Source organism: Dermacentor andersoni, chromosome 9 (genome assembly GCF_023375885.2).
Source record: "Dermacentor andersoni chromosome 9, qqDerAnde1_hic_scaffold, whole genome shotgun sequence".
NCBI lineage: Eukaryota > Metazoa > Arthropoda > Arachnida > Ixodida > Ixodidae > Dermacentor > Dermacentor andersoni.
The window spans coordinates 107995908-108107943 of record NC_092822.1 but is presented as its reverse complement, the minus strand read 5'-3'; the positions used below and the strand labels follow the sequence as shown (position 1 = coordinate 108107943).

Sequence of the window (112036 nt, the reverse complement as noted above, 5' to 3'; positions counted from 1 at the left end):
GGATGGTTGAATGCTGCCTTGGTAGCACAGTGGTTAGTGCATCGCATGCCTAATGCAAAGGCTGTAGGTTCGTTCTCCTCCCGTGGCTGGTTTTTTTGACAATTTTAATTTCCCTTTATCATTTCTACATTTAAATAGAAAATTACAAATAAGTTTCCACGGGCCTTCCCTGGCATTTTCCAGCTGTGATTAAGAAAAATTTTGACCTTCAGTATCCTTTCTTCCCGTTTGCAAGAACAGGAGCATCATTTTAAATGTAATGAATTCACCTTGTACAGCATATCTCAATGTGGTCTCAAATCTTATCACAGCATGTGTATTACTAAGTGAAGTTTTTGTTAAGATGATGATTAGCATGGGACCTAATTAGTAGCCTTTGTGTACAGAGATATGATTAGTCTAGTAAATAGGAGGATTTCAAGAAGCACTTCTAACACCTCCTGAACTAGTTGAGAAAGTGCAGGTTAATCGAGTGGAGATTATATAGTAACCGAAGTTGAGTGATTCTGCATTACATTCACGAAATATACTTCATGATACCTTTCCATTTATTTCTTCAGTTATTAAAAATCCCTTTTGCATTGTTAGACAAAACTACAGAATGCCAACATATTTTCTAGCATTCACTGGTAGCAAACATGTCAAAACTTGTTCTAGTTTCTGGATTGCCGCTTTACCCGTAAACTCTCAAGTTAATTCCGGAAAAATGTACCAAATTTTCCAAATTTTTTATGTACTCATTTTTTCGGTGTCATTTTCATTCTAAAATATATTACTTCATTGGTCTCTGGTTAGAAATAACACAAAAATAAAAGCTGCTCTTGAGGGCAGCTTTCCCTCAATGCCGACTGTAACTCATCTTTGACAGTCAGAGCTGCATAACATTGGGCAGAGAAAATGCGACTCGTCATTGGCGATATTGGTACTACCTCCAGCCACTACTACAGCTCGGGATCAAGGGTTAAAATTTGCGGCTTCGTTGCTGCCAAATTTTAATTCTGCAGCAGTTACACTTGGGTGTAGCGTGTGTATGTACGTGTGCATGCATCCAAATGACTTCATGCTAGAGCAAAGCAACTGTAGTACAGAGAGGCATCAGTCATCTTTATATATTTGCTTTGTTAAGATGCGCTAAGTTTATTTTTTGCAGTATAGACTTAACGTTCTTTGGCCAAAGATGCCCTTGTACTACTAAAACCTATCAATTAATTAGCTTCTTGCAGTAGCAGGTGCTTATTCTTTTTTTCAGGATCGGTGTGCCAGCTTTAATTTGTTTTTCTTGAACTGTGCAATTCCCATTCACAGGACGGCATGTCATCTGAGGTGTTCCTTTTTCAATCAAGAATGTTGAGGTTGTCTTTGTGAAACTCGCTTTCTTGCCTCAAACGAGCTTGTACAAACTGAGCAAGCTGATAATTCTACCTGCTTGTATATGAAATATGTTGCGGTTATGAACCCTCATAATTAATGACACATAGTACAAAATTTTATGTGTTAAAACAATTTCATGAAATGTTTCATGTTTTTTGCGTTCGTGTTCACTTCTGTGCTCTTGTGTCCTGTCTGCGCGCCTCACCTCTTTTTTTTTTACATATTAAATATCGTCTAAACTTAACCATGCTTTTTTTACCACAATGCAGGGAGAAAAAGTTCCGGTAACACCATGCATTCAGTATGGTGGCCCAGACGTGTATGCAAGCAACCTCCTTCTTGTTGACCAAGAACTGCTTGCTCTTCAGTGTCTCGCAGACTTCCATGCAAAGCCCTCAACATTCTCGTCTCAGTGGAATGGCTGCTCATCTATCAGCGTGTCCATCACCAAGACTGCCAGTTGTAAAGCTTCTGAATCCGTTTAAGAAAGCTTAGTGATTTTTTCATTTAGTTTTCACGGTTGGGCGTAGAATCTTACCATTCTTTATTTTTCTAATATTTTTACCTGGCACAATGCAGTGCAATAACTTTAAATCAGTGTAATATATTTAGGTGATGCTCACTCTAATGCCTATCTGGTTTTGTTAGTGTTTAAGAAATTTGAATGTCTGATGAGGTAACAGCATTTGAATTTGTCATCGTGGCTCGTTTCAATGAGCTGCTAGGAAATAAGACACAAAACTTATCACACGCCAGTTGTTGCATTTTTGTCTTCATGAAAATATACACGTTTCAAAAGATGGAAAGTGGGGAAGAAAGCCTCAAGAACATAATCATCCTGGGATTGTCATGTCCTTACAGCTCTGCAATGACTAATGCCTCATACATGTTGGGAGCACATTGGTCGCAATGCCTACAGGTATATTTGATAAGAGAATACCTTGCACCCAGATTTGCCACACAGCTGATGGCTGATGGCTTTTTTTTGTCGTCTTTATGTTACTACTATGTATTCATTATTCATTCAGATGTAAATGACACTACAAGCACTGAAGTATCAAATGGCACTTGCATTTCAGGGGACAAAGTGTACAGCATGCCTGTCACAAAATGTGTTCTAGGGGCTACCTTGCCTCTATAGGTAAATGGACACCAGATGCTCTTTGTACAGTGCAATCGGTGTACTTGTCTGGAGTGCTTGAAAGATGTGCAACGGGCTGTACTGGCACTGTCTGAAGATAATGCATGGTTCTAGAAAGCCTGCAGCTGAGCATCTGCCACCGTACTGAAGGAACTGTCCTAATTTATTTTGTTGATGTGGTTGAAATTTAGGAGCTGCAATGAATAGTTCTGAATGGTGGCAGTGCTGCCCGACTAAAGCACAAATTACACACCTCGACCCACACAATGCACTCTGAAAGTTTTGCTACGTGGTATCTGTGTTTGCTGCCTGACCTTATGGCACCTTTAGGAGCAGTCGCAAGTGATTGCAGCTGCTGAGGCTTTATCAACTGGCAAGGTGAAAAAAAGAATGCTGTGCCACCAGTGTGGCTGCACACTCTGAGATGCAAGCTATCTTGAACCAGGTGTTCGGTAGACAGTACCTGTGCAGCCAAAACATGGTGTTTGAGCCCTATAGGCAACTGCGTCCACAACTGCCCACAAGTGTGCTGTCACAACAGAAAGTTTAGAACAAGCAGCATTTTTACCGGTGTTCAAAACATTAGTGCAAGTCATTCTTTCACCAAGGCTGGTAATCATGCATAGTTAATGAGAACAGGGCATTTGTGACACACAAGGGGTCATGTATCAAATTTAATTAGATCAGTAATCTATGAGATGGAATTATAAAAAGTATACCTTTTGTTCCTCAGTGGTCTCTTGGAGAGATCACGATTTCCGGCAGTATAGTTTTGACTTCTTATGTCTAGATTTGGTGTGCATATTGCAACTATAACAGTCAGTGCTCTGTCCTGCTCAGTTTTTATGCTGTCTCTGTGATATTTGCAATATTTTGCAGTTCAGCTGAGCGAAGTATATATCTTTACTATTACTAGTTTTCATGTTCAACTTTTGTAGTGCTCACTAGTTATTACTAGCCATGTTTTGTTCACATATGCTCTCGGATTGTTGCGCAAAGTGACACGGACACAAACTACAAGCAGACAGGATGAGCGCTAACTCTCAACTAAATTTTTATTGAAACGAAGAACATATATATATAGGTGATTGCAAAAAACCACAGCATAAGAACATCACGAGGTATGAAGACATCAGTTACACATATCAGGAAGTAGGGAAGTCAAAAAAAGACACAACAAAAAGACAGTACTTCAGATTAAGACACGTGTTGTGAAGATGCTGAAATTCGCATTCTAACAGAGACAAAGATGCCTGGCTAACGCAAGTCTCTCCTAATCTTTTAATGTGGAATGCCTCGACTATTTCCCGTGTGGTTTGGCATTTGTGTCTCGAAAGAATTTTGTGTCTTCAAACAAAGGTTTAGAACCTCAATTGAAACAATGTGACGCTATATGTGAAGCATTAGGGTTGTAAAGTGAATGTTTGTGTTCTTTTAGTCTAATATTAATGCACCTGCCGCTCTGTCCAATGTAAGTCTTCCCGCATTTGAGAGGAATATGATTGTTGAAAACCAGGAAGCGGAGCCGAAATAGAGAACGTCTTCTTTATTCGACGCTTGCACAAACAACTAAAAAAATGCAGGCGCGCTCGGCTCCACGCTCGTTTCTCACTTTGTCGTCTTCTCTTCTTTTTGGGAGCATAATATTCAACAATGATAAACTATACCAGCGTTACAAGGCACAAGAAGGGGCACATGTCTAACACCGTGATCATCTTTTCTTTTTTTGCCACCCTGTTCAAGTTTCCTATTTATCATAGGGCACATGATAGACAACTTGCGGGGCCGAGAAAACTTTATCCACGTCATATCTATTGGCCACATTCCCTAAACCATGGGGTAATCTATGTACATAGGGCGCCACAGCAAACCTTACTTTTCTGTTTTTCTTGTTTCTTGGCGGGGCCTTTTACCCATTTTAAAAGCTTTTCGCAGGTTAGTGATCATAAATGCACAGGATAACTAGGCTTCTCGAGTCTATCTATTTGTTGTGAAAAACTTTGTTTCATATTGCGTGGACATGATTTAGTAATGGCAAACTTAAGAGCTGAGTAAGGTAGTCATGTCCACACAATATGAAACAAAGTTTTTCACAACAAATAGGCTCGAGAAGGCTAGTTATCCTGTGCATTTATTATCACTAACCTGCGAAAAGCTTTTAAAATGGATAAAAAGCCCCCCTAAGAAACAAGAAAAAAAGAGAAAGGTTTGCTGTGGTGCCCTATGTGCACAGATTATCCCATGGTTTAGGGAACGTGGCCAATAGATATGACGTGGATAAAGTTTTCTCGGCCCCGCAAGTTGTCTATCATAAATACGAAACTTGAACAGGGTGGCAAAAAAGAAAAGATGATTGCGGCATTAGACATCCGTCCGTTTTTGTGCCTTGTAACACTGGTATAGTTTATCAGATTCCTCTCAAGTGCGGGAAGACTTACATTGGACGGAGCGGCAGGTGCATTAATATTCGACCAGAAGAACGCAAACATTTACTTGACAATCCTAATGCTTCACATCTAGCGCTCTAGCGTCACATCGTTTCAATTGCGGTTGTAAACCTTTGTTTGAAGACACGAAAATTCTTTCAAGACACAAATGCCAAACCACACAAGAAATAATCGAGGCATTCAACATTAAATGATTAGGAGAGACTTGCGTTAGCCAGGCATCTTCGTCTCTGTTAGAATGCGAATTTCAGTATTTTCACAACACGTGTGTTAATCTAAAGTAGTGTCTTTTTGTTGTTTCCTTTTTTGACTTCCCTACTTCCTGATATGTTTAACTGATGTCTTCATACCTTGTCATGTTCTTATGCTGCGGTTCTTTTGCAATCACCCATGTTTATGTGTTCTTCGTTTCAATAAAAATTTAGTTGAGTCAGCGCTCATGCTGTCTGCTTCTAGTCTGTGTCCGTGTCACTTCGCGCTACAATCCAAGATGATGTTACCGTACCAACTCGCCCAACTTCCTATCCTTGTGTTCACATAGACACACTCAGACTTGTTCTTTCTTGTGTGGTGGGTTATTTTTGTACTTTGTAATAAGATGCAGTGCTTTTCGAATGAAAATGTGATAGTTCGTAGTGATGTTATTTAAAAAAACTTGTATGCTTAAAATTTAATTGAACAAGCCTGTGCCATTATTCGTTGCTTATGTCTGTGTATTGGTATGGTTTTACTCCTTATGTTCCTTTTTACTTTTAAAATGTGCAAACATTATTATGTAACCATTTCTCTTAAATGAAATAATAAATACTTTTCTTCTGACATATTGTCACAAATTTTACAATGATTTTGTTCAATTAAGTAACCTTAGACTAGCTGATTGTTGTTCTGGTAGCTTAACTTACAATGCCTGTGGTATATTCAGTGCAAGCACATGGTGAAAAGTAAACTAAATTATTGGGTATAAGGAGGTCACTGGCAGTAAATGAAGCATACATACATTTCAGGAAATAGTGCATGCTTATATATTAAACAGTATGCACAGCTACACATGCAGTTTTGTTTGTAAATGCTGAAACATTATTCTAAGTGGAAGCGCTTTGTTCCACTTTGTCTGGCTTTTAGTGCTACCTTTAAGTCATATATGTGAAGGTACTAGTAGAAGCATCCCGTGGAGACAAATGACAACTTTGATGAATAGAGGTATAAAATATGTGCTCAAAACGGCAAAAGCTGATTGACAGGCAAACGTACGCTTCTGTAGTACTGCACTTGTTACCGTCGCCAATCCATGCATTGCTTGCGCTCTATTGCATTCAATATGAGCTACAACAACGAGCTGTGGTCTTTCCCTCCTGGTCGAGCTGGTGTTGCTGCGAAAATTGTTGACCAAGAAAAGTGGAGGCTTTTAATTATTTCTGAAATGCATGTAACATCATGCTTTTGGCTGTGTGCTGTTTCCATGGAATGATAAGTACTGGTGCACCAAGGTGCGGGATATCCTATGTCCTTAGTGCAGCGCGCATTGTTATTGCGTTCTGCATCCTGCCGGCAGTGTACTATCACTGCAGATGAAGATTACGAAAAGCATAGGGTGTGTGCATTGCTGCGATCGTGAAACTTAAATTTTTTTGCCTGAAAGGGTCGCACGTTATATATGCTACCACATGACGGACCAGAAGCGCAAATGACGACGTCTCACAGATTCTGGCTCATACTGAACAAGGTAGTACCATATATAAGACTAGGCAGCATTCACAACAGCTAGTCTGTCCATTAACTGCATGGCTGTAGTGAACGCTAAAATACTTGCAGGGACGACACTCTTTTGGAAGGGTGTTGTCCATGCTACACCCATATTGAAAGGGTGGTGTCTGTGTTACGCCCATATAGAAAGGGTGTTGTTTGTTTTACACCCATAGGCAAGGTGACGTCATATTAACACCCTTCCCTTTGTGGGGTGTTAATTTACACCCCTTTGCTTGGGGTGTAGCAATACACCCAAAAAGGGTGTCACCCATGGGACAAGTGATTTACACCCTTAAGGGTGTTAAAATTTTTAGAGTGTAAGATGGAGAGCGATCGAAAAGAACCAGCCGAACGCAAGGCGCTCACCCTCTTCCAACTAGCGGAGGACAACGCCGCTCGCTAGACCGGTCTAGAGCGCTTCGAAACGGCCGGCCGAAGATGCCATTAGCCTTTTAAAGCGAAAGCTTTACTGGCCGCGAACTTGCGATTTCACCGTTACGGTGCTCCGAGGCGACGACGTCCCAACGCGCGCCTCGCCGCGGATATTTCTCTCTCTCTCGCTCCCTAGTCACTACTGCGCATGCGCCACTAGTAGCACCGAGTCACAGGTGTTTCGCTAGAGTCACTGGAAAAAATTTCAGAGTACCGCAAAGGTCGGAATTTGACTGGCAACACTGAGCGGCCACCGCCATATACCTTCCAAGCCGACTGCGTCGCGGGAAGGCCGCAGTGTTGGAAGAGCTTGATATTCGGTGACACGTCGGGTGGAGTGTTTACTGAAGCACAAATACTTTGTGCCCAGAGATGATGGTTGCTAAGAACGAAAATAAAATGTTATGTTGTGCGAAGTAATGCAGCCGGTGGTTGTTCTGCACGCCGATCGTGTTTACTGCTGGAACTGTGCTACGATTGTGGGCAGCAGCTTAGCGCTGCTATCGGGAGCTTAGGCACGCGTTTTTTTTCCCCTTTCGCGGAGCGAGCTACGAAGGAAACATTTCGTCACTTCGAGCCGGAATGAGGCAAGCTTGTGCTTTTGGGCATGAACATCGTGGACCGCCGTCGGCTCCTATTGAATGTTTCCAAGCAGGACGAAACTAACACCTGACTGTGTCACAGGCACGTACGTTCATTGTATACTTTCACAAGCTAAATCGGATACATCTAATTTAGTTTGTAAACGGATACCGCGCGTTCTTGATTCTGCAGGGCGACTTTGTCCGCCGTATACGCACGACACACTGCGACTGCCATGTGCGCACCGGTGTTTGGCCGTGATCGTAAGACGATCTGTGCACAGCTGGCGTAAAAACCAACTTCGATGACCATTTTGCGCACTAAATCTTGTGGAAAGCCAATATGAGCCATTTGCGTGATTACAGCAACGTATACGTACTTCTGTACACTGATAATGAGCGAGAGTTTGTTACATTGCGATTTATGAACGCGGCTGTCTAGTGCGTTCATGAGCGGCTACTCTTCTCAACTTATTTATGTCTGTTTTCTTAGACTGCCAAGATTTGCTGCCTGTGTAAAAAAAAAGCACGAACGCCCGCTGGTGACGCAGCACCTTTTTTTCTGAGTTACATAGGCGATGTATAAAATTCTTGTGCTTCTAGAGCGGCTTATGTAACATGCATAGTGACAGAGTGAAACTAAAGCTACTGGGTGTTCTGTTGTTTTGTATTTCTTGTTTTGCATCAAGCACAACATTATTTGGGTATGCACCGTAGCATTTCGACATAAAACATAATATGTATGCTGACTTCAGTTCATTGCATGTGCTCGGCTTACAAGCTCAAAATTTGAAGCATGTGTTGTGAATATCACCTGGCCATTGGTTTCAAGCTCGAAATGCGTATGTATAAATGAGCAAAGGATAAGTGGACAAAAGGAAGTATCATGGGCCTCGTATTGACCATGTTTTTATTGACTGCGATCGTCACGATCTGCGAAAAACAAGTGTCATATGGGTCGAGTGACTCGAGGCGAGAGCGCGCTCACGTGCGTGGAGAAATCATGCGAGTACCTGGTGCACGTGAGGACGCGGAATTCTCGCACGACAAGTGTGCCTTCGCGTGCCACGAGCAACAAAAGCGTACACGTGTACCCGCGTCAAGAGTGCAAGACGCGAACGATCCCTGCAACGAACTCCTATTTTCGTAGCATCGCTAACACCGCGTGCACTTCGCTTAAATATCTTCTAAAACAGTGCCGAAAAGCACAAGCAAGGTGTACTTATACATCGCACACGCGGGTGTTGTTTGTAGGCTTGAAGTTCTCCCGGCCGATTCTGTGTAACCACGCAGAACGGCGCTCTCGGTCATTTTTGCCGGTCGGAATCTAGAAAAAAGTTTTTCCGGACTCAGTTCGGTTGCTGCATCCAAAAGCGCAGCAGCCAGGCATGATTTCCTTGCAGTCAACTGCGAGCGCGACAATCGGAACACACACACAAAAAAAAAAAAAAAAAAAAAACGTAAGGAGACTGCGCTGCCTGCGCTCTAACTCAGCCGGCCCGCCCGGCGCTTGGAAGATATATGGCACCCCAGCGGTCACATGGTACGGTTGGGCCAATGAACGCGTCGGCGGCGCGGGGAAAACGAATGCAGTACTCTGAAATTTTTTCCAGTGACTCTACGTTTCGCCACTGCGCAGCGCCACGCCTTTTGCGGCACCGCCGTTTCGTATGATGTCACACCACGTTTCTCGTCGTTGCGCTCGCCTCAGCTCGCCTCGCCAGCTGCGTCGCATGCCTGATAACATCTCGGAGGATTGAAAAAGTGAGCTCGCGTGTGCCGCAACCACAGTTGAGGCGGCAGTATGAACGGTGACAATTCCGATAAGCACGAGGAGCCCTGGAATCGACATCGGTACGACATGAAGAGGAAACGAATCACCCAGGAAACAGACGAACAGCGCGCCGAACAACTGGCTAAACGCCGCAACATAGCTAGACAACCAGACTAACCTGGAGTTGCAATTAAGATTAACCAAGGCTAACCATGCTATGCTTTAGCATTCGCTACGTATATCCTGGCATAGCCGAGCTGAGCCACTGCCAATTTTTTCTTTACGTCTTCTGGCTTATATCTGTCGGGAAGTCTTCGAGTAGACTTGCTTCTCCATAATGATGGTGCAGCGTCTGGGTCATTAGCTGATGTGGAAACTGCCCTTTGGTTATTCTTGGATCAGGCTCATCTTCGTTCACGTCGACCTCGTTGTCACTGTGCACTGCTGACAAATGTGACCTGGTCCTGTCCACGTTGTCCAAGCATGAGAAGCAACGCTTCACCCTAGTGTTTCCGTGCTTCCTACTGCCCTACTGAAGAGGTCACTACTTGAAGTTGCCTTGTTTCCTTCGGACGACGGTCCGATGTATGAGGTCTTGCCGTCTGAGCTGCTTACGTGTTCAGAAGCTTCTGTGCCTTGTGGTTGAGAGCGATGCGAGCTAGACGCAACACTCCATCGTTGTCGCAAGTTGTCAAAATGGGTGAATCGTACATGGTCTACTAATTTAAGAAGATATGTAGCTGGGCACGCCACTTCTTCGATGATCCCCTCCTTACAAGATTCCACTTCACCTCTCATAGTCTTGACAAATACACTTTGTCACCAACTGAGAAGTACTCGGATGACCCTCTTTGCAGAGTGCGTTGCTCAGGATCTCTGACGATCCAACATGTTATTTGCAAAGCTTGGCACAAGTATAGACAATTTTACATGAGGCGAACGCTTCAAGAAGACTTCAGGTGGCGTCTTTGGCCCGTCGTCGTCAGACGCTGCTTGGCGACGATGGCTCAAAGCCTCCCGCTCCTGCGCAACGCTAAGATGCTCTCATCCATGGCCAAGTTCACACTGACTTGGCGAGCGCGGCACTCTTAGACAGGCACGCGGCGAGTCACATGGTCAGGCAGCGACTCAGCTGCAGAGAGCGCATGCGCCGAGCCGGCGGCGGCGGATGAGCTCGGCGCGGCGAGTGGCTCACATGATGCGTTGCCAAGGCTACGGCGCAGCTGCGGTCAAATGGATGTCAAATTTCTGGCGACGGCGAAAGTAGGCTCGGCTAGGTTAGTAAAGCTTTCGATATAAAAGGAAACGCCAACATAGCAAAAGCCACCATAGCGCCAGCTTCCCTGGGCTTCCCTCTTCACAGGGTGGAAGGGCTCTGCATTTTAATCGACGCCTCGCTGTTGTCAATGCATGCCTTATTTCGCTCCGGCGCGTTCTAAACCGCGTCCTATCATTTGATGCACATGCCACATTGTTACTTTAGATCGCCATACAGCTCGATCTGGACCGGATGCAGCTGCACGGTCACATTGGATAGCTAATTTTCCCGAATTGAATTCAGTCGATCAGCGATTCGCACATTGAGTTCGAGCTTCACGATCGCGATCGTAGGCTTTTGTCAGCACCGTCATGCCGAGTGAGCTAAACTAACTTGATTCGAATTGTTGGACCGTATATGTGACCATGCTACGTGGTCTGTCATGGCTCACTGCTGAACACAGAACCGGGACATACTTTCCAACGTAATCGGTGCAAGAATGATTCGCTTCGCGCGGCACTTAAGTGAGAGAGACGAGCTCTTATTTATCAGGTATTTTTATTCGTCAGATTTTTTTGTCAGCTTGACGCACTTTGTAAACGACCGGAAAAAGCGTCGGGTTGTTAGGATGACTTACGATTGTGCTTTTCTCTTCATTGACGAAATGCTCAGAGCATATCTTGGTTGATTCGTCTGGGACCCACTCGGAGCCATCTGCAGATGAAAAATAAGATTTATTAACCACGAGATCTGAATTTCCATGACGCGAATGTTCGCTTTTTTATCATGTGCAATGCTCGAGGTTCATTATGTCCTTTTCACGAGCACGCCACATACGACTCGTGAGTGTGGTGGCCAGTGGTGTAGTCGCGCGGGAAGGGCGTGGGCCCCGGGTGCCAGTTGGGAGGGTGTCATATATGTCTAAAAAAAAAACACCTCTTTCCGCCGGCTAGATTGGGTGTAAATAATAAAGAGTGTGCCGGTAACCAGCAGCCCGAGCTCATGTGCCCTATGTAACAGATGTGTAATGCCGCAGAATTGTCTGCTACAGCTTTATCAACATCTTACGTAATAAGCGAACGAATGTGCGGGCTAACAAAATTACTTCGCTAAGTGGTCGCTAAACTACTTGCCTTAGCGGAACGTTTCATGTGCGGTGCGCTCATGCTCATGCGTCTCTGAACATGCAGTCTAGCGACGTGGCTGTGGGGTCCCTCTACTGTTCAGTCAGCACTATATTAATATAGGATAGATGAAGTATCTGTGTAATTAGGAATTACAGAGGAAACCTTAAAACCTTAAAAACCTTAAAAAAACTATCTAGGAAAAAAGCGCATTTTCCGCGAACTCAAACGATGGAACAATCCGCAAAAATGGGAAAGATACTTGACGGTATTGCGGGAATACACAAGTTTGCTGAGACAATCTAAACGCAAATATTTCCACCAGGATCTGTTGAGCATTCTGCGTGTCAACCCTCGCAAATTCTGGAACTCATTATCACTTAAACGTACTTCATGTCATAGTATCGCATTAATCAACTCGGACGGGTCTCCTGTTTCAGTGAATCAGCGTCCCGATGTCATGAACTCTTATTTTTGCTCGGTTTTCACTAATGAACTTCCCACTGATATTCCTACGTTGCTATCTACTCACTTTTCGGAAATGCCGGCTGTTAATATAAATACTCAAGGAATCTCCAATTTAATCGATAACCTTAAACTTTCCAGTGCGCCAGGCCCAGATGGCATAACGGCCAAAGCTTTAAAGGGCACCAAATATCAATCTAGCCGCTTCTTCAAATTGATTTTCACTCAATCTATTGCCTCTTCTACTATTCCGAATGATTGGAAAATTAGCAGTATTGTACCTGTGCACAAATCTGGTAGTCGTTCTAGTCCAAGTAATTACCGCCCTATTTCCCTAACTTGCATACCTTGTAAAATTCTAGAGCATATATTGTACTCCAGCATTGCATCTCATTTAGACAAGCACTCTTTTTTCTTTCCCAATCAACATGGATTCAGACGAGGCCACTCATGTGAAACGCAGCTGTTCGAATTCACCACAGACCTTCACCTCCACCTTGACTCCCGTTTCCAAACCGACGTTATCTATCTTGACTTTGCAAAGGCGTTTGATCGTGTCGCCCATCTACGTCTTAACGCGAAACTTGCTTGTCTTAATCTCTACCCATTTGTTTTGTCCTGGATTGAATGTTTTCTCACAAACCGCTCACAACACACTGTCATCGATAACCACAAGTCGTCAAGTAGGCCAGTCTTGTCAGGTGTACCACAGGGCTCTGTGCTCGGACCTCTTTTGTTTCTAATTTTTATAAATGACCTCCCTAATAGCATTCTTTCATCAATTCGGTTATTCGCTGATGACTGCGTCTTGTATCGGCGCATATCATCCCGTAATGACCAACTAATACTCCAGGAAGACCTAAGCAAAATAGCAAATTGGTGCTCTATTTGGCTCATGTCCCTCAACGTTTCCAAGTGCAAGTACATGTGTGTAACTCGCAAGCGGGACATAATTAACCACCAGTACTTTCTTAATTCCACACCATTGACTAAAGTTGACTCTTATCTAGGCGTTACTATCACTAATCAGCTTACATGGTCTGCACACATAACTCAACTTATAAACGACTGTTCTAAATCACTTGGTCTACTCAAAAGATCGATTTTTCTGTCTCCTGTTGCCGTACGCAAGCTCGCCTATGAAACATTCATTCGGACTAAACTTGAGTATGCCTCAGCAATTTGGAACCCTCACCAGTCCTATCTTACTAACTCGCTCGAAGCAATGCAGAATCGCGCAGCACGTTTTATCGCTTCAAACTATGACTGGCATACAAGTATAAGCGGCATTAAATCATCCCTCAGCATCCCTAGCCTAGCACTTCGTAGGAAGATTTCACAACTTTCCCTTTTCCACAAACTCTATTACAATTTTCCACATCTCAGGAACACTCTCTTACTTCCGCCCAACCGCTTTTCTAAGCGACTCTTTAACAACCTGAGTCTACAACGTCTCCATGGCTCCTCTAATGCCTTTAACAACTATTTCTTACCCAGTGCTATTGAATTGTGGAACGCGCTACCCAACAGCATAGTAAATGAAAGTAATCCAGATAAATTTAGACACCTCTTGTCATGTTTTCAAAACCCTTAACCTACCAGTACTATGCTGTTACTCTAACGTCTAAGCTCTTTTTTTTTCACTTTTCTGTTATATTGCCGGTTGTGTTGCCATTTCTACTTCCGGCTCGTACCTTACTTTATTTTTGTTTTTGTTTCTTTTTAATTTTTCTTGCCCGTCGTCTACTAGCATGTATACTAATTTTTGTTTACCGTTATACTAATGAGTTAACCATTGTATAATAATGACCATAGTGTTTCTTGATGCTTTTGCCCCCCCCCCCCCCCTTATGTAATACCCTGAAAAGGGTCCTTAAGGGTCCTTAAGGGTCAATAAATGAGGATGATGAAACTTTGCAGTTCGGTACTTGGAGGAAACAAAGTCGTATCAACTCAACAAAGCGTGCTTCTCTAAAGAAAATCGTCTTGGGTGCTAGAGCGTACAGTACTGCAGTACTGTAGAGCCAGGCACTGCGGTCAGCGCAGTATGGCAGTACCGAAATATGAAATCGTACACCAGTGACGTGGATCCCTCTATCCTATCCATTGCGAGCTCAAACAGTTGAGCAAGCTTTAGCTGGCACTGGTCTGATGGCGACCCTTCTCTCTCTCTTTCTTTCTTTTTTTTTTGCACGGTGACGTCAGGAATCGACGCGAAGTGTGCTCTTTTTCGTTAAACCTTGTGGCGGTACCGTAGCTTGGATAATCACGTTTGTCAATAGCAGCAAATAAAGGCTTTATGGATCAGAATGAAGAGAACTCGTAATTGACATAGCATTGGCGACCGCGCAGTAATGAAACAGGAGGCGTTTTCTAATAAGCTGGGGAGATCGGCGTCACTGACACGCTATATAATTTTCGTTTGGGTTCAGGGCAGCACAGAGCTAAAATACTGCACGCCATTGTACCTACGGCGATATTTATGAAATTGTTGTTGGGCAACATATGACTGTCAGGCTTCAATTTTGCAATTGCAATACTGCCTCTAAAATCACTAATTAAAACTTTGTTAAAATATTTTCGTTACTTGTGAGCCATATTCTTCACGAAGCCGCATTTGTATGGACGTCAGACTCTGGAGTTTTGCAAGACGCGAAGCACCACCTGGCGTTGCGAAGAGGCAGTAATTGAGTAGTGCGAAGCCCGACTCCCTTGCTAAGTTGCCTATGCAGCTAGCGACTGCGAAACAACGATTTAACTAGATTTTGGTCCATATTGCGAGTGTTTTGCGCATTTAACACCCAGACAGAGAGCTATGAATGTCTACGCTAGTCGGACGCGCCGCTGAACTGCCATAAAACGCTTGCTGGCAGACTGATGGCGGAAACGACGGCAACCGCGATAGCTCCGCGCGTTACGAAGAAACGTCGCAATCGACGCTACTGTTGTGTTGTAAATTGCCATGAACGTGAAGGACGGAATAACAACGTTCCGTTTTACCGATTTCCATTGCGATCGTATGAAGGAGAAAGGCGAGAGCGCTGGATACGGGCAGTTCAATCTGTTGTGTAATCGATTACTTGCATTCCCCACAACACAGCGGCTCGCATGAGAAAGTGCGACAATTTTGTTCTGTGATTGTGTTGCGTGGCCCTGACGGAGGACCGTGGTAACCAAGCGAAAACTTGGTAACAGAAAAAACAACGTTGCGAACCATCCTGCTTATGTGCCATCGATATCTCCACCTTTCAACAGGCGTCCGCCTGTGCTTGACTCAAGTGGAACGGAGAGATTTGGCAGGTCAGCTTAACCAAACATTTTGTTTCGTCTATGAATTCAAGATCCTGTTCTAGAGCATCGTTGTATCGCGAGCTCATTTCTACTTTCGGTATTTTGTATGTCCTGCGCCGATACAACAAGCACGCTTCGCAATATGCTGAGCCTGCTCGACTGCGTTTTTCAAATGTGAGCAATAAAGTTGCTATACGGACGCTGGATGACTAATTGCGAAGTAACGCACGTGTGTAAAGAAAAAAATTTCGCGTTTATTTACATTTATTTGTGCCCGCTTGTTGCTCGAAGCGTCTGCGAAAAGTTCAAATTTAGGTACTGAGCGATGCTGTAGATCCTGCGAGAAAGAAAGATGCAGCGCGTAGGCACTGTAGGAAGCTTACTTTCGTTATGATCGCACGCTGTTTGCTGCCTCGGAAAACGTTTTCTGTTTGCTGCCCTGGAAAAGGCTATGAAAGGATTTACTCTCTGTAAATAATTGCGAGACAAAAAATTACGATAAAATACATAAAAATATAGCAGATACTTAAGTCTTGTGTTCAGGACATATTCAATATGAACCAATTTGAAATGCTTAGATTTTTATGCTGATATGTCTATAGACAAACCTGATGCTCTCTGTACTTGCGAGTTGCAGCACGCCGAAATAACACTTGAGCATTTATTCTATATTGTACACGTACTTCGCCCTACTGAGCTTCCTTTTCGAAGCGTGGATGGGCGGAAGAAGCTTTCCAGGTCCTTGATTTTTAGGAAACCGTGCCTCAACACAAACGAAAGAGAAGGGTCCATTGTGGCCTATGCACCTTCGCTTGCGGACAGCTCTCCTTGCACTACTCAGTTAGCGCCAAGGCTGCGATGGGGTTCGCTGGTGACGGGTTTTTCCGCAGCGCCGCCTGGGCAGAGTCTGAGGTCTATTGGCCGCCAAACCTTGCAGTCTGACAGCAGATGTGCAAATGCGCTTATCACAAGTTGTCAGTGCATCACCCCGTGTTATTTGGTGCAGAAAATGAAACAGCGTGTATATCTTCTGTATTCGCTATCTCGAGGAACGAAAGTGAAGGGGGGGGGGAGGGGGCGTGGACATGCGCGCAGTGTCCAAAGCGGCTGTGCTGGTGCTGAAACACCAACCCTACCCTCACCGGAATCGTTCGATATCCTCGCCTTCCTGAAAATACCCGGTGGGGGTGGGGGTGGGGGAGGGGGGCGGTGACCGAACAACTATGGGCTCCGGGCGCCAGACGGCCTAGCTACGCCACTGGTGGTGGCACAGCCTGCGGCGCAGCCATCTCGCATCACAGCATAAGGCTCGTGAACATCTGCTGGGTAAGTGCTGTAAGTGGGTGCATACTGCAATGAGAGAGCACATGCCATCTTTGTATATGACACATGAGACTGAATATGCTTTGGATTTCACTTTCGAATTCGTTTGCTGGCATATGAGCTTGGCTTTTGCAAGGCGATTTCACAAATGTAAAGCCGCAAGAAAAGAGGAACCATGTGAAGCAGCGCCAGTGACTCCAGCTGCCGAAACGAGTATTGTCATGGATTAGCGCTCGCCATCGTAAAATAAGCTTCCTCAGCATAATATAGTGCTCATCACACACGCCACTGTTATCCTGATCATACCAAATGCTAATGCTACAATAAGCGGTCGTCAGATCAGCACAGTTGTGACAAATTTCTTTTAAATGTTGAGCAGCTGACGCGGCCATGACCGCTGGCGTGGCATGAGCAGTGAAACGCGCACGTGTAGCACGATTTACAAAACAAACCTTTCTAACAAATAAGATGACAGAAGATGACTTGCGTTACTCTCCTCAGAGCTGCGATCCATTTCTTTCGCCATTCTAGTTCGTAAGGCCTGCTAGGAAACATGTACCAATTTATCCCGTGCTGGCCTTCGTGGCTGTGAGTCTCTTACGCAGCAGCATCGCCGGTTCCACTAGTTCTTTTTCGCCCCTCCGTAATTTCGACGCTTGCCTGTGAAGCGCATGTCATTGCACCGTCGGAAGACGTATCCGAAAAAGAAAGGGGGCTGGCCCTAATTAACACAGCGAAACGGCCCCAAACCGTGGCCGACACGAAGTGCAGTGCGCAGGAATACGTGTCGAGCCGACCAAGCCGCAGAGCCACCTCCCCAGTACAGTCGTATCGCTGCGTCAGATAGCGCGCGAGTAGCCCCAAACTCGACTGTACGGAGCCTATCGGGGGTGAGGACTTACGGAGTTGCCATCTGTCGGAAGCACCACGCTTGCGTAGTATGAGGGACAACGCGGCGCGCTCCTCATACATGTTTGGCTGTCGGCGCTTAATAAGAACACCATGCGGGATCCCTCCTGAGTACTCCTGTGAGTACTCTCGAAACGAAGGACGTATTCTCTGTCCAAATAATAATCTTGGCAAACAAGAATAAACACACAATGGTTTGCAGACACTATATATCTCTTTACCGAATACGTTCAGTGAACACCCGCTACGCGCAGTGGCCGCGATGAAGTCTCTCGAACCGGCTTCTTGCGTGAAAGGTCGGTAATCGCTGAGAGCGAACTATGTGAAATATGTTCTTATAGTGGGCTGTCTGTATAACTAAATGGGACATGACAGAATGAAGCCTCAATGCAGGGATCGCACGGGTTCGCGGTGACCGACTGTGCATCTGCATGCACGTCCGTGCTTAATGTTTCGCTTTCACTACGAGCGCGTTTTCGCACCTGCCGTGAGCTTTAGGCGGCAGCATATGAGCACTTGACAGTACACCAGCAACCATTGTTGCGTCAACACTATCAGAGCTGTTCAATAATAATTTCGTTATAACTAGGGCTTTCAATGTTTACGAGGGCGACTTGTGATGTCCCGTCGCGACGATTTAATCTTTTTTTTTCTTAAGCCCTGGGCGTGTAAATATCATTATTTCTGAAGTTTCGTCGCACTGTATGTTTATCGGTCTTCTCAGCGAGCAGTTACCCGCTGCTTCTTTTTCTTAATCCCGTACATTTCATTGTTTGGTGCTACACACGCATAAGCATATGCCGTGTCTTTAATGTACTTTTTATGGTTCCCTTCCCATTCCAATGAACCTGCCAGTATTTCGCACCAACTACTTCATAGGCCAAAGCTTCACAACATTAGCCGGGTAGCCCTCGCGGGCGGGCGTATCAGTGCGCGCTTTTCGCCACTCACCGAACATCGCAGCCCCGACGCCGTGTCAGAAATCTTCCTCCCCGTCCCTTTTCTCCAGTGTAGAGTAGCAGGCCAGAGCAAGTTATAGCTCAGGCCGACCTCTCTGCCTTTCTGCAAATAAATCTCTATCTTCCTCGTGGATGTGCTTGCTGCCCACCTGAGTTGTAGCCGATGGCTGCTTTCCATGTCTAAGTTTCGCGATCCAAGCTTTATGCATCCGCGGGTATGTGTGAAGGCTGACACGGGTTTCCGTTGTGTACGTCCTGCCCTGCAACACCGGGCAGTAGCCTACCATCTTGGACGCCTTCGCACGCGGCCACTACCTATTATAGTACTTTCAAGTGTCGTGAAGCAGACACCCGAAGCGACAAAACATTCCCACTTAATCAGAAGCGCAGTGCAGGTGGGACTTTAAACTCTCGTTTTCAACTCGCTTCGGCGCCTTCGAAACAGCCGACGCGGCCGCTGTGTCCTCTTGATCCCTCATACCAGGTCACGCCGACGGCGGCGCCAGCTTTTCCAGTGGTGGAATTTGTCCTCATATGCGTTCAGTGCGAGTAAAGATTAGTTCTTCTTGGCACCACGCGCCTGTTCGGACTCCCCCATCTCTGTTGCGATCGACACGAACGCCTTCTCGGACGCCTCCGCCTGGGCGGCGCACGATACGCCGGCTCGGACGCACGTCTCTGCCGCGATAGAACTGGAGACAAGGATGCGATGGCCGCAGCAGCATCTCGGCACTACGGTTGGTGAAGCACGGCGTACAATAGTAGCAACGTGGGTTAGCTAGAAGCAAGAACAAGGCGAAGCACATGCGAAGGACGGAGTGGTCGCCGAAAGAGATAAGTGAACTGCTTATGCATAATGGCTACGCCTGATGATTCAAGGCGTTTGGGAAGCATGTCGGAATTCGAAACAGGTTGCAAAAGAAACCAAACCCGACCTTGTCCTGAGTTCGGTTGTTAAATATACGGTCACAGGATGGTCAGCCAGGTGCGCTAGAGAAATAAAAGCATTTCTTATGCGCAAAGATGAGCTTTCAATTGAACAATACTGTCTGACGTGGGGTCATCGAGTCATTGCGCCCAAGAGTTTGCAACAGGATGTCCTGGCACTACTGCACGATGGACACCCCGGTATGACACGGATGAAGATGCTAGCTCGATCTTATGTTTGGTGGCCTTCCTTTGACAATGACGTTGAAGACAGTATGTAACTGTCACATTTGTCAAAGTGTCCTCCAAGCCAAAACTACCGGTCCATTACAACCGTGGCCCTATCGTACAAGAGTTTGGCAACGCGTTCATATTGACCATACGGGAGGAATCATGGCAGCTGATTGAGGTGTTTTGCATGCCTGCAACAACTAGTGCAAAAACTACGCAGTGCTTGAACACTCCCTTCGCAGCCTATGGCTACCCCGAGGAATTAGTGATAGATAACGGTCCGCACTTTACCTCGGATAACTCTGAAGAGTTCCTGCGACAACGGGAAATTAAACATAAGAAAACGCCTCCATACCACGCCTCATCCAATGGCGCTGCAGAGAAGCTCGTTAGAACAATGAAGACAGCGCTTCTGAAGCAATTACTCCCTGACAACGCCGCGCAAGAGAGGACACTCGGCGAAAACTGGCAACGGGAAACACGTCACCGCTAGTGTTAACCCCATCTATTAGCTGGCGCGAGCATCGAAGAAAAAAAGAATGTGAAATGAGTTTACAGAAAACGTTTTATTTTTTTTATTCTTTCCCGCTAAAACAAAAAAAAAATTGCGTATAGATGAACTTATACTTTGCGACTTATTTTTCTTGCGTTACCTAGCAACAAGCTAACGGCCCGCCTGGCACGACCGATGCATGCGTCATGCGCCAGACAGGCCACCGGAGCCAGCGAGGCCGGTCGCGCATGTGAAGTTCGCCTGTTCGGCGAGCCGTCTCATTTGGATGTAGCATGTTTGTTGGGCTCCCGTCGTATTCTTGCGTTCCTTCCGCACTTCGACCCTGCACTACTGCACTATTGGACTACGGCAAGGTGACAAATTTAGTTTGACAGTCTGCGACGCATCTCAAGCAATAGTGGCTTTTACGGTACAGAACCGAGACTTGAGACGCAGTTAGCCAAAAACAGCTGGGCCGTCCTGGCGAAGTTAATTTGAGTTAATCACTCGAACTGGGTGATGTTTTCGACGCTTTCTATGAGCCACAATATTATTATAACGATTTCGGTAGTTTTCGGGCACGCTCGCCGCAGTCGACTTTGTGACGGAGTTAGCGAAAAGCACTTCGGCCATGTGACAGTTAGTTTCGCGTGTACTAAATCTTACTGGGACAAGTTTTGGAGCTTTTTCTGACCCCGAACATAATTGTAACTAATTTGGTTATTTTTTGGGATTCTTTTGATGCACGCTCGCCGCGCCTGGGGTTCTGAACAGGTAGCAAAAAAAAAAAAAAAAGCGAGCTGGCCGTGGTGACAGTTTAGCGTGTACCGAATCTTAGTGGGAAAAGTTCGGGACGCTTTTTACGGCCCCGCAACATATACCTTCTTTCGGTGCTCACCCTTGTCGAAGACGCGACGAGTGATTGCCTAGAGTGATAACACTGGAGTGTGTTGCTTGCGCCCGCAGATGGCGCAAGGGTTAACGCCGAGTAGCTGAAAAACCAAGAACTCAAAAATTCTGTCTTCTGAACGACTGAAAACAGGCTTTGCACCCATGCATTTCTCTTGAGTGCGAGTAGAAGGCATTTTGCGAGCGTATAGCATGGTAAGGCTAAGAGCCTGTGTTGTGACCTCCTCTGTGTATGTAGCGTACAATCGCGTCAGCTGAGGTCAAGTTGTTTTGGAAACGCGCAGTCGCCCGTGCATTTGTGCTCCTAAAGTGCTGGAAGTAATGCCTGGGAATGGAGGAATACTTGGAACTCGGATGCTTTCTTCATAATTGATAGTACGGCTTGGAATGAGCCGGGTGTTTTAGACACCATGTATGTAAAAGCGAATTGATTTTGCTTGTAATGTCACCCTTTCACAACTTGCGCACGTGTCCCCCCTACACGCAGTATTCCTATGAGGTCTAAATACCAAACTGACGGATGCTTGTAGTTTAGTTATTTCAGCTGATGCCGCCAGGCGGAGCTTCGTACGGGAACTGCTGCTGATTACGCGGTGCGATAACATTGGATGAATCCACAAAAATTCCTGGAACGAGCGTTTATATAGAGCGAAATAAACATTTCCTGATTTACAAGGCGTTTTGCGTCTACTTTATGAAATTACACGTGGCACAGGTTCGATGGAGGCTCGTAAAGATCATTCGCAATCATTTTAATTAAAAAAACGATTCCGCGCTAAGACCGGGCGCAAATGAGCAGCAGAAGCAAAAAAAAAAAAAGAAAGCGTGCGAGTAACGCAGCCCGCGTAGCGCGTGCCAGCCAGCGTTCAATATGCGCGCGCCCAAAACCGAAACCGGGAGGAGTTAATCCGATTCACTTGGTGCGCTACAGTCAATTCGGCCGCTGGACTCTATGGGAGTGTCCGCTCTCCTTACGCCGCGGGCTTAAATCGCACTCTGTAAAAGCGCCTCTGTCGTTTCTTGTTATCCTACCGAAACACACCGAATTCGATAACGCCAAAGACTCCAGCTGAAGCCTTCTTCAAGCTTTCACCTCGTGTAAAGTTGTCTCTACTCATCCAAAGCTTCGCAAATAACGTGTTGGATCGTCAGAGATACTGGGCAACGGACTCGGCAAAGAGGGTCAGCCCAGTACTTCTGAAGAAACTTCATTTCGTTATGTTGGACAGTTTTGCCGGAAACGCAGTACGACGGAAGACAGTACAGCAAAAACGCCGCTTTTTGCTCACACTGACTGTTTTTATTGCCGTCAGGTAACACTTCAGACTAGGCGATAATACTAGGCGTCATTGGAATGCGAAGAAGGTAAGCTTTCTAATCCCATATAATTGAGATGCGTCAATGAGCGCGCGAAGCACAGTGCGTACTCAAACAATGACTAAAATGCGGAGCGTGTGCCGCCGGAGTGGGACCAAATAGGTCGCGAAGCTTCGGGCGAAAGCCGGTTCAGAACTAATTGCCACCAACATCATCAACGGAGTAGCGATTGAAGGACGACTATGTTGGAGGGAACAAACATTAGGAAAGAAAAAAAAACGCCTTCTTTAATTATAGCGAGGCACAGATTCATTCAACGAAATCAAATTCCCGATCAATATGATAGATACATGCCCAGTAAAGAAAATGTAACTATTTTAAGGCGAGAGCCTTTCTAGGCTCATGGTGAAGTTTGTGTCAGCAGACCTGACCGTCGGAGTGTCCGCCGAAGCGTCATGACGCATATGAAGACAGATTAAAGAATGAAAATGATTGGTAGTGACAGTTGGTGAATGAAAACGTTATAATAGCGATTGGTAAAGGTTAATAAGGAGTAGTAATGACTAATAATGACTATTAATGACTTGTAATAACTCCGGGATGACCAATATGTCTAGCGACGGCTTGTAGTGACCACAATTGATTAGAAATGGCTAGAAATTTCTAGTAATGAGTAGTAATGAGTGAAATGGCTCCTAATCACTTGTAATAACTACTAACGACTACGAAATGACCAATATGTCGAACGACGGTTTTTAATGACCACAATTGATTACAAATGACTAGATATGCTTACTAGTGTACAGTAATGACTAATAGTGACTGAAATGACTTGTAATGACTAGTAATGGCCAATATGTCTAACGGCAACTTGTAACGACTACAATTCATTAGAAAAGAAAAGAAGTAAGACAAAGAAAGAAGAAATAGGCGAAGAGAAGAATGAAAGAGGGGGAAAGAAGCGAAAGGGAGAAGAGGCAAAGGGAAACAGGCGAGTTATAAGAGGAGAGAGAGTAGGCTTTCGCCGTTCACCTCATAAGGGAGATCTTATGTGACCATGTAATTTTATTTTATTATTATCAATGAATAGTAGTTTTTTCAGCACCCATCCTGACGCCGCTATCACTTGCAATGCAATGTAGCTCTTAAAGTGTCCACAAAAGCGCGTTCGTAAAGTTAATCTGTTGCATTACGCCCACCTACCACGTTGTCTTGTTTCGCTTGTCGACATTTCTCTGAATTTGGTGGCGCGGCTAGCTTCATCGTTCTCTAACCTGTTCAGTCAAATGTGGTGAGTTACGACAGCCAGGTAATTATTTACTTTAGCTGTTTTCGCGTGTCTGCGCTGGACGACGGGCTTGACGTCCGACGATGTGACCAGAACTCTACGCCCAAAGCTTTATTAATATTAAAGCTATGGGGTTTTACGTGCCACGACAACGATCTGATTATGAGGCACGCTGTAGTGGGGGACTCCTGAATAATTTGGACCACCTGGGGCTCTTTAACGTTCACCTAAATCTAGGCCCACGGGTGTTTTCGCATTTCGCACCCATCGAAATGCGGTCGCCGCGGACCCGAAGCTTTCGTCCGCCTCCAAAGAAAGTATGTTTGTGCAGGAGTACGATTTTGACCCCCCGTATGGCTGTCTATTTGCGCTTAAAGCTCGAAACGGCCATCAAGTCGAATGGCGGGGCGTTTGAATACACAGCTCTAATGACAGGCCACCAATACAAATTTCGCGCCTTTGATAACAAAATGACGTCACTTCTATTTTTAACACACATAGCGTCACATAATTTTCTCTTCCGCCGGAAGTGTTCCTTCCACATACAGATGGCGCTCAGCCCCATGAACCACCGATGGGCTGCCATGTTTCGAACGTATGGGCTTCCACGGATGCTTCACTACCAGGTATATTTATTTAACTTGTCCTCACTATATGTGGCCTTCCCATGGCAATGTCACAACACGATCAGTTGCTAGGTGGATTCTTCTTTTGCAGATGAAAATAGTTACGCCACTCCCTGCTTCGTATGCTACAGTCAGCCTCCGGCAAGTGCAGCTTGTACAACCGTAATCTTTACCGGTAAATGCTTGCGGCGAATATATGCGCGAAGACAAGCTTTCTGGTTCTTTCTTTTTTTCTCTGCACGGCCGGCGCCACCTCTGTCACCGGTGCGTGGAGGCGAGTGCCATCTGCTGGTGCTGCAAGCAACCCAGCGGCGCGAGCCTCCCACTGATTGGCTGAGTTTTTTTACCTACGGCCACGACAAACACATTGGGAGGTGGAGTTATACAGCTTCGGTGTAAAACAGAATAAATTGGAAAGGTAAAAAAAAATGACAACCATTCCACTCTGGGAAGATGGAATGGCAGCGAAAGCTGACGACAGTAAAAGCTCTCAAACGAAAAGCAAAGTTGTTTCGCTGTCATTCCTTCTTCGCAGAGTGGAATGGGTGTCATAATTTGCGTTGCGAGTCTGGCGTTGTTCCTCGTTCGGAGGGGCCCGGGATCACGATTGTCGTTTTTCTTCAGCATCGCGGGGACGTTCTTTGTCTGTGGTCGTTTCACGCCGGCGCCGTCTGCATTCTCGTTGCTGTTCCCTCCGGCGCTCCTGGTACGCATCTTGTTTTTCGGGTGTACGAGCTATACGTGCCCGCCCCATCGATAACTCAGCTGTTTTTAGTGCCGATACCTCTCATGCTCATATACTGCGATAACATTGACGTCACGCTATTGTTCACGGCGAGCGTTCCAATCTGTTTCGCATATTGACATATGCGCCGCCCCACTGCGCCCGTATTGGTTTGTTAGAAGATGCTAAGTCGGTTTCGGTTGCCGGACGCCGAAAAAGCTGCGGGAGATTAGTAATGTACAGATTTCGCTGTAAAGCGTTGGCGCGTGAAACGGAAAGCGTAAAGCTCACGTTTCGCGTAAAACACGAGCTTCGAACATACAACTCCACGCTCAAGCCGAGCGTATAAAAAAAAGAGACCCGCTGGGCTAAAGCAGCACCTCGTAGACAGTCAGGCTGTGTACTCTGCTTTATTACATCATGCTGCTTGGAGCGAAATTTCAATTGCCAAGCCTGGCGTGACGAAGGCGGTGACATCAAAATCACCTCGGCTTACTCGGGAGCGTCCCCGTTTGATTCTATAGCAGTCGAGCAAGGTAGCATGACGCCATGGATCGAAGTGCGCCAGCCTTGTGTTATCTACGAGGCGTTGGTCAAGCATCTCTACGTTCTCGCTTGCCCACGAACAATCTCGAAGCACCGCTCAGCTGCGTTCACTTGGGCACAATCCTTTCGCATTCACAGCTCACATGAAGTGCTTAGGTGTTCTCGGATATTTACCCTTTGTCTATTTGCGCTGCAGCACGCATAATGATATTTGATACGAGCACGCTTCGAGCGAAGCCTGTGTCTCCCCGCGCCCTTTGCCCGGATACGGCAGCGTTGGAGGATGCTCGACGACGCCAGTAGCGCCAACACGTGACGTCGTCCCCGTTGCGATAAGCCAGTGCGCTGCGCGGAGCAGCGAAGACGGACGGACGCCGGCGTCTCCCTGCGGTAAGCCTGGTCTTCGCTTCTCGTTTGTTGGCCGCGAGGAGATTGTAAACAACGTGTGTGTGGTCAGGGACGTCATGGTGACATCGCGTGGGCACCGTGAGGCAGCGCTTTGGAATGCCAGTGCTAATGCGCCCAGAAGTTGGCGAAGTTACAACTTAATTCTCTGCATTTTACCGAGCGAGCTTTCTGAGTTCAACTTGCATCGACGAACTGCGTCCGCGTTTCTGCTATCGTAACTAATCTTGATGGCTAGCGTTAGACTGATATGCAATTCGGTTCAAGTTTTTGATTATTAGGAGCAGTGCAAGCCACTTGAGGTCAAATTTCCGCTTTCGAATCACGTACTCGGCAAGCGCATTATTTTCCGGACCCAGTCTTGGCCTCGGCTGGCACTAAACACAACTGAACGCTTTGCATGTGTTCTAGGCACTGAAGTACAGCTGAAATGGACAAAGCCAACATTAACACATGCCGTCTCTCACCTAATGCGGGACTAATTCTTAAAGAGCGTCATTATACGTTACGCCACGGCAACACTCCACAGGATAATTCACAGTCCAATTGCGCGGCTTATACACCGTATATTTCGGTGCTTTTGAAGAGAAATATCGCGTGCGAGAAAACAGCTTCGCTAACGACGCGTATGCCAATGAAAACAACTTGGGATAAGTGAGCGTGTGTTCGTTCACGGCAATGAAGTATGTACACAGCCTAAATATTGCGCCTGTGTTATGGCATCAAGACTATACTACAGCCGCCAAGTTCGCAAAAAACCTACCCAAACTTCTTATAGCGTCAAATACTCTGAGTATCGGTGGCCGACGTGCAGCAGAGCTGTTTGCGGGCATCGCCGACACTTGACTTATCTTCGCGCCATATCTTGAAAGAACCTATCGCCAACTTCGAGTGGGGCTCTTTCCCATGCATTGAGGAGCGTCCGTAACGACAGACAAGCCTTCAGCTCTTTCACAGACTTTGGCGCAGAAACTGAGACAACAGAAGCGCTAACAAGTGGTGTCGGAATCCTACGGAGTATTACTATATTTCCACTCACACATCTCGGAAAAAGGCTGATGGAATTTAGGAAAGCTGGCGGGCAGCTCCTTTCCTTTTGCTATAGTGATCTTTATATCAGCAAACTAAGTCATATTTCTGCCGTCAAGGGTTAATGTTTGAGAAGTGGATCCTTCTATATGTTTTTCTCGCCCATGAAGCCGCATCTATTGGGTCATGATACCTGTTCTTCACAGGTATCAAAGAAAATAGTTGTCTCTGTTGACGATATTTTTCTTCTTTTTTCTAATATTCACAGCTTTCTGAACAAGCCCGATCACCGGTTTCCGTTTCTCGGCACAAACAATGGGGATGTGGTCATACTAACGAAAACGTGGTGATCCACGGTGATAGCTAATGCCGAATTTCTTTTTTTACAGCGAACCTGCATAACTCTACCTTGCAAGGAAATTTTCGTGTCGTAAGCAAAAAACTCCCCATACGTGGGCCGATCCCTAAGATAGTGCAATGCCGGGCAGACCCACGGCGGCGGTGCAGTTCGTCGTTAAGGGGCCCACATGCACAGCTTCGCTGGTCACCCGTCTTCACAGAGTGGAAGGGCATTGAGTCATTTTTAATGTGAGGAGGATTTCAGAACCCACCGATGTTACCGCGGCGATAGAACAGTAGCTGCCGTCCTAATCGCTTAATGTGTTCACGCTCCTGTGGTCGGTAGATTGCAGTAAGTGCGCGCTTGCGTTCGCATTGGTTATAGTGACATGGCAGCAAAAAGTCACAGCGACGTATCAAATAGGCGGATCTGGTTTTGAAAAAAGGTAAACAAAAGTGCCGTTAACGCATGTCGATAATGCATGCATTGCTAACATTTTTCGACGTGATTTGCACACGCACGCAGCTTCCTTGTAGGTATCCTTCGATACCGCCCTTCGAATGCTGTGCTCTGAAAATGCGTTGGCATGCATTTCATATATCTTCGTGTCCTCCACTTTTTCGCGCCACACCGTTTCGATTACCTGTGCACCGACTAGCCCAAGAACAAATGCTGCTGCATCACAAACAGTTGAAGTATAGTCCAAGTTCTTTTGCTTTCTACTTCTACCTTCCTAACTGTGTTTTCTTCCCGCGCTAATATGGATCCCTTAGACACCTGTTTTGACATGAAAAGTGTAAGCTCAATTATCAATAATTTTTTGCGAAACAGCAGCTGGTCGATGCTTGCTTCGCTAAGGGCCCTCAGACCAGCACCACTTTTGAGATATGCACCCCGAACCTTGCAGGAAGTCCGGCATTGCGTTCTCTGGGAAGCTTTCAATGCCACACGAGAAAATTTTACAAAAGAATCAACTCTTTTTTACTAAATTATCCTGGCCGAGAAATTAGTTTAGTTGACGGTGCGTATGCCAATAAAAACAACTTCTGAGAAATGAGCATGTATGTGTGGGCGCGCGTGTGTGCGTGCTTGCAATGTCTTGTACAGGAATCGGCCCAAGGAAACCACGAGATATCGTTGCACTCACATTAGAAATGCCTCGTATGATAAAAAAAAATGGCTAGGATTGGGAATATATGCGAACAGTTCAGTTATGTCTGGTTATTTACTAATATATCAAGTAAATATATGGTGTGTAAGTTACTTAACTGGATTGCGAATTATCCTGTATGTGAGCATGGTATAACGTATAGGGACGTTTTTAAGATATTGGTCCACATAAGGTGGGACACTTTTTATGTGCTAGTGTTCACTTTTTCAATTGTGTAACCTTATACGCAGATTCCGTTCCGTTGTGTATTGTACAAAGCATGCAATTTTCACTTTGCATAAACGGCACGATACAAATGCATTTATTGCACCTTTAGTTGCCTTGATTAAGTTTTTGCATTTCGGTGTGGCGAGATTTTTTCGAAGCCTACGTGTGCCTATTATTCTGCATTAAGGCAACCGAAGGCGCCGAAATTGCCAATGCCTTTTTTTTTGTCAAGTGAATAGGACGCAGTGTAGTCCCAATGAGGTATCAAAATGTAAGAAAAGTTATTGAATGACATCTAAACTTTATTAAAGTCGGCATTGTACAGATGGATGAACTTGAGTAGCAAGAGAGATTGTGACAATTCTTGAAATAAAACAATGAACGGACTAAATATAACAAGTCACTAAAAGAATCATACCTTTAAGCAGTATGTTAACGCGACACCGTTAAGGAGCCAATGTCGCAGAAAACCCGGCGTCCCGCGTGGGACATCACCTCGGGAAAAAGAATTTCGAACCAAATTGCCAAACACGCATAGCCAACCACTCCTCTACCCCCAAACTTGATCATACCTTGTCTTTCCTTCTTTACAACGTTATTCCTCGTAATTTTGTGAATGGCAGCCCACAAACAAATGTAATGGTAAATACACCGACAGCGCATGTCCTTTATGCTAGCTCTTTTCAGACCGATATATTAAAAGTGCGATGCAACACAAATTGGCAGTGGCTTAGCTCGGCTATGCCAGGATATATGTAGCGAAAGCTAAGGCATAGCATGGTTAGCCTTGGTTAACCTTGATTACTAGTCCAGGTTAGTCTGGTTGTGTAGCTATGTTGCGGCGTTTAGCCAGTCATTCGGCGCGCTGTTCGCCGGTTTCCTGGTTGATTTGTTTCCTCTTCATCTCTTTCCGACGTGGATTCCAGGCCTCCTCCTGCCTATGAGAATTGTCGCCGTCCATACTGCCGCCTCAACTGTCGTTGCTGCGCATGCTAGGTCTCCTTTTCAATCTTCCGACATGTTATCATGCATGCGACGCAGCTGGCGAAGCGAGCGGAGGTGAGCACAACGACGAGGAACGCGGTGTGACGTCATACCAAATGGCAGCGGCGGGACACCTGTGGCTCGGTGCTACTAGTGGCGCATGCGCAGTTGTGACTAGGGAGCGAGAGAGAGAGAGGCAGAGAGAGAGAAATATCCGCAGCGAGGCGCGCGTTGTGGCGTCATATGTGCCTCCTCGGAGCACCGCCATGGCGAAATCGCAAGTTCGCGGCCAGTAAAGCTTTTGCTTTAATAACAAGACATCGACCCACGCAAGAGGCCGCGTTTCTACCAGAAAGCTCCCCTTCGTTCATAGCGTTCGCAGCCAGCGTTTCCCGGTAAACGTTACTCTTACATAAGCCGCAGTTGCTGGGAAGCATGAAAAACAGTAAGGGTCTTTGAACGCTATCGCGTTCCGCTCTTAAAGGCGAAGCTTAAGCGTCCTCCAAATTTTTCAACTGACGTTCATAGGAAGACAGAGTGCTGTGTACAGCATCAATACATCATTCTACGCCAGAGCCCCCCTCCCCCCCACAATGTATACAAAGCGCTCTAAACTACAAAACATGGTCAATTTTATGATTCATACGGGTTTCGTATAAGATACCTCATCGAGAAATCGCTTATCATGTTTGTATGCTTATGTTTTTGCTGTGTGCAGGTCTTCTACTGAGAAAACCAAAAGCAAAATGAGGCACTCGGGGATGGCCATTGGCATATTATATCCGCTTTCTTTCCTGGCCGGTTTCTTGGTTGCGTGTGAAGCGGCTGACTGCCGATGGGCTTGGGCTGCACCGGAATTAGGAACCAGTCGGCTGCAAATCTACGACGGCAAGCCGCCGTCGGCACCTCATCTTGGTGGTTCATCGGCCCTGGCCCCGGTGGCATGGGCGAATTTTCGAGACGACATCCAGAACAGCGGGTGAGTATACATTTTCCCCCCTGGGAAACTTTGTCCCTGCTCTAATACAACAGTACTGACGTGTGCGGTAGCATGTTGAGTAACGCAATGCAGTTCAACAAATCGGTACACCACCACCGAGTGGCAAAAGAGTCACTGATGAGGAGATGAGAGTCACTGGAGATGATGAGCAGACATGAGGAGACAAACGGTACTATCACTGCACACACTAAACGCACAAAAACGAGTAAAACTATGCTGCTGCAGTCATATTTTGCGCAGCGCACATATGAATCGTGGCTACAGGAGCCGCTCTGCACGGCCCAAAACTTGCATTTCTTATTTCTAGCACACACATATTTACGGAATGCTTTTTTTGCGACAACAATTATAAGGACACTCCAGGCGCATTTCTGCCGTCGGCGTCGCCGTGAGGTTCCGTATGAAGTCCAAAGGCGATAAAACCGTGGCCGCGCACCGTATGCTGTATGTGCGAGTGAAAATGTGCTATGGTGAGCCGACGAACGCGGTTCAATCTCGCTTACCCGCGCGAGGAATACGGCCAGTATGCGTGCCCTCTCCTATCGCGTGCGAGGCGCGGGAGTCAGGCGAGGGAGGAGGGGTGTTCTCCGGTTGCTGTTCCGGAGTCTGTTTGGATTTTGTGACGAATGGACGTGCTTTTCGTGTCACCGTGGCGGCGACGAAATCATAAGTTTTTGTGCATGCTTTGAGCTTGCTCCCGTTTTTTATTTGCTGATTTTTTTGCCTTTATATAGTAATTGGGTGGTTTTCTTTTTCTTTACTTTTTTGTCTCTCGTATTTCGGGTGCGCGGGTGTGCTTCGTGTACATTTGGTTTTGCAGGATGGTTAGGGCGTCCTTTCGTGCCACGTGCCCCAACACGTGCAGCCGGGTGGGAAGTTGAGTGTTCGTAGTCTTTAAATGGTAGCTTGGAAGTGGCAAGGCAAATAGCTATTAGTGGTTTTACTGTACGTGTTTTGGTAGGAGAGTGAGAGCGTGGACGCGTGGTTGAGCGCACGTGAGAGCGTGTCATAGCTTCGGTCTTCGCGGCATTGATTGGTTTTGAAACAGTGGTACGAGTTGCTTTGCGACATTTTGAGGATTTGGACCCTGTGCGTATCGGTTTTTGCTAAAAGGCACTTGCTCTGCATTGAGATAGTATTATAGTATTTGCATCAGTAGTAACATTATTATAGTATTATAGTATTCGAAAAAACCTGTGCAATACATGGCGAGAAAGACGGGAAAGCAGGCAGTGCGCCGGTGTTCCTCAAGGCAGATGAGGAGACGGATGAGAATGGGGAGGGCATCGAATCAAACGGCACACAGTGTGATGTCGATACTAGGATGCAGAAAATGGAGGCTTTCCAGGAAGAGCTTCTCAAACAGGTGCAAGAGCTCAAAAATGAGCTGAACAGGAGCGTGATGCACGGAAGGAAGTTGAAAAGAGACTTGAAGCAGCCGAGGAAAAGCTGAACAGGGCTGCCATTGTTAACGAGAATGTGCGTGACAATGGAACGCAGACCCCCGACGCGACAGGCGAGGGTGTGTACTTGGAATGCATGACGCGTGATGAAGGGTTAGCTGGAAAGAGCGGCACCTACCTTGAGGCCGCCAAGCGGAAACAGCAGGAGCCCAGGGGGACAATACCCCTTGTCGAGTCCGAATCACGCGGAAAAGGACAAAGGGAAGCATGGAGAGGTACGAGAGAGTGAAAGGGTGATTATCGCCGGCGACTCAAACATGGCTTGGTGCTCAAAAGCAATTCTGGAGAGGGTTGAAGGCAATAAAAAAGTTGCGTAGGGACATTTCCAGGGCGGACACTGGGTTCTTCATGGAGCGAGCAAAAGAAAACCTCACCGAAAATGCCCGCGTATGCAACCTTGTCGTAGTAGCAGGTGGGTTAAATGACGCCCTAAACAGGAAAAGGACTGGTCTAGCCCAGCGCTTGGCGAAGGGGGTGGCCGACTTGCGCGAGCTATCCCCTCAGGTGCAGATCGTGGTGTGCACGGCGCCTGAGGAACCTGTACGTGACAGTCACGTACAAAGAGCCGTAATGGCTGCCAATGAGGCAACATGGAAAATGAGCCGAGAGAAAGGCTTTGAGGTTGTCGAAGTAAACAGGGAAGTGAGAAGGTGTGGTGGTTTTAAACGAGGCGGGATCCACTTCAATCACTGGCTGGCGCGAGAAGTGGCCTGCGACTTGGTGGTCGCGCTGTCGCTTTTTTAGGGGGCCCGAGGGCGCTCAGGAGGCCAGAGTAGAAAGTAATGAAGGAGGTCCCCTAGGGGAACATTAGAAGAGCATCGCCGTCGATAACAGACAAAGGAGGAAAGCAAGGAAAGGAGCTCGCCATGCAATAGGCTACGTAAACATGCGGTGCGGCAGAAGAAAGGAAAAGTGGGCAGAGATTGAGGAGCAGTTACATAGAGAACAAATAGGGGTGTATGCTGTTACAGAAACGCACTTTAGAGACTCAGAAGAGCCGCCAGTTATTGAGAATTATGTTTGGGAAGGGTGCAACAGAACTAAGTCGGAAAGAAAGGGAGGGGGAGTCGGAATGCTCATCCATCAGGGAGCCAAATGGAAAAGAGTAAATTTAACATGTCAAGAGCATCTTTGGTTATCAGGTACAATGAGTGGGAAAAAAACTTGGCTGGGCGTTACGTATTTGGGCACCGGAAATGATTGCACAGAGAAGAATAAAGAGTTAGCGGAATGCATAAGCGCGGATAATAAGGGTTTCGGCAATGGTGCTGAAGTTGCCCTATTAGGTGACATGAATGCCCACATACAGGATTTAGATGGCTATACCGACAACAGCGGGAAGTCAATGCTACACCTTTGTGAGCAACATAACCTCGTTATCGTGAACACAGGGCCTAAGTGTGAAGGGCAGATCACGTGGGAAGTGGGAAACCGGCAATCGACCAATGATTACTGTCTGATGACAGAAGGAATTCATGATAAGTTGAGAGAAATGGTCATTGATGAGGAAGGGCATAGCAGCATCGGTTGTGGCCATAAACGCATCGTTTTGAAAATGGGATATGTAGTTGGGAAAGAGAACAAGGAGTGCAAAATGGCCGCAGCTCGCTTATCAATTAAGCGATGTAAATGTTTTCATGTGAAGGCGCCATTGAGCAGGTCATAGAACATTCACATTCCGGAGAGCAGAGAAATTGAGCGCAGGAAAGAACAGGTAACAGGTAACAAACATTCTTGGTAGAGAAATGAAAGCGAATTGGGAAACGGCGAAAATAAATGTCTAGATGGAGGAAACTCCGTGAGGCTTTGGTCCTTTCGAGGTCTGCAAAGCGAAAGGCCACAGAATTGTTCTCAACACCAGGAAAGCTTTCAATCGTCCGGCCCTCGTAATAGCACAAAATACCTTTTAATTCCCTTGCTTTTGAAACTGCACTTTTTCGTAATGAGCTGAGGACCAGTGTTGATCAAAATTAATCAAACGTTGATTAGGAATTGAGGATATAATTTAACTTTCACAACCAAGTGATTCATTTCAGGTCTCGCAGAAGAGTGGCGATCATGTTGCGCTCAAAATTTATGGGTCCATTAGAGTGCCTGAAGGCCCGTAATCTCCATCTCAGGTTACAAAAGCTGTTTTTTTTTGTCATCTCCTTGCGCCGGAGTTTCCCAATAGAGGGAACGCAGAACAAGGAAGGTACTCAGAAACTTGCAGGGCATCAAATGCGTCGTCAATGCGAGATACAGCGTGGGGACGTGGCATTAGGTGGACATTTGTCGGTGGCGTGGTAGCGACCTAAAAAGCCAAGGGGCAAGCGTAGAATTGGTTGTGCACGACAACTCTTCGTTAATGACGCCACGCCAGAGGATAATATACCGTCAAAGTTTTTGCGCGCATGACGGCCTGGATGACGGCGCAAAGCCACGGTCTGTCGTTGTGGGTTTTTCGCAAGAGACCGACTGTAACCGTTGAAATTTGCGTTCGTCATGCCACTGTCTCAATGCGAAGATTTCAGCGAGGGTAGTTTGGTGGTTGATCTTGGCATGTGGCATTGATGGCAACAGCTTAGATACATTTAAGGATGATATACAGCTCGGGCGTAGCAGAATCGATGCGACCACAAAGTGCAGCAACGCCTACGACGCGCGATGTGTTAGAATTAGCGAGGCGTAATTTCCAAGCATCGACGCGTTACTTCGTAAGGGCGAAATAATTCCCATCGGTTAGCAAATCTTACACGACCATAATCGACCAGGCAGTCTGATGTGTTCTTTTCTTTTCCTTTCGAAGACGAGCGCACAGATGGTAAACCCTCTGGTGGCCGCTGAATACCAAAGAAGGTGCAGCTTGCCATGTCAGCGAGAGAGAGATGAGAGAGAGAGAGAAAACAAGGGTAGGAAAGGCAGGGAGGTCAACCAGAACAGCATCCGGTTTGCTACCCTACACTGGGGGTGGGGGAAAGGGGAATAGAAAGAGGAAGAGAGATGAAAATGAGAGAAAGGCAGGGAGGTTAACCAGAAATAAAACATCCGGTTCGCTACCCTGCGCTAAGGGAAGGGAAAGGGGAAGCACTATTTCAGGGAGATGCTGGTAGGAGTCTAGGGCATCTTCAGCAGAACAGATAGTTGGGCGAGTTAGTATGAATTCATAGTGAAATATTTTGCGCGCACAATCGACAAGGACGCAGTGCAGAGGGACACACGAGCTCTCGTGTGTCACCATTCACTGTGTCTTTGTCGATTGTGCGCGTAAAATATTTCACTAGGACATCTTGTCCAGGGACACGCTGGTGGATAGTAGGAGCAAGTGTTCACCTGAGCGAAGCTCGAAGAAGTACAACGGATAGACAGGAGGTAGGGAAACCTTTAATTGGCCAGGGAGACCCGGCGAAGACGCAACCTTCCCTATGATAATGATCATGACATGCAGGTGATGAATAGGACATATGATCGGTGCGGGCTTATACGTATAAGAAAACAGGCAGGTTTGCCCGAAGGAAGATGCACCGACCTAATGGTACGTCGGTGCAAAGTTTAGCGTGGCGTTTGAACTCATAGCACGGTGTTCAAAGCATGCGAAGAATGTTGGCGCGTCGCATCACTCAAGCCAACTCCTGCTGGGTGGAAGGAACAGCGCCCTCTACTACCAAACATCTCATATTGCGTTGGCGTTATCAGTGTTGCAGGCATCGCGCCTCAATGATGCATCATATCAGACGGACGCAAAACTGTCGATGTTCGGAAAAGGTGCCAGCGTCTGAGCGCGGTAGCTTGCATGCGGAAAATTCTTAAGAATGCTCTATTCCAACTTTTTAGATAACCCAATCGTTGGGGTATCAGGCACCTGTTCGAAGGGTACCGGTAGGAATGGGGCCGTCGGACGTGTTGATTATTGTTAACATATCTAGTTATCTACACGCACACGCGCACACGCGCACACACACACACACACACTTATAATGAACGAGAAGAAAGAAAACCGAGGGCCTGATTTTCGTTGGTCATATCACAAGAAGAGAAGAAACAAGGACAAGGTCTTTGTTTATTGGCTTCTTTAAAATAACTATATATATAAAGGAAATATTTGGTGTCATTTCGAAAAAAGGTCTTTATTAGCATTTCAATTGTGGCATGGCCTTCGTCACATTAAGCAGTGCGTTGCAAGGGAGGCCGCTTACATGGGGCTGTGATATCGATAATGCCACAAACATATCTCGTTGTGTCAAAACGAGAGTCATAGTCACAATAGTCTCAGTCATAGTCACATAGTCACAATTTGGTGGCGCGAACTCTTGATCATGAATGTCGGACGTGAGCCACGTTTCTGTTATAGCTGCTACATCAGGTTGATAGTCAATTATCAAGTGTTCAAGTGCCTGGGGTTTGTTGACGACGCTTCTAGCATTTAGTGTGAAAAGTGTTAGTTCACTGATTTTGCGCCTCGGCGAGTTACAACCCCGCTTTTGTCTTTTCCGGTGATGTTCGCTGTTTTGCCGGCAAGGCGATTTTTCTGACCCCCTTTCTGAATCGTTTTCTTCAAGCGGCACTTTGTCATCCTGCTCGTTGCTCCAAACATACGGGCGGTTGTTAATGTAGAGTTTGTCGAAAACAAGCGAGACTTTCTCATTCTTTTACCGGTTTGCCTTCGCGCTGTTCCAAAGTTTTCTTCTGATATCCCGCACGCGTTTTGAGAAGTCTTCTCGATAGATAGTTGAGTATCGTTAAGTTTGTACCCCTTTTCAGTATTGTATACGTATCTCTTGAATCTAGTAATTTGAAGCTTACAGGCAAAATCTTGTTAGGTTCTGCTCTCCCTATCCGATGTATGCGCTCGATGGCTACTGCTTTCAATTCCAGAGGGCCTTCGATAACGTCTTTATTCACTGTGCGTTGCAGTGTCAAGGGTGTCTCTCCAGTGGATTCTGGTAATCTGTAGATTATCAAATTAGAGCGTCTGCTACTGTTCTCTAGACCATCGATTCTATTTTGCATTGATATTATTGCCGAAATATGCTTGCTCTTTGCTCTGGACAAGAATCCACTTTTTGGTCTAGGCTTGTGAACATGTTCAATTTCTTATCGATTTAGGCTTGATGATTTTCCTTAATGTGTTTAATATCTGCGGCTTTTTCCTTTAATTGTTGACTTATTTTGGGGCCGGGATTCGTTTCGACATCTCCGCCAAGTAATAGAACCTTTAGTATAAGCACAGCATGTTCAAACACGATGCCACACAGCCTTGGCCATGGCAGCACTAACAAGAGTGGGTCACTAGAGCGAATACATTTTCCGTATCGCTTTCTCACCTGAACAATGAAGACTAACGGATTGTTAGGTGGCTGCATTCCCTGAGTGCTGTCGTGCCCAATGATCTCGGCTTGCGTGTGATCGCTGTTGTAGGCGGGCTGTGGTATGGCGCTGAGCACTGGTTGCGCACCCAGCGATCTGCGCAGGTTGCCGACGAACGGTGCAGCACAGAATCCCATGACTTTATCAGCATGACATCCGGCACGTGGCAGTTGGTCACATTGGAGATCATTGTTATCCCGGTCGTGTCGTGGTTCATGGCCCGGACTGGCGTGAAGCAGCAGTCCGAGAACAAGCTGAAGAAGGAATGAAGACAAACGGACTGTTAGGTGGCTGCATTGCCTGAGTGCTGTCGTACACACACACACATATATATATATATATATATATATATATATATATATATATATATATATATATATATATTACGACCAAATTTAATATGCGTGCTCACCACATATAATTTATAACACAGCTTCCACGACCATATTCTGTAATATCGTTTAGGCGAGGCTGTTTTACGTACAGGGTGCACAATAAATGCAAGTACTGTGAAGACGGGCTGCAGTAGATACGTTTGGTACATTCACTGTGCCAATTATGGCTACTAGCACCTAGTTGCATTTTTGATTGCTTTTCTAACTCAGGCGTCGTTGTCGGCTTCTTTGTTAAACAGTATCAGGAAGATTGATCAAAGCAGAAAGTACAAGCTGCACACTGATTTTGAGATCATAATGGCACGCTGAGTGCCAGATACCCGGTAATCAAGCGTTGCGATAAGGGCACTTAACTCATGCTTGCATTGTCCTTATAGCGCTGGTGTGGAAGTTCCAAATCAAGTTCTTTAATCGCGCCGCAATCAGTCGATCCACTAGGCGCAGACCTCCTGGGCAGTCTCGTAGACATCCGCTTTATTACTTATCAAGCTTAAACCAGAAGTCATAACTACGCCCGAAGTCGTAGCAGAAAAAGATAGCTGGCTCTCCCGTAATCTAGAGTAGATGTAAGCATGAAATGGCAACCGGCAAAGCAGATTGGTTGGAGATGATATGAGCCACAATCTTAAAATGGGTGTAGTGCATGTTCACAACGGCACGCCCCACCACACCACACCGTATTGCACCGCGCCACGCTATACTGTGCACTGGTCCACGTGGACGGTGCTGAGTTAGCAGAAGAAAAGGGCCTGAAAGAGGCGCCACGCAGCGGAACGCCATCTCTCGAGGCGACGCAAAGCCCGCGCCGAGGAACTCACGGACAGCTAGCGTTCAAAGAGCAGAGGCAACCCTGTCGAAATATGATAATGAATTCTATAATGCCCTGTATCCGTCGTTTGAACGTAGCTATTGTAAATGACAAATAAACCTTCAGCCTACTAGAACTTACATGTTGGATGATATTGTGAACGAACATTAGGAAGATCGCAGAAGCAATATTTTTTGTAACTTGTTTGGGCAGTAACTAGCGTAAGTATTACTGCCATGTACAAAGGTTGGGGGCCAGAAACCGCATTTTATGAAGTTCTAACTGGTTTTCCGAATGATTTCGTTTGATTCTCTCAACTTTCTCGGAGTTTTTCGTTTCAGTGCCCGGATAATGGCTCTGGCTTCTGGCTCAAGCTCACTTGAAGGTCGCCGACAACGGAAGCTAAAAGCATTTCATGACCGAAATGTCTTAATACACTTGAATTTTGAGGAAAGTTGTGGTAATTGGTCGAATTGTTACTGTCTTTTAATTGAAATCAAATTAGAAGAAAGAAATGCAGCCACCTTACTAAAATTGTGAGGGCTGCTTCTTTTCATGAGTTTTCGTTTCCGTGGTCATGAATTTTCGCGAAGCCGTTTTGTTGTCGCCGACGATGAACATGCTGGTCAAGTAAATTTTATGGTAAAAATTATGGTATTGTTTCATCTTCTTAATGTACTAAGCACGGAAAAATATTTTTAAAATTAAATTTGGACATATATTAACGTTGCCCATATTTGCATCAAATTAGGATCATGATTTGTGCGAGTTAATTCAAGTGCGTGACGTAAAAACGCCATAAAACGGGAATGTGCAGAAACAAAATGGGATAAATGTTAATGGAAACAGCTACAGACAAAGGCGCTGTCCTCGGTAATGACTACAAACAGCGCATGCGTCTGTACTTTATTTGTCCGGATTTCCATGGTTTATTGTGCTGCTCTTTCTCGTTACCCTCATCAGTATGGCTTTAAGCGTGCCTTTCCAGGAGACAGTAAGCATGTTTTTTTTTCAGGTCTGTAGTATATCCAGCGTTGACTCGATTGTTGTAGCTATATCGTCGGTTGCTTTTTTCAGCTGGGCCTACCTGGAGGTGGAGTCGAGCCCGAACGTCCCGGACGAAGTCCAGGCTTACGCCGCCGGTGCCCTGGAGGCGTACCTGACGCGCAGGCTCATGGAGGCTCAGTGGGAGAACATGTTCGCTCACTACTGCGACAACCAGACCGAGTTCTGCGCTAAGGTGTACGATTTCCTCCAGAAGAACCTCGACTACTCGAGCCGAAACGAGAAGCATCTGCGAGCCGTCGACCCGTACTGGAACCTGGTAGGCGCTTGGTAGAATTTTAGGAAAAGCGGACGCCCGTAATTTGAAATAAAGGGAAACTAAGACGTCTTATTTGTGTGTTGAATGCCAGGCGTACTGCAAAGAACAGCAATAAAATAAAGTGACTTCCTACTGTGTTACTAGGAGCGACAGCGCTACTAATACCGTCTCAGTGAATTCATGGGCGTTGAAATACATCTGCGCAGATACTTTTATTCTCTTGACAGTGGGCGCTTGAATGCTGTTGAGGGGATGTTACTACCATTGAATTTATGTTGCGCAAGCCTTACGTGAAGCTTCTAGAGACTGGTTTAGGCACCTACTGAAGGACTTCACCAATAAAATGCCATGTAAGCCTTAGACTGGAATTAGTCTCTTTAGGAAGACTTGAAACTTTACTTGCAAATGCAGTAATCATGTTCGTCTAATCCAGTGCAAAGGTGTATCGTTATTACGTTGCATCTTTGGGGGCTTTTTATTTTAGACAAGCAGCACGATCATGGTTCTGCATCTATGCCTTGACTCGTGGTCCATCCATGCTACCGCTGTGAGAGTACAGCACTATTTGGCAGTTTTGCTCGCCACTTACGGACACGATCTAAAGAAAGTCAGCTTCCAGAAAAGCTGCGCCAGGGCCAGATACATTATAGCTGCGGCGCCTACTCAGATAAACTTCTAGTGAAGGAACTGGGAATAGCAGGAAAGCGTAGGGTTGAACGTCATGAACCTAGTTCGTTGGTGTTTATGTTTATAGTATAATTTTATTTGAAAGTAGGATTTGATCACTGGACGGTCCGTTTTGCTACCCATGAACTCAGGGCGACTTTAATACGACATATTTCATTGTATTGAAGTAGTGCTCAAACACCGATGGCAGCCCATCGGAGCTTTATAGGTTCACACTTGTTGACCGACGAAAAGCAGGCTGTTCACATTGAAGCCTTAAAAATAATGAATACAGAGCCATGAGTTGTTGAGCGTGAGTGGTCGGGTGCGAAAGCGACAGTAGATGAATGAAGCGTACAAAATAAAATGACAATCACAGAGAAACATGCTCGTTCGAGTTCATCGACAGCAGCGTAGTGGTCGCCATCTTGTCCATTTTGCTTGTGTGACAAGGCAGAGTGTGCATTTAGCATGCAATTTGTATATACGAAAACTGTTCCGCCTGTACCTCTAATCAGCTAATCAGGCTTGAAGAATGCAGATACAAATGGCCTCAAAACTTGCTTGGCAAGTCCGCTCAATCGACATGAAGTTAACGAGGTTTTATCGGTAGGATCTTCTGCAATGATCATTATAAGTTTCTTGACCTTTCCGTCATTACTCACGTCAAGCGATGCGACAGGAGCACTGGCTTTCATTGGAATTCCGGAGCTCACCCGATGCCTACAAAGTACGAGATCCTAACGGATCCTCAAATTTGGCTTATCTTGGCGCAACACATAACTTTCTGCAAGCACGCATCAAATATGAATTACAACAAAACTCAACGTGATTCAATGTGAATGGCTTTGCAGCCATTTAATTTGGTAATTGAAAATGTGTGAACTTACTTCACGGCCTTGCAGCTTGAATCTTTCAGAGTCATCTGAAAGTTTAACTCATCCTCTCAATTCAGCCTTTCGCATTGAGATCACGTGGTATTGAAGTGCACGTGGTATTTATTTTTGTGAGATTTACACGATTGCGTTCTTTCATTTTCTCATTCGGCAGGTACACCTCCAAATGCGACAACTTCGTGGTTTGAGCGACGCCTTCGAGGATGTCCCGCTTGACGCGTCGCGGGAGACTACAAATGTCACGAGAGCTTTGTAAGTTCTTCCACCAATACAGCTACGATCTCTTCTTCATGAAAAAAAAAACAACAACAATCTGTGATTTATGTTTATGATGTCATTGACCACAGTATATTGAATGTAGCGGGAAAAAATGTTGAGCAGTCGATAAGTGCACAATTTTGTGGCGCTTATACATGCATTTAGTAAAAAAAAATATGAACGTAATCGCAAGCTGCTGGTATCTACACCGTACTACTGAAATTGTGTGCCCTAGTGACGGTGGCATATTAGCAACTTTTTTTACCTAACTAGAAACTGTGATAACTGTAAGCGGACCTTTTTATCGTTTTCATGAACCGGAAGTGTATTTGAACTCACTGAATTTAAACGCAACGGTGAAAAGTGGCCGTTACCATTTGCCAGATTCTTCAGCCTCGTGGGAGATTTCTTGGACCTTGAGCCAACCCTGAGGCGCACTGCAGATTTGCACTCTCTGAGCCTGGTGCCAGCGTGTTCGGCATTGGTTAAAGTCGTCGGTGACAACGAAGATCTCTTCGTGGCCCATGACGCGTGGTTCCTGTACAAGAGCATGCTGAGAATTCAGAAGAAGTACACATTTCCCTGGCACTACGCGCCGGACACTGTGGGACCAAGTGAGTATGCCGCAGTATGCGGTCGCTGCATGCGCCGTGTCCTCCCGCATAGTAAACTGTGAGACTTGCACCTTCGCCATTTGACATACACGAGTAACTTGAGAAGCACTTGAGAAGCCAATCATGAACAGAATTAGTCTTTTCTCTGGAAAAAAGCATTTTCTCTAGAAAGTAGTTCGTCTACAGTGACGAAACTATAGTACTGTTTAAAAACTGAAGAATTTAAAGAATGCATCACGAACTAGCCCAGCACTAAGTTTTATTGAAATTATAGTACGTTTTGTAGTAAATTGAAAAAGTGTAGTAATTTAAAAAATCACTGCACGGGCGTGTAAGGTCACGGGCGTTAATAGAAAAAGTAAAAAAAGAAGAACGTGCTGAAACGCCCAGGTATTTAGGTATAAAAGAATCAACTTGTGGTTATCATGAAATTCGTAACAAAAGAAAAACTACAACGTGACAACTTCGCCGTTGCTTGTAAACGACTTGCCGAAAGCCCTCGCATTATACGTGCGATTAGTAGATGTCCCTCCATTCATGTTGTTCAATATATATATATATATATATTACGTGTAAGAACAAAGCAGCTTTGTGCACGTTGGCCAGCAAGCATGCTTCCCGTGGTGGATGAGTGACACGTACCGTGAGCACAAATCATAAACGCGGTCTAAAAACATTATCAGAACACCCGCACGGCGTAAATTGCGTGGAAGGTGTAATCGCTATATCGCCGGCATGGGAGCGTGAAACCTTCACAAATGTACTTTTTGGCGCATGAATTAACACGTTCTACTAATGAAGATGGAATGAAAAGAAAAAGCAGCAATGTATACGAGCTTCTTAGTGTTTGAATTTACGCTGATAAATTCTTTCACTAAAGTACAAGCAGCGGCTAATAGCACAGTAAGCTTACTCATCATACCTCAATGCATCGAGAGGTCTCCATCGGCAGGCTTTCTATGTGTAATCAGAAAGACCAATCAATCGAAACGAGTGTTCAGATTTGCCGTAACTAATAACCAATTAAACTAATAGTCAATGAAGCCAAGTAGAGCCAAAGGAAATGAAGGCTTCCCACTAAAGGCTCCTTTATTCGCATCTCTTATCCCGTAGATATTTCGCCGTCTCCTGATAGAAAGTATGCGAGATTGAGAGGGAAAATATTTGATTTTCGGGGAAATAGTATACGTAACGTGCGAAATTTCTAGGTTTCGTTCAGGAATGTTGCAGTGGGCTTCGAAATCAAACGGCAGTTAATTTATTGCTAAAGAATTCGCACTCTTGCAGGTCAGAAACGAGGCTGTCGACAGTTACGCGGATGCAAACGAAGCGCATGCGCAACCGCGCCATTAATCTTGTTGCGGGACGTGCTTTCGAGGCGCGTCTCGTTTGCCGCTCTGCCAACTACTATTGCAGGGCGATCTTCCTTCGTACTCGAAATAGCTTGTTCTCGCACAGACGCTTGCTGTGGGCTTCTGAAAAGTGGGCAGTCGGGCTTGCATATTTTCCGTTGCAGCCGACGAGCTACCTCAGCATTTTATTAATGCAGAGGCCAGTCTGTGCAGCGCACTGCTTGGCCGGCATGAAGTATCTACTGTGCACGGTGCCTCCCGCACTCTCCGCCATTCCATTCGCGGACTTCTGCAGCCTATATGTACAGGAAACTCCGTGTACCGATGGTCCAAGCCAGTTACGCGTCACGTCGGCAGCATGGACGCTGAACTCGTTAAGGCAGAAGCGAACTGTCAGCAAGCTGCGATGAGTGTAGGTGTCTTTTTCTTTATTGAGAGTAATGCGCTTTTATTAGAGGGAACAGTTGACGGTATACCCCTATAGTAGCGAAGAACTAGTCAAGAGTAATCGCTCCCCGCACGCGCACTTGTGTCAGCAATGACGCCAATGTCTCGGGCGCAGCAACAAGAATTGTTGCCTACAATTTAAGGAAGTCGCCTGAACGTATGTTCGCATAAGTGATAAAGGTGTACTTTTCAGGGCAATATGCAATGGCCCATGCAGCAGTCAACAACTTATGTATGCGAAAACTTCGCAGTTTCTATCCTCTCGTCGGGTGCGCGCCTTCTAAGCTTGTTTTCCACGTGTTTCTGCCCAAAACATTATTGCCCGGGTCGCACAGCCACCCCGAGATATCGCGTAACAATAACTTCGTGAAATACGATCTTAACTCCCCAGCAGCAAGGCGAAGCAGGTAAATTTCTACACAAGTGAGATCATGAACGAATGTACGAGACAGTATTTGTTTACTTTTCAATGCCTGGTGTCTTTTCCCTTTCCCTGTGATTCGTGTGTGAGGCAATTGGCAAGGATTTATGGAACGTCTTCGTTGCTCAACATGTGCGCCAATTCTTCACTGTTACTTTGGGAGTACCTTGAATCGAATTTATTTTCCCGTTGAATGGAGGAACGGAGTTGGCTCAGGCACTGATGACGCCCTATACCGCAATACGCAACTTACAGGCGTTAGGAGACTGCACTTATACAACCGACATTAGGCGATTTGTTCGCAACAATTTGCGTGTTCTCTCCTTTTAAATCCGAGTAGTGCAGAGTAGTTCGTCAAACTTCTTGTTTCGTTTTTATTCATTCAAAAAGTAATGAATTGGCAAAACCCCGCATGTTTTTTCAAAAAAAGAAAACATAATGTCTTTTAAGTGTATCTGGTGCTACTAAAGCTCTAGTAAAGTAAATGTTCACGGCAGCTTTCGTCTGCAACGTCCTGACAATCGTATACTGTCAATAAAATAACACAGTAAGTAAATAAAGTTGCAATTACTGCACATTAAATAGGTTTTGTCGCGGGGTCATGTATTCTGGGCTTTTACAATTTCCACCCGTCAAGGGCCTGAAGACTGCACCGCATTACTGCATCGACATTCGAGAAGCCAGCGTACGGTAGGAGTTCTACACGCCGAGGCACGGCTGAAAATGCAGTTTATTGAAAGTCCCTTTCATTCAAAGCGTACTTTATTCACACAGATTTGGCGATTAGAAATTGTCGCTAAATTTAAGGACATGCGAAAATTTTAGGGATGAAACATGGACGCTGTGCTGAAAACTGAAAATTTATTTCGCTCGTTAGTTCTACTAGCTGTGCCTTCAAAACCACGACGCATTAGATTTGCTTGCCTGCGCAACCTTCCGCCGTTTCAGTTTTCTCAAATCCTGCGAAAAGATCTCCTGCATTGCTGAAAGGGAGTGCTAAACTGGGATGAGCGATGCCGGCAGGCAGCGGCTGCGTCAGTGAGAACGTTAGAGGCACTTTGTCGTATATGCCTGCTTCGCCTACGTTGTGACTGTCGGCAAGGATTGCGCGAACTTGGTGTGCATTTCGAACTTGAAGACTTTGTTACAATACAGGTCTAGGTACCGCAGATGCCTTGTCTACAGCCATCTAGCTTATAGCGGAAAGTGCCTGCTCAGTGAGTCACGAAACATTTGACGAATACAATATAGAAGATATTATTTAATACACAAGTTCTGTATTGCACTAAGGTATCCACACCATGGGTATTGTATAAAGGTGGGACCCCTTTAATCTCGAAGAAGTTTTCAAAGGGGTCCCTAGAATATATGCGTTTGTATAAACACAATAAGAGAATGAATATAATAAAAAGCCTAGAGTGTTTGCAAAAGTAGAAATCTGTTGCGTTCTTATTGGTTAAAAGATGTTAGTATGAAAGAGCGAATGTTAGTTTTGTAAGGTATAAGTTACTGTTGTGATGTTAGGTCTGTAGGTAATTTATTCCACAACTGGTGCTGCCCTACACGAAGAGAAAAAATGAGCCGTAATTAGTACGGCCGTTTGACACGACTAGCTTCTTCACCGTTATTGGTCGTAGTGGGTGTGCAATATCCAGTTAAGTAATCTTTATTGAAGGGCATAAGGTAACCTTGCGCAATACGTTCGTAAAACAAAACGGGAACTTGATAATGGATGCCATCTTCTACGAGTAGCATGTTAAGCATGAGAGGTAAGCGAATCTTATCAAGTCCATACTTTTCAAGCAGAGCATAGCTCGAAGCGCAGTATTTTTTGCAACAGTAATAAGCAACAAGGTGGCGGGGCACGTGAGTCCGTAAATTGTAACTGCGTACGTAATATACAAATGTATGAAGTTAATGTCGAGAGTGAGAAGTATATGTAATATGAGGGCAAGACGCAGTTTATAATGTATTTGAATTTGCGTATAGGTAGTCCATAGGCGGAGAGGTTTCATTTTTCAGGATGGGCGGGGGTGGTCTGGGGCCCGATTACCTTTCCGAACCCCATATATATATATATATATATATATATATATATATATATATATTCTTTTTTTTTTTTCTTGCACTTGAGGAAACTTCCTGTGGCCTCGACGAATTGAGCGCTGAAGTGACGGCGTCATATGAGTATGTACAGGACTCATAGTAGGAGACAGTACAATTTCAGAGGTTGAGACCTCTCGGTGGTGTAATCTTCCTTCGTCTAATTGTTGCATACTTGGCTATCACTAGTACTGCTTCGCATTTCCGGCGAAGATGCAGCCTCTCTCTCTCTCTTTTTTCTGTTTCTGTGAGTCCGAGTATAAGCTCTGCTGCACAAGAGTGCTGTATTCTGATTTCGAGTGAATCCGGCGTAGCCTCATTTCGGTTACTGAGTGAATTGTTGAGTGTTCGCCAACTATCATGCACCAAGACTTAAAAATAACGCAGTAGCGTTACTCGGAGGAAACCTAGTCGAAATTGTTTGCAGTGCAGTGGAGTAGCCGCCAACAATACTTTGGTTAATGAGATTCAATTCGGTAATTGCAATTATTTATCTAACTCGAGAAGTACTATCCTCATTTTCAAAGTGTCAATGACTCATTTGTAGGCATCCAAGATAACATCTAACTGCGGTGTTTTCAGCGACGTACTAAAATTATGTACAATATTTCTCGACTGGCAAAGAAACCTCACCAAATATGAAAAATACCACATGAGTGCGCTTACACCCGCATCATAAAGCAGCGCCCTCAAGTACGGTGAATGAAAGCAACTGTATTGCTTATCTCAAACCTGAAAAGACAGCGCATCACCTTGATAATAGTATTGAAGGAGCAGCAACATCAGGTTTCGCGGCTTCGCAGCTATTCCTTCCTCTCATTTCTGTGTCACTCTTACTATCCGTCTCTAAAGGCCGACTGATCACATTGATAACAAAAGCCCCTTGATAACGCGGCCAAAGCGCCGCTCAAAAGCAATGTAATAGGCATAAAATATTTCAAAATCCCGACTTTGCTCGCACCGCACCGAAAAAGTGCGCGCGAAGCTATATTTTGCGCCAGAAACTTGCTTCGGACCAAAGCCAAATTAAAGTGACCGCTTCATTTTTCATGAGAATGTATACGTGCTGCAAAAACAAGTTCGTGTCAAAAAATAAACGCGAAGTAAACAGACCAGGAAGCGACCAACATGCAGAGAATAGGCAAAACCGATGCGTTCAAGTAAGTAAATATACCGCTTCTAAATCAGTCGAATAGGCAATCAAGATGTCTGCACACACAAAAAAATATCAGATTTGCAGCGTGCCCTTACTATCTACGAATGCGTAAGCGCCGTTGAACACCAGTTGCTGCCCAGAGGACGTGTTCGAATAGGTCTCCTTTTGCAGCTATGCATGCAGTACTGTGTCCGTTTTATTACATCTTCAGTTGCTTTCTTGATGACCGACGCCGGAATTCAACGGCAAACATCCGTTATCCTTGTCTTGAGGTTATCTGACGTCCGTCTCGACCATGTAAGCGCGATCTTCCACATAACCCGAAAGAAAGAAATCGAGTGGGGACAGGTCAGGTACCTAGCCGGACAATTTACGGGCCCTTGCCTGCCAATCTATTCCACATGAAAAGTCTCATCCAGCTAGCTTCGCGCTCGGCAGCTGCTGTGTGCGGTTGGCCCATCTTGCTGTTGCCACGGAAGTGGAAGATGTGATAGCAGGACTTCGCTGAGAAACTCATCCACCACTTCAAGGACTTCGTTCACGTAACGCCGTCCAGTTTGTGCGTGATCGAATATGATGGGACCGATTAGAGCACCGTCGTAAATTCCGAATCATGCATTGAACGACCGCTAGTACTAGTGCCGATTACGCTTTACCCAGTGTGCATTGTAGTCACTCCAATAGTGTGCATTATGCAAATTTATCTGGGTGTTTCTGTGATAATTTGCTTCATCTGGGCACATGATGTTGCTCAATAAGTCCAGTGACTCATCGGCTTCTGTGAGGACCCAATTCGAGAAATCTAGACGATTCTACAGGTCCCTATCTTCCCAGCACTGGTGCTAGTTAAGGTGGTACGGGTGAAAGGCCGTAATTTAGAGTCCTCCAAACTGATGACTTGGAAATTTGTACCTGGGCGGCCACGTCCCGCACGCTAGCATGAGGGTTTGAGGCCATAAATGCTAGAACTTACGGGCGTAGGCTAGAAGTCAAAGATGGAATCCTACGCCGCTCTTTCTTGAAACTGTCGGTTTTTCTCTGGTTTTCATGATGTCTGATAGTAATCGACGCGTTTTGTCTACCGCCACACTTCAATGAGTGATACATATTTGCAGCCTTCCTCCTGTTGTCACTTTCAGCTCCCAAGGCAAGGATCATTTTTACCTTCTGCTCATTAGAGAAAGACATGGCCACGACTGGGACGAAACGAAACGCACCTTTAAACCTCTGCACTGGCGTTGTCAATTCACTTTTGTGGTGACAGGTCTTGTGGCAAAAAAAAGAACAAAAGAAAACAACACCAGTGCACTTTATCTATGCTAAGACAACAGCTATCACAGCTTGTTTCCAACTAACACCAAACGCGGCGTGTTACTTCAACCGGGGCGCGGCAGATAAGGCACTAACTAGCTCGATCACGATGTTTCTTTTTTTTTCCTTTATTTCGCTCTGGATAACTCAGAGGGAGCCTGTTCGAGGGCGCTGCTTTATGATCCAGCTGGGAGCGCAGTCATCTGGTATTCTCGATATTTCGCGGGATTTATTTATCAGACGGGAAAAATTAGTGCGCAATTAGTACGTCGTCGAAGATACCGCAAGTTAGATGACCCTTGGCTGTGTCTACAAATTCCTCAGTGACAGTTTGATAATTAGCATAGTACGTCTCGAGTTAGATAATTATAACTACCTAATTCAATCTAAGTAAGGAAAGAGTTACTGACAGCTACTCCACTGTACTGCGAACAATAGGCACTAGGTTTTCTTCAAGTAACGCATCGCTCTTCTTTTAAATCTCGGTGTATGATTGTTAATTTGGACACCCTGCATATATTTATGACTTTGGATGCAAGTGACAATGTTTCCATCCCTAATAGATGTTTTAAATTATTAGAAATGTTTTTTTTCTCATAAGTCTTTAGCACTGCTTACTGGGAAGCGAAGCAATACCGAGACACACTATATTCCCGTGCATTTCACATGCCATTGATAAAAAACTCTGCCGAAGGTGTCACTGAAGTCTATAGTTTTTTTTTCATGGTCAAAAAAGCACGCCAACCACGCCAAGCGTGGTGAACGTACATGCAACATATTCATTCTCTAGGCATAAGCTATCCATACCTTTACAAATAATTTTTAAGTGGCCGACTCCATCTATTTCAAAAATATAATAAACATTGTCTTGTGTGTATATCTATATATATTGTGTGTTGCGTTTACAGTGTAAATTTAAAACAATGTTCAAGCAAGAAAATACGGATCAGGCAGCCGCTGCTAGTGCTTCTAATGCGCGTGTGCTCCTATTGCTAGGATCTGGCGAAATAAAGCGAAAGTATGAATTAAAAGCCGTGCATGTCCGCGCCGTCAATGATGCAGTAAACTATTAGCCCAGTAAAATTGCAAGTGATAAAGTCAAGGAAAGGCAAAAGAAACCTGAAATGATGTGGGTGAAAAATTCTGGTAATGGCACCTTAAGTGTGTGCGTGTTCGGGGGAGAGGGTCCGCGCCTGGGGGGGGTCTCAGCCCCCCCCCCCCCCCGGAAAACATTGGAGAGGACTTGGGCCCCGGGAACCCCCCCTCCCCACCCCCCATAGTCGACGCCTATGAGGTAGTAAATGTATTTTCGTGGACGTGCTTATTGAATTGAACTGAATTTATTCTGCAACAAAGCTCTGAGGATAACCAGGCGAAAAAAAGCTACAGCTTGTAGCTTGAAGGGAACCTGGCCACCTCATACACAGGGCAGCTTCGTAGCGGTAGATAGAAAGCATGCGTTTTACCTAACACTACTAACAAAATGAAAAAAAAAGTTGCTGTTTCTCCCGAAAGGCGAAACATCGAGTGCAATAGCAAATTAGCCGACATCTATACGAAGCGCCAATAATAGCTTTGTCGGCCATATAAGCTTGTAAATATAGGCACACAAACTAAATTAACAAGCATGCTGTCACGCGCACGCAAGCAAACATGAACACAAAAACTCGCTCGATGACCGCGGGAAGTCGCTGTCAAAACGCTGGAGTGAGGAAGCGTGGCGGCAGCAGCAGCGAGCGAGCTGACCTTCGTGCTGCGTTTCGAATCAACGCGAACTAAGCCGCGGAAACACAGCGTGTGGCGGACTCTGTCCACGTCGCAGATGTCTTACAAGATACAGCAGCCCAGGCGGGCGCGCGCGGCGGCCCGGGCCGCCCGGTGTAGAATGCGCCCCCTGCACTACCCTCCTCCCAAGGCCTTGCGTGCGACGGAAGACGGCGCGCTTCCTCTCTGCTTCCCACGCTTAAGTGTACGAGATTGAGCCGCCATCGCTGGCTCGCCCTCGCACGTTTCCACTCGCACATATAGTAGATAGGGCGCGCGGCGACGATTTTATGGCTCTTAGACTTGATACAAAACCTCACTGCGACGGCAGAAATTCGCCTGGAGTGCCCATATATTTACTGTCGCAATAAAAAAAAAAATATACTGAAAGACACACCAATCGCGATCAGATTACATAAACAAATGATCGTGGAAAGATTTGACAGCTTTGTGAAAGAGGCACGATAGTGATGAAACTAAAGGGAACTGAACTTGTCGCCGGCAACAGAACTCATCGTAAAAACATTTCACGTAGTCTTTTTTAATGTAGAGCAGATACGCTGAGAGAGAGAGAGAGAGAAGAAACTTTATTAATGAATGGCCGGCAGTTTCGTTGTGGTGGCCTCAGGTGGCGGCTCGAAGTCCTTGGACTCGGGCGGCATCTTTGGCTTGCCGGACGGCTCAGAGCTGGTCTGCCAACTCTGAACTTTTGAGAGCCGCCGCCCAGCGGCGGCAACGCCGATGGAGAAGGTCCCCGGCGGCCGCCGCAGCTGGGGCGGCGTCGGGGAGGAGCGAGCTCGAGGCTTCCCGTACTGTGGTAACGGCCGCGATTACGGTAGCGTCGCGAACGGATGTGATCCCATTACCGTGGTTGCCGGCACATTCCCAGAGCATGTGTCGCAGCGTTGCTCGTTGTCCGCAAGCTTTACAGGCATCTGTTGGATATAAACCTGGGTAGAAGGACCGCGAGGCTAGGGTAGCTGTGTGTCTGGAGCAAGCGTAAAGTTACGGCCTCATTCCTGTTTAACTTGTCGTGTGGTGGCGGGAATGTGCGTCTTTAGAGTCTGTAGTGTTGGATGAGGTCTCTGAACGTGGTCAGGCGATCGCCCCACGCCCATTGTGATTCTTGTTGCCGCATTTCTGTTGTAGTGTCAGGCAGATCCGATGCCCCGCTGTCGGGGGCGGGGGTGGCTGCCACATAATCTGCGGCGGCTCGGCGTGTGAGACCTCGAGCCGTGGCGTGGGCCGCCTCGTTGCCCGCGAGCGGGACATCGGTGTGTGCCGGGGTCCAGAGGAGGAAGACTGTAGAATTTTGGGGTTGCGAGGGCGATGACGAGTCGCCGTCGTCACAAATTTGGAGTATGCGGACCGCTTCCCGCGAGACGCGACCGCGCACGAAGCCGCGGATAGCCGCCTGCGAGTCGCTGATCCCGATCGCAGCGCTAGGCAGCGTGGCCAGTGCTAGGGCTTTGCGGCTTCTTCGGCCGCCTCCGTGTGTACCGTGGTCACTGTAGCGCTCGCGAGGCACTTACCCGTGCGGTCTACAACCGCGATCGCGTGTGCGATTTTCTCTCCCTCATATCGCGCAGCGTCTACGTACACCGCCTCGCTGCTGTTGCCAAACTTCTTCTGAAGGTCTCTTGCTCGTTTGTTGCGTCTCGCGGCGTGGTGCGTCGGGTGCATGTTTTTGGGAAGCGGCGGGATGATCAGGCGGTCGCCGACCGAGGCCTGAACCGCCATCTTTTCTCCATGCTGAGTGTGGTACGCGATGCCGAGTGCCTCGAGGATGCATCGACCTGTCTTTGAATTAGATAATCGTTCGTACTGCGCGATGTCGTGCGCCTCGATTAACTCGTCAAGTGAGTTGTGAACCCCGTGCTCCAGAAACTTGTCGGTGCTCACGTTGAGTGGAACGCCGACCGCCCTCTTAAAAGCCTTTCGTATCATGCATTTGACCTTGTTTTTTTCGCACCTTATCCACTTAAGGTAGGGGGCAACATACGTAATGCGGCTTATCGCGTACGCCTGCACGAGATTGATTGCGCAGTCTTCACGCATACCATTGCTTCTATTTGTGATGCGACGCAAGAGTCGAATCGTGTCATCGACCGAACGACGAAGTCTTCGCACCGTCTCTCCGTTATGGCGATTTGCCTGCAGGTGTAACCCCAGGATTCTAATTTTGTCTACGTGCGGTACGGGAGTACCATCTGCCAATATAATACGTATTTTGGAGTATTCCCGTTCTTCGTCGCGCAGGATTTTACGACCTCCCCTTGTGGGTTTGTAGATTAACAGTTCGGACTTGGTAACCGAGCACTCGAGGCCCGTTCCACGCAAGTAATTCTGGACCGCATCTACTCCTGCCTGTAGCGTTCGCTCGACGTGACCGTCACATCCTCCCCCGGGAACCCAGAGGGTGATGTCATCCGCGTATAGACTGTGATGCAATCTTTCTACTTCTGTTAATTTCTCGGGTAGACCGAGTAGAACTAAATTAAAGAGTAATGGTGATATGACGGATCCTTGCGGCGTGCCGGACGGACCCGTCTCAAATTCCGGCGATTCCTCGTCGCCAACGACGATGCATGCACGCCTGCACGCGAGGAAATCTCTAACGTAATTATACGTTCTTTGGCCAAGTCCTAATGTTCTAATTGTTTTTAAGATTGCTTCGTGTTTAACGTTATCAAATGCCTTTTTAATATCTAGGCCGAGGATTGCCTTAGTGGAGCTGGTAGTGTCGTCTACGATCTGGTGTTTAAGCTGAAGCAATGCGTCCTGTGAGGAGAGGTTGCGGTGGAATCCTAGCATGGTGTGCGGGAACGCGTCACGATCTTCGAGAAAGTCGGTCACTTGGGTGAGAACTGCGTGTTCCATGACTTTGCCGATGCAAGACGTAAGCGAAATCGGTCTTAGATTATCGAGCGTAACTTGCTTGCCGGGTTTTGGAATCATGATAACGCGGGCCCGTTTCCACGCTTCGGGAAGGGAGCCCCCTCGCCAGCACTCGTTGACGTAGGTCGCGAGGCGGGAGATCGACTCGTCGTCTAGGTTACGGAGAGTCTTGTTGGTAACCCGGTCCGGGCCGGGCGCCGATCGGGTGTTTAGTTCGAACAGGACTATCCGTATTTCTGCTTCGCTAAATTCCGCATCCAATTTCTCATTTGCGACGCCGTCGTATTCGGCATGTTGGATGCTTTTGGCCTTTTTAAAGTAACGATCACGTATTGCGTCGAAGAAGTTATCACCTTTGTAATCTCTTACTAGTCTACGAGTCTTGTGGCCTTGAGCGGCCCTAGTCTCCTCCGGATCTAATAGGTGTCGAAAGAGGCGCCAAGCGCTCGCCCCCGCCATCTGCCTCTCGAGGCCGTTGCACGTGTCTTCCCACTGTGCCCTGGATACCTGAAGTGCGTGTTCTTCGATCTTTCTGTCTAATTGTGCTATGCGTTTGCGCAAAGCCTTATTATGTCTTTGACATTTCCATCTCTATAGAAGTGCTCGCTTTGCTTCCCACATGTGTAGCAGCCTGCTGTCAATTATTTCAAGGTTCGCCTCGGGCGGAACTTCGCTCGTTGCCGCGTTTACATCACTACTGAGCGTCTCGGTCCATTCGTCTATGTCCGTAATCGGCTCGTCGCCTCGCCCCGCTTCTTCTCGTTTCTTGCGGAACATGTCCCACTTCACAAGTTTGAGTTTACGGCCTTTGCTTACAGGGTTAGTCCCACGACCGCTCGGGCCCGTGCCTATTGTCATATCGATCAGCATGTGGTCACTTCCTAAATCTCCTTGCGTGTTTTGCCAGTGCGCTGTGGTTACATTCGAAACGAACGCGAGGTCTGGTAGCGTGTCGACACTCGCGCTGTTCCCTCTGCGTGTAGGATCGGCGGGATTCGCGATCAGTTCAAGCCTTTGGTCTTGCGAGTCTTCCCAAAGGTGTTTGCCTTTGGGTGTTTCTCTGGCGTAGCCCCAGGCTCCGTGGGGCGCATTAAAGTCGCCAGCAACAAGGAGAGGCTCGCCGCCTGAAGCTGCGCGCGCGCCCCAGAGCAGGTCTCCGAAGCGGTGCTGCAGCGTGGGTTTACTGTCCACGTTAAGGACGAAGAGTCCGCGGCCACTATTAGGAATTAATTCTACGAATACGTGAGGTATCCTTACGGAGGGAAGTTCGCGCTGCGCTACAGTGACGTTACGCCGAACAAGCACGGCGGCGACCGGCAACGGGCGGGGCGGGGGCGACGGCCGGCGCGCCACCACCGCCCCCGGCCCCGCCCCATTTGCCACGCGGGGTGTAGACCGTTTCCTTCTTTGTCTGTTGTCCGTCGCGGTCGCATCTATGGCTTTGTAGCCAGCTAGTTTAACCGGATGGTTTGCCTCCTGTAAAAGGATCACGTCCGGTTTCGTCTCGCGGCTGCGTATGAATTGCTGGAGATTAGCGCGCTTCCTCCTGTAGCCCCGGCAGTTCCACTGCCAGATGGTGTATTGTTGTTGTTTCCCCGTGTTAGTGTGGTTCGTTGCGTGTGTAGCCATGATGATGCCTGTGTTTAATTTAACCCGTCGCCATCGAGGTGACTTGGTTGCTGCTGCGATTGCGTCTCTACGTCTGTGAGCGTGCTTTGCTGCGGCTGATTGTGTCGTTGCTGTCTAGAGTACGGCTTGCTCATCGTTCTTATTGGTCTACCCGCAGCTGGCGGCAGCCTCGCTTCTATGTCGTCTATGCGCGCCAAGTGCGCGGCGAGCATTTCTGTTATCTCTGTAGATTTAGTTTAAAATTGGCGGTAAACAACACTAACATTTGGTGGCCGTGGCGAGTTTTGCTCCTCTTGACATTCCAAGGTTCTGGCTGATGTGCGTCCAAGCGGGAATATGCTGCTGTAAAGATGACAGTTTTGTTAAAGTGGCATCGTTTTTAATTTTTCAAGACTATATAAGCGCCAAAGCATACAGCTGAATAAGGATTCAATCTTCAGAACCCAAATTTTCGAAAACAAATGAGCTGTGTGACAGAGATATGTTGCGTTGCACAAGGTTTGTAGTTTTGCAATGCTGTCAATTTACGCATGTTTTCAGCTGAAGTGTTTCTCCAGACGTGAATTCCATATTGTACTAAAAAAAGAACATTGTATTATATTAAACATATTAATGAGTCTAGGGAGATAATTATGATCGCGACACATAGCACATATAGCTCTAGATAGCTTGCTAAGTGATCTGCATGGCAGTCCCATCATAGTTTCAGATAAATACACACTAGGTGATTTGAATGATGGTGCTGTTTCTTTTTCAGTATTGTCTGAATATATTTATGCCACTGCAGTTGGCTGTCGAGGTAAACTCCTAAAAAGTTTGTCTCATAAGCCCTTTGCAAAGGACAACTGTAGAAGTTTGAAAATTTTGCGTTCTTTAATTGGGTGTTTTTCGCGGCGAAGGTTATGTAGTTAGTTTTATCTAGGTTTGCTCGAAGGCTATTGGATTCAAACCAGTTCGATAGTTTTCACAGAAGAATTTCAGCTCTTTTGTAAAGCTTGGTAGCCTTTTCGGATGTTAAGGAAATATTGGTGCCGTCAGCGTATAAAATGCAATATTCTCGGAGACAGCCGAGTACATCATTAATATATCTCAGAAAAAAGAAAGGGCCAGCCATGGCTGCTTGGGGTTTTCCTCTGTGGTTTATGAGCCGTGAAGACGCCGTAATATTGACCACTACTGTTGATTGTTTCTCAAATATGCACTAATGAGGCTTAAGAATTTGCCGCGAATACCATATTCCTCAAGTTTCCTTAGTATTACGTTGTGAAAATTCTATGAAAATTATCTAGTAAAACACCCATAGTTGTTATTTTTTTTATGTCTCTTTCTTCTGCGAAGTTCAGTAGTGTGGCCTCTGTCGACTTGCTTTTATATACTAAAATTGAATTTTTGCATAAATTTTGTGTGTTGCAGATAACATGTCTAAAGGAGGTAACTGCACCTTGTCAAAAAGTTTACGAGAACGGAGACAATATACACATCATGCGTTTGTTGAACATATTCGTCTTATGACTTTTTTCAGAGACCTTTGAAATTTTAAGGTGCGTCGTAAATGTGCCTGAAAAGAACATGTCATTATTAATACGTCACAAGTGGTCACAAATGCTAATCGGGCAATGTTTTGGTAAGGCCGCAGAAAAAGTGTCTAAACTAGTTGATGAAGTGTTTTCTGGAAGGGCAATACCTCAGGGACCTCTTGTGGGTCAGTAGCCTGAAAAAAGGAAGAATTAGGTGCTTCTAGTTTTCAATGTGAAGTCTAATTGTTGGTTATTTGTCTCGGCTCTGCTCACATTAGAAGTAAGACTTGCGAAGTAACTATTTAAGGTTTGAGCCATTACACAAGGGCCACACAAGGATCACTGTGCCATTCACAGAGATACCACGTGGGCTATTGCCGATGCACGTGTTTGGTTTAGTATTTAGAAATTTCCATGTTGCTCTGACATCCTCCTGCGCTTGCTGGACCCAAACAGCTCTGCTTAGAAATTTGACTTATATTTTCCAGCCTTTTCTTATGTGCCTTATACTTATCTAAAGTAACGCTGGGTGGCTTTTGCTTTAGTTTCGTGAACCAAATTGTTCATATTTATTATTGGTGGTCACAGCTGAGTAAACTGTGTGCAAGTTTGTTTCATTGAAACATCAAATACAATATAGTATTTGTATAAAATATGGGTCTTTAAAGGCTTTGCATTACTGCTGGATTGCACTGATGCAAAAACAGGAAGGTGGTCTTTAATATCAGATGATAAAGTTCCACCTAAAAACATGGTGTCAGGTGTGCTTATGATTATGTGAGATGTTGTGCTCTGTATGGGTAAAGCGTGTTGGTGATGTAAATAATTGTCTAATACGCACCTGGTTAGCATATCTGTATAATTGCAGTTGGAAAACTCGCTTTGTTTAATGTCAAGGTTAATTGAGGTCGTCCAAGAAAACGATCGCAGTAGTGAAGTTACTATTTTTTTTCGAGCAATTTTCCTAGCTCTAGAAGAAACTCATTTGTCTTTTTGTTCTGCGATGACTTGTAGATTACGCCTAGTAATGTGCGTTTGTTCTTGTGATGCGCAATGTTTTAGGATTCTTCATCAGATGCGCCACGTTGATTAATAAGTACACCGCACCGTGCGGACCTAAATGCAATGTCGTCTCTAATTTTTATATGTCACGTCTTCACTACATCAGCATACATGGTTTCAATACTTGTCATACTGGAACGTTAAAGGTGGCCGACACGCAAGCTCGAAATGATTGCCAGGTACGGCGCAACGTTTACGCGCGTTTTCGGGTAGCCAAGTTTTCAACGAAGCAATGAAGTGAAATGTGTGGTTCAGTGTGGTGAAAATGGCTAAAAATTCCACGTAGTGTCTCCTGCTCTTTATGTTTACATGCAATAATGAGAAGTAACATAAATTCGCCAGCTGGTTACTGAATTCAGATGGTTTTAGAAGTTCTAGCGCCGTTTTAGCCTTTGCTTTTTTTGGCGCTACAACCTGGTATTACTGGATAACGCGCGAGTCGTCTTGTTTTGTTATCTGGTAGACAGTGCTGGTAATATTTTTTATTCCAATTATGGCACCATGCGTTCGTTCATAGAAATTGCCACTGCTTGTTTTTCTTGAGCTTCAAGGCCTCAGGAAGGAAAGCTTTGTTTCTTGAACTTGTGATCGTTGAAGAAAACTTGGTTTTGATTCTTGCTTATGACAAGGTTTTTTTGCAGTCAGGCGAGCCTTTTCGGTGTTTTGTGCATAAAACCTTGAAAGTAGAAGATAGCCCAAACGTTTTGTCGGTGCTGTTTCACGTAGGAGATGGTCGCATTTTCTGTGTGATGAGTTATCGTGTCAGCGGTGCTGTGGCGGTTTTGACAGTGGCAAACGTCTCAAAATTGCCAAGTTTAGTAGCCACGTATATATGTACAGAATCCCGAATTCAAAAACAGCTGGGGCCAAAAATTATTAGAGCTTTACAGTCGCGATTACGTTTCAGAAGTTTCTATATAAAGTATAACAATATAACTGACAGCATTTGGGCTACATTCTCAATGCATTCACAGACACTGTGTATTCATATAGATTCCAACAATGTGATTGTTCGCTTCGGTACTTTTGCAAATATTGATATATCGTGTCTCGAGTGTATGGTAGATGCAGATAGGTGGTGCAGAGCGAAACAAGGTGGAAGAAACACAAAAGACGAGAACCAGCGCTTACTGCACACGGAAACCTATCGCTTGCAACGAGGGTTCATATAGTGGCAAAAACAACAGAAGAAATGGTGAACCTCCTAAAAAAATGCAAATGTCAATGCAGACCTAGTATACAGGGAAGGTATCCGCACTTTTGAAAATGTTTGTATATACAGACACACCTTAAGAAAAGATGCTGCACCAAAGACCGACAAGGAGGAGATGGTATAGACACGGAAAACCGCAAGCTTTCAAGTAGCTAGCTTTTGCGTCACAGGCGTCAATGTAAGGAGTTGTTCACATATGCCCAATGTAGCAACAAACCAGCAAACCCACTGAACTATGAGCATGATTTTTACGTCACCGCAACATACCGCGCATGAACTGTTGCTTGCCGCTAAACAAAGAAATAGAAGTTTTGCTAACGCATGCGTTCTCTCTTGAGTCTATGCAAAAACTTCTATCAGCTATCTGACCCCGTTATTTTCGCTCCTGCCCAGAATATTGGTCCTCCGAAGTCGCTGAGCGCAAATGCAAACTCGACAATGCATAGGCGAATGCCCAATACCTTTGTTTCTTATCGAAGTCTCGTGTTTTCTTGCACGGTTACTAACGCAGCGGTCAGTTTTATTTTGTGTATAATGAGGCTGTGCCTATATTACAGATGGTATCATTCCCGGCCACACGATAACCATGTCCTCATACGCCGGCAAGCTGGTTTCCTTGGACGACTTCTACCTGACATCTGCCGGTCTGGTAAGAGTACACGATGTCCTTCGATACCGCACATGCTGCTGTACAGCCGACGTGGGGCGGTGAACAGGTTACGTGTATGCCCGTGCTACCTAATCAATGTGACGTTTCATTCTGAAAGACAGCGTAAGACATGTTAACGACATCTAAGCACTGTTGAAGCGTCGTAACGCGCAATGTAGTTTTTGGCGTAAGTGCTCTTGAAACGTTCCAAAAATTCCCGCGGAACCCAACTCACTATGGGTGCTGCCATTAATGCGATTCGCACTGAAGCGAGGTAACCACACACCGCAGCACCACCGCCACCGAAACGCGTCGTGTATGACACGTGTATGCAGCCTGGCTCTTCTCCCGTGCCTGTACCCTTAACACGCTGTGCTCTCTGGTGGTGCCACCACAAAGTCAGTGTGGCACGTTGTGTACATATATTGTTACGTTGCCGGTCACATGTAGAAATGTATTTACAATATTTACAAGAGAGAGAACGATGCATAAACAAGATGGCTGTCGAGAGCGATTCCACTTCTGCACGTCAAATCATCTTCTTCTAACTGGCGCCACTTCTGGTTGCGCCGTAACATAACCCCCGCCTGTAAAGGTGCCATCTCGACGCTAACTATAAGGGAGGTGAACTCGCGGCAAACTAAGGTATTCAGCTGGGACACATGCACAACGTCCATGTGGACACACGAGTCCAGCGCAGCGATCTCGCAGTTCACATCGCCAAGCTGAATCAATATCGTGTAAGACCCAGTGTAGTGCGGCAGCAGCTTTTCAACAAGCCGACACGGAGGCATGGTGTCCATAGGTGGTAAACGAAGCCGGGAGGAAATCGAATGTCCCGATGTCGGGTTGTACCGGATCCTCTGCGCGGCCTGAGACTCGGTGAGCTGGAAGCCAGCAATTTGGCGTGCCGTGCGAGCCCGTGCGAAGACGTATTGAGCACGTTCAGTTGGAGTGTTCGTCGAGGAAGGAATCATCATCATCATCATCATCATCAGCCTGGTTACGCCCACTGCAGGGCAAAAGCCTCTCCCATACTTCTCCAACTACCCCGGTCATGTACTAATTGTGTCCATGTCGTCCCTGCAAACTTCTTAATCTCGTCCGCCCACCTCACTTTCTGCCGCCCCCTGCTACGCTTCCCTTCCCTTGGAATCCAGTCCGTAACCCTTCATGACCATCGGTTATCTTCCCTCCTCATTACATGTCCTGCGTATGCCCATTTCTTTTTCTTGATTTCAACCAAGTTGCATTAACTCGCGTTTGTTCCCTCACCCAATCTACTCTTTTCTTATCCCTTAACGTTACAGCCATCATTCTTTCCGTAGCTCGTTGCGTCGTCTTCAATTTAAGTAGAACCCTTTTCGTAAAGCTCCAGGTTTCTGCTCCGTACGTGAGTACTGGTAAGGCACAGCTGTTATACACGTTTCTCTTGAGGGTTAATGGCAACCTCCTGATCGTAATCTGAGAATGCCTGCCAAGCGCACCCGAGCCCATTCTTATTCTTCTGATTATTTCAGTCCCATGAGGAAGGAAGCAGTGTGTCAAAAGGCAGAAAAGGGTAGTGGCTGAACAGACCTTTACCAAGCTGATCCAAAACATGTATTTGCTGCTCTAAAACGGACAATTCAGGCTCCAATGTGTCAAATTTGCTTCTCTAAGAGCGGCTCCGAAACTTCTTTGATTGCTTCCATGTTAAGCCAGCGGTCTGGTGACGGTACGAATTATAGGCGACGGTCACGAACGGTAGCATGCTGTCCCAGTCTCTGTGGTCGTCAGAACCGCAGATAGAAAGCATTTTTGTCAACGTTTCCGCTCCGTCACTCCGTTTGTCGGCGGGTGGTAGGCGGTGGAAAGGTTGTGCGCCGCAGAACAGGAGCGAGGTCGGTCTTCAACTACTCGGGACGAGAAGGTGCAGCCGAGATCAGTGAGGAACTGCCGGGGTGCGCCATGATGGAGGATGACGTCATGTAAAAGGAAATCTGCCACCTGTGCACAAAGCTGGCGTGATCGCGTACCGGATCGCGTAAGCAGTTGCGACAACGATCCACTTATTGCCAGATGTCGACGTCGGAAAAGGACTGAGAAGATCGAGACCAACGCGAAAGAATGGTTCCGAGGGGGTATCGATGGTTTGAAGGCGTCCAGCAGGCAGCACAGCAGGCTTTTTGTGGAGCTAACAGAGCGCACAGGCTCTAACGTAGTGGTGCGCAGAGTGGTACCCAGGCCTGGCCAGTGTAAGCGCGCCGTACGCGGTATTAAGTACGCGAAACGTCGAGGCGACCTGCAGTAGGGGCATTTACGAATTTTTTTGCGTGGCAGAAGTCACATATAAACATGTATTTACAATTTTACAATAGATAGAACGGTGCATAAGTAAGATGGACCTCGAGAACGACTTGACCTCTACACGTCAAATCGCCTTCTTAGAACTGGCGCCATACTCGGTTGCGCCATGAGAATATATATATATATATATATATATATATATATATATAGTACTGTTGTCTGATTATACAGTTCTATTGAAGGCGCCGCCATTTTGCGATGAAGCCAAACTCTTTATTATGATTATTATTATTATTATTAATTATAGCGCTGTCCTTCTTCCGGCGCTATGTGGGTGTGTGGAATCGCACTGGAGGGTGCCGGGCGTACGGACTCATTGAAGTCGAGTGGCAAGTTTTCGCGCTTTTGTGGAGAGGTCTCAACAAGGTTTTGCGATAGGGGAAACTTCTTAGCGCCTCGTTAGTAAGCTTTGAGCTTTGTTATAGCCGCAATGTCGAACGGCGAAGGGCCTATACAGGTGCTACAACAGCTCTGCCCGCGATAGGAATGGGAGGCGGGCCAATTTTGAACATTGACGACCCGTAATACACGTACAACATTTCATATTGTATGTCTATCTAGCCTTGAGTTATAATAAGCTGTCGCCGTGTGCCATGCGGTATGCCTCATCAGCGTAAATAGATGTTAATGCAGGTAACTAGCTCGAAGCTCCGAGGACACACGTTTTGATAGCTCTCGTGCTCCTAAATTTTTCGCACTACGATTTTCTAAGCATTGTTTGCCAGGTCAAAGGCGTCAAGCTTACAAAATAAAGAACTGCAATATAACTCGACTGGAAGGCTCATTAACATGGATAAAAAGGCCTGATTGCAGTGGCCGCGAATATGCCGAGATAAACCAGACACACGCGACGCGTTCAGAGAACATGCGGGCTCTTAGGTCTCGAGTGGTGCCTGTGCAAAGCCACCTCAGGGACTCGAGCTATTCTGTGCAATGTCAGCACTATTTTCTTAAGTATTACGGCACACGATGCGATGCGTCGGCCACACAGCGCATCAGCGAGATTCGGAAGCGCGGGAGAGCTCACCTGAACTAGGGGCTGTCGGAACAAGGTAGGCACGGCTTTGGTTACAGAACGAAAAAGAACACGTACTCGTTTTCTTCGCCCCTACTTACTGTTTTCCCTATACGTCCCCGGCCAACTTCCACCGTTGTCGGTTGCCAACCTTGGTAATCTGAGAATGCATTTGAATAGAATAACTTTAAGGTGCATGCACGAATAAATGACTTCGTCCGTTCGCAACAGCTTACTGACTCTACGCCCCTTTTGTTCATATGCTAGTTTTGTCATGGGTGCCGAGTTCGTCATCGTGCGTTTACTTGAGACAAAATCTGAACATACACTTGACGAAATTGATGGCGTCAATAACAACTGTTTATGCTGGCAATCAAAAGCGGGCGCTTGTCTGCAATCGCAGCGGGGGAATCGTCGCGGCTGAAGATACACTTCACATTCGCTTCCGAAAGTTGTGTTTGTAGGCGAGTATAGTAAAGCGGTAGCCTGTTGACCTTTAGTCATTCGAAATTCCAGCAATCTCAGATGGAACGCGTTAGAATCGCACTAATTCGCTATGGCACTGCTACTGTTCCGAGCTACTACTGGGAGATGCGGCGATCCGCACATCACAGTGCGAGGAGGTGTATATCTGTCGATCTATACCCGCCTATCTATCTACCAGTCTATCATGCCCCGCCCTACCGATTCAGCTCGCAGTGACGGACAGCGGCCAGGAGCTGCTGGGAACATGTGGGTCCCGTAACTAGGGAACCACCCCGTCTGGTACCTGCGTGCACCACCGATTTATTTCGGGCCGAGTAAATGGTGCTTCATCATCATCACCAGTCTATCGCGGATCAATCAAGGGAGTTTTTAGGCATGTACTCGTAAGATCCTCTGGGCAGGACTTCTGCGCGATAAGTTCGCCTTGTCGCCTGCAGCGTTATCGGACTGAGCTATCTCGGTTGCTCTGTTGCCATAGCCAGAAGCTCGAATCCTCGGCTTTTTTTTAATCTGAAGGTAGTCAGCTAGAATTCACCTCGTCTGATACACTACATCCCCAAGCTCCGAGTGGCGCCTGACACCGGCAAAAATGCCGAGAGCCAGTGGGGCTATACTAATCCAGCTACAACCATATTAGGAAGACCCACTAAGCTTTAACAAAAGGCACTCCCTCACCAGAACAGGAAGTGGCGTCTCTGATGCAATATTTGGCCACTCCCTTCCGAATGACTCATTCGATTAACCAATGGCCCTCAGTCCCCAGCAGCTGCGGAGCACCTGACCAAGGTGGCGGTCAGATCTGTAACGCAACAAAGGGTGATAAGAATCTCTGGGTCCGGACAGGCCGCCAACGGAAACAGACCCTGGGAACATTGAAGACCCGAACTATCTCGAGTGAAGCTAGCTTAGCAGGACTCTTTGAGGAACTATGAGACATTGTTTGGGATATCATTGGCCTTAGTGAGATTAGAACATGGTGAGGCTTGTACAGTGCTGTCTAACGGAATGTCCTCTGCTATAGAGGTCTCCCAGTTAAGAAGCAATGCGGGGTAGGATTCCTATCCAAAAGGGCGTATTGGGCAGCACTGACGAATTCTACAGCGTTAATGAGAGGGTAGCCGTAGTCGTAATCAAACTTAAGAAATATAGATTAAAGGTAGTACAAACCTATGCTCCATCGTCCAGTCACAGTGATGATGAAGTAGATCAGTTTTATGAAGATGTTGAATTAGCGATGAGAAAAGTGCAAACTCAGTATACTGTAGTAATGGGCAACTTCAATAAAAAAGCGGGGAAAAAGCAGGCTGGTGAACAAGCAATTGGCAACTACGGCGTCGCTTGTAGGAACGTCAGAGGGGAGGTGCTGGTAGAATTCGCAGAAAGGAATAAGCTCCGAAAAATGAACAACTTTTTCAGGTAGCGTAGCAACAGAAAGTGGACCTGGAAAAGCCTTAACGGCGAAACAAGAGACGAAATTGATTTCATGCTTTCTGCCGACCCCATCATAGTGCAGGATGTAGAAGTGATAGGTAACGTAAATTACGGTGGTCATAACTTAGTGAGGGCTAGGATTCACCTCAGTTTGAAGAGATAAAAAGTAAAATTGGCCAAGAAAAAACAGGTCAACGTACAGGGCAGTAATGGTAAAAGCAGACAAATTCAGGCTGGTACTTGCAAACAAATATGCAGCCTAAGAACAGAGACATGATGACATAGAGGTAATGAATGAAACCCTAACTAGGCTGGCTTCAGACTAGAAATTCAAGTGGGTGGCAAGGTACCAAGGGAACCAGTACGCAAGCTCTGCCAAGCAACGAAGGACCTAATAAAGAAACGACAAAGAATGAAACAGTCCGACTCGAGAGATCAGATAGAATTCGCGAAAGTCAAAACTGATCAACAAGGCGAAAATTAAGGATTATAGAAATTATAACATAAGAAAGACTGAGGAAGCAGTAATAAATGAACGCAGGATGAAATCAATGAGAAGAAAACTTGGCATAGGACGAACCAAGATGTATGCACTGAAAGATAATCAGGGTAATTTCATCAGCAATCTCGAAGGTATAGTAACAGCAGCGGAAGAATTCTATACTGACCTGTACAGTACACAGAGGAGTCAGGATACCTCCATTCGAAGCAGTAATGAACAGGATACAGAAGCTGCTCCTATAACTAGCGATGAAGTCAGAAGGGCGTTGCAAGTCATGATACGGGGAAGAGTGGCAGGAGAAGATGGAGTAACCATCGATTTAATCAAATATGGAGGAGATATCATGCTTGAAAAGCTTGCGGCCCTTTATACACAATGCCTCCCGACTTGAAATGTACCAGAGAACTGGAAGAATGCCAATATTATGCTACCACAAGATGGGGGACGTTGAAGAATTGAAACATTATGGACCCATTAGCTTACATTCAGTGCTGTAGAAAAATATTCGCCAAGATAAATTCCAATACAATAAGGGTAACACTTAGCTTCAGTCAACCAAAAAAAAAAAAAAAAAACAGGCTGTCTTTAGGAAGGAATATTCTACAATGGATAACATCCATATCATCAATCAGGTAATTGAGAAATCTGCAGAGTGAAATCAGCCGCTTTATGTGGCTTTCCTAGGTTACGAAAAGGAATCTGATTCAGTAGAGATACCGGTAGTAACACAGGCATTACACATTCAAGGAGTACAGGACGCATACGCCCTGTTGTACTTACGCTTCTGGATAAGGACATTCACGTGTTTATCAAGAAGAAGAGTATGAAGATACCTACAAGGAAGGGAGTCACACAAAGAGAAACAATCTCTCCAATGCTATTCACTGCATGCTTGGAAGAAGTATTCAAGCTATTAAACTGGGAAGGCTTAGGAGTGAGTATGAACGGAGAATACCTCAGCAACCTTCGGTTTGCAGATGACATTGTCCTGCTCAGCAACACTGTGGGCGAGTTAAAGAAATGATCGTAGACTTTAACAGAGAGCGTACAAGAGTGGGGCTGAAGATTAATATGCAGAAGACCAAGATCATTTTCGATAGACTGGCAAGGGAACAAGATTTCAGGATCGCCAGTCAGCCTCTAGGGTCTGTGAAGGAGTACGCCTAACTAGGCCAATTACTAACAAGGGTCGCTTATCATGACAAGGAAATTTGCAGAATAAGAATGGGATGGAGCGCATATGGCAGACACTGTCAGCTCCGGACTTGAAGCTTACCATTATCTTTGAAAAGAAAGGTGTACAATCAGTGCATTTTAGCGGTGCTAACATATGGGGCAGAAACTTGGAGACCGGCAAATAAGCTTGAGAACAAGCTGACGACTGCGCAAGGAGCGATGGCACTAAGAATGTTAGGCGTAACGTTAGGAGACAGAAAGAGAGCGGTTTGGTTCAGAGAGTAAACGGGGGTAGCCTATATGCTAATTGACATTATGAGAAAAAAATGGAGCTGGGCAGGTGATGTAATGCGTATCTTAGATAACCGGTGGGCCATTAGGGCTACAGAATGGGTGCAAAGAGAAGGGAAGCGCAGTCGAGGACAGCAGAGGACTAGGTTAGACGATGAAATTAGGAAATTCGCAGGCGCTGGTTGGAATCGGTTAGTGTAGGACCGGGGTAATTAGAGATCGCAGGGAGAGGCCTTTGTCCTGTAGTGGACATTAGAGGCTGGTGATGATGGTTATTTTCGAAATCTGTTACCTCAGCACAGCAGCTCACTGATTTACCCATTCGACTACTTACTACCCAGTCGCCCAGGTAGGTGGGAAAAGGGTTGGATGCAAACATATAAACAAGCATACATAGAGAGATAAATAGATAGCCCCAGAAAGGTACGTGAAGTAACACCAAAGAATGCTCACGCAATCAAATCCGGCAGCACACGCTCACGATGGCTGTAGACGGTAATGCGTTTAGTATTGAGTCAATACAGCTACCCAATGCATTGCCACCGTCGAAAGGATTTATGTATGAGGTGTGTACTGCAGCGGGGCTCCTCTTTCGTGCGTCTCTAAGAACAGTCGGTGCCATCTAGCCCTGCTGCCGCGAAGCCTGCACATGGCCTCCGAAATTAATGGCGCGCTGGTGCGTGCAAATGATGAGAAACGTGTCATGCAGGTCGCCGGGCTCCTGTCGTAATTTTTTCTGGATATGCTGCCCCATCTAATGGAGTTGCCGAGAATGCCGCTCATGGCCTCCGAGACGAGAAGCGTGTTGAACACTGCGAATATTTCGCTTGCTTGCTGCACACCCAATGGTAGCTACTCAGTGATCGAATGTTGGTTCGACGGTTGATTAAGAAGCCTGTTTCCACACCACTGCAGCTTGATGCGCTACCCATTCGACCGCAGACTACGTAGTGGCGGAGATAGGCGAGAAAATGGTTAGATATAAATTTACCTTGATACATACATAGATTCAGTAGGGCCACGGAATATATATATATAGTAACCCTGGATTCTAAGGCATCAAATATTAAAAAAAATCGGTGTAGTACCCTGCAGCACCCTAACGCTTGAAAGGTTAGCGCCGTGGTACGCTAGCGACGATTTGCTAAAACTGTCAATTTATCCAAACCCCGGCAGGCCGTGACAGAGACGTCGATCGAGAACAGCAACCCGGACCTGTGGCTGCTGATCGACGCGGAGGCGTCGCCGTTGACCTGGGTGCGCGCCATGGTGGCGACAAGGCTTGCTACGTCCGGACGCGAATGGGTCGACATATTCGCCAAGAAAAACAGCGGCACGTGAGTATGGCTGCACCGGTGCGCAGCGTATCATTGCACGGCCTGTGTAAGAATTGCGCTGGTGTAGGCGCCTTTGCAGTCTCCCCCGATATTCGGCGACATCTGCATGACGTTCAACACCTACGCGTCAGGCACTGTGATCAGTTTCCGGTTGCGCTCGCGGCTGCGATGGTACTGTCAACCACAAAAATATTACGCCGCACGAAATCTGAGAAAAAGAGGCTGAATGTCTGGGAAGCCTCACAACGCAGCCTAGTATCCGCATTTACAAGCCTCTACCAGTATATGTGAACAACATTCTGATGTTCGGTTTAACTGACTACTATCGTTATAGACTGCTCAGAAATTGGAACGTTTTCTGAGATCTCGTGGTCCGTAAACCTTTGTGGTTGACTGTACATTTGGTTGTTGCTTCGATGTCCGAAGGCACTGGGCTGGGAATAAAATCTCAAGCGCGTGAGATTTGGCGGTCGTTGTTGCTAAGGCCGACGAATCTCTGAATTTTTTCATATCCCGAGGCAACAACGGCAATACTGCGTGCTTATCGTGGACGCTCTAGCGGATAGTTTCCCATTTATAGTTTTCTCGTGCATTGTGGAATTAGCAAAAAGAGAAGCTGCACGAGCCATAGCTGCCTTTAAAGCGTGCTAGGCATTAGCGCAGTTCTTGTGTCAGTTTCGCGAGCTGTCATGCCAGTTTGACGGCAGTGAGGTACCGGGTTGTCAACCAATTCTATTGGGCTTGATGTGTATCTAATGCTTTAGTTCTTTACGTCAGTGTCGAAACTATTGCTCTGCAGCATAGTGTGCCATTATGCACTACCGTCCTTCTTTCAGCTCTTTTAGGTTTGTGATTATCATGGGCGTTGGTATAATGTACGTGTTGATGAAGTGTCTCGTAGCGGATGGAACACAGGTGAGCATATATTTCGCAAAGGTGTAAGTGCCGGATGTTTCTTTGAGCGCGGAATGTAACTTCTAAAGAAGCAGTCTGGCTCCGGGGGGAGGGTAGGTAGGGGGTGGGGGCGCGTACTACTCCGGATGACCCGGGCAGCCGCGTGCGTCCGCCCGAGCCGCTGTAGCTCGAAAGCCATCTGCGACGGGGACAGAGTCCGCTGTATTTTCGTGGCTTAGTTCGCGTTGGAAGCGAGAGGCAACACGAAGGTCAATTCGCTCGCTGCTGCTGCCGCGCTTCCTCGCTCCAGCGTTCTCACAGCGAGGTTTCGCTTTCATCGAGTGAGATGTGTTCACGTTTTTTAACACGCCAACAATTAACCATCTAAAATGTTTGTTCAGTTAGTAAGTATGCATACGCTTACAAGATTACACGGCCGATAAAGCTACTATTCTTACTTCGTATAGCTGTCCACTAATTTGCTATCGCAATCGATGCTCGCCTTTTTGGCGAATTTTTATTTATTTATTTATTTATTTATTTATTTATTTATTTATTTATTTATTTATACTGCATTCCTGTTTGGCTATATACGGAGTGGTATATCTAGTGGGCGTTCCGCGGTCTAATCGTGCAAGCGTGCTCACTTGATATCCGCAGGGGGCCCGCCCTGTTCAAAAGTGGTGGGCGCAAACTGCCATTCCTGTCTTGGTGCCCGAGCCTCTTTGACGCCATTCCTGCACCCTACGGGTCAAACGCGAGCGTGCATAGCCAAGGAACCATCATATTTCTGCAACAAATTGCACGATTGTAGCCCTTATAAATACTGATGATACTCGATCAGGTGCCCATTAGCGTTCGTACCAGAGATGGGCACACCATCCCGACAGTCGACTCTATCAAAATACTAGGACTCTCAATAAACTCAAAGGGATGCAACGCTAAGACTATAGCCCAACTCACCACGAAAACTGAAAACATTATTAGATTAATTATGAGAGTGTCCAACGAGAAAGGTGGCATAGGCGAGGATATACTCCTTACGGCTCACCATGCTTTCCTCATCAGCCATGTCATTTACATAGTCGCGGCCCTCAATTGGACGAAAACAGAAATGGATAAATTAGACACGCTTATGCGCAAAAGTATCAAAAGGGTGATCGGCGTGCCAATCACGGCTAGCACAGAGAAACTCATGACATTGGGAGTACACAACACAACTTCAGAATTAATAGAAGCACAAAGATCAGCACAAATTATTAGATTATCAAACTCCAAAGCAGGCAGAAGACTTCTGTATGCGGCAGGCCTGCGTCCTAGCTTCAATCAGCGAAATATCACGCAACTTGATATTCAGTCAAGGAACTCCTTTATTGTAGACCCTTTTCCAAGAAATGTCCACCCCCAACACAATAAAGGTCGAAGGTTAGCGAGGGCTAGAACTTTCATAAAGAACATATCCGGAACGGAGACCTTTGTTGACGCGGCCCGACACGCCAGTGCCAGCAGGTTCTCCGTAGCCGTAGTCGATGACAGTGGAGAACTCTCGGCAGCCTCGCTGAAAACCTCCTCGGTCGATGTTGCAGAACAGGCTGCTATAGCTCTCGGATTACTGGGCTCAAAACGCACTACGGTGTACACGGACTCCCGAGCAGCTGTTAGAGCGTTCGCATCGGGATTGATAGCGAAAGCAGCAGCCAGGATTCTAAACGGCAAACACCCCTCTGACATTGTTCACCACATAGTCTGGTTCCCAGCTCACACGGGACCAGACGTATTACCGGGTCACCTGAACCCCAATGAGATAGCCCACGACCGTGCGCAAGGTTTTGTATGCCGCGACGGGATGGTGTCTCGGGAGAGTTCGGGAGAGCTCGTCCACAGTGATCCACTGGTTACTTTTCATGAAATCACCTCTCATTACAGAGGGAATAGGCAGAGTTTTCCTTTCCCCCATCATAAACTCAACAGGCCACAAGCTAGCACGCTTCGCATGCTCCAGACAGGGTCCTACCCCTCGAGGAGCTTTTTGAACATCCTCCACCCGGACATCGATCCACTCTGCCCCGATTGTGGCACTGAATTTAGCTCATTAAATCAGATGCTCTGGCAGTGCCCTGTGTTACAGGATTTTAATACAGAAGAAGACTGGACGAAGGTCATCACAGACCCGAGGCAGGACGTCCAGCTCTTGGCTGTCCAGAGGGCCCGTGAACGAGCGGAGAGGCATGGCCTCTCTGTTCCGACATGGGGCTAGCCAACGGCTAGGTAGGGACCTGCAGGCCCCCGCTTAGCTCCTCAGGACTCCAATAAAGTCGTTTGCTGCTGCTGCTGCTGTAGGATTGAGTTTGATGCATTATTCCTACTATGGCTCAGTGAACTGTTAGTGTGCACACGCATTGTGTACTTCTTCTCGTCTTTCGTCCGGGTTGCGCTGCCCACCCATAGCAACATGTTCAATCACCAACTCGCCCAGCTTGCCGTTTTAACTGAGTGAGCTCTCTCGAACGCGATCACCCCGTCTCTCGGATCGGCACACGTGCTGTTGAGGTATGCGCCTCTGCCGAGCGAGAGGCTAGCTCTGATTGTATCAGGGAATATGTCTGTATTCCCCACTACAATCAATGTAGTGCGCCAATGGTGTCATGTGTGCTCGAGACCCGTCCATGATCAAGTAATGGCTTTCTTTGATCTACAAAGTAAGGCGCGGTAGTATGGCGCTCTTGCAAAGACGTAGGCGATAATCGCATTAACGCTTACTGCTTCTTGTGCACACGCTGTAGACAGGAGGTAAAAAAAAAAGCTTACGCGAAATTGCTGAAGCCAAAAGGGAACTCCGGAGCGCATTCTTGTTTTCTGTTTACCATAATTGGATATTCTTGAGGCCAGAAGAGTCGAGCACGAGTAACGAAGTCAGCCAGTGCGTTATGTCGAACCTCCTGGACAATCTAGGCTCCTACGCGACATAGGCGGTTGGCGACGTTTGAGCTCCGCAAGCTTTACTATTAATATTATTGTACAGGCGAAGCGAGTGGAAGCGCAGGAATTTACTTAGCTGCGTTTTGGGGCGATGATATCGATTAGCGGTTGTAGCTGACGGGGGTTCGTTCAAAACGCGGAGGGTTTGTTTATTTCTTGTGGTCGGCACGAAAACCAGTGCACGGGATAAAGTGAACATATTGTCATAAGCTGTCATGAACCACGCCTGCCGCGGAGACAACGAAAAGAAAGAAGAGAACGACGTTAGCCGGGCTGCCGCGAGACCGCTTTTGAACAACCGCGCCTATCAACCAGATTCATCTGGTTCTGCATTAAACACCTCGTGTGTAACATTTGGTGGAGCTGTGCGGGTTAACTCCCACGACCTACAACGGAGCCACCAGCACAAGAGCTACGCCGAAGCCGTCGCCTGGCCGGACTTTCGCCGTCGCGCTCAATCATGGCCACAGAGCAAAATATCCTCACCAGCAGTGGCTCGGCGAGCCCAGTCCCTATCCAGCACTACTGAGAGCCACTCATGTTCTCGGCGAAGGCAGAGGAAGATGTGGATGAGTGGCTAACCCATTACGAAAGGGTAAGCCAATACAATAACTGGAACGCTGCCAGTCAGCTTAGGAACGTTGTTTTCTTCTTGGCCGGCACGGCATTGGTATGGTATGACAACCACGCGGACATGCTAACTACTTGGACACGCTTCGTTGAGGAGATCAAGAAGTGTTTCGGTGACTCAGACGCAAAGAGGAAACGTGCGGAACTCACATTGGCCCAGAGAGCTCAGGTACCCGGCGAGACTTGCACTACCTATATCGAAGAAGTTTTGAAGCTGTGCCGAACCGTCAACCCTCAAATGACAGAGGAAGATAAAGTGGGGCACGTGGTAAAAGGAATAGCGGAAGACGTGTACAACTTCCTCATTGGTAAAGAGAACTTGCACACTGTATCAGAACTGATACGGCACTGCCGTACGTTCGAAGCGCTGAAGACTCGCCGAATTACACCAAAGTTTGGACGGCTGGCCAATGTAACGACCGTAGCAAGTGTTGACACGAGTCCTCTGCTCCCAGACCTATCGTCCGCCATCCGCCAGATAGTCCGCGAGGAGCTACAGCGACATGACGAGCAGGCACGTTATGCGGCGCCACGTTGCAGCTCCTCCGTTTTCCGAGACACTCTTTGGGAACCCCCTTCGGCTACTTGGAACCACTCGGTGAACGTCGCGGATATTAACGGCTCCAGAGACGAACCGCATTACATTACGACCGAACCACCACGCAATGATTCGCCCCCTCAACGTTTTGATCCACGCCCACGCAACTTTCGTCCACGAAGACTCGCCGCTACCTACGACTTTCAAGGGGAAGAGCCTCGTTACCCTCAACCGATGTCTCCGGCAGAATACTTCAATTCGCATTCCGAAGTCCGCCCTTCGCCAGTGTGTTACTGCTGCGGCATGCCTGGCCATATAGCTAGGTACTGTAGCCGACGCCGAGCATCAAACTACGGATCGTCAGCGCCGACTATGTGGTCTAGCGGTCGTCAACTGCGCACTCAGTGGCCAGGAGACTCCACTTCAGGAAGCCACTTTCGAGAGGACCGATGCAGCGCCCAGGAGACCTACCTTGGAGAAGAAAGAACCCGGAACCGCTACCGCTCCCCTGCCTCCGACCGTACTATGACGCCACCACCAGCCTTCCGAGCCTCCCGATCACCATCCCCTCGGCCGCGATTCACGTCACCATCGCCTCGGCGCCGTTTCGTGTCGCCCCCGCCGGGAAACTAGCCAGCGCGGCCGATGGAGGTGAGGTCGCTGGAAAATGTGTGCTGCCGACTCAACTGCCCCCAACTATTTTCATGCTAAAGAATAAGGTTCATGTACTGATTGATGGGGTCTCTACAATGGCTTTAGTCGACACGGGAGCAACTGTCTCGGTCATGAGTGTGGGGTTTAAAGGCCTTCTGGGACGCAAGGTCATTTTTCGTTGGGACCAGTGCACAAGTTTCCGTGGAGTCAGTGGTGAATAATTACACCCGGTTGGTGTGTGTAACGTGGATGTGTCATTGGGTGGGAAAGTTTTTAATGCAGAGTTTACTGTTCTTCCTCGCTCCTCGCATGACGTGATTCTGGGGATTGACTTTTTGCAATTGGGTGGTGCGAATGTTGACTGCCGGACGGGAGAACTCAGTGTCGACACCAGTGTTTCACCTGTGCTCTTTGAAGGTGAAGCTTGCCCGGAGAGTGTGCTGTGCGTGTCTGAGGATACAGTTGTGCCCGCCTTATCCGCGATGCGTGTTGCCGTCGCCTGTTCATCTCTGGCTCCTATCTCGTTCGACGCTGCAGTGGAACCTGTACATCGGAACTGCCTCAAGAAAAACGTGTTAGTTCCGCACTGCGTAGTTTCAGTGACCAATGGATGCGCGGGGCTGTGGGCGCTAAACTATTCCACTGAAGCGGCAGTGCTACCTCAAGGCCTAAAGATTGCCACGTTTCAGGAAGACTCGCCCGTATCGGTGGCAGCACTTACAGAGCTCCCCGATGGAGGAGCAACCAGTGTCTCGAGCCCCGGGAGCTCGAAGATACTTTCCATGATTGACAAGTCACTCAGCGATCACGAGCGTCGAGTTTTGATGGCCCTGCTTACGAAACATACCTCGGTATTCGACTTTGCGCAGTACGATGGCCCGCCATCAATTCCTGTGTCAAGAATTCGTCACCGCATCAACACAGGAGCCGCCCAGCCAATCCGACAAAAACCCTATCGTGTATCTCCGTCAGAACGCAAGATAATCAGTGATCAGGTCCAAGAAATGCTATGCAAAGGCGTCATTCGAGAATCATCTAGTCCTTGGGCAGCACCCGTGATATTGGTGAAGAAGAAAGACGGTACGTGGCGGTTCTGTGTTGATTACCGTCGCCTAAACGCCGTCACTACGAAAGATGTGTATCCGCTCCCACGAATTGACGACGCCATCGACTGTCTCTTTGCGACATCTTACTTTTCCTCAATCGATTTACGGTCAGGTTACTGGCAAATTCCTATACACAAGGACGACAGAGAAAAGATAGCATTTGTAACACCCGACGGACTATTCGAGTTTAACGTGATGCCTTTCGGGTTGTGTAACGCACCTGCAACGTTCGAAGGGTTCATGGACACGATATTACGCGGCTTAAAATGGGAAGTTTGCATGTGCTACTTAGACGAAGTTGTGATCTTCGGGCGAACGTTTAGTGAGCAGAACAAACGTTTGGATTTGGTCTTGAACTGCTTGGAGAAAGCGGGCCTTGTGCTCAATTAAAAAAAAATGCCGTTTTGGGGAACGACAAACTCTTGTGCTAGGCCATCTCGTCGCTAAAGAAGGCATCCGACCAGATCCACAAAAGACTGCGGCCGTAGAAGCATTTAGAGTACCCAACTCTGTCAAGCAGTTCAGAAGTTTCTTGGGCTTGTGCTCCTATTTTCGCCGATTCATTCCCCGGTTTGCTGACATGGCTCATCCCCTTACACGCCTTCTCCAAAAAGGCGTTCCCTTTGAGTGGACTGCAGATTGCGACTCATCGTTTCGCCAGCTCAAGTTCCTGTTGACATCCCAACCAATTCTTCGGCACTTTGATCCTTCATCACCAACTGAAATTCACACCGATGCCAGTGGCGTAGGCATCGGTGCTGTGCTAGTTCAGCGTGTTGACGACAGTGAGCACGTGATCTCTTACGCTAGCCGGTCCTTGAGCCGCTCCGAGCGCAACTACACAGTCACCGAACAAGAGTGTCTGGCGGTCATCTTCGCCGTGCAACGGTTTCGTTCGTATCTGTATGGGCACCCCTTCACTGTGATAACAGATCATCATTCGCTATGCTGGCTTGTGAATCTGCGGGATCCCTCAGGACGACTGGCGCGCTGGGCCCTCCGTCTACAGGAATACGATTTGGTTATTTGCTACAAAAGTGGCCGGCGACATGCTGACGCTGATTGTCTCTCTCGGATGCCACTTCAAACAACTGAATGTGATGCGGACAATTTTGATGAATACATCACTTTTGTGTCCCCGGAATTTCCGGATATGGGCACCGTCATATCCGAGCAGCACAAGGACGAGAGCTTACAACCGCTCTTCGCGGCAGCACAGGAGTCACCTGCAGGCAGTCGCTTTCGCCTACGTGATGGTGGCGTGCTGTATAAGAAGAGCTACTCGACCACCGGTGCACGCTACCTTTTAGTTGTCCCCAAGAACCTTCGCCACCAAGTATTACACGCCATGCACGATGATCCAACTTCCGGTCATCTTGGTTCCACACGTACACTCTACCGGGCTCAAGAACGTTTTTACTGACCTAAGATGCGGAAAGATATCGAACGGTACGTCGCCAGCTGCTCTCAATGCCAGCGCTACAAGCGTCCGCCACAAGCGCCACATGGCCTGCTTCAACCAGTTCCCCCTTCTAGCGTCCCCTTTGAGCAAGTTGGTATAGATCTTCTGGGCCCTTTCCCGCGATCCTCCAAGGTTAATCGTTGGGTTATCGTTTGCGTAGATCACCTTACCCGCTATTGTGAGACCGCCGCATTGCCATCGGCCACAGCTACAGAAGTTTCTATCTTCTTGCTGGCTAACGTTATACTCCGACATGGACCTCCTCGCATAGTAATCAGCGATCGTGGGCGACAGTTTACCGCGGACGTGGTTGAAGAAACCCTTCGTCTGTGTTCATGTAGCTTCCGCCATTCTACGCCCTACCATCCACAAACTAATGGTCTGGTCGAGCGCACAAACAGAACGCTTGCCAACATGCTATCCATGTACGTCGATTCAGCACACAAGAATTGGGACAGTACCTTGCTTTTCATTACCTATGCCTTCAATACCGCGAGACACGAGACCACTGGTTACTCACCATTTTTCCTTCTGTATGCTCGTCCGCCGCGCTACACCCTCGACACCATATTTCCCTACTTCGTTCATGACAACGAATCAATTGATGAGATCCTATGTCGAGCAGAAGAAGCGCGACGCCTCGCTAGGCTACGCACCCTAGCATCGCAGGACCGGTCCAAGATCCGCTATGACGGGCGTCACCGCCACGTTTCCTTCGATCCTGGGGACCTTGTGTGGCTCTGGACGCCGTTGCGGAAGCGTGGCTTGTGCCAGAAGTTTCTCGCCCACTACGTCGGCCCTTACGTTATTCTGGAGCGCCTCAGCGAAGTAAACTACCGCATTGCGCGTCTCACGAGCAGTGGACGACGCTCGGCCAAGGCTGAAGTGACGCACGTCGCGCGTCTGAGGCGTTACAACCCACGAGATGACTGACTCGCCCGGCGGGCTTCGTCTGCCAGCGGGGAAATGACGCAAGCTGTCATGAACCACGCCTGCCGCGGAGACAACGAAAAGAAAGAAGAGAACGACGTTAGCCGGGCTGCCGCGAGACCGCTTTTGAACAACCGCGCCTATCAACCAGATTCATCTGGTTCTGCATTAAACACCTCGTGTGTAACAATATCACACGTCGGAACGCTTGAACCGCTGAAGTTGTGGAGCGTCCCATTCACGCTACCGCACATCCTTTTGTAAGGACTTTCACTGCACACCGCCCTTAGGCTCACGGCAGAAACGCTGCCTGCTACGTACAGCAACCACAAGGGCCGTAACCCCTAGTTAGAGTGCTATGTTTCCTGTGTAGTTCATAGGAATATTTATTCGTTTACAAACGGAATAAAAGTTCACCGTCACACCTAACGCCGCCGCCACGCGCTCAAATTCTTCAACATGGTCGTGGATAGTGTGAGAATTCTGTTCTAATGCAAGCATTATTCTTTGTCGCGCTTAATGAGCGGTCCAAATCGCGCACCGCCAACGTTATCACCGGAATCGGTTGTACATGAAGAGTGAATCGGCTAAAACTAAGCGCCCTGTAACGTGAGGATGTACAACGTTTTCTTTTCTCGCCATCCAAAGTTTCACGTTTGCACTGTAAGAAAGCAAGTTAGTCTCGCGTGCAGAAGAAAATAATGCTGGCCTGCCTCCTTACGCTTATATTATCGCTTCAGAGCAGTAAAAATGCCTACATTTTGTTCACCTTGGTGGGTTACTATCGTGCAGTAGAACGATCATTCGTTAACTCTGTCACCGACAGTAGGAGATATCGGTCCCCCTTTTTAGCGCAATATATTTGCCCTAAAGTTGCCTCTAGTGATGAAATATAACAACCATTTTAAAGTTTTCTGTGTGGCTGTTTTTGAACCTGATTAGCATACTTCTTTTCATTTATTTCTATCTGCATCATCACTGCAGGCGTGTTTCTAGATTTGTCATTAAAGCGAAGCTTTCTTTGCCTCTTTGATTTTTCCACTACTGCTGTTGCTTCTGTCGCTGTCTTGCTCGCCGCATTGGGGGAGCGGAGGTTAACAGGGGGGCGGCGCGGAGCATGTACGTACATGGTAGGATGCGCTGCAGAGGGGAAAGAGCATGCGAGAAACTCCTTTGGGCCTTTCCATCGCGTCCCGTAATGACCTCTAGAGCTTCCTCAGCGTCGCTACCATACTCCCTGGACTGCTGTAATTGTCCGTGAGCACTGCGCCGGTTAAGCGCCGCTCACGGACGCGGGGCTCCACAAGGACTCTCTTCACACGTTCAACGAGATTACAATACAATACAATACAATACAATACAATACAATACAATACAATACAATACAATACAATCTTTATTGTGCATAAAGAAAACAAAGTACATATAGCAGGCCTACCAAAGCCTCAGAGGGCTTGACTGGCAGTGCCTGACAGTCAAGCCCTCTGAGAAAGCCCTATCAGCTCGGCAGTAGGGTCTATCCCCCGCCCCACGCCAAAACTCTCCAGGCGTTAGTCTTCCATCCTTCGCATGCCGCAGACCGGGTCCTATCGCAGCCTATAGCGAGGCTCAGCCGATACGCGGACTCGTTCGAGCCCGATTGTGCGTATTGGGGGAGATCCCTTCTGCACTTTAGAACACATGCTCTGGCGGTGTCCCTCGTTACGGGACCACAATCATCTCACCACGGAAGGAGAGTGGGAGGTGGCGTTCAAGAGCTGCACCCTCGCCGCTCAGCTACCGGCCGTCCAGATGGCCCGCGGCTCGGTGGTCAGGTACTGTCAGCCCATCCCGACGTGGGAACAGCCAGCAGCGGCTCCTCCCTAGTAATGTGGTTTCGAAGTCGCTCCTCAGGACATGAATAAAGTTCACTGCCTGCCTGCCCCTGCAAAAGCATTTCACAAGCTGCAGCGCTTACCTTTGTACTAACGCGCCATGGTATAGAATGGCACATAGGAGGGAGGAAGAGAAGGTGTAGAACGCGTAGAACCGACGCAATCACGAGACTAGTGAATAAGAGTATTGCCACTTTTCGCTCCTGGCCGATCGTACACATGGTAGGAGCGCGGGTTAGTGAGAGTGCGATGTAAAAATGCAAGGAAGCGCTACTACTAGACACGGCAGCAGTGGCGGACAGGCTGAACAAATTTAAATTCAAGGTGCGATACTTACGTTTCTGCTATTTCTGAAAAATAAAACAACGTGCTAATTTGTCAAGCGGACAACTGACAGAGAGCGCGCAACCGCAAAGCCATATTAAGGCGCCGTAATCTGTAGGCGACACTACGGAAGCGGCCGCAGGTCAAATCAACACTTCGGTGCTCGCCGCGCGCCCAGATCCAGAGACAGCAGCTGCTGCAAGAGAAGCCTCAGCACGAAAACGTCACCATCACGTGAGCGACTGAGCTGGTCGACGCAGCGAAAGTAAACAATATATGGAACGCGCAGAAAATAACCGGAACCGCGAAGAAAGAAGATATGAATAAGGTGCGGGAGGCAAATGAGATCCTAAGACAAGAAAACGCGGCGTTGCGAGCGACCATCAACAACCTCACGAAAGAGATCGCCGAGATCCGTCAGTTGCTGCTATGCAACAACGAGCCTCCACAGAGACCCACGCCAAGCACAAGCAAGACCGAGGAAACGACAACGAACATCCAGGAGAAAGCCATAGAGGAACCGGCACCGTAGAAGCGAGCCATCGAGGCCACGCGCACGCAAACAGAAAACAATCGCATCGACAGCCTCGAAGCGAAATTCGAAGCGACATTCAGCAAACTCGAACAGCTAATCACGACAAACATCGCAGCAGTGACAGCACTGAAACAAACAATAGAGACCTACCAAGCCGATAACACGGAACAGATTCGCCTACATCGAAAGGACCCTACTGCCGATGGTAAGCCACCCGACGTTTGCGCCCCTCTTCGCGCAACATCCACCCAACCAGGGAGCCCCGTACACGCCAACGCAATCATGGCCACCAACGTAACACCAGCAGTAGCAGGTGTAACCGCGTGGCAGTGGAACTGTCGTGGCTTCGGAAGGAAGAAGGCAGTCCTCCAACAGCACATCGTACATGCCGCGCGCAAGCCAGACGTCATACTACTACAAGAAACACTAACCGACACACCGTCCCTCCCCGGCTACAGAGTGCACAAGGGATCGCCCGACGGCAGAGGCCTGTGCACCCTAGTCAGGAAGGGACTCACGTTCGTCGAACACGAGCTGCAAAGCAATATCAAGATCGAGCACACACTCACCGAAATCATCCCGGCCAAGAAGAGAAAAGGAAGCATATTTCTGCTCAACGTCTACAGCAACCCATCGCAGATAAAACAGAGATTCAAGACATTACTCCACAGAGCCAGCACCGCGGCGGGCCGCAACACGCTGATCGCGTGCAGAGACTTCAACGCGATGAACCCTGCCTGGGGCTACAACAAGTACACAGCAAAGGGCCGCGACCTGTACCAAGACGCCACGGAACTCGACTTGACCCTCATCACGGACCCGACACATCCGACGAGAATTGGTAATTCCGTGCCCCTGGACACCACTCCGGACCTCACGTTCGTCAAGAACGACATCCGGGGCGCGATCACCTGGAGAAACACGGGGACTGACCTAGGCAGCGACCACACCATCGTGGAAATCGGCATACCGGAACACAACGACACCAGCATCAAAACACACAGATGGATAGACTGGGATGCCTTTCGAGACGCCAGAAAAGCGACGGTGACGACGAGATCGAAGACATCGACTCGTGGACGGCCGAAATCACCAAGAGCGTACGCGACGCGACCAAAGAGATTGAAACGGCCGTGGAGATCGACAAAGTAGACAGCCGGCTTGCGCATCTCATCGAAGCCAAACAGTCGATACTCAATCGCTGTAAGAAACAACGGCTTAACCGCAGACTGAGAAAGAAGGTGGCGGAGCTGAACCGAGCGATCGAGGATCACTGCCGCGCTCTCTGCACGCAACAGTGGAACGAGATCTGCAACGCGGCAGACGGGCAGATGCACAGCGGGAAGACGTGGAACCTGTTGCGGCCCCTGCTTGACGAAACCAAGACCAAGTCGCACCAAAGGGACAGATTCGCCAGGCTCATACATCTGGCGGTCTCAGCACACGTCGTCGACGAAGTCACCAGGCGCATTAACGACAAATACCTGCCGACTGCACCTACCGAACAACACGCACCGTACAGCGGCCTGCCTAACGCGAAGCTCGATCGGGACATCGACGTCGAGGAGGTAAGCGCGGCCCTGCACGACCTCAACAGCCGGTCGGCAGCCGGCCCGGACCTCGTCACGAACAAGGCGCTCAAGAACCTCGATGACGACTCGATTGAAAAGCTCGCAAAATACTACAAGTGCTGGAGAGCGGGCGCGCTGCCAAAGTTGTGGAAGTCAGCCAAGACCATCCTGATCCCCAAGCCGGGGAAGCCGCCGGACACGGATAACCTCCGGCCCATCTCGCTCACGTCCTGCGTGGGCAAGGTGCTGGAGCACGTCCTGCTCAACAGGTGGCAAGACTACCTGGAACGAGAAGGGCTGTACCCGGCCACTTTGATCGGCTTGAGACAGCACCTCAGCACGCAGGACGCGATGCTGCAGCTCAAATACCAAATCATCGATGATGGCGCCAGCGCCCGCGACAACAAAGCAATCCTAGGGCTCGACCAGCAGAGCGCCTTCGATAAGGTGAAACACTCACCTTATGGTGAGTGTTTACGCCTACAACTATATCAAGGACTTCCTCACGGACAGGACCGTCGAGCTACGAGCAGGAGACCTACAGACACAAGAGAAGCTCGGGAGCACCGGCACACCGCAGGGATCGGTCATTTCGCCGATGCTGTTCAACTTGGTAATGATCGGAGTGGCCGAAAAGCTCGGGTACATCGAAGACGTCAGGCACACCATCTACGCGGACGATATCACGCTATGGGTGACCGGAGGCAGCGACGCTCGCATCGAGGGCGCGCTGCAAGCCGCCGTCGACGCAATAGAAGACCAGCTGGAAGGCACCGGACTGAGATGTTCGCCGAGCATATCGGAGCTTCTCATACTTCCACCTACGAAAAACAGCAGAGGCAAGACCAGACAACGCGAAAACGAAAAAATCAGAATCGTCGCCAAATCCGGCAACGTGATCCCCGAGGTCTGCCAAATTAGGATCCTAGGCATGGTCATCGAAAAGCATAAAAGAAACGGCGAAACCATCACCCGTCTCAAGGCAAAAGCAGCCAACGCGATTCGACTCCTCAAACGAGTCACTTCCCGAAAGGCTGGCATGAGAGAGGAGAGCCTAACTAGGCTCGTCCAATCCTTCGTCATCAGCCACGTCCCGTACGTTGCAGCCTACCACAGATGGCTTCAACACGAACGAAACAAAATCAACGTGCTCATCAGAAGAGCGTCCAAGACGGCGCTGGGCCTGCTCGAGTCCACAAGCACGACCCGCTTGTTACAACTCGGGAGACACAATACGCTCGAAGAAATAGCCGAAGCGCACCGGACCTCTCAACTGGAGTGGCTGTGCATGACCAAAGCCGGGAGGAAGATACTGAGCGATCTGGGAATTAGACGCTCGAACGAGGTGGAGATGAAGCTCCCCGTCCCCGAAGAGGTCCGACGCCAGACCAGAATCGACCCCATACCGAAGAGCATGAATCCCGAGTTCAACAAGGGAAGAAGAGCGGCGAGGGCCAAGGCTCTCATCGACCAGCATGCCAACGATGAACACGCGCGGTACGTGGACGCGGCCGAATACCAACGGAACGCCTTCGCAGTGGTCGTCATAGAGGCGTCAACCGGCGCCACGAAGACGGCAGCGAGCGTGAGAAGCGCCGGAGCGGAACAAGCGGAGGAGGTAGCCATCGCCCTGGCCATGGCCGACGCAGACTGCCACACGGTGCTGAGTGACTCAAGACAGGCGGTGCGAAACTTAGCCAAAGGCCAAATCTGCAGGAAGGCTGAGCGCGTACTGCGAGCGGTCAAACTAGAAGAACGAAAAGTACAACTCAAGTGGTTCCCGGCGCACGCGGGCGACGCGTCGGAACGCAATGAGAACCATAATGAGACGGCACACGCAGCGGCGCGAGCGCTAACCAACCGCGCCCCGGCGACAGACTGTCCGACGTGGTTCGGAACCAAGGACCGCATGACGGATTACAATGAAATCACGAAGGCCTACCGCGTGGCTCGCAGGACTCTCCCACCCCCGCACACGAGACTGAGTCGAGCGGAGGCGGTAGTACTGAGACAGCTCCAGACCGCATCGCTACCGAGCCCGAGACTGATGAATCGCATGTACCCCGAGACATATCCGACAGATATATGCAGAGTCTGCGGGAGGGAAATCGCAGACTACACGCACATCTTGTGGGACTGCATTAAATATCCAGAAGAAGCAAAATCAAGAACACTCCCACCGCGGCTCGAGGCAGCCGCGAAGAGCTACGACCGAGACGATCAGCTCTGGGCCGTCCAGCAGGTCCTCGAGGCGCTCGAAAGGCACGGACCCAGCGAGCCGGCAACGGCGAGCGGAGACCCGCGCCGAGTAACGGCGACTTCGAGGATGACGTAGGCCCTCTTCGGGGCGCGCGAGCGCCCAAGTGCAGGCATAAATAAAGTTGTCTCCAATCCAATCCAATTGCGGCTACAGCGATGCTCTAGGTCGCGGGTTCGATCCCGACCGCGATAGCCGCATTTCGACGGGGACGAAATCCAAAAACGCTCGTGTCTTAGATTTAGGTGCCCGTTAAATGAACCCGAGGTGGTAAATATCAATCTGTAGTCCCCGTTACGGTGTTCCCGACTGTGGTTTTGGCATGTAAAACACCATAACTAAAGTGCGATACTTCTGCACAAATGCGATGTGCCATGTGAGGCAATGACAATGTTCAACCTTCTCAGAGCTTACAAAGTATGGCGCACGACAACGCCTCAAGCAAACACCTCCCCCTGTGTGTGTTATGTGTACTACGCAGACAAGCAGCAGTGGTTCACGCAAAGTAACGTTTAACACCAACTCACCGCTCTCGTTTTGCACTAAAACGCCGAAGCACTTAAACATTAGCTGTAAACATCGCCGTGAATTATCGTCAGTCAACGCAAAAAGCACAGAAATATTCGCTTACATCGATTCGCGCACTGCATAGAGTCCGCATAACTTTTCTTCATCTCCCACTATTCTTTTTTTTCATTCCTTGCGTTTTTGAAGCCGCTGACACGATTAATGGAGGTATTTATGAGCTAATGTTTTCCATATTCATGCTTTAAATTATCGCAAGGACATTTTGAGGACACCTGTGTACTCTATTCATTGTATTTTCAATTACTATAGTAAACAGTCACGTATTGCTCATTTATTAGCCTCCTGTGGACATTAAGGTACTCTGTATAGTAGAAAATAATGGTGTCTGAGACTTTTAAAGATGCATGTGTTTTCTGAGAACTCCTGAAGTTAAAGTTAATGCCTGAAAGGTGATGCTGGTACAAATGGTACAGTTGTCCTACGCATACTGGACAATATACATCCCGCTTATTACTCTCATGAAAAATGCTTGTCTGGTTTTAGATACGGCTTTTTTTTTTGAAGAACACTTAAGAAAGAAGACATTCGTACGTATCTGTGCTATTGTGGGGTGTACCCGTGGTTCAATGACGTTGATTCCAGAGCATCATATCGTACGTACGGAAACCTATAAGTGCTGTTAATATAAGGCTGTGTTGCGCGCTTCTTTCTTTTTCTTTGGGGGGAGGGGTAGAGGGAGGATTTGCGTTCGCATTTCATTGAAGTGCTTTAATGACTTACCACAGTGGAGCATAGCCCTTGGTTTTCTATAAAACGCTAAGGAATGAAGAATGTTTAATTGTTCAGGTTAAGAGTCCGATGTGAAAAGCTAAGATAGGCGAAGTCGTAGTGGAAAGCTTTGGAATGATTGTGTCCACCTGTGGTTTTTAAACAAGCAGATGCGTATACGCTGAGAATGCGCGTACCTTCAGGCTTTAATAATGGGTATATGCTAGTTTATGCTGTGCAGAGGAACACCATTACCACTGGTTCACTGCTGACGCAAGGGAACAATTGAGCAGTGCTACCTGAGTTTGAGAAATCGCTGGGTAGTTGTCATCGTAACATGCGGTCTTTTTAGCCTTCGCTTCAGAATGGATGGATGGACGGATGGATGCAAAACTTTAATGAAGGTCCTGAGGTGCACGACTCAGCGCGCTGCGGGCCGCTCCCACGTTGGGACAGTCAGGCCATGCCCGACCGCCGCATCGTGGGCCCTCTGGACAGCCCATAGTTGCGGCCCGGCATCGGGGCTCTTGATAGCGGAGAGCCACTTCTCCTCATTGATTTGTTCTGTGCCCCGTAACGAGGGGCAACGCCAGAGCATATGGTTTAGGCTAGCGATGTCATTGCAGTGCCTGCAAGAATCAGTGGCATAGGTGTCGGGATAAAGCTTGTGAAATAAAGCTGGGCTGGGATACGAGTCTGTTTGCAATAATCTGAGGGTCAATGCCTGCGCTCTATTTAACTTCTTGTGTGGAAGGGGAAAGTCTCTCCTGCCGAGATAAAAGTGACATTGTCACCGTGTGCAGAGAGTGCTCGTGGTTTGGAAAGCTTGAAATATGTTCTTGTTTTCGTATTTCTAAGCACTTGCTCTATGCAGCGTGCCAATGTTGAACGGAAAACGTAGCAGGTTTACCACTCTTGTAGGTACAACAACCAGTGGATGGTTGTCGACTACAAGCTCTTCAAGCCTGGAACTGCTATTGTGAACGACACGCTGTGGATCCTCGAACAAATGCCGTAAGCACACGTCCTTCTCATCTCTCGTGCAACTTGATATAGCACTTTTCTTTTTCATTGCAGTGGAATAATGCGTCAAAAGGACGTCAGTGACATTCTTCGAAAAAAGTCGTATTGGCCCAGCTACAATGTCGCGTGAGTACTCGGTTCGTTTTGTACCTTCTGCACACATTATTCTCAAATGAAGTGACACTGATGATTGTTCATGGGGGACGAAGTTGTATTTCGCACTTGCCCGCCTTTCACCATATCATTACTAAGAATCTTTGTGCGGGCGCTATGTTTTCATCAACACAAAACTCCACCATGCTTTCTTTAGCCACGAAGGCTAACGGGCCCAACCACGCCGGGCCCGAATATTCTCGGTACCCATCAAGTTTAGCCAACAGGGCGTTGGGCCGGGCTCGTGTGGGCTGTGCATGGCAGTTTAGGACTCGGGCCGGACCCGCGCCCGAAAAAGACGACTCCTCCGGTGAACTGATTTCTGCTCTCTTGTCTGTTATCTTACTTCTGCGGGACAAGTGTCCATGCGGAGACTTCTGGCTGTCCGCCCATACAGTACCGTCACTTGTGCGTGAAACCGAGCACCTGTAGGCTCCGTGAATTAACTGTCGAAAGTGATCACGCCCGTGCCTTGCGTCTTCACCGGATGTTTATCATCCGCTGTGTCTGTGTACGGGGATAAAGTCTGCAGAAGAGAGAATGTTTAAGTATGCGGCAATACGGAGGTCTCAGAATGAGAACTATGTGCGCTTGCTCGGGGACGATCAGTTCTACAGGTGACGTGCATAGCTTCAACTGAGAAGCGCAGTGAAGGCGAAAGACGCTCAGGAGGAAAAGAACAAACCGCTTGCCCTATTTGTCTGTCTTTCCTATCCAGCACGCGGCTCATATTTAAAGGGCCCCTGAAACGGTACGGACAAATTTTGTAGGCGTGTAGGGTACAGCTTAACTAGAACATTCGCACCACAATTTAAGTGAAGCGTTACGTATTAATGGAGCTACAAGCGATTAGAAGTTACCCTCCTCCCTAGTCATGCTTTTCCTCCTCAACTCGTTCGCCGAGCGATCGGGGCTAAGCTCCGCCTTCACTGGTGTCGAGTCACGATGCGACGTCACATCGTCCACTTCCGGTTGTTTTGGAGCCCGCCCCCGCCCGCGTGAAACCTCTCCGCTAGCCGCTTGGCCGTCGACCCCAAGCGAGAGCTATCGAAGCAGCGTGCGTTGCGAGCATTCTGTCGTAGCGCCGAACGTGTCTGGTATTCCGGTAACCACAGGCAAGCTGGTCATTTCGGGCAAATGACTGGAGGCATAAACTCAAGCTGATGAAGGAACTTTAGCGTAGACGTACGTGCGGCCTGATCGGTCTGCATGGTCCAGCCACTTGTTGGCGCAGCGCTTAACCAGCCAAACAAAGCGCTAATATTGCTCTAACCCAGTGTAAGATATTTTAAACATTTATAAAAACAAAGAGTTGATGATAACACTCCTGCGACAAATACACACCAGCAGCCAAAAAATACACTTCGTTACTGCTACTGTGTATGGTTGAGCTCTGTGCCACCAGGTGGCTGCACCGTGCAGACCATTCGCATTTGCGATTCTGCTCATCCCATGGCTCATCCCGTTACGGCACAGTCAAGCAGCCAGACCCTGTCCCCTTGCGCTTGCATTTGCCCTAATACCGGACTCGCGAAACGCTATTGCGTTAGTAATCTTCCGGTGTAAAGTGACGGCCACAAACACGCAAACCCTGGCGCCGATCGGATAGCGGCAGTACGATGCGCAGCAGCCAGCTCGCTCGTATGCTGCCTTGCAGAGGGACACGATGTCGCAGCTTGACATATTGCCAGTCGCTACGTTTGCAGTCCACAAAGCAACAATGTCGAATCATAGTGCTCGCGAAAAGACTGAGACCGACTCTGACCGCGGAGCTCTCGTCAAAATGGAGTACGTTGTAACACAAGCAGACGACACTTGCTGTGTGCCGGAAGTGCTTAATTGTATTGAAAAATCGTTCTTGTGCATTCTCTTTATGTTACTTTCTGTTTATAAAAACAAATGAACTAACATTCCAACTATTACAAAGATCATTTGTTTACCATAAAGTTGGAAAAATTATTGATCACGCGCCCTGGTCAGCCAATCGGATAGCTCGCCCCACTGACGTCATATGGGTGATTTTCGTCATATGGGTAGGGGCGGCTTAAAATTCTGCCGAGCAGCGTGCTCCGATCGGCAGCGATGTGCATTTTTAAAACCTTATAATAAATTACACGCTTTACGCGGAGCACTTAGATGTGTCAATTAATGATCAGAAGGACCTACTCTAACGACTCAGTACGTTTGTAGAAAATCGTCAAAAATCGTTTCAGGGTCCCTTTAATTAATATTTTTACGAACTTGCTCAAATGTTGGTCCCCTAAGCCACTTGCTTGCCTCTTGCATGCAGCCGTCCTATTCGTACCTAGTTAACTGCTATACTGTGTCGTGCGACAATCCGTTAACAAAATACTAGCCAGTTTGGGAAAGCTTGTACTGGAGGCCGGTAGTCAGCATAGTACGATTTCGTGCTGTAGTGCCCAAGCAGACATTTAGTTATTTAGTGGATACGCCCAACGAATTGTCGAAGCCTTTTTCTCCCTGTCTGAGAAACATGTCTTACTGTAATATCTACTGAAATTATTTTTATTGTCGTATTTCATACTTAAAGAATGATAGGAGAAAAAAGCTGCACTGAAGCAGCCTGACTAGCCCTTACCATAACTTAACAAGTGCTAGCTAATTATACTAAACAAAGGAAATGTGTATACGGGAATAACGTAGGAATCAGCGAAAACAGCAGCAGTATAACGCGACCGAATACACGAAAATAGCTACAAAGAGTAAGCTGAAATGAAGGTAATTCTACAGTAAAAAATAAAGAATTTTGAAATAATGGTGCATAAATTCTAATAACCAACGTTATATTGTGAGACATTTTATTTGGAATAAAACATGACGCACACTTGTGTGAAAGCTCGCCCATTCACAAGGACACAGTGATCGAGCATTAGTATTCGGCTCTCATATAAATAAACGCAAATTGTAACTACGTACGACCAGTGTCTTCTGCCGTCCTCGACTGCGCTTCCCTTCTCTTGGTACCCATTTTATAATCATAATGGACCAACGGTTACCTAACCTGCACATTACGTGACCTGCCCAGCTATATCTTTTTCTCTTAATGTTAATTAGAATATCAGCTCTATCCGGTTGCTCTCTGATCCAAGTTGCTTTCTTTGTGTCTCATAACGTTATGCCTAATATTCTTCGTTCCATCGCTCATTGCGCGGTCCTTAACTTGTTCTCAAATTTCTTTGTCATTCTCCAAGTCTCTGCCACATATGTCGGCATCGGTAAAGTTCACTGATTGTGCACATTCCTTTTCAGTGATAATGGTAAGCTTCCAGTCAGGAGCTGACAATGTCTGCCGTATGCGAGCCAACCCATTCTGATTCTTCTGTAAATTTTCTTCTCATGATCAGGGTTCCGTGTGACTAATTGACCTAGGTAAACGTACTCCTTATAGACTCTATAAGCTGACTGGCGATCCCGAACTGTTGTTCCCTTGCTCGGCTATTCATCATTATCTTTGTCTTCTGCATATTAATCTTCAACCCCACTCTTGCACTCTCTCTGTTTAGGTCGTCAATCATTTGTTGTAACTCGTCCGCATTGTTGCTGAATAGAACAATGTCATCGGCAAACGGAAGGTTGCTGACATATTCGCCGTCGATCCTTACTCCTAAGCGTTCCCAGTTTAATAGCTTGAATACTTCTTCCAAGCACGCAGTGAATAGCATTGGAGATATTGTGTCTCCTTCTCTGACCACTTTCTTTACAGGTATCTTCCTGTGCAGAATTAAGGTAGCTATGGAATCTCTGCAGATATTTTCCAAGATATTTACGTGGGTGGTCTGTAGTCCTTGATTACGTAATGCCTCTATGACTGCTGGTATCTCCACTGAATAAAATGCCTTTTCGTAATCTAGGAAAGCCATATAGAGAGGCTGATTGCATTCGCGGATTTCTTGATTACGTGGTCAATGACACATATGTGATCCATTGTACAGTAAGTTAGGAAATTTACGGGCGCTAGTTGTAATCGGGTGGCGCCGGGCAGCGGTAATTGGGGATCGCAGAGAGAGGCTTTCGCCCTGCAGTGGACATAAAATTGGCTGATGATGATGATGGTGATAACCAGTGTAATTTTGATTTGTTTTGTTTTTTGCAGCTACTTCGAAGACATATTCGTGATAAGCGGTCAAACAGAGCTTGTGGAAGAGTATGGAGATTACTACAGCTACGACAAGGCACCGAGGGCAAACATATTCAGGCGATACCACACGAAAGTCACTGACCTGGAATCCATGATGGCCCTGATGAGGTAATGTGACAAGTTCTAGCCACTTTCTCTTACCAATGGCGAGGAACAGACGATACATAAGTCAACAGTATTGTCGTGAATACAAGTGACCTACACAGTGAAATTAAAACAGCGTCCCAACATTGCGAACATTGAGCATCTTACGGTGAATTTCGACAGGTTGACCTGCGCCCCGTTTTCTTGCTCGGTGTCAGAAAAATAAAATTGCACTGGTTGATCAAAAAACAAGTTTGCGTTTTGCTCTGGTAGATTCGGATGAACTCGCACCGCGACGGAGCGCTCACCATTGATCCGCCTAGAACAGGCGGATTTCAGCTGAAGCCCAATGACGCGTCCCCGTCACTTCCAGTTTAGCTGGGTGATTCGGCGGTTTTCTGCTGAAGGCCGAAGTGAAAACGCGATATGGCGGACGGATGCGTGGCCCAACTTTCGCTGCGCTCTCTGCCAAAGCATACTTATTTTTCTCTGGGCGATCTGAACTGGGTCACCCCGTTGCTTTTTCGCAGATTCTGCACACCGCTCTAGATTGGCCAGTGGAATTGACCATTATATTTCGTGTGCCTTAGGGAAGATGCAGTGGAAGTGAGAAACCCAGCAGCGGCTTAGATGAGGGCGTGATAGTGATTGCCTTCTTCAGTAACGCATCTTCCGTAGCGATGAACGTGCGGGTCATGCGATAATCACTCATAAAGTGAAAGAATAAATTTCACCAAATACATTTTATTTCGCGACGTTATACGCGTGTTTTAAATCCGGATTCTCGGACAGTCATGCAACATGATCTATGTGCATGAATTGAATGCACACGACCGCCTTGCGTTTAACTCCGTTGCGGCCACGGGTGACGCAAACGCTCTTCGTTGACTTCTCTGTTAGCAGCTTCTAAGCACGTGTCCGGGGAATGGAGATGTCGAAGGGGGGCAGCGCCTTCCTGCGCGTTTGGTCCCTGCCATCGCGCCAGAACGTTCTGGCCGGTATGTTTGCCCAGGATTTCCTCTGGTCCCCAAAGTAGTGAAATGAAATTAAATAAAAAATGGGGAAACCCGTACCTATTGAGAAGCAATAACGGGTTTAAAGCCGACGAAAACGAAAAAATGAGGGGTTGCGAAAAATCCAAAGTGCACAATTTAAGATGAAAGCCATTGGGAAAAGAAAACGTGGGCACGGTAACTCCTCATGTCCTAAGGGTCGGTGAGCGCGGGCACAAGGGCCTCGTGGAGAGCGTTTAATGAGGAGGAAGGAGGAAGGTAGTGTCAATGATAAGAGCCATTGTCGGGTATGAAGTGCCCGTAAAGAACATGTAGACGGCAGGCTTGATTCAGCATCAGGAACTCCTCGCCCACGATTCTGACAAAAGAACTCGCAGGCGAGGGAAAACAAGCGATCATAAAACAAAGAAGATGACAAAAATTAATAAGTCAATAAAATAAAGTCAATAAAGAAAAAGGAAGGAGAGAGAAAGAGAACAAAAAGGAAAAACAGTATTCCATCTTGCGGAATGTGGCTATACGGAAACGTGCTCCAGCAGTGGTCAGGGGTGTGCTGCTGTGGGCATGTTGGGCTCGCCCGCTACTAGGGCTCAGACTTGAGACGTGGGGCACACGCGGACGCCAGTAACATGGCCCCACGTCCCGGATGGCGTCGCCTTGGCATACACGGCAAGCAGGAGTCAAGGCTGGCCATGAATGACCCAGCCGGTCATTCGTGGCAGCTCAATGAATTGCGAGTGTTCACTTACATTGTTTAGGGCTGGTGCCTGCTGTGTGAAAACGTGGTTATTGGCAAGTTATTTTCGAAATTGTCCTGGTGCATTTTAAGCTACTTGATTCAGTCTACATACTTGATGCCATATTGCGCAACGTTTTGCGCCACCCAACCACGAACCACCACTGTTTACTGGAGCATTTGCGATAAATGTTTTGGCTTATTGTTATTTCAGTCATGAGTTGGACGGTTTCATAGCTGGTCTAGTCAAACGGGTGAAGTGGCAGACAGTTTTGCCACTGATTTAAGGGAGATGATGAACAGAATAAACGTAACTGTTTTCTATGGGTTCTTGCACCTTCAGCCGTAAACATAGATATTACTGTCACGAATAGGTGCACGCATAGCCGCCATAACTCAGCAACGTTTATGTCACATCGCTACGTAGATCAGTTAGTCAAATGGTGTCGTGCATGTTATAACTAGGTGCTTGTCACGAGAACAATCTGTGCAGCTCAACAACGCAGTCCCTGAAAACACACAAGAAAAACTTTTAGCGCCCTTTTGGGTTTATAAAACGGCGCTATGTTTGCCCATTAACACCTTCCCGCTTAGAAGGCAAGAATATTTGTTGATTGCGAGAAATGTCAGGGTGTCGAACCGAACCTTAATCCGAACCGAAAGGCGCACTTGAAGCGCAATCCTAGCCGGAACTGAACCCGAACCCGAACCGATATTCTTAGAACATGCCACCACCCGAACTGAACCTGAACCGCGACAATAATAAATGTTACCGATTCGGCACGATACTGTTCAAGCATATAGGGACGCCATAAAGTAATGATATTCCAAACTTCTCTATTCCAATTTTGCAATCAGCTCTCCAGCATTGGTAAAAAAATTTTCGGGCCACCCCCATTTCGCGTTCGCCTGTCTGTCACGCGACGTCACGAATATCGCGATAGCTCCCCGTATGGTATTATCTGTGCACACTGATTACGTATGAATAGACCGAACAAAAAATAATTATTTCTGCCTCGGCGCCTTTTCGCCATTAGCCGCCGGCTATTGGTCAAAAGTTTTCGGGCTGCGCCCGCTTAGCCTGTCACGCGACGTCACAAAACCGCGAAAACTCACCGCGCCAAAGTGGCGTGAAGCGCTAAAAATGCATTAATGTGCCGAACGCGAAATTGAATTTTCTCATGTATAGCCGGAACCTCCTCCCTTCCGAAAGGAATAAAATACGACTGCCCGCCGATCGCTCAGGCACTGGCTATTCGTGCTTGCTGGAGGGCATGGATTTATTTGCGTTTAAGAAACATTTTGCGTGGCAGCATAACGTTGTCGAGCCCTTTCGGCACGTGTACGACATCGCTCCGCCAATTTTAGCGGCGTTCTTAACCTTTCGTTGCTCGCCGCTGTGATTTTCGACCAGCCACCGCAATGTAAGTGAGGGGAAGCGGACCAATCGCACACGCCAGCACCACCCTCCTGATCCGGTTATCTATTGTCACTGCGTGGGCTCGCCCCGTCGACACCCTCTCCACTTAACGTGCTACTCGCGTCTTGTCAGCCAACTAGATAAGAAAAACCGCTCAATGTAGGTAATCTTATTCATTTTGAAAGCAAACAAGTGACCTTCTATGCCCGAGGAGACTGTTTGATTGGGCAGTTCATACAAAGCTGAGGGTCACCGCCCGGTGGTTGCGTCGGCCGTTACGTAAATTTAACGTCAGGAGATTGGAATAAAAAGATTGGAATATTTTACGTTATAGGGCCCAGGATAAACATGGATGCTAATAATAGGCGATTCTTCGAAGGAATCATTCTTCAGTCGGCGCACCCACCGAGAATGTCGTTACGGGTCACGAGTTGCGTTATGAGCGAGGAAGGGGTAGGCGATAGCTATGTGCTGTATGGTATGTTCTGTATGTGCGACAGGTACATGGCTACCTCGGCAGAGACGGTTACACTTCGGGACTGGGCCACGCCAGCTGCGTTCTGAAGGGCAACGCAGAACCACTGTTTGTGCTGAAGCTTCCGCTTCGACCGTTAGGCCAACTCGCTGCTATTACGGATGAAGTTGAGAGTATGACGGAAGCCCGTCTGGTCGGGATGATGCATACCTAAAAGGAAGAGGTCTGAACGCCGACCAAAATGTTTTAAAATAGTTATTTACGTTTGGGCTCCCCCACGGGAGCCTTGTTCACAATGAAAGAAGCGGCAGAGCTAGCGCCCCCTTTTAATGTGTGTCTCAAAGCATGACTAAGGCACCTGGCATACACAGGCGGCAGATTGCCTTCGTTGCAATTAAGAGTGTGCGCCGTGGTTTGGATGATTAGGGACTCAAGATAAAGACGCGAAGAATGACTTCGTTCCTTGGCAATCACGCGAGATTTCTCTCAGTTAATCTTATGTGATGTGGTTGCGCAGCGTTCGGCCAAGGCATTCGATGCAATGTGTCGTTTCTGGACGTCATTCATATGCTGCTTAAGTGTTGTCTTGAAGTTGCCGGTTTCCCCGACGTAGACATACCGACAGTCCACACAAAGAAAGACATACGCCACACCTGGGAAGTTGTCCTTTTCCAAAGGGTCTTTCACATGCACGAGCTCGTGTCTAAGTTTCCGGAAGGGCACGTGCGCAGCGTGCACGTCATATGACCGCAGGACGCGTGCGAGAGTCTCGCTTATGTCGGGGACGTACGGAATCGAAGGCCATCTTTTGGGGGGTCCAGGCTGGGTGGATACTGTGCGAGCCAGCTGGCGCCCTACTGAGTCAATGAAGTACGCAGTGTATCCACAAGCCATTAATTCCCTCCGCACAACTGCATTGTCCGCCATGCGGTCTTCCGCTGTTGTACACACGTTATTCGCCCGACGAAGAAGAGAGCCGACAACAGACCTCTTTTGCGAAGCAGGGTGCACCGATGTGTAGTTTAGGTATCGGCCAGTGTGAGTGTGTTCCTAAACACCTTGAATAACAGGTTTGGCCCTTCTTGCTGTACAAGGGTGTCCAAGAACGACAGTTTGCCTTCAGATTCCACTTCAACGGTGAACTTGATTGCTGCTTGTATATTGTTTAGGTGAACCGTGAAAGGGTCAAGGTTTTTTCTTTGAAAAATACTGAAACGGTCGTCGACATATCTGAGGAAGACTTTAGGTGCCGGTGAAAACGAGGACAACGCTTGAGCTTCGATAGCCTCCATTGTTAGGTTAGCTGCTGTGACCGAAATCGACGCACCCATTGCTGCTCCGTGTACTTGCCGATAAAATTTCTTCTGGAACGTGAAATACGTATTTGATAGGAAAAATTTTGGTAGCCTACCTAGATCATGCACATCGATGGGGGATCTCTCAGACAACGTCAGGTCTTCGTCAAGGGCGGCGACGCAAACGTTGATGACCATGTCTATTGGTACGCTTGTAAACAGTGAGACCACGTCAAAAGAAACTAAGACTTCGTCGGGGTGTACGCTTGTCTCTTTACCCTTTTCAATGAAGTCGTACGTGTTGCATATGTGCGCAGCACGTTTTCCAACGAGTGGCGAAATGATCCTGTGAAGAAAATTTGACAGCTTGTGGAGCGGCGAACGTGTGAAGTCCACAATGGGGCGCAGGGGAACATCGGGCTTGTGTACTTTTCGCTGGCCGTATATTGCTGGAGCAGATCCATTGTGGCAAAGCAATCTGTAGTACAACTGCTTGTGTTGAGGCGGCACCATACGGAAGACGTCGGCGAGCAGTTTCTGCAGGTCCCTCTGAAGCTTGGGTGTCGGGTATCTTGCGACGCTGGCGTACGTGTGAACGTCACTAATAGCAAGCACATTTTTTCGATGTATTTGCTCTTTTCTAGAAGGACGGTAGCGTTCCCCTTGTCGGCCGGAAGCACGACAATATCCAGATTCTCCTGCAGCCTCTTGAGGGCGTCACGCTCTTGCTTGCACAAGGTGTCCACGGTGGGTTGGGCATACAACTTCGACAATACGTTTACAACGCGTGTGCGAGCCTCGTCACGGCGGGATTGGTCGACCAGGTTGACCAAGTCTCCGTATCCGTGCACTCTATTCGTAAAGTGCACGCTGCAGAGAAAGACGTCATTACAAATTCTGTCAAGGGGTGCTTGGGCCGCTTTCCGATAGCTCATGTTCGAAAACACCATTGCTAAAATCGTGGCTATGGCAGCAACGCGAAGGGTTTATCCAAGCAGCGCGCATAACGCTTCGAACGAGTATACAAAAATAAAAAAATAAGGGAAATGACACAGCACTGAACCTTAGCATAGCTGCATGGCTGATATGTTCGACTCCTGAAGCCCCGCGACTTCCATGTATCCTCTGATAGCGCCGCGAGCACTAAGAGTTGGAAATGTAGAGAGGGCTAATGCGCACTTTTGTGTCCGCGCTTGATCGGCAAATGATGCGTTGAAAGGGCCTGCTGTTCTCCTATGCTGTGGTGATGGTGCTTGCGGCAATGAACATGTATTTCGTCATGCGAGGCATTCGCAGACGGGCCGTGTCGCAAAAAAAGAAAACGAATATCATGCACATCTAATGCAATGGATGGATGGGTGCAAAACTTTAATAAGGTCCTGAGGTACGCGAATCAGCGCGCTGCGGGCCGCTCCCACGTTGGGACAGTCAGGCCTTGCCCGACCGCCGCATCGTGGGCTCTCTGGACAGCCCATAGTTGCGCCCCGGCATCGGGGCTCTTGATAGCGGAGAGCCACTTGTCTTCATTGATTTGTTCTGTGCCTCGTAACGAGGGGCAACGCCAGAGCATATGGTCTAGGCTAGCGATGTCATTGCAGTGCCTGCAAGAACTAGTGGCATAGGTGTCGGGATAAATTTTGTGGAATAAAGCCGGGTTGGGATATGAGCCTGTTTGCAATAATCTGAGGATCAATGCCTGCGCTCTGTTTAACTTCTTGTGTGGAAGGGGAAAGTCTCCCCTGCCGAGATAAAAGTGCTGCGCAATTTCGTTGTACGTGGTCGGTTGATCTCTGTTCTCCGCCACTGCGGGCCGGCTTTGGAGTTCTCCATGGTCGCGGAAAGCGAGACGTCGCGCCTTGGAGTGGGCCAGCTCGTTGAGGTTTGTGAGGCCTCCCATGATGGATCCCATGTGAGCGGGGAACCACGTGAGAGTGTGGGTGGCGATGCTTTTGCCGTCGAGGATGCGACAGGCTTCCTTACACACGGCGCCAACGCTGAAGGCACGGATGGCTGCCCTGGAGTCGCTAAAGATATTGGCATGTCCGTCGTCCAGGAGGGCCAAGGCAATGGCCACTTGCTCGGCCGCATGCGACGACGTGCTTCGTACCGAAGCGGCGTTAACGGTCGAACCCCTGTGGTTGATTGACACTACCGTGAAATTGTTGCTGTAGCCATACTGGGCCGCGTCAACGAAGCAGCTGCCGCCAGGGAGTTCTGTTGCGCGGCGTAGGAGCGCCACCGCTCTGGCCTTCCTTCTTTCTACGTTGCGCTGGGGATGCATATTGCGCGGGGCGGGCGATATGATGATGTTATCTTTCTGCTCTTTTGGAAGGCCCTGGTAGGCGTCTTCGACAGTGGCCGGGGGGACGCCCATCTCAGTCAGGAGTCGTCTGCCCGCCCGGGTGCCGGAGAGCCTGAGAATCTGTGCCCTTTCTTGTGCTTCTGCAATCTCTTCCAGGGTATTATGAATACCCAACTGCAGGAGTCGGTCGGTGCGTGTGTAGTTTGGTAGTCCGAGCGCGCTCTTGATCCCCCTCCTTATCATGGCATTTAGCTTGTCTCGCCCGGCCCTCTTCCAGACGTGCATGGCCGGTACGTACGTAAAATGGCACAACAAGAAAGCGTGGACTAGCCATAACAGATTCTCTTCGCTAAGGCCTCTCCTTCTGTTAGCTACCCGCCTGATTAGACCGATGACGCTATTCGTCTTTTTTGCTAGTTTGTGAATGGTAATGCTATTCGTGCCCGCCCCTTCGAGTGTCATTCCCAAGATTCGAATGGACGCGACTATGGGAGTGGGATCTCCGCAATTGGTGTAGAGATTAATGTCGATTTCAGTGGGGGGGTTTCCAGTTCTGTGGCTTGCGGCCCTTTCTACTTGGGCTGTAGAGAAGGAGCTCCGATTTCTTTGGGGAGCACCGGAGTCCCGTGTCGGTTAGAAAGCGCTCTGTAGTGTCGACAGCTTCCTGGAGAGCGGCTTGGACTTGTCCGTCACTGCCATCCGCGCACCAGACAGTGATGTCGTCCGCGTAGATCGTGTGACCGATGCCCTGGACCTGGCCTAGATACCTTGAGAGGTCGACCATTGCGATGTTGAAGAGGAGTGGTGAGATTACTGACCCCTGGGGGGTGCCTCTTTTGCTCAGCTCCATGTTCTCCGATTCCAAATCTCCAGCCTTAAGGATGGCGCATCGTTTGCTCAAGAAAGACCTGACGAAGGCATGGAAGGACGAGCCCAGGTCGAGCTTGGAGATGGCGTCGAGGACGAACTCGTGACGGATGTTGTGAAAGGCCTTCTCCGGGTCCAAACCAAGGATGGCTCTCGTGTCCCGATTGCAGCGTTCCAGGATTTGGATCTTGATAAGCTTCATGGCGTCCTGGGTGGAGAGGCCTGGCCTGAAACCTATGATGTTGTGAGGGAAAAGGTCGTTGGTCTCGATATACTCGGCAATTCTGTTATAGATGGCGTGCTCGGCCACCTTCCCTACACATGACGTCAGTGAGATTGCGCGGAGGTTGTCCAGGCTCGGCGGTTTACCGGGCTTTGGCATTAGTATGACCTTCGCCAACTTCCATTCTTCAGGTACAATTCCCTGCTCCCAAATCCGATTTATCTCATCTGTAAGAAACTCGATCGATGCGTCCTCTAGGTTTCTGAGAGCCTTGTTGTTAATGTGATCCGGGCCGGGTGCTGACCTACCATTGAGGTCGTGTAGGGCTCGGCGGATTTCACTGATTTTGAAAGGCTCGTCCAGCGCGGAGTTCGGCTTCCCTTTGTATACTGGGTATGCCGCCTCATCGGCCACAGTTTTGAGCGGCAGGTACTTCTTAGCCCACATCTCCAGCATGTCCTTTTCCGAAGACGACTTGGCTTCGTGGAGCGCTTTAGCGAGGACAGTTCTCTGGTTTGACTTGGTGCTGGAGTCGTCGAGCAAGTGTTTGAGAAGATTCCACTTCCCTCCCGTGCGCATCTGCCCGTCGATTGAATTGCAAATTTCGTCCCATTGCTGCCTAGACAGGGCTTGGCAGTGCTCGTCGATCTGCTTGTTGATCTCGGCTATCTTTTTTCTGAGCTTGCGATTCAAGCGTTGGCTTTTCCACCTCTCGAGAAGTGATTGCTTAGCCTCGAGAAGGTGTGTTAGCCTGCTATCCATTTTGTCTGTCTGTAGATCTGTCTCTATAGTTTTGGTGGTGGAGCAGACATCTTGCAGAATTAGTGCGCACCACTGGACGAGACTCTCCGGCTTTTCATCACGGCCGGCGTGGGCCTTGCGAACCTCACGGAATTTGTCCCAGTCAGGCACTGAGAACGCCTTCTTTCTTTTCTGCTCCACTTGTAAGCTGGTGACCGTGATGTAGTGATCACTACCAAGGTCTATGAGCAGATTCGACCACATGGCTGAGACAGCGTTTTTAACAAAGGCGAGATCCGGGACAGAGTCCCTGGTCGAGGAGGTGCCCCGTCTGCTGGGAAAGGCTGGGTCCGTCAATAGAGAGAGTCCCGCATCTCCCGCCTCCTGCCACAGACTTCTACCCTTGACCGTGTCGTGCGTGTAGTTCCACGCGTGAAAGGGGGCGTTGAAATCGCCGGCCACAACCAGGGGAGAGTTTCCGGCGAGTTTCGTTGCCCTAGTGATGATGGTTTTGAAACGTTGTCTGTGATCGCTCGGGCTGCTATATACGTTAAGTATAAAAATGCTAGAGATATTGGATTGGCTTGGAATGACTTCTACTAGGGAGGTCTCCGTCTTGCTAGGCCGGACCCCTAGATCGTGTGCGACAAAAGTGAACTTGCTGCTGACTAATGTGCAGATTCCTCTGCCATCCCCACGGAGAGCAAGTGCTTTGTATCCCTGGAGTGAAACCTGATCAGTCATCGTTTCTTGCAATAATATAACATGTGGCTTTTCTTTGTGAGTGCGAACAAACTGCTGCAGGCTGCATGTTTTATGGCGGAGTCCCCTGCAGTTCCACTGCCAAATCCTAAATTGGGTGTGTGGCGCCATCCTTGCTGTATAGAGCGCCTTCCGGCGTTGCTACTAGGGTCTCGAGGGAGGTGGTTCTATTAATCGGTCCGGGAATGTGCAGTGGTGGCGGCGTAGGTACCAGCTCAAAAAACCAACGAAAAGGCCACCCACCATAGAGAAGTTGGTATCTGTGGGTTCCTCTCTTCCTTATGCATCCGTTGGTGCAGAAATCATAGAGATCGAGATGAATTTCTAATGCAATGTTGTAACCTTAATGAGGTGAAGGTTGCTTGAGCTAGTGATATAGCAGCAGTTGCGGATAGCGTAGCCGTTAGCTGTCTGCCTCACGAAGGAAGAATGTCGATGACAGGTGGAAGCACAATTAAAGAAGTACGATGTATGGCCTGACGCACCGTCAATTGTGCACCGTCAGAGCGTACGCTCTTTAGCGACTGCTTCACATCTCTGTGTACACAAAATAATTTATTGCTTCATTGATTCACTGAGTCATTCATGCAGTCATTTCTTCATTCATATCTAAATACGTTGGAATGACCTTTCTAGGAGATTGGCCAACAATGGGCACATACTCAGCGGCGCATGCCAGGTTGTGCGTACTTAGTGAATAGAACTGGCAGCAGCCAGCACCAGCTTATTTATTCGGAGACATGCTCAGCGGAGTAAGTTGTCCATGTATATTCACAATGTATCCCGCGAAAAAATTGTGACGAACGCGAAACCACGAAGAAGAGACAAGCAAGGCTTCGCTTTAAAAATAAGCGCGAACAAACATTGTACTGAGGTAAAGGTTGAGCTATTTCTTCACGCAGAACTCTCAGCTGCGGGTGTCGTTGTCACGGCATTCAAACTGCACTGCGCACTGCGGCACGACGGAGTTAAGCACAACCACTGTGGGGGCTCAGTTTTTACGAGGTTGCGGTTTATCACGTAGTCGCGGAATCAATTCCCGGCTGTATCAACCATGTGTCTTCTCAGATTAAGGCGATGGTTTCAGAATCTCTGGTGTAAAGTTATCCGGGACCAATTACTGCGGCTTCCTCCAAAGCACCGTTATTGTTTAAAGAATTGAACTCCATTACGAGTAAGTCACGAAACTAAAGGCGAGAATTAGCAATATTTCTTTTAGCATGAACTCAGTCATGGTGAAGGCTGTCGTCTCGCAATCAAACACTGATACCCACTTAGCATGCGGTGCTTGTACGTGTGTGTGGCCATGGAGTGTATCACATATCTCGCTGACCGCCTGGAGTTGTACGTTATGCCATTACCCAGGCAAATATTTCCAGCTTCTTATTGAAGTGAGCAACTTTCTCTGGAGTGAAAGGCAAGACCTGTCGAGCTCATTTTGTTAGCGTTGTGCAGTCTGAGTTTTTTCCGTAGTGATGTGCGTGTGCTCCTTTGCAAGGCGTTCTTGTTTGTTTTTGTTCCTGAAGGTACAATGACTACACCCACGACCCGTTGTCCCAGTGCAACTGCACTCCGCCGTACAACCCAGTGTACGCCATATCGTCCCGCTACGACCTGCTGGACCCGCATGGGAAGTACGACGTTCCAAAAATGTACCCACGGCCAGTCGGTGGCATCGACATGAAGGTATGCGATGACCTGCCGAGTACATTTAAAGGGACTGACATTTCCATCAACGTGAGACGTTGATGGAAATGAAATTACCCTGATTTATAATGATAGAATGCAGCACGATGTTCGGGATTTAAGTAGGAAATATAATTTTAAGTTCGCAAAGAAAGTAAGAAAAACCAGTAAGTGGCGAGGCCTGACGGTGAAACCTTGATACTTCAAAATAAGTCAAGAGATCACTGTACGTAAGTCAACTGTCATTAATTCCAGTATAATTATTGCTTCAAATTGGAGTTCGTATATTATTAGACACTTGCGCTTTATTTTATGCATATTACGATGCAAAGAACGTCCACGCTAACGAGCGGCGCTCGCGTCGTCCCACATGTATGGCGGCGCGCATGCTGTTGTACGCAGGCGAGCATAGCATGAGTTTGCAAGTACCCAGAGTTTTATAATCTCCCGGTGATACGAGATGCCATCGACGAGTTGTGGCCTAAATGGCTGCGTTTTTTACCTCGGTGTCGCCGCCTCTGTCACACTGTACCGACGCCGAGCTCTCCACCAACCGTCGGCAGATTGTCGGTGCCAGTACAGTATGACAGAGGCGCCGACATGAAGGAAAAAAAAAAACGCAGTCGCCGACAGTCGGCAGACCGAAATCAGTGTTGGGTCGGCCTACTGTGAATCAGCATTTACCACTAGGCATTCCCCAGGCGCGCTGCTTGTGGCGGGGACAGTGGTCTATCGTGCAAGTGGGATGCATCGCCTCCGCTGCCGCTTTCGTCCATCGAAGCATGACGTTCTCGTGTTACTTCGTAAGGATCTAAATTCTCAGCATGCATGCGAGCTCAAATCCTTTGTTTCAGCTCACTCAGGTCTTTGAGAGAAGACATCGGAAATCATAGCGTAAAAGCGTCGTTTCGTTTTCGGTGTGCTTGCTTTCGTTTTGACTAGTCACATTCCAAAGCATTTGGACAGGAAGCTGCAAGACCATATAGCTATTGTCGCAGAAATACCTTAAAACTTTGGAAAACATGAACCGCAGCCACATCGCCTTTACAAAAAAATAAAAAAAAAAGCTCCCTCACACCTACGGCCGCACTTGTCGCCTGCCTCCCACCAATGCCGGCCTATAATCGCTATCGCGCTCACCTATCACAGTTTCCAGCATGCTTCCAGTGAACGACTTCATCGTCACTGCAGATCGAAAAATTCTTATTAAAAATGTTATACAGTATTTTCCGCGTTACTACTTCATGACTAGACGCTCTGGCCGGTAAGCTTTCGATCGCACTAAAAAAAGTGGGTACCGTGAAAATTGGTTGTCAGTTCCTTTAAGTTCAGTTCAGCTTCAGCTCATGTTCAGCTCATCTTCTACAATGGGCTCCTGAACTACTGGAGCTCGATAACTTGTTTCAATATTGGGCGACAAACGCGTATGTACAAAATAAGTGGCAAATGCATAACGGCAGCCAAGACGGCGCGGATGGTGACTGTGATGATGATGAGGATGATGATAATAATAATTATTCTTACAGATTTGGCACGTATCTACGAAAGGAGATGCGACAGGCTTTGAACGTACTGATATTTGTAGGAACGAAGAATCGATAACTGGCAAAGTTGAAACATCTGAGAAGAAATGCCTATTTGGTACAGAGTACGAACCGGATTATGAGACGATTCTATTTAAGCAAATAAAATAAGGTTCGCTGGACAATTTAGGTTGAAAGAAATTCAGAATTTTAATACGAATTGTAAGAAAACGTGGATCACCATGGTTACTGTTTGGTAGCTTCAGTGTAATCACTCAGAGCGTCGAACATATCCTTGTGGCGAACACCTTGAGATCGTGCCGCTGGGGAGAGCGCAGACCAGAGCACTTAATTTTTTTTCTAAATTTGCGAGGCGGATCTTGAAGCAACGTTTTTCGTTGTACCGCCAATTGGCGACAGAATAAAGACTAGTGATCGATAGGTTCCAGGCTCTTGCAAAAGTTGCAAGACTGATCAACCACTACATCGTCTTCGTCAGTGTTGGCCTAATGCAATTGTCTTCTGTATCGTGGCAGTATGTCTCGTGGCAGCGATGTGTCAGTCAACAATGGACATCCAGCCGCCAGGGTTTAAAAAGAACTTTGCTGTAGCAGTGAAGTTACGTGTGTTTAATGAACGACTACGTAGCCACCGCGTTTTCTTCCTGGTATTCCATAACCTCCCCAAGGGCGCTATGGCAGTGAAAGCTATGGGATGTTTTAGAGAACCGCAAGAAGGGCTCCTCCATTATTCGTCTTTGATTACAATCGGTGCCATGTCAACTGAATGGAGCCTTTCCGGAAGTATCAGTTCAGCACGATGAACAAGACCCCCGTTTTTTTCAAAAAACACACAGCCAACTTTCGTCAAGTGTCCCATTAGCGACCGCGTCCCTCGCAGTTGGAACAGCGGACAGGTTTTACCGGACCTGGCGGTGGCGCGCGTACCCCTACGGCGCGCCTCATAAATCGATCGTCGTTTTGGTGCATAAAAAGACTACAATTTATTTTGCTATACATCATGGGTATTAACCTGCCTGCGTGACGATGCCCATGGAGGCACCGAAAAAGCCGCCAGAAAGGAATGACACTGTTCTGCCTTCGTTTTTGGCTTCCTCATGACGCACAGCACTGAAAATTTCGGCAGAGAAAGTATTCTCGGGGTTCTCGAAACGATAATTGCATTTACTTTAAATCAGTAAAAAATTATGAAAGAAGGTTTAGCGGCCGTCTCAGAGGAAGAGGCATTGCTTTAAGGGTGGGTTTGGAGGCTCAATCAAGAACGGACGATCAATAGAAGCGTAAATACACTTCTATGAAAAAAAAATCCAGGTCCCGTGGTTTATGTCGCCATTTAGTATTTTTCATGTTGCCATTTCCAATTCTAAGAGCAGCTGTCCTTCGAATGCGCTCAGACAAGCTTCTGTCCAAACCTTCTAAATACGATGGTTATTCAAAAAGTAAGGACCGTTGGGTCTTAAAAATGAATCTATTGGTTAGTAAAAAGTTTGTATCGGCGGGTTCAGTTTAGTACAAGCCTACTTCACTTTTCTTACGTAATCACCTTTGACTTCTAAGCACTTTTCATACCACTGCACCATGTTCTTCAGCCCCTATGCCTAGAAGTTCGCCGCCTGGGAATTGAACCAGTTGACAACGGCGGTCTTGCGTTTCTCGTTGTCTTCAAACCGTTGTCCCCCAAGCCACTGTTTCAAGTGCATGAAGAGGAAATAGTCACTTGGTGCAAGGCCATGACAGTAGGGTTGGTGATCAAAATGTTCCCAACTAAAATCTTGAATCATCTCTTTGGCTTGGGCAGCGGTGTGAGGACGCGCCTTGTCATAGAGGAGGACAATTCCACACGACAATTTCCCGTGCCGTCGATTTTCGTTCGCACGTCTCAGTCTGGTTAGCGTTTCGCAGTATGCCTCCCAAGTTCCATGAAATCAATAATCAAAAGAACGCCCTTTTCGTCCCACAAAACGGTAGCCATGATTTTCCAACTCGAGTAAGGCGATTGCTTCATTATTTTTCCGGTTTTGGTGAAGAGGAGTGGCGCCACTGTATTGATTGTTGTTTTATTCCTGCAGTGGCGTAGGATATTCAAGTCTCTTCGCCTGTAACAAGGCGCAAAAATAACTTATCTCCAGCTTGTCGGTAGCGGTCCAAAAACGCTTGTCCACTTGACATTCTTTGCTGCTTGAGTTGGCCGGTAAGCATTTTTGGTACCCACTTTGCACACATTTTGTGCTATCTGAGTTTTTTAGTTACAATTGTGTAAATTGTAGCGCGTCCAAGACGAGGAAATTTATCCGTCAGACCACTTACTGTCAGTTGTCGATCTAATCGCAATTCCTGGTGCACTTGTTCAACAGTTTCATTGGCCTAGGTTCTGGGCCGGCCATTCCGCTCTTCATCGTGCCCATTTGTGCGGCGATTTTTGAAGTCTTGACACCATTGTCTGACCACTCCTTCACTCGTCACTGTAGGTTGATAAACTAGGCCTAACTCCCCATTATTTTGAGAAGTTGATGATACTTTTGCATGCAAAAATTGAATTACAGCACGCATTTCACAACAGGCGAGAAAACGATTTCTGTTGACATTGTCGTCTGCATTCCCCGACAAGCAGACGACTACTGGTCCAAAAAAAAAAAAAATAACTTCATTACCTTCGCGAAGAATGAAAACATGGCGCTGCGCAACTAAAACTTTATTCTGACGTTCAAATATTTATATGTAAGCAAACGACCCTTACTTTTTGAATAACCCTTGTAATTGTTGCTAAGAGCAGGTGCTAGGCGCAGTCCTATGCGTACTACATGCTTTTGGCGGTACATGCAGGCCGTTGCCGATTCGAATAAAAGTAATTCAAGAAATTGATTCACCATTCAAGCCCTGTGAACGTGAATCTCCTGCGAAACATTTGAAAACCACCACCACAACTGCAGAGGGGGGTATGCAATATTTTTAGCTTTAGAGTAATGGGAGCAATTCTGTTTTATAGTAATGCTGTTAACGAGAGTAATGGTAATTTTAGCAACACGCCGCCACCCATGGCAGTGCTGAAACAACATTGAAATCAGTGGATATGCTGCTTATTTTATATACGAAGAGCTAAGGACGTCACTCTCCACTTGAGAAGCTGCCGTCGCCACGGCAGCTTGCGCAGCAGTAATCTTTAGCATGAATCGTATACGGGGACCGCTACGTGCTTGCATTGCATGTAGGAGCAGGAGTGCCTTATCATCAATTGCATGGTACGGGTGCTTGTTTTGAGCTTGTTCTTTACTGAAACGTACACTGTTCTGTATGTTCTATGCGTATTTCAAAGAATGTATGCACTGTTCAATTCACTTTGCCGAGTGCCTGCAGCATCTGCCTTACGGGGGTAGGAGCCGTTGCATCTGGGGGAATGAGTCATTGATGAAGATAGTTTTCTGTCGATGTTACGACACGAATAAATCCCGGGATTCCAGCCATAGACCGCTTCGCTGTAGTAGTGAGTGGTTCTAAAAAAACCTCATGTAGTTCTAAAACGAACAGAATCAAGTTCCTCAATACACCTCTCAGCAAAATTTAATAGGGCTGTGGCAAGAAATAGTAAAGGTATTCTACGTATGCAGAAGAAGGTCTTAAGGCTCTTGCCTGAGTGATTATTTTTAAAATGAAGCTCATGCTCCGATGTTTTTTGCAAGTACTGAGCAGTGCCGGGCAGTATCGAAGATACATGTACCTTAGATAATTTTTGGTATCTTGTATTTGTATGCTGATACTTCTAGCAAGACATGTATCAGTATCCGTATTTCCGATACATAAAAGAATATATTGTGTATATTAGGATACATGATACTACTGTCTCAACATCATTGTGCGAAACTATAAACGTTGGCTGAATTCCGCTTCTCAAGCAGATACTGCTGCCACTAAGCCACCTGAATAAAACTAAAGGCAGCGACATTATATTTCCTCCACAGCCTTCCCTCTAGGGCAGGCGATGTTTTTGCGCAGCCCTAGCTGTTGTTACAGCAGAATCACGTGGTGGCGCTCGCGCCGTCTCGACAAAAATAAGCGCCCGAATTTCTGCGCGTACCCGGCCCTTTGTTTTCTTGATTTTTTGGTTTTTAATCGCATAGGTCCCATCACATTTGCTCGTAACCACCTTACTGTGCTGCGTGCGCCAATGCATGCGGCTTCTTTTGTGCAAATTATGATGCTGCTGTAGTGTCGTTATCGAAGTTCCTCTCGCATGATGTTTGTTACAAAGTTTGAAGAATACAAGAATGGGATTACTTTTATTTTTTTCAGTATTACTTTGCGTTAAGAAGCAAACTGAAGTTCTGTGTTGTATGTCAGAAAAGTACCATGGAACTGCTAAGTATGCGGTTAAAAGTCCAGTGTCGCCATCTTTTCTTGGTAGCGAACGCATCCAACGAAAACAAATAAACTGTTTTCAATGTATTAATTAAAACTGCGATGGATCTGTGCTTATGCCGTTAAGCAGCTCAGCAAAAGGTCTCGGGCTTCAGCGCTTTTTGAATAAGGCGGAATAACGAGCGCTCTTATACGCCGAGATCTGGTTGCTTATCGTCGCTCCAAAGGCGGCCAAAACTACCCAGAAGGCGTCCACTATATAGCGAACTTCACCCTCCCTATGTTAAATTGGGGCAATAAATCTTATCAATCAGTCCTTAACGTATGTGCATCTTAGCCACAGTGTTCACTTACTCAAGCCGCATAGATTTATTTTGGGGCACTATACATTACACTAAGTACACTATACACTATACACTATACACAGTGTACACTAAGTACACTGTACCGCACCGCGATTCCGCACGGCAAGGGGCATGAAAAAATCAGAGGTAGGTGAGAAAAGGCGATCCACAACACTAGAGAATTTCACACATTACACTACAGAATTCAGTATGAACCAACTAGCCTGCAAAAAATCAAAGTTGTATTTGAGCACCCTGACAAAACTGTGGGTGCGGTTCATGCCTGCAGCAGGCTGTCTTGTCGTCTCCCTCCATTCCTCTTTTCGCATGTCCACATTGCTAATAAAAGGAACTGTTCTTCGCCTGACCCCACTGTTTGTTGCATTCATGTCATTGTGACAACAAGAACACCCCCCTCCCCTCTGTTTTTCTTATTCTCCATCATTGCATATCGAGAATATCGACTTTTACAACGGTAATGTCACAAGGTAGCACACAAAAGTTTATTGACCTCTTGCCAGCTCCTACGTTCGCATATTACGTGGCGACTCCAGTTGAAAAGAGCGCGAGCGACGCTGGTCAATAAGGAAGTTTTAGAAATGGTTTACCTAAGTGACTGCTTGCGTGAACCCCAACTCCGTTGTATTTTCTTCGCGTTCCCTCGTACTCATTTTGCGTACTTTTGTAAGCCCGCTGGCTGACGTCCATTAACTTTGGGTGCGCAAGATCTGAAACTCCCTATTACTTCTGCGTCTAGTTGTAGGGCTCGTACCGAAACACCCAAGAAAGCGCACTGGAGATACGGCCCCGAGTCTGCTCAATATAAACGCACCGCATGCACAGTGCGGAAGGTGTCTGGTAAGCTTACGCTTAGAGGAAGTTTGGCTTACTCTTATGCGGAAGGTGTGTTGGGCAAGTTCTGTCTTTTGGGCCACTTTCGTTGCTTCTTGCAGCTATTGCGATCATACGGACACGAGAGGTCGTGCTGCCGCGGTTCGTGGTTCACGCACTGCCCGACGGCAGAGTTACCAGCGTTCACCCACTGGGCCGCGCATTGTGCGCCAAACAGTAGCGTTCCTGCTTTGCAGCTATGCGCACAATAGACCCTGGTGCCCACGGTGGTCTGAGCGGGCTGTAAATTAAGAGCTACGAACGACCGCGTTATTAGGTGGAACGCGTATCTAGTGCACCGTCGATGCGCGTCGCCTCTAATGCCGCTGGTGCATGGTGAACTTGCGTACACGCGCACACCCTAGAAGGGCGTAGGCGGGTGCACGAATGATGTCTGAATGAATGATAGCGTTGTGAGAGGCCTCGTGGCTGTCAGGGCGCCACTACTGCGGCGCTGCAGCAGTTACATCGGGTGCATCGTCGCGCCAGCAAGTCAACCCGTATCGTTAAAACAGTTGCCAACGACCTCGAACGTACCGTTAGCCGGTACGTTGAGCAGTACTAAAACGCAGTACGAAACTTCCATGTTCGAGGCATGCTGCGTTGTTGTACTGCAGTGGTTATCGAGTCCCGCAGGAAAATGCACGTTACTCGGCACTTTACAATGTGAGGGCGCATCTGTATATTTTTGCTTATTGTTTTCAGCTCACCAACTACGAACAATTCCTACAGCAGCAGTTCTTGGCTATCAGCGGTCCGACATGGAGCCAGCAACCGGTGTTCCAGTGGAGCACCAGTGGTTTCAACGACAGCCACGTCGGCCACCCCGACCGGTGGGAGTTTGGCCCCGTGCTGAACTACTGGGGATCCTGCAGTTAGTGAGAAGGCACGCACTAGGAGATGAATAAATCATAGCGCGATTGTCTCAAGCAAGTGTTTTGTTGTTTCTTTTTTCTATGGAATGAGCATCACCTTCACTACGATGGAACACGGATAGAAAGTGGGTTAGTCTCTTGGGAGAATTCCTTTCGCTCGGTTCTGTTCCCCTTTGATCATCCGCCATTCACGACCGGTAGATCCCGCTTGCAAAGCAGACGCCGTGCCGTTAGGACCAGTCACGAAGCGAGATAGGAAATATCATCAGAACTATATTATCCCGGTACGATACTTCTGTAACACGCACTAATTTATTTTAGCTCTGAACGAGTGTACATCCCCATATTAAGATTCATTTTGGCAGCAGGTTGCTACGCGGGGAATTGCGATATGGACTTCATAGTAAATTCGATGGGCACATGCGTTATATCTTTTCTAATTTACCTAATGTTTTTGTAATACAGTACTAAAGCTCAGCTCGGGATACGATAAACCATGGATGCCAGCGCAATATGGGAAGAGCTATTACCAGAATTGACATAATGAATTCTCGCAAGGAAAGACAATACAGCGTCGCATCAAAGGCGAGCAATGCGAAAAGCTGTGATTTTGACAACATATTGCACCGGGACACTCGCATTATCTTGGAAAATCGGCATGGTGGACCCGCTAATAAAGTTGAGTGAACACTAATAGTGCTAGAATTATTTCGGTTACATTTATTGATTCACATATGCGGTTTAACGCGCGCACTGAATCGAGGGGCTATGAAAGACCCGTTATTGGACTCCTTCAGATTATCTTTAACATACTTGAGTACATTAACGTCCACCCAAAGTCAAAATATACTCGTGTTCTTGTATTTGGTCTTCGACGAAAATGTGGCCGATGCGTGCGGGATGAACCTGAGCTCTGGTTCAGCAGTCACTGTGCCCCCAGGGTGGGTAAATCTGCCCGATAGTCCACCTCAAAAGTTGCACGGCGAAGTTGCTAGACAAAGATCACTGCCGCTTGCATGTTTAGCGCTAATTCAAGAAAAAGAAAGGGCAGGACATGTAATGAGGAGGGAAGATAACCGATGATCATTAAGGATTACGGACTGAATTCCAAAGGAAGGGAAACGTAGCAGAGGGCGGCAGAAAG

At 47.4% G+C, this 112036-nt stretch overlaps 1 protein-coding gene across 1 annotated transcript; it reads left to right on the top strand.

The window, feature by feature from the left end:
• Positions 1–26139: 26139 nt before the first annotated feature.
• On the top strand, positions 26140–110950 carry LOC126528478 (putative phospholipase B-like 2). The gene is made up of 12 exons (XM_050176356.3): positions 26140–26272; positions 30737–30997; positions 40108–40354; positions 42071–42168; positions 42559–42788; positions 60219–60310; positions 68737–68897; positions 86869–86961; positions 87025–87096; positions 91238–91390; positions 102727–102886; positions 110723–110950. The coding sequence occupies exons 2-12, from the start codon at positions 30765–30767 to the stop codon at positions 110894–110896; spliced, it is 1713 nt and encodes a 570-aa protein (XP_050032313.2). The 5' UTR covers positions 26140–26272; positions 30737–30764; the 3' UTR covers positions 110897–110950.
• The last annotated feature ends 1086 nt before the right edge of the window (positions 110951–112036 follow it).

Bases quoted from the DNA above. Each gene is read 5' to 3' on its own strand.
- LOC126528478 (XM_050176356.3), top strand. From the start codon at position 30,765: ATGAGGCACTCGGGGATGGCCATTGGCATATTATATCCGCTTTCTTTC. The intron at 42,169-42,558 runs GTAAGTTCTTCC...ACCATTTGCCAG, and splicing joins ACAAATGTCACGAGAGCTTT to ATTCTTCAGCCTCGTGGGAG. The intron at 68,898-86,868 runs GTGAGTATGGCT...CCACTCTTGTAG, and splicing joins GCCAAGAAAAACAGCGGCAC to GTACAACAACCAGTGGATGG.